The sequence below is a fragment of the Python bivittatus genome, unplaced genomic scaffold, assembly GCF_059951505.1.
Source record: "Python bivittatus isolate LINGU-HERP-01145 unplaced genomic scaffold, Pbiv_v1 ctg000210_np1212, whole genome shotgun sequence".
Taxonomy (NCBI): domain Eukaryota; kingdom Metazoa; phylum Chordata; class Lepidosauria; order Squamata; family Pythonidae; genus Python; species Python bivittatus.
This window is the reverse complement of record NW_028277053.1, coordinates 6,374,018-6,515,210: the sequence shown is the minus strand read 5'-3', so window position 1 is coordinate 6,515,210 and position 141,193 is coordinate 6,374,018. Positions and strand designations below refer to the sequence as shown.

At 47.5% G+C, this 141,193-nt stretch overlaps 5 protein-coding genes across 11 annotated transcripts in view; 4 read left to right on the top strand and 1 right to left on the bottom strand.

The window, feature by feature from the left end:
* LOC148216154 (electromotor neuron-associated protein 1-like) overlaps positions 1–6,194 on the top strand; it is a 17,511-nt gene extending 11,317 nt beyond the window's left edge. Inside the window, exon 3 of the mRNA XM_088139334.1 lies at positions 5,484–6,194. Coding sequence (XP_087995460.1) covers positions 5,484–5,539 — 56 coding nt within the window. The 3' untranslated portion in view covers positions 5,540–6,194. The remainder of the gene's footprint in view (positions 1–5,483) is intronic.
* A 10,925-nt stretch (positions 6,195–17,119) lies between these two features.
* Positions 17,120–48,423, top strand: MAP1A (microtubule associated protein 1A). Of its 3 annotated transcripts, none has more exons than XM_088139332.1 (6): positions 17,120–17,303; positions 23,205–23,287; positions 23,704–23,844; positions 24,397–32,431; positions 45,542–45,771; positions 46,273–48,423. In XM_088139332.1, exons 4-6 carry the CDS (start codon positions 24,547–24,549, stop codon positions 46,426–46,428), a joined length of 8,271 nt encoding a protein of 2,756 aa, XP_087995458.1. In that variant the 5' UTR covers positions 17,120–17,303; positions 23,205–23,287; positions 23,704–23,844; positions 24,397–24,546; the 3' UTR covers positions 46,429–48,423. The 3 variants fall into 3 exon arrangements, with proteins under 3 accessions (XP_087995458.1, XP_087995459.1, XP_025030174.2); XM_088139333.1 differs by having other exon boundaries at positions 17,236–17,283; XM_025174406.2 differs by lacking the exons at positions 17,120–17,303; positions 23,205–23,287; positions 23,704–23,844; positions 46,273–48,423 and having other exon boundaries at positions 24,403–32,431; positions 45,478–45,684.
* A 3,484-nt stretch (positions 48,424–51,907) lies between these two features.
* PPIP5K1 (diphosphoinositol pentakisphosphate kinase 1) lies at positions 51,908–91,745 on the bottom strand. 5 transcript variants are annotated; one of them, XM_088139328.1, is made up of 30 exons: positions 91,572–91,744; positions 91,213–91,292; positions 90,883–91,090; positions 90,312–90,507; positions 90,134–90,224; positions 89,608–89,693; positions 88,640–88,794; positions 87,676–87,777; positions 87,407–87,568; positions 86,902–87,020; positions 86,607–86,708; positions 85,330–85,416; positions 84,916–84,991; positions 84,558–84,667; positions 84,160–84,245; positions 83,471–83,596; positions 81,620–81,741; positions 81,225–81,407; positions 78,466–78,607; positions 77,820–78,043; positions 77,604–77,731; positions 77,243–77,357; positions 76,660–76,767; positions 76,462–76,578; positions 70,239–70,403; positions 69,992–70,076; positions 67,757–67,879; positions 65,625–65,687; positions 56,972–57,109; positions 51,908–52,837 (listed from the first exon to the last, which is right to left on the bottom strand). In XM_088139328.1, exons 3-30 carry the CDS (start codon positions 91,060–91,062, stop codon positions 52,500–52,502), a joined length of 3,729 nt encoding a protein of 1,242 aa, XP_087995454.1. In that variant the 5' UTR covers positions 91,063–91,090; positions 91,213–91,292; positions 91,572–91,744; the 3' UTR covers positions 51,908–52,499. The 5 variants fall into 5 exon arrangements, with proteins under 5 accessions (XP_087995454.1, XP_087995456.1, XP_087995455.1 ...); XM_088139327.1 differs by having other exon boundaries at positions 51,909–52,837; positions 86,902–87,023; positions 91,572–91,743; XM_088139331.1 differs by lacking the exon at positions 51,908–52,837 and adding an exon at positions 60,631–60,711 and having other exon boundaries at positions 56,984–57,109; positions 86,902–87,023; positions 91,572–91,745.
* A 2,753-nt stretch (positions 91,746–94,498) lies between these two features.
* Positions 94,499–104,661, top strand: CKMT1A (creatine kinase, mitochondrial 1A). Its single transcript, XM_007439567.3, has 9 exons — positions 94,499–94,733; positions 97,540–97,738; positions 97,829–97,924; positions 102,310–102,531; positions 102,844–102,929; positions 103,268–103,391; positions 103,601–103,735; positions 103,997–104,122; positions 104,439–104,661. Exons 1-9 carry the CDS (start codon positions 94,579–94,581, stop codon positions 104,553–104,555), a joined length of 1,260 nt encoding a protein of 419 aa, XP_007439629.2. The 5' UTR covers positions 94,499–94,578; the 3' UTR covers positions 104,556–104,661.
* A 13,614-nt stretch (positions 104,662–118,275) lies between these two features.
* LOC103062892 (zinc transporter ZIP1-like) lies at positions 118,276–120,776 on the top strand. Its single transcript, XM_007439569.3, has 3 exons — positions 118,276–118,653; positions 118,744–118,874; positions 119,341–120,776. The coding sequence occupies exons 1-3, from the start codon at positions 118,539–118,541 to the stop codon at positions 119,968–119,970; spliced, it is 876 nt and encodes a 291-aa protein (XP_007439631.2). The 5' UTR covers positions 118,276–118,538; the 3' UTR covers positions 119,971–120,776.
* Positions 120,777–141,193: the final 20,417 nt, after the last annotated feature.

Below are 141,193 nucleotides of genomic sequence, written 5' to 3'. Positions count from 1 at the left end.
CCAGGGACCTACAGGACTGTCTTCCCCTGCCTCAGACAACCATTGCATAGGAGGTGAGGAGGGTACTCGGGGGCCATGCCTGCTCAGCACCTCGTCTCCCAAGAGGAGGAATGTCCCCAGCTTCCTAACCATTAAGAAGGTATTTGGGCTGCCCAGTTAATTAGATCAGGTTAGATGGTGAATTGTTGACTTGGTATTCATATGGCCAGCTGCCTTTTTCAAAATCTTCCTACCCCTAGAGTTTTCTTCTTCAAGGGTATGACCAGAATTGTATATAATATTCCTGGGGTGGTCGCACCATCGTTTTGTATAAGACACTTGCAAATCCCAAGTTTATGGGTGTTCTCCCAGGAGTAAATAAAGCAAATCAGTTGAAAATTCTACTGTATTTGTTATTAATAAGTAAGTGGTTGCAATCTGATTCCAAATCACATGAGAAGTAGATGTTGTGGTATAACTCAAATATGAAAATAGAAGGGAATATATTTTATTGGAATACTTGGGCTAAACAAAGGATTCCTACTTTAAAACAGTGGATTTTTAATGCTTAAATGTTTTAAAGATTTTAAGAGAGTCTCTTTTGAGTCCGACTTGTCTTTAATATTTGGAGTTGGCAGCTAAACAATATAGCCCGGATGCTTTAGGAATTTCCAAGGTATCTGCAATTTTAGCTTCTTTAAGAGAAGCTGTGCTTGAATGGAAAGTAACAATTCCTTTTTATAAGGTATTAAAATGGAAGTGAAAGCTAGTATTAGTATTATATTTGATCTGTGAAAGGAAGAATTGAAATATCTGATTTTGGAAAATCAGCGGGTCCAGGTATTAAAACATGTGAAATATGCTTCTTATGATTTAAAAATGAAACTAATTCATAAGAAAATATTATTTCAGGTCTATAGGACCCCTCAATAAAATTTTTAAAAAGGGAGGATATTAGAGTTCCTAGGCTGATGATGTAAGAAATTTACGTTCCTAAAATATGGAGTTTGTCATCTTATGAAGAGCTTTGGCTTTATCTAGCTTGGGTGTTCAGCAAAGAAGATAATGCCACAGAACTGGGGAAAAAGTCACTCTCCTGATTTTAAAGAATAAATCCAGGATATGAATATGTTATATATTTTTGAAAAGTCTTTGTGATATAAACATGAGAAGTGTCCCATTATGTTGATATATGGTCCAGATTTAAAGCTCAATGATTGAATTAATTCTATATGGGTGTTTATACTTATTGTATGGATTGGGGGGGGGGTTGTTTAGTTCATTTAATCACTAGTTAGTACATTTATTTGCAATCATAGGTTTTAGCAAAAATCCATATAAAATTACAGCAATCCATATCAGCTCAATTCATCCCCTTACAGTTAACAGCCCTGCCTGTCAACATCTGCATTCATATCCTCCTTGTGGGCATTGCAAATAAAGCAACTTGTTTTGTTATGTCGGTCAGCATGAAATAGATTTTTTCTTCTGTGCTGGGCTGATTCAGCTGGGTTAACAAAGGTATAATGCATCTAGCTCTGGGTTCCTGATATAACTGGCAATGTAATAAATAATGGGCCAGATCTTCCACCTGCAAATTATCATGAATGCATAAATGGTGTGTAATTGGCCGTCCTGTATGTCTTCCATCCAAATAGGCTGTTGGCATTGTCTGAAAGCTCATCTCAGGGGATGGGATGAGGGACTGTAAATAAGATGACATTCCTTTTTCAACTTTAAGAGATCGGTACCACTTGACTAACTTAAGCTTGTGTACATGGTCTTTGTCTAAAATCTTTAAAAAAATAAATAGTCCAGACCATATGGTAATTAATTGGAGTAGCAAGCTATGTAAGGAACCATACCTTCCGCCCACCCACCCCCCACTTCAGCTAGGAAAAAATAGAGCTTGAAGCTTATTTATTAAACCAGCAAAACTCAATCATTTTTCAAAGGACTTGGTTTCAGCACCTGTTATCATCCTGATAGCAGGTCCATGTTCCTTTTAAATGAGGTGCCCAAATAGGACTCCAGGTTATCATCATCATCATCATCATCATCATCATCATCATCATCATCATCATCTATTAAACTTGTATGCTGCTGACTCTCAGCAACTCTGGGTGGCTCACAACAATCAAAGAAATTAGAATAAAATCAGTAGAAAATAAAAATAAAAGATGGCAAACAATGAAGTGAGGGACCTAAATCTCCCTTGCCAAAGGCCTGGGTGAAGAGCCAGGTCTTCACAGCTCTTCTAAACAACAGTAGAGTGGGGGCCATCCTGATCTCAGGGAGAACCTTGTTCCAAAGTGCAGGTACTGCTACAGAAAAGGTGCACTTCTGGGGTCCTGAGAGATGACATTGTTTAATCAAAGGAACCTGAGATATGCCAATCCTGCAGAACTGAATCGGCCAAACAGGTGGTCCCTCAAGTAACCAGGTCCTGGGCCATGTAGGGGTTTATAGGTAACAACCAGCACCTTGAATTTTACCTGGAAGCAAACCAGCAACCACTGCAGCTTGTGAAGCAGAGGTGTTACATGGGCATACCAAGGTATGGCCATTACTGTTCACCACGCTGCATTCTGGACCAGTTGAAGCTTCCAAGTGGTCTTCAAGGGCAGCCCCACATAGAGAACATTGCAGTAGTCAAGTTGCAAGATGACTAGGGCATGAGTGACTATCTGAACACCCACCCACCCCCGATCTAAGAAAGGACACAACTGGAACATCAGATGGAGTTGTGCAAAGGCCTTCCTAGCCACAGTTAACATGCTCTTTAAGCAGGAGCTACTAGTCCAGGAAGACTTCCAGATTCTTGACCAAACTTGAATGGGTAAGTGCCATCCCATCCCATCCAAGGACAAAGTTTATCACCAGATCTGGGCAGTCTAAACACCCACAGCCACTTGGTCTCAGTAGGATTGAGAGAGTCAGTTCCTCCCCATCCAAACCTGCACAGCTTCCAGGCACTGGGACAGAACCCTGACAGCCTCACATGGCTGGCCCAGAGTCAAAAGATATATTGAGTATGATGGCTGGTGTGGGTCTTCCGGGCTGTGTGGCCGTATTCTGGAAGTTTTGTTTCCTAACGTTTCGCCAGCACCTGTGACTGGCATCTTCAGAGTGCAGGAGCACAGACAGGAGCAGTTCTCTGGGTGAGAGGAGCAGTTCCCAGAGTGCTGGGCACAGAGAGAACTACTCCTGTCTGTGCTCCTGCACTCTGAAGATGCCAGTCACAGGTGCTGGCGAAACGTTAGGAAACAAAACTTCCAGAACACGGCCACACAGCCCGGAAGACCTACACCAGCCATCGTATGCCGGCCATGAAAGCCTTTGACAATACATATATTGAGTATCATCAGTGCACTGATGATACCAAACCCCAAACCAGGGGATGACCTCATGCAGCAGTTTCATGTAGATGTTGAAAAGGAGGAGAGAGAGAATAGAACCCTGTGGAACCCCACGTGAGGGGGCTAAGAGATGGTCTCTCCCAGCCAGCCAACATTGACTGGAATCATCCCTGGAGAAAGGAAGAGAACTACCATTAAACAGTGCCCCCAATCCCCAACCCATGGAGCTGGCTCAGAAGGATACCACGGTTGATGGTATCAAAAGCCACTGAGAGATCAGGGAGCACAAGGATGGATGCACCACCATTATCCCAGCTCTGCCACAGGTCATCAACAAGCGTGACCAAAGCTGTCTCCATACTGAATCCCACCCTGAAATCTGACTGAAATGGGTCTAGATAATCCGTTTCCTCCAGGGTTCTCATCAGGTCCAGACCTTCCGCACAAAGGGAAGTTTGGAGACTAGTCAGTAGTTGCCAAAAACTGTGGGGTCCAAGGACAGCTTCTTGAGTTAGGGGCCATATCCTAACCCTAACTCTTTCACGGCAGGAGGTACCAGCCCTTCCTGCAGAAAGTCCAACACCTCCTTGGCTATTTTTATGATCCAGAAAGGGCACAGATCCAGTAAACAGGTGGCTAACAGCTTGGGAGTCACAGGCTCAAACTTATCCTAACCCTAACTCTGAATAATCCTCAAAAATGCTCAGCAGATGTTCCAAGGGGTCCTCCCTACCCAATAGGGACTGGGTTATCCTAAACAGAGTCACTGGACAGCTATCAGAAGACCTAATAAGGGTGGAGAAATATTGACGTTTTTGTCACTCTTATGCCACAAGATAATCTCTAATGTGGGCTTTTACCTGTGTCCAGTCAGATTCACTTTGAGTCTTCCTCCAATGGTGCTCCAGATGTCTCTTCTGGTGCTTCATCTCCTGGAGCTGTTTGGTAAACAAGGTGCACCCCGGGATCAGCACACAGGGAGAGGCCACGTAGGAGCTTTTCAATCCAAGTGATTAGGGCTTCAGCCGAACCACCAACCAGATACTCAGGGAAGACCCCAAGCTTTCTCTGGAACCCCACTGGGTCCATCAATCGCTTGGGGCATGCCAAACGGGCCCTGTCTCCCTGCTGGGAGGGTACCTTTTCCCTCATGCTATAATCAAGCCAGGGATCTCACAGGAATCCTACCTGAATGCATCTGTGCATGGATATATCTTTCTTAAGTGAGAAAGTTTGCATTTGTCTCATTTAAATGTTCGCATTTGTCTCATTCAGCCCACTTTTGCAACCTATCAAGATCAGCTTGAATTTTATTTCTAAATTTTCTATTTCCTAGGGTATTAACTAGGTCATCCAATTTGATCAGTTAATTTGATCAGCATTCCTTCCTTCCACTTCAACTTTCAAATAATCAGTAAATATTCCAAAGAGGAATGGACCCAGGACCAAGCCTTACAGCTCCCTGCTTGATTCCTCATTCTGGAAACTCTTGATTTTCAAATCAGTCGCCATCCAGTTCATACTTGTCGAGTTTTCTAAATGCATGCAGAGTGTAAAGTCAATGTTGTTGCTTTTATTGTTTTTATAGCATCATTTATATATCGGTCTTCTTCTCCAGAGAGATTTGTTACTTTGGTTTATTGAGCTTTGTTCACCAAATAGACAACAAGACTTTCCGGCCAATAGCCTCAAACCAACAGCCAGAAAACTATATTCTGCTGCTAAGTTATTCCTAGGCTATGCTGAAGTAAGTTCACTGCTGCTGTTGGCTTCTGTAAGGTTCTGCAAAGCCTTTGCAAAACACATGCTCAAAAGTTGCTCCCACTGTTTGCTTTGGGAACCTAAAACATGTTTACATTGGCTTTAAAAAATAATTCCTTTGGCCAGTTTTGGCGTAGATAGCTCTTGAACATGGACTTCATCTATCACCTCATTATGCAGCTCGAGATCAAAAATTGAGGGAGCAAGAACTTGTTTCGAATTCCCATTTTTCTCTATCATGGAACGCTCAAAACATTTCAAGTTTTGTCCTTTAGACCAAAAAAAACCACATGGTTGAGGCATCCAACTTTTATCTTATTGGAACACAGCCAGCTTAGACTGTTCTGATGAAACATTCCGAGTGGGCTGTTTTTTTTTTTCCAGTTTCATGCATGCCTCTAGAAAAAGAATGCTTCCTGAGTTCAACAAGCTATGACTGAGGAACCAGCATGGAAACCTCCTTTTGGAGAACACCGTGAAGTCCAGATCTCTGAGAAGAAAATGACTTCTGATTTCTGAGCACATCAAGAACACTAAATCTTATCATATCATGCAGCTCTCGTAGCTGCTTTTCCTGTGAGTCCTCCGATGCCCAGATCATCTTCTTTTTCAGGCTAGGCTGGGATGACCCCAGAGAGGGACCCTTTCTTCTGAAGAACTCCTCAGACTGATACAAGTTATATTCCGGAACTTGATTGTTATTTATTGGTTCTATGGTCAACAGTCATGGGCTGGTCTGCAGGCTGGGAGCACATGGTATATAAATAAACAAAATAAATTAATAAATTGATGTTGTTTCCAAGCAGAAAGCTATTTGTTCAAGATGGCATGGTTCAGATCTTTTCTAGAGTACAGCTTTTAGGCCCAAATAGAAGAAAGGGCTCTGAGCATTCTAGTCATGGGACTTATTCCATCAGATGTCTGATATGCCTATTAAATATCTTCCTTTCCATGCTAAAAATTCAGGCTCACCTTCTATAGTTCCTATTCTCTGAGCACTCACATATAGATAATAAAAGCTATTACTGAAGTAATCTTCTCACTTCCTTATATATTGCAAAATTCTATCTGAGGTCAGTTTAACACCCCCCTCCCCTCCACTGATCCAACTCACAATGCTTTGGCCAAATCCATTTTTACCAGTTTATGTGAAGTGCAAAGCTCTCTGTCCTGTAAATCTGCCATCTTGATAATGTAAACCATGGCCCCAGAAATGTAATCTTCTCCTGTTTATGCCATTGGTGTAACTGGCCATTGACCTTCAGCCTTTTTCTTTCCCTTGCCAGTCTTCTTCCATGGACTGGAAGGATGGAGGAGAAGACCACCTGTGCCTGCAGGTCTTGAGCTTCCTTTACAGATAAGGTGATACAATTTTAGCTCTTCTCTCTGGTATAATTTGTCCTCACATTTATTAGCAAGGTTTGATGGAAATATTCTCAGGTTGAAAAAGAAGTTGGATATTGGAAAATAATATTGTACAAGGAAAGAAGAATTGTTAATTTTAAAAAAATCATCATGATCATATGTTGACCACTGCATTATTCTCCATATTGGTTAGGGAGTCCTCTTGCTCACACCCACCATGATTAAGGGAAGATGCCAGGGAATAGGCGGCGGCCACGAAGGCTGGGTGGGCCAGCTGTGTAAGACCCAGGGGATTTCTGGAGGAGGGGCACTGAGAACTCACTTCACGACTCATGGGCTCAGCCCAGGCCCTGCTAGAAAGTGTTATGAACTGGACCTTGAGCGCTATCGGTTATCAAATCAGCTCATGGATTTGGGAAGTCCCCAGAATTAAAATATAGTTAATACCAATCAATACCATTTCTTTGGGGTTAATGGTACACAAGACAATAACATAATCACTTGGTGCTCAATAGTTACAATTAGCACTTGTGCAAACATCTCAAGCACTTATTGGCCTATTGGGAATTTAATCATTCCTTTCAGTGAGAGAAAAAGTGCATTGAAAAGAATGTAGGGGAGACAGGATTTTGAGAAAAAATTCATTTTAATGAAGCACACACAGAGGCCAGCCATAGACTTAGAAAGCTGAAACATAAAAATAGAAGAGGTCATATTAAGGTTTCTTGCTGCAGAAAAGGAAAAAATGGTTTAAGGCTTCTTGTTACAATTAAAAAACCAAGAGCTTTACAGTTGTAGCATTAACATTTCTTGCTGCAGCAAAAATGTAGCATTTGCACATATACACACACATACACGGAAGGAAGGAAGGAAGGAAGGAAGGAAGGAAGGAAGGAAGGAAGGAAGGAAGGAAGGAAGGAAGGAAGGAAGGAAGGAAGGAAGAGCAAGCAAGGAAAGAAAAGATGAGAGAGATGTTCTTCTCTTCTTCTTGCTGGATTGTTGAGGGACATTTTTATACTTTCCTGACATTAGAAAATTTTAAAAATCAACATCAGTTTCTTACTTCAGCATTTAGAAAATTGTCAGACAGCATTTGGAAAAGTGTCAGACAGAAAGAAGACTTGTTCCTTCTCTCTTCCTGGGAAAAATGTAGGAAAGATTACTTATAGTCAGCAACATACTGTTAATGATCATTCTATGAGAAGGCTCCTGAAATTTTGATGCAATCTCATTCAAACAACTTTTGACGGCTAGCGAAAGTCTTATAATGAAAAGAGTGAATTAGAGTAATCCAGTTGTGAAGTGATGAGAACACAAGTGAACCTAATCAGTGCTTCCTGGCGCAGGAAAGCCACAACTATACACTAGCCAAAACTGGCTGTGGCTGGTACCTGCTCTTCCAGCAGGAGCTGAGAGCCCAGGAGGACCCCCAACTGTGCGCCAGCCCTGTCCGGGGGAGTGCAACTCCAGCAAGACTCAAAGATGGCATCTCAGCCAAAGCAGGTAGACAGCCCCTTGGTCTTGCTAGGATAGTTGAAGCCAATTCCTCCCCATCCAAACGCTCACAGCCTCCAGGCACTGGGCCAGCCCATCTGCATCACTCTGCTCTGGGAGCTGAAGTGCTGGTGGGCTGCATGAAACTGGAACAAGCCCTCTCCTTCCAACCTCAACTAACTTTATTCAACGTATGTGTGAGCTTTCTGATGATTCCATTTGTTGTTGAGACACAGACTTATGCCATAAGATGCCAGGTGTCAAAGTCAGGGGGGAAGGGGCCCTTCCTCCTGTAGCTGGAAGGCCAAATATTACTGCAACAGAGTAGAATGCAACAGAGACAGTCAGGCTGCAACTGTTTTCAACCAAAAAGGATCAGAAGCTATTTTACTTGTGCCAAAATACAAATGATTTCAATACTGCATCAACTCTTAGTTCTTTAAGTTTCAATAGCTCTTGCTGTAAGATGAGAAAAATTTAAAGGGCAGATGGGAATATAGACTGTTGAAAGGCGTCAGGAGAGGTATTGTGACCTAGTACATATAAACAATTATTACTAAAGAAAAGCACAAGGTAAAGAGCATATGACGGAAGATGGGTGAAAATGTCTAATTCTGTGTTCCGTGTCTGGTTGGCTTTTCCTCAGGCACAAACAAAGGATATTGCCAGAAAAGATAGGTATTTGCTTGTTTCCTTCACTGTCAAAGGACTTGCCCAATATATCAGATTAAAATCTCCTTCTGCCAAATCTGCCATTATCTTGCTAATATCCTACAATCAGCCATGGAAATGGGGAGGCAGAGAGGATGCAAGGTCACGTCTGCCTAGAAAAGTCATCCTTGGGGCCCTTTAATGTTATTTTATTCATGGCTTGGCCAGAGTCAATGTTTATTGACCTTATTGGAGGTACAACTAAGGGAAGGAGTAACACAAGGGTGCATATTGTTTCCATATCTCTTTAATTTATACAGCAATTATAAGAAAGGCAATATTGGAAGAGATGAAAGCCTGAATCAAAACTGGCAGTCAAAACACAGATTGAGATATGCAGATGACACCAGTCTATTAGCTGAATCATAGAATCAGTGTTAAAAGGGACCTAAGAGGTTATCAAGTCCAACCTCCTGCCCACTGCAGGATTCACTACATCATCCCTGATAGATGATGATACAGCCTCCGTCTGAAAATCTCCAGTGAAGGGGAAGAAACCACTCCATGCGGTAACCTTCCCACTGACTGACAGCTGTTACTGTCAAGAGGATCTTCCTTATGTCCAATCTGTATCTACATCCTTGAAGTTTCACCCCATGAGTTCCAGTCTTACCCTCTGGAGCAAGTGAGATGTCCAAACCTTCCACAATGTGACAACCTTTCAGGTATTTGAAGACAGCTATTGTGTCCCCTCTCAACCTTCTCTTCTGCAAGCTAAACAGCCCAAGGTCTTTTCACTGTTCCTCATAGGACTTGGTTTCCAGTCCTTTCACCATCTTGGTAGCCCTTCTCTGGACTTGCTCCAGTTCATCAATATCCTTTTTAAACTGGGGTGTGCAGAACTGAATGCAATACAGGTAATCCTTGACTTAGAACCATTCGTTCAGTGACCGTTTGAAGTTATGACGGTGCTAAAAAATGGATTTAAAACTGGTCCCTGAAGTTACGGCCATTGCAGCACCCCTGCAATCATGTGATCAAAATCTGGGTGCTTAGCAGCCTGCCTGCACTTATGACTGCAGGGGCACTTCACCCCCCCTACCCACCTAACTCCCCCCCCCATCTCTGCCCTTTTAGCCACCCTGCATCCTGCCTTGTGGGGCAGCAAGCAGCCCCAGAATTGCATGGCTCTGGGGCTGCTTGCTATGCTGCAGCTTAGGGGCTTCTTGGCACACCGCAGCTCTGGGGCTGCAAGAAGCCCCTGAGCCACAGCACAGTGTGAAGCTGCAGCTACCCCTGGAAGCCTCAGCCGCCCAGCCCGCCCTAGCAAACTGCAGTGCCCAGGAAGTGCCAGCAAGCATTCGTTCGCCCAGCTGTCTTCTCTCCCAGTTCCCTGCACTGACCTTTCACCTTTTGTGCCCAGCTGCCTTGGCCAAAGCAGAAGCACCTCACTGCCTTTGCTGTCTCTTTCTCGGAGAGACAGCCTCAGGGAGTTACGTATAGGCAGGTTCATCAACCCCCCAGCGCTTTCCCATCGGGCAAAGCCACTTCCTGCCTTCTCCATTGGCTGGCATTCTTATTTGTGCTGCCCTGCTGGGGCAGGCTGGGGAGCCACGTGTAGGAAGCCACATGGTGGCTGTGGGCCCAAAAAAGAGACAGCAAAGGCAGTGGGGCGCTTCTGCTTCGGCCAAGGTGGCTGGGCGCAAAAGGCGAATGGTTGGTGCAGGGAACTGGGAGAGAAGGCAGCTGGGTGAACGTATGCTTGCTGGCACTTGCTGGGGCAGGCTGGGGCGGCTGAGGCTTCCAGGGACAGCTGTGGCTTCACACTGTGCTGTGGCTTGGGCTTCTTGCAGCCCCAGAGCTGTGGTGCGCCAAGAAGCCCCTGAGCTACAGTGTAGCAAGCAGCCTCAGAGCCATGCAGTTCTGGGGCTGTTTGCCACCCTGCAAGGCAGGGTGCAGGGTGGCCAAAAGGGCAGAGATGGGGGGAGATAGCTGGGTGTGGGGAGTTGGAGTCTTACTGAGGCTTGGGGCTGGGTGGCTTGGATTGGGGTGGGTCCTCAGCTAACAACTGGTGGAATTTGCTTAATGACGGCAATGGGGAGTGCCAAGATTGCAAGTGATGCGGTCACATGATGTCTTGCTTTACAACCATATCGCTCAGCGACAGAAATTCCAGTTCCAATTGTGGTCGTAAGTAAGGCTACAGTAAGGCCTGACCAAGGCAGATTAGAGTTGAATAATTACTTCCCGTGAGCTGGACTCTATGCTACTCTTGATGCTCCTCAAGATGTTGTTGGCCTTTCTTGCAGCTGCATTACCCTGTTGGGACATGTTGGGTTTGTGATCCACTAGCACATGCAAGTCCTTCTCACATGTGCCGCTCTTGAGCCAGATTTCCCCCATTCTTTATATGTTTCTTTTGTGTTTCTTACCTAGGTGCATGACTTTACATTTCTCCCTGTTAAATTTCATTCTCTTTGTTTCCACACACCACCTTTTTGAATATTTTCCCTCTCCTCCCAAGTATTAGTAATTTGGTCAGCTTTCCCTTGACACTCTTATCCATATGATATGTGAAAATTGTGAACAACATCAGGTCCAGGGCAGAGCCCTGTGGCACCCCTCTCAAGATGTCTCTCCAAGCAGATTTGATGCCATTCATAACCACCCTTTGAGGATGGTCCTTGAGCCAACTGTGGATCCACCTAACGGTTGAGTTGTCAAAGCCATATTGGACCATTTCGTTAATAAGGATGCTATGAGAGATTTTGTCAAGAGCCTAGCTGAGTCAAGATATACTATATCCACGGCATTTCCCCAATCAACCAGGCTAGTAACTCTTATCATAAAAGGAGATCTAGTCAGTCTGGCATGACTTGTTCAGCATAAACTATGTTGGCTCCTGTTAATTAATGAATTCCTATCTAAGTGCTCACAGGCTTGCTCTTTGATAGTTTATTTTATTTATTATTAAATTTGTATGCCCCCCATCTCCCCCAATGGGTGATTCTGGGCAGCTCACAATTAAAATAAAAAACCCATGAACAATTAAAAATACCCCATAAATAATTAAAATTAATTAACCCATTAAAAATCAACTGTAAAAACAAACCCTATACATAAATACTAAAAACATTCAAGATGATGGGGGGGCAAAATCAATTACCTCACAAGCCACCTCCACTGGTGTGAGCCCCCATCCGGCCCCCAGGCCTTCTAGCATAGCCAGAATTTCACACCTTTCCTGAAGGCCATGAGAGTGGGGGCACACCGCACCTCGGGAGGTAGGTTGTTCCACAGAGCAGGGGTCACAGCAGAAAAGGCTGTCCTCCTAGATCCCACCAGTCGAAATTCCTTGACTGGTGGGGTACGCAACATGCCCCTTCTGCCGGACTGGATGGGGCGGGCTCATATAACGGGGGCAAGATGGCTCCTCAGATAACCTCGTCCTGTGCCATGAAGGTGATAACCCACACCTTGAATTGGACCTGGAAGCAAACTGGCAACCAATGCAGCTCACATAACAGCGGTGTTATATGTGCCCCCCAGGGGCATTCAGAACTGTCCACGCCGCTGCGTTCTGCACCAGCTGTAGCTTTCAGATACTGTTCAAGGGTAGCCCCATGTGGAGTGCATTGCAGTAATCCAACCAGGAAGTGACCAGGGCATGAGTGACCATGCGGAGGGCCTCCTGATTGAGGAAGGGGCGTGACTGCCACACAACACGAAGTTGCGCAAAGGCCCTCGACTGCCAAAGGCCACGACTGCCACCTGCTCTTCAAACAGGAGTCATGAGTCCAGGAGGACCCCCAGATTACGCACCGACTCTGTCTGGGGTAGTGCGACCCTGTCAAGAACCAAAGATGATAAACTCCTAGTTCTTGACGCTCCCTGTACCCACAACCGCTCCATCTTACAGTTCATTTGAAGCCTGTTGCCCCCATCCAGGCCCTACAGCCTCCAGGCACCACAAGAGGGTAGCCACAGCATCACTTAGGTCACCTAATGGGATGGAGATGTATAATTGGGTATCATCAGCGTACCGATGATACCTCATCCCATGGTGCCGGATGATCTCACCCAACAGTTTCATGTAGATGTTAAATAGGAGTGGCGAGAGCACCAAACCCTGAGAAACCCCACAAAGTAGGGGCCGTGGGTTGGACCTCTCATTCCCTATCAACACCGATTGGGTTCAGCCTTGGAGAAAGGAGCTGAACCAGCACAGCACTGTGCCACTCAGCACCAACTCCTGCAGCCAACCCAAAAGGGTACCATGGTCGATGGTATCGAAAGCTGCTGAGAGGTCAAGAAGAGCAAGGATGGATGCGCTACCCCCATCCCACTCTCACCAGAGATCATCCAAAAGTGCAAGCAATGCTGTTTCTATCCCATAACTGGGCCTGAAATCTGACTGATAGGGGTCCAAATAATCCATTTCCCCCAGGATCCTCTGAAGCTGCTGCACCTTTTCCACCACTTTTCCTAGAAAGGGAAGGTGGGAGACTGGACGAAAATTGTCCAGAAGGGTGAAATCTAGCGATAGTTTCTTGAGGAGGGGGCAGACCAAAGCCTCCTTGAAAGGCTTTGGGAACACCCCCTCCTGCAACGATGAATTGACCACCGCCAGTACCCACCCTAAGGTCACCTCCTTGGTGGCTTTAACTAACCAGGAGGAACAAGGATCTAGAATACAGGTAGCCACACCAACAGCACCAAGGACCCTGTCCATTTCCTCGGGGGCAACAGGATCAAACCGTTCCCAGATATCTGGGTAAGAGCATTCCCTGGGCAACTCCACTGGACCCGCCTCATGCTCGGCTTCCAACTGAGAATGGATCTGAGCGATTTTATCTGTCAGGTGTTCAGCAAATTCCTTTGCACAGCCCTGTAAATAGTCCTCTGAGCCCTACCTACCCAGGAAGGACTGAATGACCCTGAACAGGGCTGCCTGAGGATGCCATACTCTGAGGATGCAATAACAGCAGAGAAATACTGACATTTTGCCGCCCTTACTGCCACTAGGTAGGCCTTAATAGCGCCTCTAATCCATGTTCGGTTGGACTCATCTTTCATTTTCTGCCAGTGGCACTCTAGACATCTCTTAGCCCTTTTCAGCTCCCTTAACTCCTCCATAAACCACAGGGAGTGCTGGGGGCAATGGGCCAAGAGAGGCCACACAGGCACGATCCTGTCCAAGGCCCCAGCCACCTCCTTATTCCAGGCTGCGGCCAGGGCCTCCACTGAACCGTGCAGCAAGGCCTCAGGAACAACTCCCAGCTCCCTTTGGAACCCTTGCGGGTCCATCAGTCACCACCAGCGGACTGGTGTTCGAATAGGTCTCACCTCCCTGCGGAGGGGGGCAGCATAGGAGAATCTCATGGCCACCAGGGAGTGGTCTGACCATGACAGAGGGGATAATATGAAATCCCCCACCAGATCACACTGCCACCGCTCCGACAAGAAAACCATGTCTGGAATGTGACCACTGTCCTGAGTCAGGCCATAGATGACCTGGGATAGGCCCATGGCCGCCACGGTAGCCATAAACTCCCGAGCCACCTCCGAGGCCAGCCCCAGGGATGGCAGATTAAAGTCCCCCAAGACCATAAGCCTGGGCAACTCCACTGCCAACCCTGAGATGGCCTCCAGCAGCTCGGGCAGGGAGGATGCTACGCAGCAGGGAGGCTGGAACAGAAGCAACACCCCCCGCAACTGATCCCGTGTGCCCAACCTCAGGAACAGGGTCTCACATCCAGCCACTTGTGGAGCAGAGCCCCTGAAGGGCCGCAGAGATTCCCAGATGACCACTGCCATGCCCCCTCCCCTGCCCTGGGGTCTCAGCTGGTGCCAAACCCTAAACCCGGCTGGACACAGTTCTGAAAGGGCAACACCCCCTTCTGGTGCCAGCCACGTCTCAGTAATGCATGCCAGGTCAGCCTGCTCCTCCCCAATAAGGTCATGAATAAGGGGGGCCTTATTATTGACCGACCTGGCATTCATCAGCAGCAGCCGAAAGCCCAGGCCTCTGTAGGTCTGCTGACCAGGGTCTGGGCTTGAGATTAATCTGCTCATGGACCTTGCCCAGTACCAATGTCAGGTTCACATGCTTGCAGTTTCCCAGCTCCTGCTTCTTCCCCTTTTCAAAAATACAATTTAAGCCCTCCTCCAGTCTTCTGGGATGTCACCTGTTCTCCAGGACTTCTCAAAGATTACAGAGAATGGTTATGCAATTATCCTGGCTAGTTCCTTCAACGCTCTATGGTGTAATTCATCTGGCCATGGAGACTTTAATAATTTAGATTAGTTAATCTAATGTGAAGTTCTAAAAGAGCTCTCATTATGAAAGTGAAAGTAAAATCTGGGTTAAATATTTAATGTTAAGTGCATGCTCAGTGAATTTACAGTTGATCGCAAAGTAAAGGTGGCAGATATTTTCACAGGCTCAAGAGTACATTGATAATTTGCTCCAGAAGTAAAGAGGAGATTAATGGAAGGAAAGTAATAACAAACTAAGATTATGGAAGATTAAAGCAATACAGTGAAAACACAGATTGGAAGATTTAAAGTAACATGGTAATGTATGGCATTGAAAAGTGGGCATTGAGAAAGTGTGAGAGAGACGGCTTCAAATTATGGACCTGGAGACAGTTACTGCATGGGCTAACGAATCAATCAGTTCTGCACCAGCAATGGTCAAGGAGCAGAAACTCACATACTGTAGGGAATGTGAAGGGCCTATAAAGAGGTGGTAAAATGGGAAAAATTATCATTATGTTATAAAAATGATAATATAAAATATTATAAAATAAATATTTATAAAATAAAATTATAATATAAAAAGTATCGTGATATATTAAATTATCATTATAGTTAAAATGGATGAATGGGATTTAAGAAATTACTGGACTACCTTTGGAAGAGCTACAAGTTATTAATAAAGACAGGTCAAGATGACAAGCCTTTCTTGACTCAATGGCACCTAACTAACATCAGTCACTGAGCCAACATTGCTGGATTCGCTAGTAAATAGAAGTTCACATTTGATCCTACTTGGCCTGCTGCTATTATACTGTATAGGATAAGGTTGGATGAGCTGAATACAAATTTTTGTTTGGCGCACCTGGATTCTTCTAAAGAAGTTGATAAGATCATAGATCTACATATTTAGTAGAGTATTGGTAGCTGTTCAGTCAAAAGGAACTTGCTGGTCTCTAACAGTCAGGATATTGAAATTGTGTTATTTATGACTTCAAGAGCTTATGTGGTTTGAAGACCAGTCAGTGTTAGTTTTCATTGGGTTCATCAAATCCTGCATTCAGATGGTCCCTTCAGTCAATCGTGCCCTGATCACCTCACCGCTTGACTACTGCAATGTACAGCTTCAACTGTACATGGCCTCAGTATGCCCATGACCTTTGCTTCACAAGCCGCAATGGTTGTTGGTTTGCTTCCAGGTGCAATTCAAGATGCTGGTTGCTACCTATATAGCCCTACTTGACCTAGAGCTCCTTACTTGAAGGCCAGTTCAATCCTGCAGAATTCACCAATCCTGGTGTTCCTTCAATTAAACAGTGTCATCTATTGGGACCCCAGAAGCACGCCTTCTCTGTAGCAGCACTTGTCCTTTGGAATGGGGTCACCCCTCAGATCTAGAGGGCCCCCACCTTGCTGTTGTTTAGAGGAGCTGTGAAGTCCTGGCTTTTCACCCAGGCCTTTGGTGAGAGTGAGACCCTTTGCTTTATCACACTTGCCACCTTTTATCTTTATTTTTTATTGATTTTACTGTGAGCTGCCCAGAGTTACTGAGAGTCATGCAGCATGCAAGTTGAATACGTTGTTGCTGTTGTTGTTACTCAAAGTGACTCGGAGTTGGCAAGAGTCCATGAGGCCTCAGCTGAGGCAGGAATCCGAGTTCAGGCCTCCCCAAGTGAAGGTGTCTCCTTCAGCACGAACGGAGCCCACCTCTCTCAGCCAGATGAATAATTCAGCAGGAACAAGCCGTACCATGCAGCATAATGAACTAGACTTCCAGCTCCTGGAAATTATGTATTTTGGGAGGCAGGCTCGGGACCGGTTCCGGAGCAGCTGCCGTTGTTGCGGCGGAGCCAGTCTCCTGCAGGCTTCCCTCAGCGAGATGCGGGGGCCCGAAGCCCAACCGGCTGCGGCATCTCCGGGGAAGCTCCTTCATATGCGGACGAGCCGGCGGGCGGACTTGTTTTTTGGGGGCGCTGCCTTAAAGGCCCTCGAACCACCCGACCCCATCCCATCCCGTCGACCCCAGAGCGCGCAGCCTGCCGACGGCCCTAACGCACAGCAGGCAAGATGGTCCGCGGGCCTCCCGCGCTTCTGCTCCCGACTAGCCTTCGAGGGCCGGCGCGCTCCGCTGCCTTTGGCCTGTCCGCTCAGGGGCGGAGGACGGCGGCGGCCTCGGCCTTTCCTGCCCGCGGGCCTTGGTGCCCAGGCGTCGCCCGGCGGGCGTGCGGGGGCAGCAGCAGGCGCGGTCGCGGCTCACAAGGGGTTACGCCTGCCTGGGCGGGAGGCGAGCGGCTCCTCCTCCGCGCGCTGACAGCAGCAGCAGCTGCCTGGCGCAGCCCGGGCCCGGCGGCCGGCTAGTCGCCGTGGGCATCCGAGGGCGGTGGGCGGTGCCGGGCCGGGCCTGGGACCCCGCAAGGTACGTCCGCCGCCGGGCAGGTGAGGCGGGGGCGCGCGGCGGCGGCAGCTGCAGAAGGGGCTGCGGGAGAAGACGGGGCCCGCGAACTAGCTCTGCGCATTCAGCGTGCGGAGAAGGCCCGCCGGCTCGGCCCGCATCTGCCGGCAGGAGGGGGTCCAGCTCACATTAGCGGCCCTCCAGCCTGGTCGCGGCTCCAGGATGCCTCCGCGGGGTGGCGTCTTTGGCGAGGGGCGCGCCGCGCGCAGCTCCCCCCGTCTCAGCCAAGAGGCGGGGAGCAGGGAGAGACGGCACCTGCCCGCTGCCCTGCGAAGCCGCTCGCCCCGAGACGTTTTTCGACCTGCTGGGGAGGGCTCCTCGGACAACGCCCGTCCGTCTCCCGTGGGGAGGGGAAGCTCGGGAACTTGCTGCGCGCACTCGCTTGGCGCGCACACTGCGGCAAATTCTGCAGCTGGCGCCCTCTGCTCTGAATGCCGGGCGCCCCGCCCATCTTCCTGAGCCCGGCCAGCCGGCCTTCCGCCAAGTGGGTCCTCTCCGGGGCTCCAGGGACAGCCGGCGTGAGCGGTTCGCGGTGGTTGAGGCGCTGGCAGGGGGGCGGGGGGGGGGTGTCTCCCGGCCGTGCGGCTGCTTCCCCCTCGAGTGCAGCAGTTGCGTTATTGCCCTGGGGCCCCGCCTCCTCCCGGGTACCGCAGCCGGGGGCGCCCCGTTTGCACATGGGGCATTTGGGCCCGTGCCTCTGGGTGATCGGAAAAAAGCGCATGCCAGTGAGGCGCCTGGCTGGTCTGAAAGGTCCCCAGGTGGGTCTGGGAGGAGGAAAGGGTGAGTCTCCAGAAGCAGAGGAAAAGCTCCTGGTCCTGCAGGAGAAAGAGAGAAGGCTTAGTCTTGTCAGCAGCAAGAGTTGGAAGGCCTGCATTCTCCAGAAAGGGCACCCGAACTGGAGAAGAACCCCTAGGCACTGAAGGCTGCTGAGTGGTCTGAAAATGCCAGGAGGGCATACCTTCTCTGGGTCCTGAGGAAGGTCACCCCCCAGGCATAATGTAGTGCAGCTTCAACCACGTGCCCGACTGAAAGAGAGCCAGGTCATCAGCTTCATCTAGGGCAGCCCCACCATGCTCTCAAGGGAAGGTTGGAGAAAGGGTGACAGTTACCTACTTTGATCAGATCAGGGATGGACCTCAGTTCACCGCTGCCTCCTGCAGGCATAAGCTGTTCCGTTAGAAAGGCATTGACCACTTCACAAGTCACTTTCCCCACATCCCTTCTGTGACCCTTTTGGTGTGGAGCTCAGGCCAGAGCAAATTGGAGAGAGTTTCTCACAAAAATATTCTCCCAAGATCTCAGTGCTGCTCATAGGAAAAACTTCCTGCCTATCATCCCCCAAAGGATGGGGGTCATCCTGAAGAAAGACACAGGGCACATTCCACCAGTACAGAAAGGGCAATGATTTTTATCCTCATCTCCACAATGGAGGCTTGATCATGAGTGTGCAGTCCCACGTGCTTCTGGTTTCACTCCACCAGCACTCCAGATATCTTTGCTGGTGCTTCATTTTTCAGAGCTCCACAGTAAACCAAAGAGCCCCTGGGATTAGCAAACAGGAAGAGGCTGCTCAGGGTGATCTCATCAAGCACCTTTGTATTCCAGAGGTTGACCAACTTGCTGGATCTGGCAAGTGCTTGCAGAAATGAATCTGGATCCACCACATGCCTGGATAGGCCATCTTCACCATTCTTCCCACCCTAGGAAGGTTACTGGTAACATAACTCATGCTGACCCTGACATTGTCCAATTTCAGATTGCACATCAACTGCTTGGAGGTGAAGACTAGGTCTAACATATGGCCACCTATGTGGATTGGGTGTGAAATTTCCTGTGACAAGTCCATGGTTGCCATGATGGCAGTGAATTTCCAGTCTTTCCCAGAAATTCCCACCAATGGCTTGGAGGTTGACGTCCCACAGCACAAAGAGCTGAAAGAACTCCATGTGTCTTTCAATGAGGATCTCAGGAACCGATTTGCTTGGCAGGACATGATCAGGATTCCCAAGTTTCTCTAAGCTTAGTGTGGCAGGCCATCATTCATAACTCATCTCCACAACAGGTCACCATTAGATTGTCCCAGATGATCATTGCCACCCCATCTCCCCTACTCAGGGAGGTCACCTGGGGCAGGATTCGAAACTAAGATCTCAGAGGGCAGTAGCCCCACTCCCACAAGCCCAGGGCTTGGTACTACATACCAGGCCTGCTTGCTCATCCATGACCAAGTCATGGGCAAAGATTGTACAGATATTGCATTTATCACAGCAGTATGAGGCCCAAACCTCCTGAAATCTGGGCACCTGGACCCTGTGATGAGGCAGTGTGGTCAGAAAGGAAAGTGGGCATCAAAGAGCCCATTTCCCTTCCCTTCCCTTCCCACTCAACTCTTCCTGCCATACCTCACCTCTGAAATGTTTACCCTCCTGCCTTCCACCAGATCCAAGCCAGCCCCAGTTGGGGATCACAGAGTCTGTGACCATCCCTTCAGCTCATGACTGCCCCGCCCCCAGTTGCACTGTATGTCTACCTCGGGAACAGTAACTGGCTGCCCTGTTCTTCCTGACTTCTGGCTCTTTTCGGTCTCTTCCCACTTTATTGATTTACAGTTTCCCTTAGCTAGATTTCGGTAACCCAACATGGGCTGTCAGGATCACCTCCACTGAGGTCAAGCTCTTTAGCAGCAGGAAAATTATCAGACTGCCCAGCATAATCCTGGTGGCAGGAAGAGTTGGAAGAAAAATGGCTGATACCTCTTCCCCAACAACCTGTTAGTCTGTTTGTTTAGTGCACTTGCACATCTAGAAAGACAGTTCTGAGTTCTTCGACCTCCATATAAAGTCATCCCCAATTCACATCATTAACTCCAGGATATCAGAGAGTCATCCAGCAACTATTGTGAAAAATGCTGGATGGTGTCTATCCCATCACTGATCCTGTAACATTTGTAGATTTTAATTGCTTTTACAATTTGGGGAGGTGTAGCTCTGTTCTGAGTAGCATTTTGATTTGATTATGTGCCATCAAATTGTGTCAACTCTTAGCAAACACATAGATAGATTTTCTCCAAGTATTTTGAACATCCACATTATTCTTTGTAAGGGAGGAGAGAGAAGATGGCATGCAACTTTCTTCACAGAATTATTCTTTCTGGTAGTGAAGGATGCTGTCAATGGCAAAGATGCCTCTTGGGTTACTGTCAGCACCTTGTCCCATCTGTGGGCATCATCAAGGTATGAGCGGCCATTGAAGTTCTCGAGTTGGACCTTGAGACTGTGCTTAACCCCACAGCAGTGAAATTGTAGGCTTATCAACCAAGTATAATTTCTAAATAACGGGAAGGTTTTATTCCACTTTATTCTGTGCTGGTCAGACCCCAGCTCAGGGATTGTGTTTGGTACTGAGAACCGTATTTCAAGAGAAGCTAAAAGAAGTTCAGGGAAGGGCAAAGAAGATGCTCAGGAGTCCTTTCAAGATGGAAGGAGCTGGGTGTGGTTGGCCTGTAAGGGGTACAATAGCCCTCTTCACATGTCTAAAAGAATGTCATACAGAAAAAGGCCATTTGTAATATCAGAGGGCGGGATACGGAATAATGGATTTGAATTTTTGGAAAGTGGACACTGGACTGGAATATCCTGTGATGGAACACCAAAGATTGCAAGTCTTAATGCTAAATTGGTCTCATTAGATTTAACATCAGATTGATTCATCAAAAGATTCTATTTCCAATCTATTGGATGCTCCAAAGAATGTATTTGAAAGAGTGAAGATCAGATTTTCTCTTTTGGCAATGTAAAAAAGGTATCATATGATTTGGTCTGGTGAACTGTTGGCATTCATATGTTGAATTATGTTTTTGTGGAATTTGACTGTTTTTGAAGAATGTTGGTTATATCGGGCATGGGGAACTGCTAAGAGAATGAATGAATGAATGAATATATATATATATATATATATATATATATATGTGTGTGTGTGTGTATGCGTGTGTGTATATGTGTGTATATATATGTGTGTGTGTATGTATGTGTGTGTGTGTATATGTGTATGTGTGTGTGTATGTGTGTGTATATGTGTGTATGTATATATATGTGTGTGTGTGTATGTGTGTGTATGTATATATGTGTGTGTGTGTGTGTATGTGTGTGTGTGTGTGTGTGTATATATATGTATGTATATATATTATGCATATATATATGCATTTTTTGAAATTGGTTTCTTTTTGTATTTTTGTGTGTTTTTTTTTTCCAAAAATAAATTAAGGTACTGATAGAACGTTAAGGAAAAAATCCCAACAGGAAATGCACTTTGACAGTAGAAGGCAAGAGAGGTAGTGAAGATTTTCTGAGGAACCAAATTGACACCAAGACTCATATTTTTTAGAGTGGGGATTCTTGGGAAAAATCTAGATGAACAGCCAAAGATTCAGATAAGCAAGAGATACCTCATCTCTTTTTTTCCAGTGTTTGACTATGAGGATAAAATACACCCTTGGATTTGCGCTCCTGCTCTCAAAATATCCTGTCTCTGACTGTTCACTGAAAGCCTAGCAGGAGATAGCAGCAGTGGACAGCAGTGGAACTACTTTCAGCTTCCTTCACTTTCGAGAGTTCTGAGCAGCTCCATAGGTTGGAAGAAAGAGACAGTTGGTCTTCCACAAAATCCTGATTTTCATCTTGATGAATTTTAAGCCATTGTAGCAAACTCAACTCTGGGTGCAGGGCAGAGGCTGGAACACCCAGGATCTCTATTACGACTGTGGCTTTTACTTAACTAGGGAGCAGCCAAGTGTACCTTCATGCCAGTAGTGTCAAAAATGCACATTCTCCTCTGAGGCAAAAGTGTATTGTTTGGGATACCAATCAGATTTGTAGAGGTTTGGATTGAATCTTGTTGCAAAAGCAAAGAAACTTACAATCAGCCAAGGAAGACAAGCATACATTGTACAAATCTATGTAGTCTGCATGAAAATGCATTTGCATACTATAGTTTGCACTTCCTATTTCACAGAATCATTGAATGTAAGGGTTAGGTGCCTCGAGATCATCTAATCCACCCCTTTGCCCAGTGGAGGAATCTACTACTACAGCATCTCCACACACAGCCATCCAGCCTCTCCTTAAACACCTGAAGTGCCAGAAAGTCTACCCTCTCAAGGCAGTCTCTTCTACTGTTGAACAGCTCTTATTGTTAGGAAATATGTGGTGTCCATCCAAAATAATCTTTGTGGTATAAACCCATTATTTCTTCTCCAGTCTTCTGCAACAAATCTAAACAATTCCGCCCTGTCTTCTACAGGCAACCCTTCAAATACCTGAAGACAGCTATCTTGTCTCCCTTTGATCCTTTCTTCTCCAGGCTAAACGTTCCCATTGCCCCTAACAGTTCCTCATAAGATTATCGTTCCAGGCTCCTTATTTTCTTGATGGCTCTCCAGATAGCTCCAGATTGTCAATGTCATTCCTAAATGCAGTGTCTGGAATTGAATGCCATATTCCAAGTCTACAAGAGAGGAACAATTAGGTCCCTTGCATGTCTGTAATGCAGACTGTAATTGCTTTTTTTTTCTTTTTGCAGCTGGATCACACTGTTGGCTCAGGTTCACGTTATGATCCACTGTTGGTTCATGTTCATCCTGTGATTTAAGATCATCTAGAATGAAAACCAAATGGAGTTTCCTTGCAGCAGGTTCATAGTTAAGGAGAAAGAACAGGAGAAAAATGTCAACAAGAACAACCATAGTCAGCTATAGGTCTGAAGACTTTCCTCCAGGAAGAATTCAGCAAAGCCCTGGTCATAATAGCCTTGAGCTTTGAAACATAAAGGGAAGCTATGTGCAACTGGCAGACCTATTTGAAAAAAAAACTTCTCTACTGTCTCTCCAGGTCAGAGGACCCTACACCACGAGAGTGAGGACCTAGACACAGTCATCTTAGTCAATCCTGATGAGTGGAGCACTGTGTCAGAGGTAAAGATATAGAAGGCCAGCTTGTCTGGGTTTTGTGAGAGTTACCGCAATGGAATTGTATAATGAACTATCAGATATGAACAAAAATATATAAATATATAAATATCTTAAGCCATTCCTCAAAACTGTGTATTTAGCTATGGCATTCAGGCCCTGTCTTCTAAAAAGTAAACTGACTTCCTGTTCTTCTTCATTTAACTGCAATATACAGTATTGATTCTCTTGAACAACATAGTATGAATATGAGTCCAGTCCTTTCTCTGACCTAGCTTTGGTGGGATAATCTCCAAAAGCATCACAGAGCTTGGCAGTTTTTTAAAATGTTGGGACGGGGGGGGGGGGCAGCTTGTGCTATAACATTCTGAAAACCTGGAATTCATAAATAGGAAGCTGAAATCCATCTCTGATGTGAACAGGTCCGTTCTTTGATATGTGACCCTTCTGCCCACAAGCTGCTAGTCCTGTGTGGGCAGAGCTCTGACCAGGGAGGTGATTTGCTCCTGCAGACTGGGACCTTCACCTACCAGAAATTTACTGAGATATTTGCAGATCCAGAGGTAAGCTTCATGGGTGGGTAATCTGGGATTCCAATTGAATCGGATGGCTTTGAAGGCCATCTGCAGATTGTTCCATTGCCTCTAGTCCCTCCTACCTTGAATTTAATTTTGGTAGCCTAGAAGATTCTTTGTCTTAAGCCATAAGCTTTCTCTGGCACCAGCAATTATCTCTAACTCTGGTGCTGAGTTAGAGATAATTTCATATGGAGACTGTGCCCATGGCATTAATTCATAGAAATTTAGTATGTTTTCCATAATCTCGACTTTACAAATTAAATATTCCAGAGATCTTGAATACCTTCTTGGGTTCTTTAGAAATTCCTTTCAGGTGGCTGCTCTTCTGGTCAATATGGTGATTAAGTAAATATTATCTTTATGTGTATATTTTTTATTAAAAAATAGGTTGTAGGTTATCCAGGAGTAACAAATGATCTATAGATTGATTGTTTAGTTTCTTGTTTTAAATAAAGCTGAATTTGCATGGCATTCACCAAAAAGACTTTTGAACTTTATGAAGATTTCATTATTATAACCTGTTTTGAACTTTTGTAGGTTGCCCAGGTTCTCAGTAATATTAATCCAGCTTCCAAAACCTCCCTCACAATATCGTGCTTGGGAGAAGGAGATTGGAGAAATCTTGGGCATTCCAATTTCCAAGACCTTTTCTGTCTGAGAGTTAATCCTGATCCAGTCCTGCCCGAGATGGATGGAATTTCTGAATTTGCTGAATATGTCTCTGAGACAGTGGATGTCCCATCACCCTTTGATCTGCTGGAACCCCCAACTTCTGGGGGATTTCTAAAGCTCTCCAAGCCCTGCTGCTACATATTCCCAGGAGGAAGAGGCGATTCTGCTCTCTTTGCTGTCAATGGATTCAACATTCTGGTCGATGGTGGCTCAGACAGGAAATCCTGTTTCTGGAAACTGGTCCGACATCTGGATAGGATTGACTCAATTCTCCTGACCCACATCGGAGCTGACAATCTCCCGGGTATTAATGGACTCCTGCAGAGGAAGATTGCTGAGCAGGAAGAAGAGCAGTCACAGGGATCCACTAACTATAGTGACTGGATAAAGAACCTTCTGTCCCCAGAACTTGGGGTTGTTTTCTTCAATGTTCCTGAAAAGCTCAGAATGCCAGAGTCATCCATGAAAGTCAAAAGAAGTATTGAGGAAGCAAGCCTGACCCTGCAGTACCTTAACAGGCTGAGCATCAAGCCGGAGCCTCTCTATAGGGTTGTCAGCAATACTGTTGAGCCAATCACTTTGTTCCACAAAATGGGCGTTGGAAAATTGGACATGTATATCTTGAACCCAGTCAAAGAGAGCAAGGAGATGCAATTTCTCATGCAAAAATGGACTGGAAACAGCAAAGCCAAGACAGGCATTATCCTCACCAATGGGAAAGAAGGAGAGATTTCTGTCCCCTACCTAACATCCATCACAGCCCTTGTAGTGTGGCTTCCCGCAGGGCCAATGGAAAAAATAGTGCGAGTTTTGTTTCCAGGAAATGCACCACAAAATAAGATTTTGGAAGGTCTTGAGAAACTCAAACATCTTGATTTTCTGAAGTATCCTGTAGCTACACAGAAGGATATGGCTTCTGGCATACCCTCTTCTGCACTTAAACAGTCCAAAATTAAACAACGGACAGACAGTAAAGAGAGCCTCAAGTCATCCCTTAAGCCTCCTACAACAAAAGTAGTTGCTGAAGAGGGATCTAAAGAGATGAAGACGGAGACAGTAAAAGAGGCTAAAACTGAGAAAAAAGGGAAAGAGCATTCTGAAATGCCTCCAGAGAAGCTGATTAAAACAGAGAAAATAAAAATGGATTCCGGTGATACCCTTAAAGCTGAGAAAAGAAAACTTGCCAAAGACAAAGTTGGCAAAAAACACCTCAAGGAGAAAGTTTCTAAATTGGAAGAAAAGAGAGACAAAGAAAAGAAAGAGATTAAAAAGGAGAGGAGGGAGATTAAGAAAGATGATGGGAAGAAAGAAGAAAGGAAAGATTCAAGGAAAGAAGAAAAAAAGAAAGAAGGTAAACCAGAGTTGAAAAAAATATCTAAGCCAGACTTGAAGGCCTTTACCCCTGAAGTAAGGAAGACTTTATACAAGGCAAAAGTTCCTGGTAGAATAAAAACTGAAAAAGTCCGTACCAAAACTGAAAAAGGCACCACTGGAGAACAGAAGTCTCCATCTGTGCCAAAGAAACACGACCAGCCTCAAGAGCCACCATTCACAGCTGAGGAGAGGCTTGTGGTGTCTTCACCAGAGGACCTTACCAAGGACTTTGAGGAGCTGAGCTCTGAAGAGCAAAAAGAGTCTCATCTTGCACCTGCTCCTCTAGAGGTAGAGGCTGTCTCCAAGCATGCAGAAAAACAGGATCCCTGTGACCTGGGTGCTCAGAAGGATGGCCTGATATCCAAGGAGACCAGTAGGTCACTGTTCCCGTCTCTGGCTATGCCAGAGAAGGAGATGGCTTCCCCCAAAAGTGGGGTGGTGGAAGAAGGAAAATCATCTGAAAAACCTGATGAGAAAGCAACCTTAGCAGAGCATCTTGGGCAAGAATTGGATGAGAATATAGGAAGGAGAGTCAGAGAATTTCCAGGAAAAGAAAAAGATCAGGTACTGGCACCTAGGGAAGAAAAAACTGCTACTTCAGGAAGGAACTGGATGTCCACAAGAGAAGATGCAAACTTTAAAAGGAGAGAAGATGTGTTAGAAAAAGCAGAGCTGGAAGGGACAGTAGAACAAGATGTAAAGACAAAAGATGAAGAGTTAGTAAAGAGAGAGCTCTCTCGATTCCAGCTGCCACAAGGCCCATCTTTGTTTTTTGATGGGAAAGGAAAAGAACACAAAGCAGAAAGAATGAACTCCACCAAAGTACCTGGAAAGTCACCATTGATAAAGGAAGGGGAGGACTCTCATCTGGGAAGCATGCCTTTTCCATCAGGAGAACATATTTCCTACATCCAAGACGAAACCATCCCTGGCTACTCAGAGACAGAACAGACCATCTCAGATGAGGAGATCCATGATGAGCAGGAGGAGAAGATGGCACACTTCAAGCCAGACATTGCCAGCTATGACATTGCAGGACCAGACCAGACAGACTCCTTTGAAGCTACCAATGGTATCCAGACTCTGACAACACCTGAAGCCACCAAAAGGTATGCTGGCCAGGAACCTGAAATACTTGCCTATCCTACAAATCTTGTGGCAGCCCCCTTGGCAGAAGAAGAGCATGTGTCTTCAGCAACATCCATTACAGAATGTGACAAACTTTCTTCCTTTGCTACTTCTGTTGCTGAAGACCAATCAGTTGCATCAATAACAGCACCGCAGACAGAGGAAACAGGCAAAAATTCCTTCCTGTTGGATACAGTGAACAGTATACCTTCCTCTCGAACAGAGGTCACCCAAGGCCTGGACTATGTACCTTCTGCTGGCACTATTTCTCCCACATCTTCCCTAGAAGAGGACAAAGGCTTTAAGTCTCCTCCTCCAGAAGACTTCCATAGCCAGATAGAAAGTGAGAAGAAACTTGAGGCCTGCAGGAAGGTTTTGCAGCAGCAGCAGCAGGAAGTTCCACACCTTGAGAGGCCTTGGCAAACACAAGAACATTATGACACCCTCGTGTTTTCACAGCAAGGGCCCCTGGGAGATAGTTCAAGTGAAGTATCCATGGAAGGACCTCAAAAACCTATACTGCTTCTGAATGAAGAAAATGCACACTTGCTTCAGGTAGAACCAGGCTCTGGTGACACAGAAGATCGATGCATAAGCCCTGATGATAGCACAATCAAGATGGCATCTCCCACCCAATCAGGCCCCACTAGTGCAGGGCACACACCTTTTCATCAATCCCCTGTAGAGGAAAAATTGGACACGGCAGAATCAGAGACGTTTGAAAAGGCAGCAAAGTCTCCTGCAATGGGGACTGAAGTAGAAAGACCCAACAGAGCAATGAATGTACCCAGAATGTTTGAAGGTGAAGGAGAGTCTTATGAAGCCAAGGAGGCTTTTACTCCCCTTCAGGATATGCCTGGCCTTGGAGCTACAGCTATCCCACATGCAGAATATTTGTCTGCCCAGAACGAAGACAGGAGTCAGCATTTGGAGAAAGAGGAGCTAGCAATAAGCTTCTACCACAAACAAGAAACTATTGATATTTCTGACCTAGATCTTCCCACTAAAGATACACTTCCAGAGACCTTAAAAGACGCTTCATCTAAGAATGCTGACACTATTGAGGAAGCCTCCTATGAATGTGTTGTTAGATCTGGGTCTGAGCTGTTCTCTGCTTCAGAAATACCTCCTCCAAAAGGTTGGGAAGAAGTTTCAGACATATCTAGAGATGAAAAACCTTCACAAATCATTAATTTACCAGGAGAAGAAAAGGCATTTCCTTTTACCCATGAAATTCCTGGGAAGACAAAATGTTCTGATGATTTCATCACTGAAATATCTCAAGACAGTTTGCATTTGACAGAAACTGGCTTAGAGCAAAAAGAATCTGTTTCAGTGACTATGAAACATGTTTCTCCAGAAGATACTGTTCTGAGCCTTCATGAAGAAACCTCTTCATATTTATTCACAGAAGGAATTTCTCCAAGAGATGCTGCACTTCTGCTTACAAAAGAGAGCCCTAGTAATAAAACATCATTGGGCATGCATGTGGAACAATTTTCTCCTAAAACTAAACACCAAGCTTCCCTAGAAGAAAGTCCAAGTACAGATGAAAGATCAGAAGCTGATATCAAAGAGGATCCATGCAATTCTTCTTTAAATTCTCAGCAAGGTCCATTTCTAAATGCCACTATAACAAAGCCTTCAGCAGACCCTTTTCTGGAAAATGACAGATCAGCTTCCTTAACTGAAAAACAACCTCTTAAGGAACTATCTCCCAGACAAACAAGTCCAGACCCGAAGTCCTCAAACTTGACATCACTGAGCCCAGTTCTAGATAGCAATGCCTTGGAAGTTTCCTCTGAAGAGAAAGGGCCTTGTCAATTTCTGGGAAAGAGAGACAAAACAAATGAACCATCTCCAAAAGAAACAAGCTATGAGAAGAAAGTGTGGTTTCCAGAGGAAATGAAAGAAGCACCATGCAAAGAACAGCAATTAAAATATGATAAAGAAAAGGGAGAGTCTACATTTTTGGATGATGAGGTAGACATACCTGAAAAGAAGGAAGAATATGTTCACTGTGTGGAGATTGAAGATATTCCAAAACAGGGTATTTTGGATACTGAACATGGCTTCTTTCAGGAAGATGAAAAGCAAGAGATTTTCCCTAAGGATGGCTTTCTATTTGTAGATGACAAGCCTGTGGTACAGCTGTTGAAAGAAAAGCCAGCTGCCCGAGCACATCCTAATCAATGTGTTCTGAATTCAGAGAAATTTGAAATTGATAGCTTTGAAAATTGTCACTCTCTTGAACTTGAAAGTGAGCTAAAATCAAGCCTGGAGTGGGCTACTATGTCCTTTCCACATCAGACCAAGATGCTCACTTCAGTGGAAGGAAAAGAAGAGCTTCTCTCTATAGCTAATCAACTTAAGGAGAAAGTGACCCCACAGCTGTCTTCTGACTCCATGAATGAAGCTGTGGCTCCATGTCCACAAGGCAAGTCTTCTGCAGTAGATGAAAGTGAACTCCCACCAGCAACCCCAGAAAAGAGATCAGAGGCTGACACTCTGGACACCAAAGAGACACAGGAGAGAAAGCAAAATGCTGGTGAGAAATCACCTAAGCATCTTTGTGATCACACAGATGAAAGTGAAAAGCAGACAATAACATCTGCAGCTCTTCTGAACACAGGTGCAGGGTCAGAGGAGAACAGCGAATTTTATCCTGACCAAGATTGTAGAGGAAACAGGGACCTTGAAATCCCTTCACAAGACACAGTCTCTTTTGGCCAAATAAAGTGCTATGCATGGTCAGACACTCTGGACCCAATTCCTTTTGAGTCACATGACTCCAAAGTGAATGCAGATGGGAAAGGGCAAGAGAAGGAAGACAGGGAACCAACTCCTTACCCTCATGAAAAGACTTTCCAGTATGCTGATGTCTATGGGAGTGTGGGAGTGTCTGCTGTGGGCCACTCTGGAAAGGGTGCAGCGCTTAAGACTACCCAAGCATCAAGATCTCAGAAGGAGGAATTCCTTTATCCCATTTCCTCCAAAGAAGAAGATTCTTATCTTTGCACTCCTACTGAGAAAGAACTCTCATCTCCAAGTTCACCAAAGGTTACGATGGGACATTCCTTTAGATATGCAGAGGTTAATGATCAGCATTTGGAGGGTCTGTGTGCCATGACATCCACAGACACACAACCTAGAGAAATCTTAATCAGCCCACTGCCACTCCTACCGGAAAACCCAATGAGCCTCCAGCCTACCTCCTCTTTGGGAGACACAGCCTTCTCCCACTCCATCAATGTCAGGGACAGGATTAACCAGGAAGACTTAATCATCTCCTCTGAAAAGATGAGCCCTTCAGACAGAAAACTCAGTCAGGAGCAGGAGTCTCCTTCTTCAAAAGGTTTTCATTCCAGGGACATTTATTATGAGAAGGCTGAAAGAGAAGAAAGTCTTAGTGACTCAGAGTTGGAGAAAGGTGCCAAGGAGAAGTCAGAAAAAGAAGCAGAGTATCCAATTGTGGAGCCAGCCAGAGAGAAGGAAAAGGAACTCTGTACAGAGAGTTCAGTAATGGAGAAGGACAATGTCTCAGTGCCACGGCAAGAAGCCTATGCTGTGTCATTGGGAGAGGGAAATCACTCAAAGAAAATGGCCAGTAACAGCCTTGCAGATGCAGACAGACAGGAATGGGGCTCAAATATGGCTGAAGCTGCCATCAAGCAATACTCCAAGGAGGAAGAGAAAAAGGACCCCATGGAAAAAGCCTGTGATAATGTTGACCCCAAAAGCTTTTTACTTGCAGCCACTGTTAAAGACAAGGACTCTCCAAGGGGACCAGTCTTCCTTCCTAAGGGGCTTGATTGTTCTTCCTCAGGATTTGAACTTTCCTGCCTGGAAAAGCATGAGCCATCCATTTTGTTCAGACATGAAGCCCATTTCTCCTCACATCTTGAGGATAAATCTCTCACTTTTAACATACCTGATCCTGCTTCTTCAGAAAAGGGCCAAGAAGACAAATACTTAGAGGTATCAAAAAAAATGGATTCCCCCTTTGTAGATGTTTCACAGCCAGATCTATATGAAGAAGAAGGAAAGCCCCCTTTGTGGACATCCCAAGAGTATCAGCTACACAAGGTGTCACCTAGCCCCCCTGAGGAACCTTCCCCAGGGACCTCCATCTCAGCAGTGCCGGTGGCAAGTGGCAGCCCCCTCCCTAGCCTCCAGGACATCTCAGGAGCAAGAGCTGCAGAGACTGAGACGCAGAGCCCACAGATCCTGTCTCCATTGCTTTCAGAAAAGGCCACTTTAGTTGCCTCTGCCAGCACAAAGGCCATACAGCCATCAGAATCCACTTGCACAGTTGGCTGTTTGCCACAGCCACCAAGCCCTGAAGAATGGCCAGCAGCCACTTCCCTTCCTAATGTCCTGGCAGGTTCTCTTTGTCAGCAGGAGGCAGTAGCAACAGCCAATGGCCCTACAGAAGTAAGCATCAGTCCACTAACTTTTTATGATTCATCACACATTACGGAAAAATGTAGGAGGATGGGGGAGGAGCAGGAGCGGGAGAAGGTTTGTGAAAGGCAGACCCGTCCCACTTCCCTCCTGACCTCCGACCCTAACTTCCCAAGTACTCAGTTGAACAGCCAAACAGAGGATCATGGTGACACCTCCCAAGCAATAGAGCCATGTTTCAAAACCATGTCTAACTGTGGGAAGAAATTATATGAGTATAAGCAAAGAAAGGGCGAATTATCTCCATCATTCATCAATCCAAGTCCTCATGATTCATCAGAAGACAGTGAGTTTTCACAGGCTAAAGGCCATATTTCAGTGAAAGGAAAGCCACATTCAGTTCCTGCTGGCCACAGACAAGCTACTTCTATTGTGGAAGAAACTCCTCCCACCTCTGCAAGTGATTCAGGGACTTCTCAGTCAGACTCAGATGTTCCTCCAGAAACAGAGGAATGCCCCTCAATCACAGCTGAGGCAGCCCTGGACTCAGATGAAGATACTGATTATCTCCCAGTAGACAAGGCTGTAGGCAGTTCCCAACATGGCACAAAGTCTGGCCATGACCCACAACCTGCTTCCTTGGTGGACCCTCATCCTCATCCTCCACGCCCAGATGTCTGCATGATGGATCCTGAAATGCTGCTAATTGAACAGAACATGAATAGACTTGATAAGATATCCAGGAAGGACCTGAAAGATAAAAATAAAGCATCTAAGAAGCTGCTGAGCAAGTCCAAGTCCTCTTCCCCATACCAGAAATCTGACAAACAATTGCTTAGTCCTGTGAAGCAACCATCTGATAGGTCTTCAAAACCAGTGTTGGCTAAGAAAGAGAAACTGCTCAAGTCACACATGGAAGACAAAGACGAGGTTTCTCGAAGCACTCACATCAACCCTGGCAAGAACCTCATCAATGGTATCAAAATCAGCCCAGGTAAGACTGAACAGATGTACAGCAAAGGTTATGGAGGTTATGATTCTCCAGAGTAATGATTGTCTGGGCAGAGGAACTGCGTTTCATAAACCTTCTAGTACTTCCAAAAGGTCAACCTTTGTGTCATGGGGGCTTTGTGGGTTCACAAGAATTAATCCAACAGATAGCACATAGTTCCATCTTGTCAATTTTTTCCTTAATTTTATTAGCAAAATAGGACAAGTTGCTACTTGCATTTTCATCTATAAAAAGCAATTTGGGCAGAATTAATGAATTAATTACAGGGGCTAAACAAGCCAAAAGCCCCCCCCCCCGCCACTTACCTTATCTGCCTGGATAAGCAGTAGTGAAGCATCAATAAAACAATCAAAGGCTTCATTTATGTTCAAGTGTCCAACAGTTTAAAGTTAACTGTCCCTCCCCACTGGATGTATGTGCCGCTTTCAGTGTTGACAAAAAGTATGTGTTACTATTTCTAGGTTCCTACTTAAGAGTTAAGTAAGGGGGATAATTACAGAGAGGGACAGTCTCAGCCTGGCAAGATGTCGATTTCCTCTCTTCATTCTCTTCAGCTTCCCATGAAAGCAATTTGTTAGGAAGAAAAGTCCCTCAGTGTCCATCTTCAGTGGTCTTGGGATGCCTCTAGATTACTTCAGCAGCCTTCTATGGATCCTGCTCTGGAACAGACAGTTCTTCAGTGCAACATTATCTAGTCCACCTCAGGATCTCCCCTTCCCCAGAACCCCAACTAACTATGTCAAGTCTTACCAGCTCTCTCTCCGTCCTTCCCCCCACCTCGCCAGCTTGCCAGGGCAACAGCAGTCCCTTTTCTCCTGTAAGAAAGCTGCTGCCTTTGAAAAAATGTGCTGTCTCTGCTTGTGCCAGTTGCTACTGTCAGTTCAAAGTTTGGCTCAGGGCGTGACCAGATGTCGGACAGCCTTGGGGTGTGCCATACTGTCATGTGCCCCCTCCCTTTTATGAAGGGTTGGAATCATTTTCCCAAGCTTTCAATTGGCTTCATCGATATCTGCATGGCACGGAGCATTCTTTGGGTCACTTCCATCTATATAGAAAAATCAGCTACTGGGTACTGTTCTCCTGACTGATTTTAACAACAAACATGTGGTTGCAGAGCAGGATACTATTTTGTAAGCCTTCTATTATTGTATTTCATCTTTTCTAACCAAACTGCAGGTGGGTGATCTGTGATTATAGTGAATTCAGGACCCCACAGGTAAACCCTGAGAGTGAATCCTCTAAACCCACTCTGATGAGTTATGGGCTCATTAAAGTTCTTCCACTGCCAGTGTCCAAGAACCCTTCTTATTCCTGGCCATTGACTTCTATGGATACCATTTCCATTTTATGGTAGGAACCATACTGAAAATCTAAAGAAGTAGATGACTTTGACATTTTCTTGGGGCAGGTTGACCTGTTTTGCCACAAATAGACACTTTTTATCTTTCCTTCTTCTAGAGTTTCTTTTCCCTCTGCCTGTACCTCTTTAAACTTGGCCATCTTAACCTTGGCTTTTTCCTTTGGAGCTACATCCTCACCTCTGAGACTTTTGCCAAGCTCCCCAATGTGCATCTTCAGTTCTCTGGGCTGCTAGATAATCCCCAGCCAATCCTTCCATCCACCTTCTCATCTCAGGATGGTGCTCTTGAACCCAGAATGGACCTGGTAGAACTTGAAAGAACTGTTTAAGGATTATGTCTTCTACAACCTGTACATTGGTCTGGAGTTAGGTTGAAATGTTTTAAATCTAGATCCAGAAACTGGCTCACAATTCTCTAACCCCTTTCTGAATCTCTGCTGATATGTTTCCGATGTGACATCATACTGGTACAAAATCCCGTCTTAGTGCTTCACATCTCTGCTGAAAGTTTAATGTAAATTGTTATGGCTCTTCCAGTGAATCTGGGAGCCAAACATGCCACCCATTCCTTCTGAAGCCATTTAAAGGTGGTTGTACTCAGGAAGCCACAGGGTCACCTTCCTCACCCATTTTAAGTCAGAAGGGACTGTTCAGGTTTTGGCTTGGTAAGATAACTACCTCATAAAAGCAGGGATATGTGGTTTTTCTTCCTCTTCCTCTTCCTCCTCCTCCTCCTGAGTTTGCAAAGTCCTTTGACTGTTAGCAGGTCAGTTAGGGCCAAATTCTCTCATTTTCCTTTTCTCTGAATGTGTTGTTTAATTCACAAGCTAATGCCTAATAGTTGCTCAAACCCCACTTTTACCACCAACTTTGTCACAAGGGCTTCATGGATTCGCAGGAATTGATCCAACTGAAAGCACGTTTTATTATTTTCACTCTCTTCTTTTTTGCTAAGTTTCTTGTTACATTTTCAGGCATAAAAAGTGATTTAGGTAGTACTTAATGACTATGGCTGAACAAACCAGATGCCTTTCTCCCCCCTCTCACTTCCTTCATCTGCCTTTCTAGTGAAGCAGCAATAAAACAAAGCAATAAACTAAAGGCTTCATTTATGCACATGTGTCCAACAATAACCATCTCTCCCTACGGGATATATGTGCAGCCTACACATATTGTTGACAAAATATGCATTGCTATTTCTAGATTCCTACATAGAGTTACATAAGGGGCTAACTACGCTGGCGGGTAGTCTCTCTCAGGCTGGCAGAACATGGCCTTTCACTTCCCATGAAAGCCATAGGAGACCTGATGGCAGACAGCTCTGACCTGTGAGATGTTATTACACTTTGTCTTTTCCTGATTGGTAGGAGGTTAATGAGGCCATCTTCAGGAATTTAGGGAATTAGCTGGTGTTGCACCATATGAACTTGCATAAGGAAAATGAGTTGAAGTTTCTGCTGAAAGCTCTGCTACAGAACATTCCAGAATAAGGTAATGAATTGATATGCTACTGCATCTCATGACTCTTGGAAGTTCACAATAATTATAAAATACAATAAAATATCTATAGTAAATTAAAGTTAAAATTAAGTTAAATTAAAATGAAGATCACATAATGCAATCCTGACCTGTCATAATTCACTCCAAAGACCTCAAGAATACTTCAGATTTAACTAGTTTTAGGAGGGCTATTTTTAATAGAGCTAATCTCACCTCCAGATGGAGACCATTCCAAAGGGCTGAGGCATTCGTGAAGAAAAAATGCCTCTGGCCACCAGCTCCCCTCACTTCCTGGAAATGGGACCCTAGTAACAGGAGAAATGTCTCAGATGGGTGAAATCCATATGAGGGGGTTGGACTAGAAGACCTCCAAGGTCCCTTCAAACCCTATGATTCTACGATTCTATGAAATCCAGTCTTGAAAGTACCCTGTTGACAATCCTTATAGGGTTAATAGGGTTGAATTGCATGTACAACCTCTTGGCAACAAGTGCAAAGCATGCAGAACTGGTGTCATACAGTCATAGTGTTGAGCACTTGACAACAAGTATTGCAGTTTCCAAGTGGTTTTCAAAGTCAGCCCTATGTAGAGTGCATTGCAATAATCCAGATGCATGGTGATAGGGGCACACATCACTGTAACAGGGTCCTCTTTCTCCAAGTAGGGCGGCAGCTAGAGTTGGGTAAAGAACCTCCTGCCACAATCTTCATCTGCCTTGCTGCAGTAGCTGTGAGTCCAGTAGGACCCCCAAGTCAGAGACAGTGTTATACCTTGAGAAACACCATCAGAGATGATGGAAAGTTGAGAAGGACAAGCAACAGTTCCATTTTGTGAGGGTTCAGCTTTAGCTTATTTCCATCCAGACTCTAACAGCCTCCAGGCATCAAGTTAAGACTCCTACAGCATCTCCAGATGAGTCCAGGGTGGCACTGTATCATTTTCATCATTCTACTGATGATATCTCACTCTGAATCTCCAGATGACCTCTCCTAGTGGTTTCATGTAAATGTTAAACAGCAGGAGAAACAGGGGCACTTATATGGGAGTAGCCCAGGTTGTCATCTCTTTCCCCATCATCATCAATTGGAACTGCCCACTGAGGAAGATAAAAAACCACTGTAAAGCAGTGCCTCTGACTCCCACCCCCTGCAAGTAGTCCAGAAGGATGCCATGGTTGGTATCAACAGCCACTGAGAGGTCCTAAAGGACCTGGAGGGGTACACTATGCCCATCCAGGCTCCAACAAAATTCATGAACTAGAGAAGCCTTTCTCAACTGGAGTTCTGCGGAACCCTAGAGCTCCATGAGAGTTTGCTAGGAGTTGTCTGAGTTATCGTAGTTAATAAACATAAACCTCTTTTGAACTTTGCACATTGCCCAATGCTAGCGCTTACAGCGGTGGAAATTTTATGCACCATGACTCAGCTGCTAGCCTGCTGCTTTGCTGTAGTTGTAAATGTTGTAAAACATGGATTGTGTAGGTTAGAAGTTAATTGGATTGTGAAGTTTTCATATTTTTTTGCAATTTTCATGCTGGGGTTCCATGAGACCTGAGAATTACTTCAAGGGTTTCTCTAGGGTAAAAAGGCTGAGAAAGGCTTTAGGGTGACCAGTGTTCCATGCCTGGGTCAGAAACTGGACTGAAAGCCAGTTTAAATAATCCACTTCCTTTTCACCATTTTATTGCTGTATCCTCACCATGCAAATGCCAACATTCCCTAAAAAGGGAAGATTGGAGACTGGGTGATGGTTATCAAAAAGAGCTGGATCCAGAGTGGGCATCTTAAGGAGAGGCACATCACACCCTACCTTAAGGCTGCAGGCATAATCCAAGAGAGGTATTCCAGTTTATCATGTCCCCACCTGTATCCCAAAGAAGCCAGGAGGGGCATGAGTCAGCCCTGCAATGGCAGTGGTCATGCTAGAAAGTATCCTGTTCACTTCCTTGGAGTTCACAGCCCAAAAGGATAACCCAAATAACATGGCAATATTTTACCCCAGTCAACATTCTGGACTCCACTTGGTGAATCTCAGGAGGTTTATTGGCAAAGTGCTTTGCAGAAGAGGCACAGTAGCCAGACAGGAGAACAAGGTTGCCAACTAAAAGCCTGCCAGTGCAGTAAAGGATGCTTTGCCCTCTTACCTTCACAATGTAGGTTCAAATCTGAGCTCACACCCATGTTCATTCAAATTCACTTCTAGACTTCATCTACCAATGCTCCAAATGTTAGTTTTGTCAATTAATCTCCCATAGCTCATCAGAAAACCAAGGAGCACCTTAGGATTGGTGCCCTGAGGGTTGGAGGCAATTCTGTTGAAAGCCCAGGTTGCCTCCTAATGCCAGAGGCTAACCAGGAAATTGGCAGAACTGCCTGGCAGATCACTGAGAAACTGCTGAAGCACCCTCTGGAAACCCTCCAGATCCCTCATGCTCCTGCAGCCTGACATAGTTCCTGGGTGCCAGTCAGTCTCAACTGGACCAGGAAGTTCAAAAGGCTAGATGTAATGGCCTCCATATCCAGATCACAGCACAGCTGCTCCAAAGCAAAGACAAGATCCAAAGTGTATCCACCCTCATGGATTAGGCCAGAGATTACCTGGGGCAAACCCAGTTCCCAAACCTGGCCCTAGGGCATGGAAACTGAAGTCACCTAACACTGAAAGACAAGGGAACTCCAAACCAACCCAGACAAGGTCAAGGGTGGCCAGTATGCCAGGAAGCTATCCAACTCATCCCTATGGTCCAAGGTTAAATATAGGCATTTGCATCCTGACATCTTAGGAAAAGGACCCCTGGTCACAAGGAAGGTCACATACAATCAATGCCACTCCTCACCAGTCTGGGCTTTGAGGCTGCTGTGTAGAATCTGAAACCCAGAAGATCTCTGAAATACCATCTCAATCTTGGCCAGTGAGGTTTTGGTAATACCCTCCTGTTCCACTGCTCATCCACAACCAGGTCATGAATGAGCATGGGATGGTGGTGGTGGTGGTGGTGGTGATGATGATGATGATGATATAAATATCAGGCAAGCAGCACACCTTTGTCCCTCAACTTTGTAGGCATCACTTCTCTCATGGAACATTAAAAACACATATTGCCACCTAAAAACCAATTAGAGTGATAGCCCTCTTGTGCCATTGCCTGCCCTTTATAAACATGACAGCAACCTATTCCCAAATCTTTATGAACCCAGAACACTTGATTTCATATGTAACATCCAAGTACTATTTACTGCCTTTCTGTGTCAGTATTTTCCTGACCTTACTCTTTGCAACTCTTGCTGCTTAAATTATACCCTCGGTTCAGAACCAGATTTTTATTATGAATGTAAAAAGAGTCTCATAATACTTGTCCGTCATCCAAAGGGGTCTCTGGACAAAGTGGCGGCTTTCATACAACATGCTTAACCCAAATAAATCAGTATAGCTGCATTCACACAAGGTGCTAAAATGGATTAAATGTATTTGCAAAGATAGAATATGGGTTAATCCAGTAAATAGGTTAAGCCCATGTTGTAGGAGTGCAGCTAGAGTGATCTAGAAGCTGCATCCTGCTTCCTACCAGTGCTTGGACTGCAAGGCTGAGACAAGATTAAGAAAAGGGTCCTACAGTGAAAATTAGGATCTAGAGCTGCTGAAGGAAAATGGCTGTTGGCACTTGTTCACAAGGCTTGAGCTTTAATTGGGCTACAGACTTTGATTTTCTGCTCTTTGTATGAGCAGAGATCTTGGATGTGGTTGACTGTCTTGCCAGGCTCTAATTATGCAAGCCCCAAGAGAGGACAGGAACCGGCCAGCCAAGATGTCAGTCTAAGATCTGCATCCAGAACTAGGGTCTAAGTTCTTACTGTGGAAGCTGCTACTTTCATTAGAAACAATTTGTCCCTCTGCTAAGAATTGTGGGAGAACTTTTAATGAGTTATACAAGATCCTTTTGAAAAGATGATGGACTGAAGTCAGTTCCTAATGGCTCTAGAAGACAACACATTTCTTGTGATGTTGCAGCAGACAACATTCTGGGGCTGAGGATGTTTGGTTTATTTCCTAGGGCCTTCACTGGCCAGGGGGTTGGGGGAGAGTATGAAGCTCATCTGAAGGCTTGTAGTCCTTTCTTGTTTGCTTTTGTTCTGAACATTGTAAAAAAATGTTTGTCTCAATGGTTTTGGTGATTTTTTCACTGAAAGCCAATTGTGTAATTTTCACTGCCCACAGTTGCAGGCCAGAAACTGCCACTTCTAAGCTACAGAGACAGAGCACGGCATTCCTTTGCTCATCTCATAGGCCTGCAAGTAGGGACTGGCAAAAAAGGGCAAACTACAGTTGCCCAACAAATCCTGGGCTGCCCATTTGAAGATTCCATGAAATCTTCTACTGTAGCCTGCTATTAAAAATGATTAGTTGAAGCCAAGTCTTTCTTCTCAAAGAAAAGGTACAATTGGTGAATCAACTAAAATGGATGAAAGATACCTCAGGATCCTGTTTCCACTTAAGCACTGAGGAAAAATAATGGATCTCAATCCTGCCCTAAATTACACACCTCCTTCTAAGGAAGTGCAATCTCATTCAGAATAGAGTGACCAGAACATCTCTCCTTTGTCTGGGTTACCTTTCAACTTCTTAGCCCCCACCATTCCAGGTACCAGTTGATCACTTCTGCCACCTCCATTAAATATCACCAATTTCATGCCAAAATTTATGAGAACAAAAATTAGGTATCTCAAGGAATCTCAACCAGAGCTACTATCTGAGTCTTTTCAGGATTAGAGTACGTAACTGAGAAATAGTACCCATGCCCTGATATTTACTAGACAGTCTACAAGGTGCCATGTTGTTTCCTCCATGGTCCAATAAGACTGCTGTTGGGAGTATTGCCAGGCAAGTATCAAGTCTTTGGTGGAACACATGCTATTTAATGGGCATCTTATTAATTACCTTGGTTTGACCAGAACATCCCCATGTTGGTGGTAGTCCTCCCGTGTACTTAATAAAAACCAAGTAAGGCACAACAAGGCTTCTTTAGGGTCTTTTTTAGACAGAACTAGAACTGAAGAGGTGGCCAGCCACCTTCCAAGTTCATGGGTACAGAAGGCCTTGCTAAGGGGAATGACTTTCATAAAATAATACTGGACTTCCCCCTCTGAGTAGTTAATTTCCTTCTCCTGCAAAAGAATAAGGGGGAGTTTCAGAGAGGATCTCTCTTTCTGAAGCCTCAGCCTATGGGAATCAATACAGGGATGATTCCCCTGGACATCTGTGAATCTGGCCACGACTTAAGTTTTTTGGCTGAGGAAAAGGGGTGAGACATAATAAAGCAATGCCATTTTTCTCTCCTGATACTGGAACTCAGTGAGAGCATTTTCTGCATCTGAATGGTAGAAGATTAAGGTCAAACAAAAGGAAGGAATTTCTTCACACACATACCACATTTTTAACTCTGGAATTCACTACCGCAAGGTATAATAATGGCTTTAAAGGTGGATCAAACAAATCCATGATTAAGGCCACTAATGGACATATTATTTCCAGCTGTTGGGAAACATACATATGAAAGTATCTTTGTGCTAGTTGAGGACCCCACATGGTATCCAGTTAGACACTTGAATTGTTTATATAGTTACTGCCTCTGAGTTGCAACTACTGAGTTATAACTACTGAGTTGAGGATTTCACACAGAGTCCCACTGAGTACAGAGGTGAGGGAAAGCAGCAGGTGGAGAACAAACTCCTTATTGTCTCCTTCTTTCCCTCACAGCAACAATGACTTGTGTCACCCCAGTGTCTGGCCAGGAAACAGAATAAAAAGAAAGACAATATGTTCTTTAAATTCTTATAAAACAATTCAGCCAAGAGCTCTGGAGAACACCAGAGAACCCCTGAAGTCCATTGAAAAGGTACAGGAGATCTGGGAGGCCAGGAACATGTTTCTCCCTGGCCCCAGTGACTGTTAGAGCTGCTATTTGGAAGAGAAAGATGGAAGAAGAAGGGGAACAAGCTGTTGCCTGTAAAGGCCCTCAACCTTTTTGAGGCGGTGGCCACACGTAGGATATTGAGAGGCATGGAGACTTCCACAAAGCCTGGCACCCAATCATACAATGTTTTGTCCCAACAATAATTCCTTATAAGGCAAACTAAAAGGCTTGGGGAAGAGCTTTCAAGAAGCTGCATCCTTTGGGTGATGGCCAGAGTAAAAGCATCTCCCCAGACTGTTTTATTAGGAGCCACAATGGAAGTGAGCTATTTGTGGTGCAAAAACTGAACAAGATGGACAGTATGGGATGTTTTGAGATGTTTTTTGTGGGGCATCTCAAAGTGTGATGTTCAGTGTGAATGGGCACAAAGTATGCTACCCCTAAATGTTAGAGCAAAAAAAACCAGGAGCCCTGCATAGGCCAACAGTCCACTTACCCAATGTTCTGTGTCACACCATGGCGAAACAGAACTTCCTGCACTTGCTATCTCACCAGCATGGACAGGAGGGCACAGCCGTCTTCCATTGTTGTTTCACAGCGCTAGTATTTAATGTATGCCCTTTGTGATCAAGGAAGTACTAAACAGCTATTGAGACTAATAGCCATTGAGAGTCCAGTCTGTGCATTTGACTAGTTTCCTTTTGAAACCATCTAAAGAGAGGGCTGTCACCACATTTGATGGCAGTGAATGTCACAATTCAAATATGAGGTTGTGTAAATAAGTTTGATCAGTCCCGAATCTCACCACATTTTGTTTCAATGGGTGACTCAAATTCTGAGATAAAAGTGTACCTCTGACCACAACTTCCAAGTTTGGTCTTCTAGAAGGGCATTACTATATTGGTGGTTTTATTTTCAGTTCGCTTCCTAATTGTTTCAAGCATGGCATTTGCTTTGTTTTTAATAAACTCACAATAGATTGATATTTCACTGAGCTACCCCCATGACTCCATTTAAGGTATGAAGTCCTACCTCCTGCTCGGTGTGGGAATCTAGACCCACAACAGATGCTTTAACAGTTCAGGGAAGGGGAGCCTCTTACTGTTAGGATGTTTCTAGAATCTTCCCTCCTGTCATGTAAATCATGTGAATCATATAAATTCAGTGTCCTGCACTCTGAAATAAGAGAGAAACTGGTCTTGATCTTCAGTGTAAATACCCTTTCAGGTATTTGAAGGGTCTTACCATACCATATTTTTCAATCTCAGTTCATAAAGTTTAATTTCTAATCCTCTGATCATCCTCATTGCCTTTCTCTGAACTTATTCTAGTGTGCCTGAATGTCTCTTCGGGTGCAGGCTTCTGAATTGGACGTTGTTGGATAGGGTCTACCCAACACAGAATAAACTACTTCCGAAAAACAATTGCCTTGAAAACTGCAAGGACTCGTCCAAGCAGTCACTGCAGGGTCAGCAATGACTGAGCGCAGACAAAAAAAAAAAAAAGTATTCCCTATGTTTTAAAAATGACTGTTCTGCTGGTACAGCATAAAATGGGATCTTGGTAGCTACATCTCCCTGCTGTGTTGGTAATCACTATTACTCCAATAGAGGTAATCCTAGACTTACAACCACAATTGGGACTGGAATTTCCATCGCTAAGCAATGCGGTTGCTAAGTGAGTCATACCCAATTTTATGATCTTTTTGCTGCAGTCATTAAGCAAATCACATAGTCGTTAAGCAAATCCAGCTTCCCCCATTGACTTTGCTTGTTGGAAGCCCCCTGGGAAGGTTGCAAATGGCGATCACGTGACCACGGGGATGCTGTGACAGTCGTAAGTGTGAGGACCGATTGTAAGTCATTTTTTTCAGCGGTGTCATATAACTTTGAATGGTTGTTAAATGAATGGTTGTAAGTCAAGGACTTCCTGTATTACTAAGAAGCCTAGTTTTTCCAGTTCCACGCTTGTGCATTTTGATTTTGTTTCCAAATTGAACAAGTTTGCATTTGTCTCTGTTAAATTTCATTTTGTTTATTTCAAAATACTTTTTCTAGCTTATCAAAATAATCTTGAATTTTATTTTATTTCTGTCTTCTAAGGGATTAGCTACTAGCCATAATGTTGTATCATCTACACATCTGATAAACATTCCCTCTACCTCTTTAACCAATAAAAATATTGAAGAGTAAAGGTCCAGGACTGAGCCTTCAGGCACCCCGCTGGATAGCTCTCTTCAGTTTGATGAGCCATCATGGATGAGCAGTCTCAGAGTATGATTTCTAACTCAGCTATATAGGCAATTGATGGTCATCTGACTGTTCAGCTTACATTAAGCTAGCTGGCTAATCAAGCTGGATGAAACAAAGAAGTTTACAGCAGTCCCAAATGAGGAAACAAAAAATGAATTAAGAAAGTCTGGAAAGACTTGTTCTTGATAAATCCATGCTGATTTCTAATAACAGTTGCATTGTATTCAAGGTACTTAAGAAAATTGATTGATTTAGGAATGGCTCTACAATCTTTCCAGACAGTAATATCAAACTGTATTTCCCAGAATCTTCTCCCCCATTTTAAGGATAGAGAAGTCATTGTTATTCCACCTGTTTGCCAAGATTTCTCATAAATGGCTAGTTCCTTCAGTACCCTAGGATGCAGTTAATCTGGGCTTCTGTAAAATCCTGAATTAGGATGTTTGGTTCTCCCAGTTTATTTCCCATCCTCTGTGCATTGGTATAGAAACCTCTGAGGTTTTAAGTGGCACCACCTGCTGTCATCTCAGCTGCAGTGTCCAGCAAAACTCTGAGTCTCCATCCTGGCCTCCTGATTCACCTTTGGGCTTGGTCCTTGGCAGCACATTTGATTCTGGGCTTTTGCTGCTGTCTCCCTTTGGTTCTGTTTCAATGGTTTCCTTATGGAACTGGCCAGTGCCTACCAAACACTTCGTTCCCAGTTTTTGTCACATATATTCATTTCTTCCAGAAATTCTTTGTGTGGGTCACATGGGCCATTGTTGTTTAATCCAAGCACATCTTGGCAATCCCATATGAGTGGTCACTTGTTGACTTCCAGGATCCTGTTTTTGAGTTTTATGCCATGAAGGATTGATTAAAGAAACTACCTGTGCTCCCAGTTCCTTCCCAAGACTGTGTAGTCTCCAGAGATTGTTTCGAGGTCTCTTCTGGTCTTGTCATTTGTCCCCAACGTAGGTCAAGAGGAAAAGATAGTTGTTACTGAATGGCCTTGTTAACCTCTTTATCATGGACTTCCCCTTAACATGGTATCACCCACCACCATGGCAACCCTCCTCTGACTCAGGGTGTTCTTGGGTTTCTTTGATCTTTGGGAGCCTGCACATCTTCTGCAATGTTCTGTGGTATCATTTGCTCAGGCAGCAAATCATCCTCCTGAGAGAGACCCTGGTACAATTCCTGAGCTCCGATGGCACCAAGTGTCTCCTGATTCTCTTGCTTCTTTTGGCCACGTGCTTCCCCAGGTTTGCCTCTGCCAAAGGATTTTTTCCTGTTCTGGAAAGCTTCAGCTGGCCTGTCCAGAGCCTCTTGTCTTCCCCGAGGCCTTTCCGTGGAGAAACTCTCTCAGCTCCCTTCCAGTGAGAAGCAAGCTTGCGCTTGCCACGAGTGCGGTTTGGGTCCTCTCCAGGCAGGAGGACAGATCGCAGCGCTGCTCCCCTCACTGCCTGGGATGCTTGGAGCCTTCCCTGCCAACTCCCCTCGCCAAAGGCCCCTCTTTGCTTGCTCACTTGTGAGCTCCCAGAAGCTGCTCTCTGGGGGAGGACTAGGCTGAACTGGGTCAAGAGAGGGAAGGAGGGCAGATGCATCACCCATATGTGGGAATGTGCACAGATGACCACTAGCAGAACTAGCCAGTTACTCCTAAGCACATTGTTCCACTATTATAGTGGTGCATTCTGCATAGGACTGCCCTTGCTTCACGCAGGTACAAAAGACAACGAGTGGTATTGCTAACAGGGACTGGTCAATACAATCATGTTATGGTAATATTTAGGGAGCCAAGCTGGTTTTGGGGCTATTTCTGGGCCCAGTTCTAAGTTCTTATATTGACTCTCTAAATGGTTTGGGTCCAGGTTATCTAAGGGATCAATTGAAGTTCTATTTTGTGAACTGCCTAGCATACATTTGCTACTGCAAAGGATCAGTATCAAATTTAGTAGTGTCAAATAAAGTAGATGTTACCACGAGCTGACATAAGACTACCTGTTTCTTCCTCCCAAATAGTAAGGAAGAGAAAGTTTCCAGTTGTTGCATACTTCGTCAACAGCCTCCATTTTCTCTCCACAAGTTTCCAGTAGCCCCAAAGGCTCCTCCCCGTCAGCTGGACCACCTGTCTACATGGACATGGCTTACATCCCCAACCACTGCAGTGGGAAAAATACAGACCAGGAGTTCTTCAGGAGAGTCCGAGCTTCCTACTACGTTGTCAGTGGGAATGACCCCAGCAGTGGGGAGCCCAGTCGTGCTGTCCTGGATGCCTTGTTGGAGGGAAAAGCCCAGTGGGGGGAGAATCTGCAGGTAGGTGCCTGGCTGGCCTCCCTTTCTTCAGGAGTGGTGGCTTGTAGAACTTTCCAAAGACTTGTAGTCAGGCCTGTTTCTGTAGAAAGTAGAAATGAAGCATTGTGGCACGTTCTCTCAGCCTTTCAAAGAACAGCTGCATGCCCAAGGATCCTCTTCTAGGACAGAAACACATGAGACACATGAGTTTGCTCCATTAGAAAGTTGTCTTGCTTCCAATGCCAACTTCTTCCTGACAGCCCAGTCAGGACAAAGGAGCAGGCTCAGTCATGACTTTTCCCATTCCCGCATTCTTCCCCCCCCCCACACACACACACAACTGCAGCTCAACATGCTGGCCTGCAACTACCGTTGCAATAAACAGCCTCTACCATGCAGAAGAGTGCTCTAGCTAGGAGCAGAATCTACACCACCTCTAGCCCTGTTGTAACAGCACCGGCTAGAATTTCAGTGTAGTCCGCAGCCTTTTCACATGTGGTTCCACATCTCTTGTTTCCCCAGGTGACTCTGATCCCAACACACGACACAGAAGTGACACGTGAATGGTACCAGCAGACACATGAGAAACAGCAGGAGCTGAGAATCATGGTCTTGGCCAGCAGCAGCACCGTAGTGATGCAGGATGAGTCTTTCCCTGCCTGCAAGATTGAGTTCTGAGGCCTGAACCAGTTCCCCTTCTCTCCTTCACTCCCCACACAGCCCTTGGAAGATCCATCCGCTCGCCGCTTGATTTCTTTGCCTGTCCTGAGTGTAAGTTGAGCTTGCCAGGAGCAGTATTGCATCTGTGTATGGTTCTTGCTTGCCAGAACACCCAAGACCTGTCCCACCTGCCTGGATATGTGTGCAGAGTGGCACCACCTCACAGGGCTTGTTTTGCTCTCTCCAGAATTGCTGCCAAGGAATTCAGCTCCTTTGAATTGGTTTGTTTGCATTCTCCTTGCCCTTTCCTCTCTCATCCCATGGTTGGGTTCTCTCCTGACGGATTAGTCCCACAGAACGTTGGTACAGCTCTTGGGCAACCTTGGCGTAATGTTAGAGACAACATTAGAAGAGGACCAAGACATGATGGAGAAGGCAAGCCTCAGTCTCTCTCAAGTGAGCCAACCAAGGAGATGGCCATGGCCACTGGTTACTACTTTCTGGAGAAGCTCTACAGAAGAGAAAATCTCAAGAGACCAGTCCTCAGCTCTTCAGCCATAAAGTGGCAAATGCTGCTGCTTTGGCATTGCAAGGGAATGGAGCTAGACGTTTCAGAGACATGGTACAACCCCACCTTCCCCTTGGCTGCACAATAATTTTAGTGGGGGAGGGAGCCGTTCCTGTGGCAATCGTGTGCCCAGGCTGCAGCTTTGCCCTTCTCCAAGGGCCTGATGTGGGGTTGTCCCATGCAACTCTCCCCACAGCTCTCATAGGCCCAATTGATTGCAAAACCTTTCAGCTTTCTGTGACAAGGGTGGTCTGGATCAGCACTCCAGTGCAAAGCTGTGTGTGCTGTAGCTCAGGTTGTGCCCTGAGCAGGAAGGGGGTTGAGGCAGCACACCTTGGAAGTCTGAACAGATTGTACAAAAGCATTCCTTGTCCTGCAGGAATATATCGCTGGGAAGATCAAGATGATGCCTGGCTTCGTTGAGAAGAGAGGGTGGGTAGGGAGAGATAGAGCAATGTTTTTTTTTTCTGGCTATTGTCTAATTTATTGAGTTTTTTTTAATGAAGTGTACTTTTTCTTGTACAGGTATAATTGTTTTGCATTTGTGTTTTAAAACATTCTGACTTTGCGTTTCACTGTAGGCTCCTAACTTCCAGGTCACAGGGTACTCAAATTTCTAATGCTGCAAATTGAAAGAGGATGAATAATCCCTCGCCTCCACTTTGTAAACACACATTTGGATCCTTCACTCTGCAGGGGTACAGATCAGCTTTATGGCATCTAGTCATGGGATGAGGGGAAATGCATGCCAACCTTTGTGGTTCTCTTGGCTTGAATTGCTGCCCTTCTGACTTGTGTTTGGCTGGCAGACCAAGTGTATGTCTGTAGACAGACAAGTGAATGTACTAACCCACTTACGAATGTGTATTAGAAGCTAAAGCAAACCGGGAGAGACCAAGAACTGTTCCTTCCTCTTAGAGAATACAAGGACTTCTTACCCATCTGTTCCTCCTCCTCCTCCTCCTCCTCCTCCTCCTCCTCCTCCTCCTCCTCCTCCTCCTCCAGCCCTGCCTGAGAGTCTTTCCAAATATTTTGTAGTTTTGAAGCAAGCTTCAGCAGCCTCCTCCTTCCCATTTTATGGCAAGATTTGTAAAAATTGTTGTTAATAATATCATTAGCCCATGAGAACACAATTTGGCCTTTGGCAATCCAAGGAGAAAAATACTGCTTCTGCTGTTCCTGCATGTGGCAACTAGTTCATGAGTACTCCTGTTCATATTATTTATTTGGCACTGTTGCAAAGAAACAGAAGTGACATCTCTGCTGAGTGTAGTAGAAGTGTAGTCTAAACAGCACAGTTTTCCTCTGCCCCTTTTGTTCCTTATTAGATATATTTCCCCTCCAACGTCTTCCCCACCTTCATTTCTGTGTGCAATATGCTGTAATGCTAATAATCGCAAAGGAATGGGTCTGCACTAACCAATAAAGCTACATTAACCACATGACCTGCGTGTGGCTCTCCCTCCGACGCTGGTGACTGGAAGGTCAAGAGAGATGCTTGCCTCTGGCCATCCCTTGCCCCCAGCAACGCCTCTGTGTGATGGTGGCTCCCTCGTACTCTTGGCCACAAGAATGGCTGAAAAGCAGCCGTGATCTTATCTCAAGCCAGTCATTGGCTGGCCTTGCTCAGCACGCTAACTCTAAAACAGAGGGAAGATGATGGGTCACAAGTGTGCTGTGCCCCTAACCAACCACAGTACAGTTCACCATCTTGATCTTGTCCATGCGATATGCTGAGGCAATGCCTGGGTTCCCATGACACGCTGGCCTGCACGCCAGACTCGGGTTGTACAAATTCAGCCAATGGCTGCGGGGCGGTGGAGGGGGAAGAGCAACACAGAAGGAGTGGTGCTGCTGCGTGCTGCTGCTTTGGTGGTGATGCGTGCTGGGAAGGAGAGGGGAAATGTGTGGCTACCAAGCGCACTTCCAGCTTTCTGGGTGGGGGGCATTTCCAGCATTTCTTTGTGCTGCAGTAGCTGCTGTTCTCTTTCGCTTTAGCTGCTGCTGGTGGAATAGCTGGATGACATTCTCTCACAGAGATTACACAGAATCTCTCTCCAACTACACAGTTATTCTGAGGAACTCACGGCCACCAGAGTTGCCAATTCTGCCGAGTTAGAGATTGGAAAAGGAGATTATAAAACACCCAAGATAAAGTGGGCTTCACAGAGAGGACCTTTGGGTGCAGCCTGGCAGGCGGCAACCCAGGTCTTGTGGAATAGTAAGAGGAAGGGGGGATCAATCCGCAGTCCATGTATCTGCCATCATTTTGAATGCACGTAGCTGTCCACGGTGCAAGGCAAGAGGCTGGTGTGGCCCTTAGGGTCCTTTCCCGTTCTGTTCAAGGCAAACTGTGAGGCGCGGGAAACCTCCTTGCTTTCCAACCCACCTGGCCCAGGTCTCTCCATGCAGATGCCCTCTGTCTGGGAGGAGTTGCCTTGGCTGCAGGGCCCGCCTCCAACCTCGCCTGCAGATTCCTTGAAGAAAACCACTGGATTCATCTGGAAGGCTAAGGCCTCGCCATGGGCCCTTGCCTGGCCTGTGGGGATGAGCATAAGCCCTTCCCCAAGCCAACCTGCTTCTTCTATCTTCCAGCCTCAACTATCATTCAGAACTTCAAGCCCCCAGCCCACAAAGATGAATTCAGAGATCTGGGGACCAGCACAACGCAAGCATTGCCACACATACTTCAGAATTTAGAGTGCATGTTGCATGCATGCTGGACTGCTTCAGTTCAAGCAGGATATAAGCCTGGTAAAGTAAAATAAATGAAGGATTTTCCAGGCAACATTCTGGGCAGTTCAGCATCCTGCAGCCCACATGATCAGACAGGTGGCCTGGCTCTATTTTTGATCCCAAGTCCAACAACTGGGACTGTACTACCCTGCCTTTGATCCTGGAGGGCTTCATAGACATTCACTGTGTAAGCATTTTTCTCTTTACCCAGAATCAGTTCCCCTCCACACGCAGTCCTGGCACTCCTCTGAGGTTGGTTCTCACAGCCTGAGCATCAGGGCTGTGACACAGGAAGCAAAACTGTAGGATTAACCTTGCCATTGCCTCATCCCACCTCCTGCTGCTGCTGAAATCCAGGTAGTGTGAAGCCTCGGCACCATTTCATGCTTCTTTTTAAAGCAGAATGATTGCTTTCCCTCCCCTTTGCTGTGCACACAAACGCAGCAGGGCAGCAACGAGGCCAGCTAGAAGTGCTGGTTGACTCCCGGGGAGAACTGAGATGGGGGCAGCAAAGGACATCCCCAGGGCAAAGCAGAAATCTTTTGTGGATCTGCTGGAGTGAAAGTGGAGCTGTGTAGAAGAGCTCTGAGTAATCCCAGCTTTTAGAATGAGGGTATCCTTTCTTCATTATTGTGCATGATCTGCCCACCCCATATCCCCCCTTCAGTTGCATGAACCCAACTGGAAAGATCTCAACACGGTGCTTTTGTATTTTGGTTGTTTCTACACTTTCTCCAGCTCCATCAGAGATTTCAACACTTCATGCTACTCTTCCTAGCAAGCCCTAGTGTGGACTGCCTTTTATTTCTTATCCCTGAGGGTGTTCCCACCCTAACTTTCTAAACTGTCATCCAAACACACAGTGGTATTCTTGTCCATAAAGTCTCCTTGCTTTGTCAGCTAGAACTCCCTCCAGCCAGGCACTGGGGAGCAATCAAAACAGGGGGTGCCCTCTGCCCTTCACTCTTCACCCAGCTGTATTTGTTTTTTCAGCAAGAAAAGGTTAAAAAGCTCACCCACTGTCTGCTTGATGGGGGGAATTGGAAGAAGCCTCAACAGGGAATCTCAGATGCAGACACAGAAGATGGGACAAGGCCAGAAGTTCTGCCAATGGGGAGCTCCCTTGCCTTGCAGCTGTGGAAAGAATGCTGCGACGTAGCTCTCGAACTGAGACATTCCAACACCCACAAATGTCCCACAAATCTCAGATCAGCAGTCCCTAAGGCTCCCTCCAGAGAGGTGCCACTGCTGTTGCCACAGCTTAACCATGGAAGGTTATGGCAATCCACTTTTAACTCTCTTGTATTTCCCACTGTTTTCTCTCTTTTTTCTGCTTCTAAAAAAGCACCACCAAAATTACCACACCGGGCCATGGAGAAGCCATCCATCTGGAACCATTTTGAGCCACTGCAGAGAACATTGTCGTCGGTCATTCATTCAGACAGAAGCTGTTTTGCCTTCTGTTGCTCATTCCTCCAAGTTGGAGCTCCCTGGAGCGAGTTGGCTCTCCCTCATCTACCTGCCTCCTCATTCGGAATACGCCTGCCTCTTCCTTTCCCTTTGAGGACTGATTTATACTCCTTCTCTGCGGAGCAATTATGAAGGATGTGGAAAAGCTGCTTGATAGCCAAGTCCTTAGATCATCTCTACTGGACCAGTCCTAGACCCGTCCTTGTGAGCATCCTCAGAACAACTCCTAAATGTCAGCAAGGACTTGCTCTCCTGTAATGGAGTAGGCAAACTTCTGGGGCACATCCAGAACTGTCAAAGTCTGTAGTGGGCATTCTCACAAGGGTGTCTTACCAGTTTCCAGGCTGAGCGACAGACCCTCCATTTTCAGGGAATGCAAGCTACGGAGTTCAGCTTTCTAGTGCCTGTTTCCTGGGGTTCTTGTGAACAAGTCTGAGCAAAGTGGGAAGCGGCAGGCGTCAACCGTGTCCTCCTTCTAAGGACACTTTGGCAGGAAATTTTTAGAATTCAGAAAGCCTCTTGGCAAGCTCCAGGCAAAGCTTTGCTCCATTCACACACACACCAGCTTTCCTGGGCTCCTCCAGCTTCTTTAAGACAAACTGCTCCAGCCCAGGAAACCCCCTTGCAAAGGGCACCCTTTTCCATGTCGCCATCCCAGCTCTCTGGAGGAACAAGACCTTGACTTTCCTCCCTCTCTAACCACACTTCAGTTGTCAGTCCAGGCAGGGAATAAGGGTGAAACCAGGTGCCTAGTGTGTTTTACTACAGCTTGAAGATACAGAATGACTTTAGGGACAGTGTCACGATTCATAATGAGGGAAACACAAAAAAACAAATCTTAACCAGACATTTTGGACATGACATCTGGACCCCCTTCCTCCCCCCCGCCCTTAATGCAAAGAATATATTACAATTTGCACTTGCTAAACACCATTGGCAACTCACTCATGTATTTCTAAGAAAACTTGATTCTCTTGGTGGTTCCAGCAAAGTTGGAATTTGGGATACAGGGAGGCCAGTCCACTTTCTACACCATCCCAGACCCATCAGAAGCCATCTTGATGACTGTTTCAAGCAGCCTCACTGACACCACATGGAAAACCCAGAGCATGTGATCCACCTGGCTCATCCTGAAGCTTCCTCAGCTCCAGCTGGGGCGGCGTGGACCGTGGTCAGCAGGCAATCCAAGGGGCTCCTGGACTGAGGCTTTTGCTGGCTGAATTGCTGCCTCCCAAGACCTCTGCGGAGGAGCAGAAGGCGCTCCCCCACCCTTCTTCCCAACTAAGGTCCCCAGAACCTCTGGCTTAGAGGGCCTTCACACCTCCTCTCTGCTCAGCTCGTCTGGGTCCGGGTCCAGGTCCCACAGTCCCCATGGCCTCCCCTCTCTCGCCTCTGACTGGGGCATCGCCCGCTGCTCTTCTCTCTCGGCCAGGGCCTCCTCCAACCGTCCCTGCTCCGGCCCCACTTCTTCCTCGCTCACTGCCAGGAGCTCCCCCCAAGAGGTGAAGCCCTGCAGGCTCCCTTCTTCAGTGTTGAGCAGTTCCTTCCCAGAGGGCTGGTCGGTGACCTGGTCCTCGTAGAAGCAGCTTGCTGAAGAGGTCAAGGATTCTGTGGGGCCTTTACCGGCGGCCGTACTGGACGGGCTGCTGCCGTCTGCAAGATAAACGTAAGGAAGACTGTCACAAGCAGCTTGGGCAAATCCCTGGCAACCACGCCAACGCCCAGAATCCCAGTACAGCAGCTGTCTGCGCAGCACCTTCAGCCAGAAAGGATCAAAGTACTGAGTTGCCGTGGCAGGGAAGGTCCACTGCACTCTGGCACAAGCAGCCTGGCTTCCTGCCACTGTACTGGCTGCCCCCCAAGTGCCCACAGGTGCAAAACATGCCCCCTGCTGGAATCCTGGCAATGTTGCAAACCCGTCAGTTCCCTGAGCCAGCCACTGCCCACTGGGTTAGGGTTAGGGTTAGCACCACCCAAGCAGGCCCATCTCTCAGTCTGGATTTCCTGTCACCACAAAGCCTTCCCCTTCCATCCTCCAGCATCCTTTTGGCAGCTACGGCTACAACCACCCACTTCCTGGGTGGTCCAATTGCCTGGGCATCAAGGCATCCCTCGGCCTAGGGAATCCAAGGGGACAAGGGCTTTAAGGGCTTGCAGTAGCTGGCACCATCTCCCTCCTGACTAAAATGCGGGAGTGGTTTGGCTTGATGATGCCCCAGGGAGTCTGGGTTGCTTGTCTGCCCCTCCTGCCAAAGGCCTTGCCAGAACCTGAGCTGGCCTTGCTCTCGCTTTCCGATAGGCTGCCCATGCAGCAGTCCGAGAACCCCTCTAGGGGGAGATGGCGGAAAGGGGCTATTCTACCACTGCTGCAACCAACATTATTCAGTGTCATAATTTAGGATGCATGGAATTTATTTTGACTCTCCACAAGTTTATTTATTTTTATTTATCAAATTTATATGGCCGCCCATCTCACAACAAGTGACTCTGGGTGGCGTACAATTAAAATTAAAATTAAAATTAAAATTAAAATTAAAATTAAAATTAAAATTAAAATTAAAATTAAAATTAATAACTATCCTTCAGCAGACTGCTGTGACTTTCTTAAAATATATCTGTGATTTTTGCCATTTTCAGTGCAGGTACTCTTGCATTATCAAAATCTGGGCAGGTAAACAAAGATTCTTGGAGCATTTGCCTCCTTGGTCCAGCTGGCTCAAAGTATCTTGCTGCCAGCCAGAACAAAGGTGATACCTCAGTGGCCCTAGATCAATAACAAAAGTATTGTGGGAATACTAGAAATGGTTTAATTGATCCAATCAATTAACCTGCAGGAGATTAAATTTAATCCAAAGCAATCCCAAAGCTAACTCCACCCAGCCAGTCGTATCGTAAAACATGCATCCCAAACCTTTCTCAGTGAAACACAGCCACAGCCACAGCCACTCCAGCAAAGACCATGGGTGGGTTGCTAATAGCTAAGCCATGTCTATCACTGCCTGCCTGAGTAGCATGAAGGTGTTAGGGGTGTCCTATCACCTTGCCAGGAGTCTCTTGCCAGAAGGGCTCATGGGATCAGAGATTTTCCAGGAAAAATGGATAGGGCTGTGTGAGCTGCCAGAACTTGGGTGAGGAGATCCAACTGCATCGGTAGCCAGCTGGCAGAGGGTCAGTGAGGTGCTGCAGCCACAACCTTTCTGCAAGGAACTCAAAGAAGCCCTGGCGAGATCCAGACCATGGTTCAACAGATTGGCCCAGAGAAACCTCCCCAGGGGAGGACATTCATTTCCCTGAGGGCAGAGTAGTGCTTGGCTGAGCAAGAGATTCGATCTCTGCCTCAGTCTCAACCACCAGCCTTGGCCGTGATGAATCAATATTCAGGGAGATTCTCTGGGGGTTTCAACCACCCACTTTATTCTCTGGCTTTTGTAGTGAGTCTGGGCACCACTCATTTGGGGGGCAGATTTCTTCCAGTTGTGCTCTGGGTCTGAGAACACTTCAGCATTCTCTTGATCTTTCAACCATGTTGAAAGGGGAACACTATTTTCCCCTTCATCAATTAATTCATGCCAGTGAATGACTGTTTTATTATGAATGGCAGGATTTCATAGTTTATATAAGAGATAAGCATCCTGGCAACAGCTTATATAAAAAACTATGGATACATTAAAATGTGCCAATGTGTAAATTCAAGAATGTGTAAATTCTTGAAATTTAAATCAATTTAATTTTTAATTTAAATTTAAATTTAAATTTAAATTAATTTAATTATTCATGCCAGTTTTGTTGTTGCTTTTTTCTTGAACAGTAATTTGCCCGTGTCTCAAGGTAATCTTCTGAAGCCCAACTAGCACCACGTTTATTTTGTTTAAACAGTTCCAGCTTTCCTGTTTAAAAAAACAGTGGAGTACCTACTTAGTGCAACTCAAACACATTTCTAAGACCTTCTAGAAACAACCAAAAGAGAAAAGGAAAGAAAGAGCAACTTATATATTGATGCATTATTTTTACATTAGTATGGTTAGTATTAGTGGTAGTATTAGTAGTATTACTATTCTTGAACAACAGCAGCATCATTCTTGGCAGTGAAGCCTTCCTGCTGCAAGCAACCCAGGTGTTGGTACTTTCAAAACTATTCAGCCGGGCCACTTTCATGCAGCAAAAAACCCTCCAAAATGCAACCTGTGGGGTGGGGGTGGAGGGACCCCCGCTGCAGCATCAGCCAGCTCTTCTCTGGGACCCCAAACAGGACTGAGAAGGAAAACCCCTCCCTAAAAAAGGACCGTTTCTGCTCCCTCGCAGAAAGCAGCAGACAAGCCGGGGAGCCACCTCCCAGGGGCCTCATCCTGCTCAGTTGTTTACTCGCCTTATGTGGCTGCCCGACTCACAAATCGCAACTCTGCGTGGCTAAAATCGCATTGAGGCCAGTACAGAAACAAACACACAACATGGCCACGGCCACGGCCATGGCCAGCCAACCATCATCCCATTTCCAATTATTTCAGACAGGCTCGGCCACTGCCCCAGACCAATGGCCAGGAGGTCTGGGCTGGGCAAAGAAGCCGATTGCTCCCCTAGGCACTGGAGGCCTTTGTCCTCCTCAGGTGGTGGAGGTACAAAGCACCCTGTACCCAGCCATGGCAGGGGTGTGAGGTGCGCAGCAGCTATTTGTGAAGGGGTTCTGCTACTGTGAATTCCTTGCTGGAAGCTCAGGGCTGGTGGGAAGCCCCCTGCCATGCAGGGGGCTCCCTGGCAGCCCCTTCAGGGAAAGGCTTAAGGTCTTCAAATAGGCCTATTGAGTTGCACTCAGAATAATGCTAGCTGTTTCACCAAATGTTAATTGCACAGATTGTCACACCTTGGGTGCCCCACAGATGGGAAGGTGGGGGGAGTATACAGATATGAATCAGGGGTTGCTCCCTCCACAGTGGTTTGTGAGTCTGGTCTGGAGGTTCACATAACGGGGTGCACACCATTACACTCCCCGATGCTCCACCTGCCGTTCCAGGGGTGTATTTTTATGCTGGTCTTAGCACTGTAGTTTTAGCTGACTCCCCAGCCCACAATATTGCTCAGCCACAGAAACCAACAAGATCTTTTGGTAGTTGGCTCAGAAATTAGATTATGTACAGTGTCCTGGGATTGACCTGCATTTTCCAATTAACACCTGGAAGAGAGGCTGCTTAGACAAGCTAGCCCTACCAATTTACTCTTGCCAGCTGTGAGATAACAAACTTCCAGCTCTAGCCCCAATGAGATCATTATTCCCCTCTATTTCCCAGGGCCTGCCAGATACTTAATCCTCATTAATATCTAACCTCTCTTTGCTGATGCCTAAACTGAGCAACTCCAGGGGTGGAGAGGAAAAGAGATTGCAGGACTGTAAAACTTGCCCAACAAAAGCAACCCCTTGGTGGGTTGAATTCTGGAGACCGCCTTTGCTGTTTGGGCTCACAGGCCCCTGGGGCTGTAAGTAATTAATGGGGGCAATTTAAATAAGCATGACACTGTTTGTTTCAGTCCTGGCACCTCTTTTAATGTCCTCCTCCTTCGGTATCCATCAGCCAGCAATACAAGAATTTCAGAAAACATACCGTATTTCTGATTTTTTTACTTGTTTTATACAACGCCTATAAGCTGTCTTAAAAGTAGTACAATGGCATGATACTAACAGAAACCAAGCCAAATAAATCTGCCACCCCTTTACTGCTTCAGTTTCAGAAAACCTAAACCTGAAATCAAAAGCGCCCAGCCAAGAGGCCCCCTCCCCTCTGTCCCTGCGGGTACCTGCGAGGGGCTTCAGCTGGGAGTCGTGGCAGCTCCTGGACAGAGCCGTCAGGAAATCGCTGACCTGGCGAAGCGAGAGGCAATTGTGCAGCGTCTCCAAGGGGTAGATGCTGGGCACCATGGAGCAGCCTTCGAACCCTGCAGATCAGAAAGCCCCACCCAGCAGCGTCAGTGCCAGGGAGCCTTGCCCACACTGCCTGCTGCCGCTCTGGTCACCCCAAACCCTTTCTGAGCCTCTCAGGCGGAACACAGGGACCCCCGTGTCCCCACCACAAAGACCAAAGCAAAACAGAAGCAGGACTGATGACTTATCTTCCTCTGTTTGCAGCACAAGGAGCGAGAACAGCAGCTTCTTCAAGTGAATGCTGTCCAGGCTCGTCCACTTAGGAGGCTGACCAGGCCCCACAGTAGCTGGCACTTGAGATGCCGCTGCTGCAGCCTAAAGCTCTTGGTGAACCCACAAAGCAGATGCACAGCAGCTCAGAAAAGCTCCTCTTCTGCAGATGACCCAAGGACTTCTCCTGTGCTGTGCAAGAGCCAGTGTCTCCTTCACAGAATTCCAGGAGGGTCCAAATGACATTGTTTAACATCTGTGGTATTTCTATTGCTTCATGACATTTTTTCCAGTATTTTTCTGCAGAAAATCTGCTCAGGAGGTTAACACTGGAAGTGTAGCACAATTTGGGGAGAATCAAGAAAGAAACACTGAGCTAATAATATGAGCAACTACCTTGGGGAAGGCTGGTGTGGGTCTTCCGGGCTGTGTGGCCGTGGTCTTGAAGTCTTGTTTCCTAATGTTTCGCCAGCACCTGTGACCGGCATCTTCAGAGTGCAGGAGCACAGACAGGAGCAGTTATCTCTGTGCCCAGGGTGAAGTGACCCTTCTGTGGGTATTTATAGAGATCTTGGGGGGGGGGGGGTGTGGGGGGGGTTGGGTTACTGAGTGGCTGCTTGTTTTGGAGTCAGCATCTGTGTGTATTTTCCTGGGGATTAGGCAGGGTTTTTTCTTCTACTGAATTGTTAACGAGGGGCTGCTGGGGGTGATTAGCAAGTTCATTGTGTGAACTGTTCACGTCCTGGTGGTTGAGCTGAGTTCGTTGACCTTTTGCAGGCTGTATTTTTCAGGATTGGTAGCCAGGTTTTGTTGATTTTTAGACTCTCCTCTTTTTTATTGAAGCTATGCTGGTGTTTGTGAATCTCAATGGCTTCCCGGTATAGCCTGGTATAGTGGCTGTTGGTGTTGTCCAGTATCTCTGTGTTTTCAAATAGGATTTTGTGTCCAGTGTGCTTGAGAGCATGTTCAGCTAATGCAGATTTTTCTGGTTGCTGTAGTCTGCAGTGTCTTTCATGTTCTTTTATCCTGGTATGGATGCTGCGTTTTGTGGTCCCGATGTATACTTGTCCGCAACTGCATGGTATGCGGTATACTCCTGCAGCGGTGAGGGGATCCCTTTTGTCTTTTGCTGATTTTAGCACTTCTTGTACTTTTCTGGTGGGTCTGAAGATTGTTTGGAAATTGTGTTTTTCCATCAGTTTTCCCATGCGGTCTGTGACCCCTTTGATATAGGGCAGAAATACTTTATTGGTGGGTGGCTGTTTTTCTTCTTCAGTCGCATGTTGCTTTCTTGGTTTGATGGCTCTTTTTATTTCATTCTTGGAGTAGCCATTCGCTTGTAGGACCCAATTAAGGTGGTTAAGTTCAGAGTTTAGGAATTGGGTTTCGCAGATCCGATTGGCACGATCCCTGAGGGTTTTGATAATGCCTCTTTTCTGACGTGGGTGGTGGTTGGAGTTTTTGTGTAGGTACCGGTCTGTGTGGGTGGGTTTTCTGTAGACTTTGTGTCCTAATTTGAGGTCTGGTTTGCGTATGACCAACGTGTCTAGAAATGGAATTTGGCTGTCCACTTCTTTTTCCATGGTGAATTGTATATTGGGGTGGACGCTGTTTAGGTGGTTCAGGAACTTCTCTAGGTCTTCTTCATCCTGACTCCAAATTGCGAAGGTGTCATCCACAAATCGGAACCAGACTGTTGGGGTAACGGGTGCGGTTTCTAAAGCCCGTTTTTCAAAATGTTCCATGTAGAAATTTGCTACGACTGGGCTCAGGGGGCTTCCCATGGCGACACCGTCCATCTGTTCATAGTACTCATTATCCCATAGGCAGTAACTGGTTGTTAGGCAGTGCTGAAATAAGGCTGTGATGTCTTCTGGGAAGATCTGTTTGATGAGTGCCAGGGTGTCCCTCACTGGTACCTTGGTGAACAGGGAGACCACGTCAAAGCTGACCAGTTTGTCTGTGGGGTTGAGTTTCAGGGTGCTGATTTTCTCGATGAAATGTCCTGAGTCTCTGATATGGGCTGGAGTCTGTCCCACGTGGGTCTGTAGAAGGGTGGCCAGATGTTTGGATAATTCATATGTCGGGGAGCCAATGGCGCTTACGATGGGTCTGAGTGGGATCGAGTCTTTATGGATTTTGGGGAGTCCGTATAGTCTGGGTGTAAGGGCTTCTGTCTTGCATATGTGTTGAAGTGCGTTGGGGTGAAGGGAGGAGTTCCTCGTCAGGGTGTTGGTTTGTTTCATGATTTTGCTGGTCGGATCCCGTTTTAGTTTTCTGTATGTGGTGGGGTCTAGTAGTTCTCTAACTTTGTATTCATCTGTTTTCATAATTACCGTGGCGTTGCCCTTGTCAGCCGGCAGGATGATGATATCGGGGTCCGAATTGAGGGTTTCTATGGCATTTCTCTCTTTCCTCGTTATGTTGCTGGTGGGGGGCTTTGCTCTCCATAGGATCCTTGCTATCTCACCCCTTATTTCCTCTGCTTCCTCTTCAGGGCAGTGGCGGATGGCTGATTCCACATTGGCGATGATATCTTCCACAGGAATTCTGGGGGGTGTGATTGCGAAGTTTCCTCCCTTGGTTAGGATGGCGGTTTCTTCTGGCGCGAGTTGGCGTTCCGCCAACAATGCGGGCGGGATCCAGCGCCGGTTTTGGTTGACTGTTTTGGCATTTGTTAAACTTTTGCTTTTGCCTGGTTGTGTGGTCAATGATATCCTTTTCCATTTTCCTGTAGGTTAGGGTGTCAATCTTGTCCCAATCTTCTCATTTTCTGACTGATGCTGATGTGTGTGTCAAATAATTCTTTGTCTGTGATGACAAGCTTTCTGCGGGTTGTGTGTATTCTCTCACGTAGGAGGGCTTGTTCAAGTCGGTCATAAATGCGGTTAGCTTGTGGAGATTTGTGGAGATACCCCCCCCACACCCCCCCCCAAGATCTCTATAAATACCCACAGAAGGGTCACTTCACCCTGGGCACAGAGAGAACTGCTCCTGTCTGTGCTCCTGCACTCTGAAGATGCCGGTCACAGGTGCTGGCGAGACGTTAGGAAACAAGACTTCAAGACCACGGCCACACAGCCCGGAAGACCCACACCAGCCATCGTATGCCGGCCGTGAAAGCCTTCGACAATACCTTGGGGAAGATGGATTACATGTTAGGGTTGCCTCTCTTTATCACCATTTCTTGTAAATCATTTTTCATGAAAAGTGATTGGAAGTATTTTTTAAGGCTGATTTGTGCTCTAGTGGAGCACTAAAAATGAGTTTTTAAACATGATTTTCAAACATGAGTAAACTCACAGCCAGCAGGAGAGTCACCCACCTACTTGCGAATTAGGGGAAAAAGAAACTTGCACTGGCATCAGTTAGGGCCTGTCCTTCCTTTTAATTTGGGTGGGAATTCCTGAAACAAAATGGTTGAGCAGGAAGGCTTTAATGCTCTTCAACTGGTACACAGGAGCATTCTTCAGATCAAGAGCACAAATAAACACACAAAAAGCTGTGAGGGACACTGTTGGCTACTTACACAAACAGGAAACAAGACCACAGGTGAGGGAGGGGGTTGTGAGGGGGTTTATGTGAGGAGAGGTTAAGAAGTTGAATGGGAAATGTGCATTGGGGGGTCGCTCAGAGTCTGTGTTCCCTAAAAAATAAAAACTCTGTTAAGGGGAGGAAATTTCTACTTGTCTTACATCTACCAAAATACAGTACTAAAAACAGCACCAGTTATCGTTGTTTTATGTGGATCCCTTCATTAAGATTGAACTATTAAAATCTGCATTTCGCAAGGGAGAGCCTCTTAACAAAATGTTTTCCCCCTCAACAAGAAAGAGACAAGAGCAGTCTTACATGGACTTGTGCATGGGTTACTGTTGTGGCCCTTCAGGTGCTTTTGCACTATGGCTTCCAGCAGCAAGCCCCACAACGGTGAGAATGCTGAAAGCTGTAGCTCAACCTCTGGAAGGCCCACATCTCACCCTCCCTGCTTTACAAATGGCACATCAGGGTTCCAAGGGAGCTGGAGAGAAGGAGATCTGGGACAGACTGAGGGCTGGACCTGTGGAATCTAACCTTGCCATTCCATTCCATTCCATTCCATTCCATTCCATTCCATTCCATTCCATTCCATGAGAATGGGAAGACCTCTGCTCCCAGTAGTGCAGAGAGAAGCATCACTTGGCCACCCTCACCAAGGCTGCCGCTTGCCCTTCTGGCCACAGAGCTCTTGCCTTAGGCACCACCCCTCCTCAAACGTCCTCAGTACCTGTGACCGGCAGTGGAGAAAAGCCACGTACATGCCGCCAGGCTCAAGTGTAGCTCTGCACCAAATGACTTGGGTAGATACTTCCCCCTCTTGCTTTGGGCAAAGTGGGCCAGCACTGCCCCCTTCCTCCCTGGACTATTGAAAAGCCAGGGTTCTGGGGAAGAAATGGTGAACTGAAGAGCAGAACCGACAACTGCAGCGGAATGAAGCGCCAGCGAAGGGACCAGCTCTTCAGGATTCCTCTCCAGACAAGCAAAGGACTTGGGATTGCCCACAAGTGCTCCAGACAGTTGCTCCTCATAAGACCACAAAACAGCTGTCTCTGGCGGGTTTACAGCTCTGAGAGATGAGGGAACGCCATCTTAGCCCAAACCACAGTCAGCACCTTTATGGACACAGGGTTCGCATACTTCCTTTTCTAATCACCTTTGGTAATTGCTTTTCAGCTATTAGGAACCTTTTGTGATGGACTAGAATGGAGGAAGGGGGGTGAAAACGGTGCTCTCGTCTCCAGAGCAATGCTCTGGAGATAAGCAGAGAAAGCTGGCGCATCCCTAAACATTCCAGAAGATAGTAGAGAGTTGTGCCTGGGAACCGCTGGTCAGTCTGAGAAGATTTCTGTAAACAGGTGCTGGCAAACAGGTGCTTGCTGATTGAACCTGCATGGTCTCCAGGAGTTCTGTGGGCTAGGCCTGACACCTTTGGAACAAGTTTTTTTATAGCACCAGGTGAGTCTCCTTCAATCCTTCACAAAAGAAATTTTAATTACAGATTTAAGGACTTAAACAATTCTTTTTTTTTTTTGAATAAACAGCAAAAGTGTGATTAGAGCATTGATTTTGGAAAGTTACAAACCAACTAAAGGTCCAGATGGATTTGAAATAAGATTTTGAAATTAATTATAAGAATCCTTCCTGTGGGAAAATGCTTTTGTTTTGAATTCTCTTTAAAAAAAAAACATGATAGGATGAGACTTTGAAGGTTGGACACTAGAGGAAACCAGAAGGAACTAAAGATTACAAGGATTAAAGGAAAATAACACTTAAATTCAATTTACTAATAGAATGGAGCAAAATACTTTAACATTGGACATATTGAGGGATATTTGTGAACAATGGGCCCAGAAGATAATTTTAAGAATGTCTGTCATTATGGACAGTTTAGAAGATCTTATGGAAGAGGAGCAAATTTTACCAGACAAGATGGAGACTGATCTGAATGTGGATTTAAAAATGTCAGGCTGACAAGAATGACATGGAAAAAGATGTTAGGCTGGACATATGAAAGAAACCGCCTGATGTCTTAATAATTAAAAGAGGGATATACAAATAACAAACCAAGAGAGTGATCTAGATAATTTTCCTATATTGGATTTACAAAAAAGGCTTGTTAAAGTTCTGTGAAGGATTTTGTGAGAAGGGATAAATAAAAAATGAAAAGAAATCAAGTTCTACAACACTATTTGAAAGGATTAAATATCAAGATTGTTAGAACTAAGCGGAAGGAATATAAAGTTGGCTTATTTGATCAAGGTTAAAATAGATATGTTGCTATCTCTGGTAAACCTTAATGGACTGTCTGTCATTATGGACAGTTTAGAAGATCTTATGGACTGACATCAGGACTGAAATGATGATACTTTATGGATTTATTTATAGATAAGAGATGGGATATGGGAAGAAGAGATCTTTGTTGATTTTAAGAGAAGGCAATAAGTTACTAAAATTGTTTATACTTGTTCTGATGAAGGGGGAGGTCACTTCTTTATATATTTCTTTTCTTTTTCTTTACTATATTCTTACTTTTTTCTTTCTTTTATATTTTTTCTGCATTTTCTATTCTTTTATTCTTTAATTTTTCTTTGTATTAGTTTTTATCTTTTTAACTGTAATCTGTAATAAAATTACTATTAAAAAAAGAGAGAGAGAGAATAGGAAAGCCAACAGCGCAGCTTTGAGAGGTCTTCTGGATGCCAGGGGCAGAAAGCAGGCAAGGCTCAAAGAAGAGATCCTGTCCTGGGGACACCCTCTGCCTGCCAGCCTGTCCTTGATACTCAGCAAGTACACCAACTCCTGCCATGGCTCTTTTATTCCAGAAGAACTGCAGGTGGGGGGAGGCAAAGGAGGCCCTGCCGCCGCCACCCTGTTGCCGCCACCCTGTCGCCTAAGCAAAGTACACAGAGGGACTACCACAGAAAGCAGAAACAGGCTGGGCTGAGGCACAAGGGTGCAGTCAGATGGGGAAAGGCCTCTCCCATCCACATCCTCATCACGGAACAGGCAAAGCAGAGAGAAGAGGAACTTCAAGCGCTTCTGGAGAGATGCCAAGCTGAGGACACACCCTTTTCTTGGCCATCCCAGCAATTTTTGGCCCCCTCCAAGCTTTGCTTGGGCACCACAAAGCAATCTTCCCATGTTAAAAAATCTACTCAGGGTTCCTTGGAGTTCCTTCAACCTGAAACTTCACAGAAGGGTCTCCCCACCCCACAAGGAGTGCAGACTCAGCTGAGCAAAATTGGAGTTGATCCATGTCAGAGCCAGTCGCTGTCAAAGGAAGTCTGTTGATCTTGCAACCAAAGAGCAACCCAGGTGATGACCAGCTAACAACTTCCCTCTTTTTGGCCTAAACTAGAGAAAATCTACAGAAAACTCTCAGAAGCTCTACTTATTACCTTTTACAACATAAAATGCAAGTTTCTGGGTTGTTTATGGCCATTGTGGTGAGATTCAGATACCAACAGTGCAACACTGCTCTAGATTTCATTCCTTTTGCAATCTTTCATCCTCAGTACTTGCAGCAAGCTAAGGTCACCCAATCAGTTATCTCAGGATATCTCCCATCCTTTGAGAGAAGAATTGGCCATATAAGAATTGAGATCTTGGCAAGCTTTGAAACAAGGCCACCTGGAGCTTCCTCCAACTTGAGGATACCATGCGCTGCCTCACAGGGATGTTGGCTGGGCCTCAAACCACATCTGCTGAAGCAATTCTACCAGGTACTTAGAAAGCACTCTCAGAGGGAGCAAACCCTTCTAATACCTCATGAGGAAAGAGGCCGGCTTTCTCAGGCATCTGCAAGCACATTCCTTGGCCTTCTGAGAGTATGACCCAATTTTTACACATAAAAACCAAAAAGTTCGATTGTTATGTCCTTCAGCCATGTTTGAGAGGTTCAGGTAAAAACAATTAATTTTGAAGTATCCAGATCAATATGACAGCTCCAAGACAGAGTGGCATACTTGTGTTGTCTCCCCATTTTGTCATATGCTCCCCTTTCTGTCACAAAATAAAATATGACATGATGAGGAATACAAAAGCTTACAAACAGGACTGAGATTCAGGTATGTGTTTCAAGGGTGATCTCAGACCCCCTTTTTATGGCTCGGAAGCCCACTCTAAACATGACTCCTGAAAAGGCTACTTTCAGAGTATCAGCCCTAAAGTAGGTCCCTCTCCTGCTCCACCACGACTCTGCTGTTTTTGGAAAACTCAGCCCTCCCTCCATGTTGAAAGGGACCCTTGACCAGGAAAAGGCTCCCGTTCCTGTTCTTGGGGAAAAGTTTGGGAATGACCATTTCCAGAATCTTTCCCCCATGTTCCAGAAAAACCTTCGTATGCTAAGGCAAAGGAGCTTCTTATTGCCTGGCAATGTGAACTGGCAGAGGGATGGGGGGGCTGCCTCCTGGGGATGGGCATGTTGCCCCTTCCCACTGCATTTTGTGGGACCTCCACAGGGCAGGAGACACTTCCCCCTCCTCAAAGTCAGGTCTCTTTACAACTAACCTCAACCCCTGGTGACTTCATGCAGGGTCAGTGGACGTAATTTCTTGCAGAAGTGCAGAAGTGACCTGTCTCTGCCCCTTACACCTGTGGCAGCAGAGTGATCCTTGTCTCCTCCTTCCGAGAAGAGCAGGCAGTGTAGTTATTTGCAGAGACAACACAACATCACACAGTAACCAGTCACAAACACACAGCAAGAGGTGAGGGATACAGCAAGTGCACGGGGAGGGGGTGGAACAGGGAAGAGAGTCTCAAATTAAGAAGCAAACGTACCATTAGTTGGATGCTTTGCAAATGACACAGAAAATCGCTTTATGGCTGGCATAGACAAGAGCTCTGGGGAAACAAGAAAAAACGTGCCTTGAGTTAGGGGCCCAGCTGGCCAACTGCCCAAGCTGCAGCACAAGGGGCACCCAGAAGGAGAGGCAGATGGGGGACCAGGCTAAGCTCACCGAGTCCCCAAATTTGTATTGTTTAAGAAAAGGGTATTGAAAGGCCAAGGCTATCCAGTACAGTCTAGCATCTTTAGAACAGCAGAGAAGCCTAAGCCAAACCTTGAGGAAGACAAGGAGATGGCGGATTTCTTTGCATCTCTTCCCAAGCTTCAGGCACTAAGAAATGTGCTTAGCTGCCAGCCCTGGGAGATGCCAACCATCACTGCAGCCTTAACCTTTCCCGTCAGCCAGGCTCAAGCCAGGGGCCCTGCACTCCAAAGGCTGGCCAACCAAGGGCCAAGGACAGGCAGGTGGGCTTCTTCAATATACTTGATCAGATTGGTTGCTGGCTGCATCCACACATGCTTAAGCTTGATTAGTTTTAAGCTTTAGTTATGGGGGGATTCGTTTGTGGTCTCAGTCTGGTCAATTATGATTCAATGTATTATATGAACCCAGAAAGTAGGTTAACTCAGTATCCACATAACACCAGCAAGGCATACTGCCTAGGGGTCTAACTTCTCCCTTCAGTCCTGTTAAACACTGCAATTCCATGACAAGATCTGGAGGACTCCGGTATTCCCCCTTGCATATCCCACACATACAACATAAAAAACACTTTCGGCATCACAGGGCAGGGTATCTGAAAAGGGCCAGCCATCCCCATGCTGGCCAGCCATTCCCAACCTCTCCTGGACCTTCAACATGAGTTGCCTCATCAACCAAACAAGGCCTGGAAAAGGAGAGAGACTGACCTCATCGCAGAGCTCTTGAAGGATTTCAGCATTGTACTATTTCCTACTAGACTGACTACAGGCCCTAAATTCAGACTGAATAATGCTTTGCTGAAGAGGTTCAAGAGAGAGGATTGCCTTTCTTACAGGTCCTGAAAGGAATCAAAGAACCCTGGGGGGGAGGGCACATTTAGGCCCAGAGATTCAATATCCTGCCTGTTTGCTGCAGAAATCGACAGATGGTTATCTAGCCTCCAGCTGGACCCCTCCAGGGAAGGGGAACCCATCTCCTCCCTTAGTACTTGGTTCCAATCCTGAATTCTTTTCCTACCAATCAGAATCAGCCTTTCTTGTAAATTCAGTCCATTATTCTGTGCTGTGGAACAATTAAAAAACAGCTGTTGGGATTCTTCCACATGACACCCTTTCAAATGTCTGAAGAACACTGACGTAGTGGCCCTGGTTTTTCTTTTCCCAGGGCCAGACATGTCCAGTTCTTCAATCAGGACTCAGTAAGATCAGGGAGAGAGGCCTTTTTCTGCGTCTCTACTTTGTGACTCCAGAATCAGGTCTTCTCGGTTGCCACTCCCACTCAGCATTTGCCCTGCAATCAGCAAGACCTGGTTGTTCCAAGAAGCCTTCAAGGACTGAATTGGAGATGCCCCCGGACTTTGGGACTGTTTATACCAGAAGGACGTTTTCTCGGAACACCAGCACCAGCATTTTTTATTATTGGTGCTTTGCTTATATTAAGCCTGGTAATGAAACGGAGAGTATGCCATTTAGAATCAAATCCAGCTGAACTGGCCTTAAACCAGAATAATGAACAATATCTCTGCAGAATTTAATTCCTCATCCTCCAATCATCCTTGCCACCCTTCTCTGAACCTGTTCCATTCTCTGACTCCTTCATACATGGTTTCCATAACTGGATGCTTCAGAAAGTTTTTATAAGTGAAAGAATAAAAATATGCACCGAGAAATTCCCAAAGACGCTGTACAAGCATTATGTAAGACCAGAGTCCCTGTGGGCCACTTAGCTCTCAGCCCTGCAACGCTCACCTCAACTTACATTCTACAGTTGCCTGTCACAAGCAGTGGCCTTGGGATGGAAGTGAGATGTCAGACATTTCACCCCATATCCCTTTTGATTAGATAGGGGCTGCCAGAACCTGTCCCAAGCCTGCAATGCCCAGGACCCGGGGCCCCTACCCCCAGAATCAGAAGATGCACCCACCATCTTTGTATAGAAAGCTGGAGGCAAACTTTTTCCCATGGCTGCGAGCATAATCCTGAAGATTTGGGGCACTGGAGGAGCCTCCCAGGACGGTGGTGCTGAAGAGCCTCGAGCACTGTGACCCTGGAAAGGCAGAGCAGGAGATTAGTTTCTTCACTACTCAAAGAAACCCATTCCAACAGATCTGGGGTCATGAAAAAGAAATCTGACTGCACTGGCGAGCAGAGTCCCTTTTCCCCAAACCCTGGCACAGGACGGCTCCAAAGATCCGAGACACAACCGCGAGCGCTTCTCACCCAGCTAAAGGACAAGGAGAAGGTGTCTCCAAACTTTGGACCAGCAGAAAACCAATGGAGGGTGTGCCTGGCTCCTGACCTTGGCTTGTGGACAAACAGCATCAGCAGAAAACAGTCATGGACCATTACTAGTGCTGAGTAGGTTGCAATAATGAAAACTGGGGAGAATTTTTCACTTTGGAACACTTGGCCAGAAAAAAAAAAGGGAGGACACAGCAGTGATTGATTCAGGTACTCAAGATGTTGGCAATAAGCAGAGGAATAGTCCAAGAAAAATCCTTAAGTGAAGTTCAGAATTAGCTTGTAGGATTCTAATGCCTTTCAAAAGCAGCTTATCAGCTTTACAGAAATAAGTCCTTCATGCAGGATCCCTTCCCCTTCCTCTTCTCTAAGGATCAGTGGACTAGAGCCAGGTCCTCTTCACTGGTGTTCTAGTCCAGCAGTGTGGTGACAAAGCCCCAAACAAATAAGGAAGGTGTGCCTCTTCTGTAGTGACACTTTGGAATGACCTCCCCACCACCGCCATTGATGCTTGGTTGGCCTTGACTCCGCTGGCTTGTGTGTGCGCGCGTTTTCCAGTCTTGACTCCTGGCAACTGCCTGGACCAGTCCCTGCAGTTTTCTTGGCAAGAAAGGGGTTGTCTTTTATCTCCTCCTTCCTGAGAAGAGGGACTGGCCCAAAGTCCCCCAGCCAGGACTAGAACTAACTCATTCCAGAACTCATTCCAGTCTGCCTCCTGGAAATGTTCCCACCCTCTCTCTGTGCTACTCATTGGGAGGAGCATCTCCCTGGCCCCATGAAAACGTCCTCTTAGGCTTCCTTGCAGGATGGAAGGGAATCGTGGCTTTTCCCACTTGCTGCAAGACACGGTCACCATCTCCTCCTGAGAGTTAGTGCTGCTTTACAGTCTGGCTCTTGGCTGCCCAGAAATCTTCCTTGCAGGAACGATTTCCTCTCACTGAAGCACCCAGCGTGCCTAAGGCCCAGCCATCTTTAAGGCTCCCTTCACCCCCTCCCCAAATGGAAGCACAGCTCTGCCTCTCTGCTCAGACCCAAGGGAGGTAAAAGAGCAGAGGAGCATGTTAGAAAAACAGGCATGGCTGCCCTGACATCAGTGTATCCTGGGAAGACACAAAGACTAGTCTGTGTCCCTTTCTGGCCACAGGTGAATCATCTGAATGCCACAGCAGCACAGGCAGGGGTGCTGATGCCCAACAAAGGGGTCAGGCACAACAGCAGCCTTACCAAGGCAACCCAACCAACATAGGTGCCTTCCCAGGCTATTGTCAGATGGAGGACCAAAAGAGAGGCTCTCTTGTTGCTGTTCCCAAGCCCCGAGAGAGCATTCAGGCTGATGGAAAGTCCTCTCTGGCCACATCAAGGGCCAGAGAAGCAGCAGAGCAAAGGAATATTCCCCATGTACCTTCTTCAATCATGAGGGGATGCTGCTTTATCTTCAAGAAGGCATCAATGGAAAATGTGCAACTTCCTGAGTGGGGAGGATCACTGATGTATTCTAAGCCCACCCAGACTGTTCCAACTCTGCCAACCTAACTCTAACCTTTAGAGTGAAAGGTCCCTTTGTTTGGGGGTGGACAAGAACTCCAAAGAAGAAAGCAAGACAGCGCTCCCTCACAGCAGGAGCCCTCCACCTTCTCAGCTGGATCAAGCTATTTTTCAAAACTATCAGGAGCCACCTTAGAGGTCGGTTTTGTGACAAATGTTGAGGGTTGCTGCTTCTGCCTCTTGCTTCTCGTGCCCCATTAGCCTTTCTGCAATGGCTGAACCGAGCTCCCCTCCCTTCCTGCTTGCTCAAGTGCTCAGCGTTGGACTCAGAGCAGGGTCCAGCCTCGAGGCTTCCAGAAAGTGCTGCCGCATGTCAGACCAATCCAAGAGGGAGCAGAAAGGGATTGTCCAGGCATGGAGGAATGCTTTATACCTAAGCCGCTCTGTTTCCCTTCGGACGAATGCCTGGAGTAGGAAAAGAGGCGGTACCCGCCAGATTTGGAGGACTCGGACAGCACCTGCAGAAAGCAGAGACACAAGATGCAGCAGCTCAACTCTTGAAGGGAAGAGAAGACCCATCCTCCTGCACCGCCCCTGGCTGGACTACAGGGAAAGGGGAAGGGGGAGCGGCCGAGATGCCTCAGCACTCCCCGTCTCCACTTCCAACTCCCCTGATTCACCTCCATGGAGCCAGCCTTGCGGTTCCGGATCAGAGGCGACCGTCGCTGAATGCAGACTGGCTCGGAAGGCTGTGGGGACAGTGCCTCTGGCCTGTCCGTCTCATCGCTGCCCCTAGACTCAGCCAGGTCCTCCAGACTCCCCTGCTCCGGCTTTCTGGCCTCCTTCTGTAAGAAAGCACAAGGGCTGTAAGGCCCTGGGGGAGAAGCTCCAAGTGATGGGAACCTCTCTCGGGTGACGAAGGCAGCATTCCCAGACATCAGGGAATGGGAAGCAAGCCAGCCTGGCTTTTGGCAGCCCAGAGCAGAAGTTAGAAAGCAAGCGAGCAAGCGCCCTCCTTCCTTACTTTTACAACATTTACAGTTGAATCGCTTCGTAGACTTATGCCAATATTTTTATCCCTAACGAGCTGCCACCTGTTGATCCCAAATCCAGCAACTTTCCTTGCAACCAATATTGATTCAAAAGAAAGTTCATTTATTGAGAATAAGTGTACAGATCCAAAGCATTGCTAAGACTGATCAAAAGCGCGCCAAAAGCTGTTTTTCTTACTTTCCCCCCCTTACATCGCCCTTAGTTCTTGGTCCTCTGATTCTCTTGCTGGTATGACCTTGAGCATGCCAGAGCTTGTGATAAGGAGCCATCTGCTTTTTAACGGTTTCTCATCCCTACTTCCCCTGCCCTTTTACAATGGCAGAACTGCAGCATGTAAAAAACCATTTTTTTTCTTTTTAAACTAGCCATCTAATAATCTATTCTAAAATCTTGCGAGGATTCTGACATACTGCCCCTCCACAAAAGAGGATGTCAGTCGGATGATTCCTCTTCTTCACTCTAAAAAAGAAAAAGCAAAGAAAAACATAATACAATAACCCTTCTAAATGTTAAGGCTTTGTAGGATAAACATCATAAAATGTTTTAACTAAATGTGGAGCCTTTACATGTTTCTTATCAACCCATTCAGCCACTGATTTGGGAAAATGTTTCCACTGAATTAAAAATTGAACCCCCCCCCCCATGCTTTCTACTGTCCAGTATCTCTTTAACTTCAAAATGTTGTTCTCCTTCAACCATCATCGGTTTAGGCGGTGCTGGGGAGGGATGCCATTGAGATGACTCTTTATAGGGTTTAAGCAGGTCGCAGTGGAACACTGGATGGATTCTTTTAAAGGTAGCAGGCATCTGTAATCGTAGGGCAACTGGATTAATTACTTTATCTATAATAAAAGGCCCCACAAACTTTGGAGCGAGCTTTCTGGAAGGTTGTAATGATTTAAGATGCTTGGTAGATAAAAGAACCTTATCTCCTACTTTCCATTCCTTTTCTGGGGTTCTCTTAGCATCTGCAAATTTCTTGTACGTTGCTTTGGCCTCCTTTAACGACGCAGCAATCTGAGGCCACACTTGTGTCATTTGTTGGACCCATTCATCAACTGAAGTGACTTGAGTGGATTGGTTAGGTAATTCTGGGATTGGTACAAAGTCCTGTCCTGTAGCTATTTTAAAAGGGGTGAGGCCAGTGCTTTGGTGCACTGCATTATTATAAGCTACTTCAGCAAACGGTAACAGCTCATCCCAATTGTCTTGTTGGTAGTTAATGAAACATCTCAAATATTGTTCTAACACTGAGTTCAGACGTTCACATGATCCCGCCGTCTGGGGGTGGTACCCTGAACTCAAGCCTTGCGATGCCCCCAGTAGTTTTAGGAACGCCCTCCAGAACTTGGCAGTAAACTGGACCCCTCGATCCGAAATTATTCGTTCTGGGACACCATGAGCTCGGTAGACGATAACTTAGCCAGTTTGGGTGCTGATGGAAGGGATTGGCATGCCACAAAATGTGCTTGTTTGGAAAAAAGGTCTGTAACTACCCAAATAACTGTCTTTTTGTTGCTTTCAGGCAGGTCTATAATAAAGTCCATGGAAACTTGCTTCCAAGGGGCCCCTGGATTTGCTACTGTCTGTAGAAGCCCCATTGGTTTGCCCCCTCTTTTTTTTGCCATTGCACACGTGAGGCATGTAGCTACATATTCCCCTACATCTTTTCTCATTGTCAGCCACCAAAATTGTCGCCTGAGTAGATGTAATGTCTTCACAAAACCAAAGTGCCCAGCTGTTCTGCTGTCGTGACTTCTTTGCAAGACTCACTTTCTAGCGTCTGCAGGGACATACAGCTTATCTTGCCACCACCATGCCCCTTGTTTGTTCACTAGTAATTGGCTGTTGCTTTTAAACCAATCATCCTGAGCAATCTGGGCGTTTAATTTTTTCAACAATTCTCCTTCTGGTTGTTCTTCACCCCTCTTTTTCTGAGCTCTAGTGACCACCCTTAGGGCTGTTTGGGTACATGGAATTACAGGAGCGACTACTTCCTCTCGCTTGCTGTTGTGTTGAGGCAATCGAGACAGGGCGTCTGCCAGAAAATTTTTTCCCCCAGGAATGTACTTCAGGGAGAAGTTAAATCGATGGAAATATTGTGCCCATCTCATTTGCTTGGGTGACAGCTTCCTCGGTGCAGTCAAAGCTTCTAAATTCTTGTGATCAGTCCAAATTTCAAAGGGATGGGGTGATCCCTCTACAAGTGCCTCCAGCAAACTAACGCCCAGCGCACTGCGAACGCTTCCTTTTCCCACACCAACCAGCGTCTCTCAGTTTCTGAAAATTTCCGGGATATGTATGCACATGGAAACAGCTCCCCCCCGCCCCCTTCTGTAACAACACAGCTCCCACTGCTACATCCGAAGCGTCTGCCTGTATGACAAATGGCTGTTCTGGATCAGGGTGCTTTAAGATCGGTTCAGCTGTGAACAGACAGTTTAAACTTTGAAAAGCTTCCTGGCACTCCTTAGTCCATGCCAGGGGGGCTCCAGGTTTTGATGCCTTCGCTTTGTCCTTGCCCTTGGTTTTCAACAAATCGGTGAGTGGGAGTGCTACTTGGGCAAAGTTGGGTATGAATTGCCGATAGAAGTTAGCAAAGCCCAGGAAACTTTGAAGCTGACGCCTGGTTTTGGGAGCCTCCCAACCTGTGACGTCCCTCACCTTGACCGGGTCCATTTCAATTCCCTGATGCGAAATTCTATACCCCAAATAGTCAATTTGCTGTTTATGAAATTCACATTTGGAGAGCTTGGCATACAATTGAGCCTCCAGTAGCTTTTTAGTACCTTCCTGACCAATTGTACATGTTGCTCCATGGTCTCAGTGTAAATCAGGATATCGTCCAGATAAACCAACACCCCCTGGTATAAATGCTCTTGTAACACCTCATTTATAAGTTGCATAAACACCCCCGCCGCTCCTTTTCATCCGAACGGCATTATTTCATAACGGAAACACCCCAGGGGCGTGTTAAAGGCAGATTTCCATTGATCTCCTTCCCAAATTCGCACCCTGAAGTACGCCTCCCTTAAATCCAGTTTTGTGAAAATTTTCCCTTTGGATAAATGGGCCAACAGATCTTTCATCAAAGGGAGTGGGTACCGGTTGTCAGCAGAAATGGCATTTAGCCCTCTATAATCTGTGCACAAACGTAGGGAGCCATCCTTCTTTTCCCTAAATAACACCGGTGCAGCAATTTGAGAATGCATAGGTACAATAAAGCCCCTCTTTAGATTCTTATCAATGAACTCCCGCAAGGCTTCCAACTCTTTGGGTGTCATTGGATACATTTTCTTCCTTGGAAATTTAGCCCCCGGTTCAATCTCTATGGCACAGTCACAGGCACGATGTGGGGGTAGCTGATCTGACTCCCTTTCGCTAAACACCTCCTGCAGGTCGAGGTATTGCTTGGGAATCTGAGTTGCAGCCTCCCCTGCCTTTTCCCTACTCACAGCACCCATCTCTTCATCTGACAACGTTTCGGTAACTCCTTCAACTTGCACTCCCCCCTCCTTTGGGAAACGCAAGATCTTTTCCTCCCAGTTCACTTCAGGGTTCTTCCATTTTAACCAGTTCATGCCCAGAAGCACTGGGTTGCCTGCCATGGGAGTCACTAGGAATTTAATAGTCTCTTTATGGTCCCCCATGGTTAGCTCGAGCTCTTCAGTATGATACTCCACCGGCCCTCCCCCCGCTGGGGATCCATCCAGCTGGGTAAAAATCACAGGGGTTTTGAGTCTCTTTAAGTGGAGTCCCAAACCCCGGGCGAGGGCGGAATTAATCAGATTTCGGGAGCAGCCAGAATCTATCAGCGCCCACATCTTTGTCCTCACCACCACTTTGTCCTCACCACCCTTAGTTCCACCCACATTTTAATGGGACTCACCCCCATCTCTTCGCTTTCCGAGTCCTCTTGTGAGCTGCTTTCTTTCTCCGGGAGAGCAGCCGCTTGTCGGAGAGAGAGCGGAGCTAACAATTTCCGGGTATTGCCACCGCCGCGTGTTGCCGCTCTAGCTCCCGTCTCGCTGCCTACCGCCGCTGACTCCTTCTTGCCGGGCTTCGAAGACTTCGGCCCCTTCCGCTCCATCTTCTTGCCTCCTTGCTCCGTCTTTGCTTTAGGGCACGCAGCGGCAAAGTGCCCCGGCTCTCCGCAGTTGAAACAGACGCGCTGGCTCCTGCTACTTCCTGGCGCACTAGTCTTCGCCTTGGGCGCCGCCTTCTTTGTGCCGGGTAAGGGCGGAAGTCGGGTTCTTGCTTCTATGGTGCGCCATTGCTCCTCCACCTCGCCGGCCATAGCGACCCATCCATTAAAGGTTTTGGGGAAACCCCGGCACACCACGCGCTGCAACAACTCGGGTTGCAAGCCTCTCTGGAAAAACTCGATCAGGAGCTCTTCAGGCACGTGAGGCAGCCTTTGAGCCAACCCCCGAAATTCGTAGGCGTACTCTGATACTGACTTGGACCCCTGCTTCAGCCTTTCCAGGTCACGTCGTGCTTTAAGCGCCACGCATGGGTCTTCAGAGCGTGCGCAGAGAGCCGCCATGAAATCCTCTAATCTCCTTAAAGCCCGGTCCTTCGCCCTGTGCAGGCCAACCACCCATTCTGCAGCCGTACCTTCAAAAAAACTGGACACATAGGAGACCTTCTCTTCCTCGCTGCGGAACAGACCTCCATAGCCTTCCATGTAGATCCGCACCTGGGTGATAAAGCAAGCCAGCTGCTCAGCATCTCCCCCGAATTTCATGGAGATGCCCCACTGCTGCATCGGGCTCTTCTTGGTTCTGCTAGGTGTGAGATCCTCCTCCTCCTCCTCGCTGGAGGTCTCACCTTCAGCCGACTGCTCTGCCGCCTCCATACCTCCCAGTGTGGCTGCTGATTCTCGCGTGGGGGGTGTAAATCCCCCTCCAAGCAGTTGATCCACCGCTGCTTTAAGCGCTCGCACATCATCGGATAGGGACCCCATCTGCCCTTCCAATTTCCCCATGCGATCTTTCATCGAAGGGCCTCGTCCCCTTGTCACCGTTGCCTTCGCCCCCGCTTGGGCTTGGCGCGATGATTGCACCGGCTCCTCCTGGGTTATCACCTTCACTTCCAATGGAGGGGGGACCGGTCTCTCTTCTTCTTCCTCAATTACATCGTCAGCCATCCCGCTGCTTGGTTGGTCCCGATCAACGTGAGGCTTTGGACTCCCCGTAGGGCAATCTCCCTGGTGGAAGTCTACACTTGGAGTCTTAGCAAAATGTAACGAGCTGCCACCTGTTGATCCCAAATCCAGCAACTTTCCTTGCAACCAATATTGATTCAAAAGAAAGTTCATTTATTGAGAATAACTGTACAGATCCAAAGCATTGCTAAGACTGATCAAAAGCGCGCCAAAAGCTGTTTTTCTTACTTTCCCCCCCCTACATCGCCCTTAGTTCTTGGTCCTCTGATTCTCTTGCTGGTATGACCTTGAGCATGCCAGAGCTTGTGATAAGGAGCCATCTGCTTTTTAACTCTCATCCCTACTCCCCCCCCGCCCCTTTTACAATGGCAGAACCGCAGCATGTAAAAAACCATTTTTTTTCCTTTTTAAACTAGCCATCTAATAATCTATTATAAAATCTTCCGAGGATTCTGACACTTCTCCTCGTGATATTTTTAGTGTATCAGTAATTTTGCTACTAGAGTTAACAAGAGAAGGCTGCAGCGGCTTCTCACTCTGACACTCCTCCTGCAGCACGAGCAGGCCTACGACCTCCAGGGCTGGGCATGTTGCAGGTGATACCCAGCCTTGGCATCTAATTGCCACCCTTGCCCTCTGAAGAAAGGGCGGCACTCAGCTCTCCTGTGGAGGTGCAAGCTCACCTCTGCTGACGCTGGGCGAAAGCCGCATCCCGCAGGGGCACTGCCTTCCCCTTCACAGCCTTTCACTCCAGGACTGAAATGCAGCTCCACGTGGAACCTCTCCTCGGACGATGGATCCTGTGGAGGCAGCAACCCTTGGATGGAGACAAGACCAAAGGGCTTGGTTGGCCCCCGATGCCCAGCTGGCCCCTCCCTCACCTTGTTGTTATCTTCATACAGCATGATGACGATCTGGGTCATGTAGTTCAGCTCTGAAATGGCACCCAGGTAATCCATGGCTCTCTTCCACTGGGGATCTTTCGATGCCTGGCATGCAGAGGGGTCAGAGGGAGGCAGAACTGAAACACCGGCAAAGCTGGGCACGGGCCCTCAGCAGCAGTGCCTTGGGAGAATCCCCCTCCCTTCCCTCCCAGTCCTGACTTGGGCCTTTAGACAAAGGCAGCTACCATTTTTTCCACAACCCCATGGAAGGATATGGCTCCAAAGCCCATCACGCCGTCAGCCTGTTCCCTTCATGAGATCAGGACCAAAGGGGGTTGGCAAGGGAGCTAGCTGCTAATGAAGACTCAGCAGCAACCAAAGAGAGACCATCTCCAGCCCAAGTGACTCAACCCCTGCATCTCTCAGGGACGTAAGAAACTCCTGGCTCAGAAGCCCCCATCAGTGGGGTTTGTGCTGAGAAATGGACAAAAACCTCTGTGTGACATCCTGGACTTCCTCCAAGAGTTGGCACGCCCAAAGTGCCCTGGCTGCCACCCCACTGCAGCTGCCTCTCGCTTACATCCAGCAGGCCTCCATAGCGGAAGATGCTAAGCAGGGAGTGGACGTGGCTCTCGCTGGTGAAGTACAAACGTGTCCGAACATGGCGCCCTGGAGACAGGACTCCCCTTGAATACCTGAAAGCAGAGCAGCCGAGGCAGCGTGAGTCACCCTGCTCTGCCTGGGCAGGCAGGGCTTGGTCACGAAGGCACCTTCTCCAGGCCTCTGAGAACCTCAAGGCCCACTCTGCTACACACTGCACATGCAGAACACCAACGCTGAAGCCAGGGGAAGGACAAGAAGGCAGGCCTCTGCCATGGCTGGTCAACAGCTGGCTTGCTGTCTTCAGACAACCCAACCTGTGGAATCTGCCCACTTCTTACAAGGGGTGCAGTTTGTTGACAGACTCGTCCTCGTGGGTTCGCTGCAGGTCCAGCTGGATCTTCCTGATGAGAGGCAGGCAAAAGCCCACAGCAATCTCCAGCTTCTCCTGCTGGCTGATGCCATATTCCTAAGAAAGATCAAAGTGTTTGCAGAGCAGCCTCAGCACAATTCGACCTGATGCTGCTCAGCGGCTGAGGCCAGGGACCACCCAGTACCTGGGGAATGACAATGTCTGCTAGAGCCTTGGAGAGCCGTAGCAACTCAGAGGTGCCTTCCAGCTGCAGGGCGGCGTTGTGCTGTATGTCATACTTGACACAGTCATAGATATCAGGGATCTTGCTGATATCGTAACGCCGGTTCTTCAGTCGGAAGTCCTGCTCAAGCTTCCTCCAGCGCTGCAGCATCAGCTCCAGGGTCTCACTGTGGTACAGCTGAAGGTCTGCAAAACCCAGAGCGACTGCGTCAGCTCCAGAGCTAAGGGGACACACAGGCAGGTCTTGGGGGGCGCTGGGAGACCACAAGGTCATTTGCAAAAGCAACAGCAGACCAGCCATTTTTTAAAAATTCCTGAGTGTCTGCCAGCTGCAGCAACAAAGATACTCCCGCTCAAGCACTACATTAGGCTTTGGGAATAAAGAAAAGTTGGGGAAAGCAGAAGAGCAAATTCTCTTTGGAGAGAAGAGACAAATTCTAGGGACTCCTGAGCAATGTGCATGTTTAGCCCTCCCCCACCCCCAGCACTTTGCACCTGGCACAAGCTACTGGACCTCAAGAGCTATAATTAAAAAAGCAAAGAAGATCCAGCCAGGCTGCCCGTTGTCTCTCTGCTTTTCTCTACTCCAAAGGAAATGGCTCTTATACCAGCAGACTTTGGGTCTTCCAGACGTTTCTGGATCTGGGAAGTGAGGCTCTCAATCAGCTCGAAGACCTGATCGCAGGTCTCCACTGGATTCCTGATGATTCCCATGGACCTGATGAGCGAGGCACTGCCTGTTGGTGCCAGCTGAAGAGAAATCAGAGCAAAGGATCAATGGCGCACTTGACAGTCCAACAACGCTACTGCCAATTGGCTCCACAATGGTCAGCATGCATTGACTGTCACATCAGTCACCTCTGGACATTGAAACTGAAAGCAGCTGCCACTCTGGAAATCGAACTTTATTTTGACTCTGTTTTAGGTAATGGCTGCGTACCTGGTTTCTTTGATCAAGCAAACAGCAACAATGCAAGAATCCTTACTGGATGTGACACTTAACCTGAGCTCGTTGGGAAGCCAAAACCCCTTGCTGGATATGCCGAGCCAGTAACAAGTTTTGAAAATAATGGCTATAATCCAACTGGTTTTGAATTAAAGTGGTAGATGTGCAACTATTCCAATTCACAAGGGTTAGGAAGACATTTCACTTCAATGTCCTGAAAAACACCTTACTTCTATGCCAACCTTAGTAGCTGCACGTATCTATATACTTCTATCTTCTTCAGAATGTTTATGAACTCTTGTTACATTATTCTAACTGGATGCCAGTGAAGACATGCCCAACTTGTTTTTGGTAAAGTTTCATTTCTGACAGTTTTTAAGGTAAGAAAAAAAAGATGATACGTTCCTAAATCCTGCATAAACTCTGCAAGCTTCAATTCAGGTTTGTTGAAAACTGAATTATGTTACAATCCTTAACAGGAATTACATGCAGCACTGAAAATTGCTACTCTGCCTCCAGCATTGTTAATAGTTTCATAAAGCTATTCTTATTGCTGAATGCCTTTAACTGAATTGCTGCTATTCACTGGTGACAGCATTGTATTGGGGTAAAATAAGACATTGGCAATCAGAATTCTTTCCTATTTATTAAGAGTGCAATATGCCAAGCGACGTTCAAACCTTAAAGAGGAACAGCTGGTTCCTCAAGAGGCTTATGTTCAGATCTTCTGTCCATCTTGTCCAGCCCAGGACTAGATACCAGATAGTAACAAAGCATAACCTTCTTTGTGTGGGAACCTCTTTATTCCTGGATGCCACTTCCTTAGAAACCTGTTGCAAAACATCCTTCCCAACACTCAGAATTTGATGGATTTTTCTTAAAAGGCTTTTAAACCCCTTCCTTTCGTAGTGTCAAGTAGACCGTGACAAAGAGCCTTCAGCTGAGCCCACAGCATTCCCTCCTCAATGTAGGTCTTCTTGGAAAAAGTGCAGCTCTAGCAAGAGAACTCCCCCGGCCTAGAAGGAGGTTTAGGATCTGTTCCCTGGCTGGCTGTCCTCCTCTTTCTCTAAAAGGTGTTTCCTCCGGAGAAGCTGTGTATAAAACCGCAATCTTCAATAAAACCACCACCAATAGAACCAATACTTTTTTAAAAACACATTAAAAATTAAAGTAAAAATACCCTTGTGTTAAGTTTGACTTCATGCACACCTCCATGCAGTTTCCTTGGCAACAGCATGGGAGTGGCTTGCCTTTGCCTTTTTCTAAGATCAATGTTCGATTTCCAAGTTCAGCCTACACCCTGGCATGGACTGGCAATCTCCCATCAAACCCGATCCAAGCCTGACCTTGTTTATCTGGCAAGACTAGTGCTCCCACCAGCCAAGAGAGTCCTACAAATGCCTGAGTGAAGAAGTAGGTCTTCATTTGCTGACTAGCAGAAAGCAACATAGAAGTACCATTCAAAAGAGCGTCACATAAGACCAAACAGCATAGGAGGGACACAAAAGTCCACCTTGAGCCATGGGACCAAAGGGGAATCTCCCATTGACCACAGACAGTCCAGCAGGCAAGAAAGGGCCTACTATCTAATTCCCAAAACATTATGCTGCCCAAGCATTATCCCATGCTCAGAGGTCCAGGAAAATCAACACCGGTAGCACCACTGGTAGCACTCTACATCTCTCTCTCTCCCAGCAAAGGTAACAGATCAGAGAAATTGAGTCTGCTTCTGTGGAATATCCCAAAGAAAAGCCAAACTAAAATGGATCTAAAGAACATGGCTTCTTCCATGTGGCTGGATGGGCATCTTGCCCAGGAAAAGGGTATCTGGAATTGGGTGACAGCTGTCCAACCTCAGAATCCAGACTCTCTCAGTCCCTGACTTAGCCAGTTAGGCTGTTCCTGCTAGATCTTTACAGCTGCGACCAGCCAGAGTTTAGAGAAAAGGCCCTAAGCGTCTTGGCCATGCCTTCAGGAACCTTCCCATCCATACTGAGACTGGGTGACCTGGATCAGGGAGAGGCCAAAGAGCTTTTTCTTCTGTGGCCAGAAAATATTTTGAACGGCAGCCTTGGCAGGGGGCACTTCCTACCACTCCCCTTGGACAGCAGCTCTTTAGGAACAGTGTGCTCTCACAGACGGACGAAAACGTCTGCCACAGAACAGAGCTGCCAGTTCCCTGGAGAAAGTGTATGATTTGCCACAGTGCAATTCTGGGTCATAAACACCTTGGAACCACCCCTTTCAGAGGTCTTCCGTTCAGCCACAGCGCAGCAGAAAGCCAGCCTTTCGATCAGCCACCACAGCCTGATGGAATTACCTTTGGCTACCTTTCTGACTGCTCTTAAAGTTTTGCACGTTTCAACCATTTTGTTGGAATTGGGACGCCTCTCTCAAAGCCATAGAAATGTGCCTTGCCACCTTCTCGTAGTCCTCTGCGCAGAATGAGATGTCCTTCTGCATGATCTCCCGGAGGCGAGCCTTCACCCGGTGCTGGCAGCTGCTGAGAGAGTCACTATCGCTGTCTAGGAGGCCATTCATGTTGGCGCTCTTCACCATCTGCACCAGGATCGGAGTCAGTTCCCCTTCCAGAGCAAGGAGGCCCTGTGGGAAGACCCGGGGATCAGCCTCTCACCTCTGCTCTCTGCTTTGGAAAGGAAGCCCCCGCAGAGTCCCCATCAAATCCCGGCTCTAGCCAGAGCGCTGGGGATGTACTAAGGGTCAGCGGCTCTGGCAGTGCACGGTAGGAGCTGAGCCCTCCTGTAGCCTCTGCTGGCCTAACTACAGCACCCCCAAGAAGACTGCTGCCCAGGAACCTTTGCAAATGCTGCCGCTGTCATCTGGACTCTGCCCTCATCAGAGGCGTAGATCTTGAGATCATGGCGGTATGTGCTGTGTAGTCGAAGAAGGCCGCAGCCTGGAAAGCCAGCATAGTCCCCTGGGCAGGAAAGAGAAGCCCTGTGACTGCTTCAGAAGCGCTGTCATTTCGTTTCCGCAGCACCCTTCCAAAGGGCAGAAAACCCACTGGGTGGGTGGGCCTGCCTGGGCATTTGGCACCACCAAATAGTGCTGCAAGTCAGTGTGCTGGAAGATGTCTCCAGGCAGGCAAAAAGGAGACTGGGATGGACAGGAAGAACCACAGACACCCCTTTTTAAAGCCAACACTCCCTAAATTCCATTCCTGTCATGATCAGCTCATGATTTCACAGCACACACCCAGAAGTCCTCCTCACAAGCACCCACGTGTCCAGTTACCAACCCCCAGTCATCTTCCCTCTACCTTCTGATGTTTTGCTGGCTAGCTGTTCCAGGCAGAGTTCTAGATTCTTGGCCACTTTGGGAGTTGCCCTCGAGGAGCTGCCCTGCTGTCACTTGAGCCCAAGGCACGGAAGACCAGCTAGGCTCAACAGCTGGCAACCCCCCTCAAATGACCTACTGAAGTCAGTGCCATCCTACTCAACAAAATGGAGACCTGGTAGCTGCTGTCAAGAAGGTCTCCTTCTCAATGTCCAGATGGGATCAGCCTCGGATGGCTCTGACCTCAGGGTGTTAACTCAGGGTCACTGGTTCATCTGCAATGGACTCTCTCTTTTGGCTTGAGAGGGAGAGGGAGATGAGATCTCCCCCAACCCACAACGAGGATGGGGGCGTAAAGCAGTCAGAGCAGGAGGGAGAGGAATCTGGCCAAAAGGTCATGTACTCAGCAGGGAAGTGGGGCAACTGCTGAAGGTTGGGGGAGAGGATGTGGGGCTGAAGGCAGGACGCGCACCTCACAGGCAGCTTCCTCCCTTCCTCTGGCCATGTAAGCCTTCCTTGCTGAGGCTGCCAGGGGCTCTTCTCTTTTCAGAGGTCATGTTTTCACTAGCTCCCAACCCTTGCACTAACTTTCTGCCCTTTTGCTGCTTCAGCATAGATCTTGGCTTCCCCAGCTGCTCTTGAACCTATAGTCATGCACTCTGGCCTGGCAGGAAGCTTTTGAGACTCCCACCTGGGGCAGGTGCCAGGGAACATCCATCTGTGGCTGCTATGAGAGTTTCTTAGCTTCAGATGGAAGATCCCAGGATGCCATGGAAGTCCCTGCCAGCAGTTCAGAGCTCTGTGTTTGCTTTCTGCTTTCCATGTGGCATCATCACTGCCTTCAAATGACAGGAGGAGCAGGAAGTGGGATGCCCAAATCTCAGCTAACAGGAGGTTCAGTAGGGAAATCTTGAGGACAAACGGGACTGACACTAAAATGTGCAGCTCAGCCATGTTGCCTAGAGGGAGCAAACCATGTAGAACATCAAGATCTACTATTCACAAAAGGATTTACAAAACTTCTGAATCCTTAAGACCACTTTATCAGGCAAGGCAATTCCACCTGCATCACCATCTTGCCCGAAGAGAAGTTCTGAGGATTCAAAAGTTGGCCTGCTGCCCTAGGACCTCTAGAGACCAGACAGAACTTGTCTTCCAAGGCAACAGCAAGCAGAAATAAAGGGCTATTCCTAATGAGACTTCTTAAGAGCCAATCCTGTCCAAACCGCCGTAATCAGATTCCACCAACCAGTCCAGAAGATAATCTTTGTGCAGATGCAGAGGCACAACCTTCCTTTCTAAGGGGCATCCACTTCAGAGGTGGCAACAAAGACGCTGTCAGCTGCCACCTCTGCAATCCCCAGGCTCACCTTGGCCCCCCGGATACATGCAGCGGAAGGCTCGCCCCAGCTCCTCTGCTTGGACTCTCCCCGCAGGAGTCAGCTCACCCCCCCACTTCAGCACCAGGAGCAGAGAAGGGGAGGCTTCCTTGAGACCTGGACACAGCAGAGAACTAGAGTCATCTCCATCCAGTGCTGGGGCCGGAATGAATATCTACCACCCAGCAAGACTCCCCAACGTCCAGGACCAGAGCAAGGGAGCAAGAACCCCAATGGTGAAACAGGATGGGGGAAAGGGGGAAAGGGGGAAAGTTGTCAGGTGCCTATGAGGGCCGGAAAGCTGCAACCTCAGCTCCAATTTCTGCCCCCAGTCCTGTTGTCAGTTTGGCACTTTCCCCCAAAAGTGGGGATCATTTGGCAAGGGGTGGGGAAGGAAAGCAGTAGTTCCCCTTCCCCACAAGGGTTGGCATTTCAACTGAAGCCCTCGCAGCTTACATTTTCAACTGCTACATAGCATCAATGAGCGAAGAAAACCCTCCGCCTCCCCCATTCACCCACCATGCAGAACGCCAACTCCCTGTGTCTATAGATGTGTGCGTGTGATCAGGGTCAGCATCTTCATCCTACAAAGTTGGCAGTGCTCTTCTGCAACTCACATCCTCCCCCCCACAGCTGCCTGCATGGCCTCCCCTGCCCAGCTGTTGGAACCCAATACCTGCCTTCCTCCTCACTGGATGCCTTCGGCTGCCCATGAGGCAAGTAAGTCAGTTGTACTTTGCGGTTGATGCCAGAAAAGTGCCCATACCTGCCAGAATAACAAAGAACTGCTGTTCTTGGCATGAAACAACTGGTGTTACAATCCGCACCTAAAGTGGAGAGGCTGAAAGGGCACCCAACTCAGTCCCACCCGCCTGGTGTGCTATCCCCCAGCATGCGCTGCTGTGGTGCAAGAGGAAGGTGTTCCTGAACGGGTCCAAGGGAATGCCCCCAGCAGTCAGAGAAAGTCCACTCCTCCTCAGGACGTGCAAGAAGGCGCAAGAGTTGCTTGCAACACTGATCTTATCATCCCACAGTTTTTTGGGGGGGAGGGGGGCTAGGGAGGCAAGTCCCTGCTCACATCTCCAAAACAGTCTTGAGCTGCTCCAATTTGGATTTCTGCTCCTCAGCCACCGAGTCCCCGAGGGCACCCTGCTCCTGCACCAGCAAGCGAGCAATGTCCAGCACCTCCTGTCGGGGCAAAGGCTTGCTCAGGTCTGCAGGCTCAAGTTCTCTAGGAATCAAAGGCACAGGCTCCTTAGCCGGGTCTCTCTGCCATTCAAAAGGGACTCCCCACCCCATCTAGGGAGACAGGCCGCAAGCGTTCCTCAGTCCTACAGTCTAACGGGGGTGGAGATCTTTCCACCGGTCACTTGCGCAGCTCCTCTAAGAGGCCTGTCTGGCTGAGCCCAGGACAAGAGGGGAGCCCTGAAACTCACCTGAAGCTGCTCCGGCTTTTTCAGCTTCAGCTTCCCAGTCTTATAGCCCTCGTATTTTTCAAACAAAATAAAGAACCTGGTAACACCAGAAGCAAAGCAGGTTATTGATACTACTGGTTACTTCATTACATTTATGGGTCTCCCTTTCTGGAGGAGCTCATTTTATCCTGGAACCTTTTGTCCTGCAGAAGAGGAATTGGTTCCAAGTCACCCAGTGAGTCCACTTTTGGAAGAAGACTTGAATCTGGATCTCCAAGTCCCACACTTTACCTTGCCAAGAGTGGTACAGCACCAAGCCTCAGATACACCCCAACTACAGCGAAGAGCATTTCCAAATATGGAGCTACGGATGTGGAAAAAGGCTGAACCCTCATCTCATCTCTTCCATGGATCTAGAGGCTGGGAGCCCCTTACCTGGGATGCTTCACTTCCATCTTCATCTTCTGCTTGGGGGTACGATCACCGTGCCTTATAACTGCAATCACACAGCGTAGTTCCATCCTGCAAGAGAGGTCCTTGAACACCTAGGATGACATCCCACCCTTGGGACAGCACACTGGCACGCCCCCACTCCCCTCCTAAAGGGGTCAGCCCTGGAAGACCCCAAGGCCTCCTCAGGCCGGGAGGACACCTCAGCCACGGGGGCCAAGTATCCTCGTGAGTCTGCCTTCTCAGCAAGAGCCAAAAGAACTCTCCTTTCAGAAGAAAAAGCATTGCATGGACACCATCTCTCTAGCTGGAGCTCTGAAAACCATGTAACTGTGGCACAGAATGCGTGACCTGTATAGGTGTCCTAAATGGAAGCAACTTAATCAGTGTGCAAGAAGGATTCTTTGCTCTGTTGGCTTGGTCCTTGGAGGAAAGATTGTCTCTAAAGGAGAAGCAGCCTTCAGCATAGACCCAACTGCTAATGTGGGCAAGAGAAACTGCAAAGGAGAGTCCCTTAATTAATAAAGCCAGGCAAAGTTTTTTTTTAATCCAGAGGTGCCATTTCATCTTTCTAAATTTAGAACACTGGCATTATAAAACCTCTATCTTTAGTTTTTACAGAATATTTAAAGCTTTTACAAAAGTCCTTGTCATTTTAAGGTTATTGATGACCGAAGGCACCTACATTAGCAGCCGCTGTTCCTACAGCCCCAGAAAATCTTGATCCGTTTTCTTATCATCATCACTGACAAGCAAGAAAAAGAATAGCCAAACACCCTGCCCTGGGATCCCCAACAACGCTGGCCTTGGCATCTGCTTTGGAGTCTGCTATAGCCAAGGCCTTATGACTTAGGCATGAGTTTTATTTGAACTCCAGTAACTTTCACCCAGAAGCGACTGCTCCAAAATCTTAGACAGAGGCATTTCACCTGGTCTGCTTTTGTTACTAGCACTTCCAGGGATTGACCTGGGACATTTTTTGTTCCCAGAAGCTCCTGGAGCTACAGGTCCCTGGGTATCAGTACCAACTCCATATCTTGTAGTTAACAGAAAGTCCAACACAGCAAATAGGACCCCAAACCAATACGAGACCATTCTAAAAACCTTCCCATTAGCCAGTGAGCCAATTTTCACAAATGGTCAGAAATGGATCCCTATGACAAGAACGTGCCTCCTGCTAACGTTGGGATGCTGTCATCCTGCCCTGCTTTCCTAGCAAGAGGCAGTCAGAAGGGAGCGCAGCCAGTGAGGCCAACACTCACATTGTCCCTGAAGTTGTGGGCACAATGGGGATGTCTTCTGCTTCCGTGGGGATGGACCAGGGGATCTGGAACTGAGGAGCCATTTCCCGCATGATGATGTTCCTGGCAGAGAGGAGAGGCTGGTCAGAAACCCTCCTCTTCCCCTTCCCTGGCCTTGCAATGGGTCTCTCCAAAAACAAAGCAACCGGTCTGAGGCAGACTGGATTCAGACCGATCATGCCCTGGCTGGGAAGGACAGTCTGACCCCTCTCTCCTCCCCTTCCAGGAGGTTAGGATTAACTGAAGCACCACACACCCAAGGAGCTTGGCACAGTCGTCATAATACTTCATAGAGTTCTTCACAAAACTGAAGCCATTGACATCACAGACAAAGGATTGGCCGTTGGCCCGCAGTAAGTCAAAGCCGCACACTGTCTGCTGCAAGGGGTGAGACAGGGCCCAAGGGAAGTGAAACATGGGCAACGGGCTTCAAGGGACTCTACAAACATTAGTAGTACCTTAGCCCACACTCTCCCAACCCTACATAGGAACAGCCATGGGATCACAGGAGGCAAACGCTACTGAAAGTGCCTCCATTTCCCCATTGCAGAGTTTTACCAAGAAGATGCAAGGACTGGGGGAACCAGCACCTACAACCTGATACTTCAGCGCCAAGGGAGAACACTGACCAGCACCTTACTATATTTGGGGGGGGGTTCCAAGCCCTGTCCAGGCAGCCTAGGTATTCCAGGCTACAGCAACAGGAACCAATACATTCAGGGAGGGCTCCCAGAGGCCACATGTCAGAGGGAAAGACCAACCTTGAAGGCCACACAGACTTTTCGGGCCACCAGCTTCTCTATGGCTGTTAGCATAACTGGGTAGCGGATCTCCTTTCCTTCGCTATCCCGCTCCACTTTTCCATCAAGAGCCGGGGACTTCCGTGCCTCTGCATGTGCATAGTCAGGACCAACGGTGTAGACCTGAATCGCAGAAGCCGAAGAGCAGCGTGCTCATCCCACTCAGAGCTCCCAAGAGGGCTTCAGAATATTCCTATCTCAGCAGAGCCCTGCAAAGACCCCCTTCCTACCTTGACGTCCGTGCCATCTGTAGGCATAAACTCCTCATAAATATACGATCCAGTCTTCCGCACGCTGCTCTCTGGAGAGTAGACGCTGCTCCGGCTCCCAATCTGAAACAGTCCAGGAACTCCACTAGAGAGGCTACGCTGCACCTCGGAACAGGCAAGTCCCCGTGGTGCTCTGGAGCATCATGATGCCTCACCCAAAGGAGCAAGAGCCACTCTTACACCTGGACAGCAAGGCCAGAAAATGGAGAGAATATGCTCCTCCCGATGCCGCAGGGCAGGAGGGAACAACAAAAGCCAGGGAAGAGTCTCCTGGTTTTCAATCACAAAATGGAATGGCATCCTTTAGTAGTCCATTACACCACTACTTATTTCCCACCAGTGCAGTTTAAGATGGGGAGGATGAAGATGTTATTGTTCAATAAAAATTAATTATATTCCTTTGTACGTAACATAATTACATACATTCACCTTACCCAAACCAAAATTGCTTTAGACAAGATCTTAACCAACTTCTGGAACTCGGGTTTGAACTGTATTGAATATCCAGAGGAAGGAAAGGTACCCCAGAAATGCATCTCACCATGACTTCTCAAATCTAGCACCTGAAGGGGGGCCTAACCACTGTGAACCTGAAGATTCTGGTGCTATTGCAGTGAATCACCACTTGACTATTTGAAATTGATTGTATTATTCTGAGAACTATCTATTGTTTTGCTTGTGATTACTGCTTTTATATTATTCACACGATCTCCTGAACAGAAGTCACAAAAGGCTGTATAGCTCTATACAGATGATACCCAGAACTCTATAAAGATGATACCCAGGACTCTATACAGATGATACCCAGGTACACTGCTATTTGGGAATGCCACCCCACTAACTGGAGGCCTTTGACAAAGCCTCTCACTCATCCAAAAAAGCTGCTTCAGGAGGCCCAACTCAGCCAAAGCTGCAACCTTCTCACCTTGCGGAAAAGCCGTTGGCTACCCCCACCAGCTGAAGTGGGATAGTAGATGTAGACGTTGTGGTCCTCAGCACTGACCGGCTTCTCCACAAAGGGCTTAGGAAAAACGGCACCATTGACCTCCACATGATCCTCCCCCTCCACCAGGTTGCACTCTGCACAAACATACAGGTTCTTCAGGGAGGGGAGACTCTGACCCTCCACCACCTTTTCTTCCTTGGGGAGCTACAGAAGCTCCAGGCTCCCCCAGACACCCCAGGACTGTCCTTGGAGGGGGCTTGGATTGGCTCCCTTGGACTGAGAGGGGAAATGAGCCTGGATCAAGACTGGAAAGCCACTGTGCAAAAAACTGTGAAGGCTGGGGCCTAAGCACACTCCCTCTCAGGCTAAGGGGAGCGGGGCGGGGGGGACATGTCCTGCTGCAAGGAGATAACTGAGGAAAAACAAATTAGAAGGCATTGGGTCCATGTTAATAACGAAACATCTGAAGATGATGTAAGAGGGCTAATTGGTGGTGAGCACATGCTGGAGGTGAATCTGTAGCCTCAAGGAGGATCCAAGGAGAAATAAAAAACAATTCTTGAGCAGACATCACCCTGGAAAGCAGAGTTCTTGGCCCAACTCTTCAGACCTCCCTTCCTCAAGAGAGGAGCCCTCTCCTGAGGATGCTCAGGGCAACAAAGGAGACGGCCCTGCACAACATACTCAGTTTGGTACCAGATTCATCCATTTGCTAGGTTTCCGCAATGTCTCTTAGCCCCCTGCCCCCACTCAACTAGGTTGCACAAATGCAGCCACACGTGTGTTCTCAGACCCTGGTCTGCCTCCGGGGGCTTAGGGCAGTAAAGAGGGCAACCTTCTGTTCATCTGGCAACATACCCACTTGTCTTGCCTCCCAAGTGCCCTCACTGGGCCTGGGAAGTGTTTCTGGCAGAGAGGAGGCTTGGCCCTGCCCGCCCCACACTCACCCTCGGGGTGATCAGGGTCCCGGTTGAGCACCGCATAGCGAGGCAGGTCTATTCCCTCTTCCTGCAGGATCCGGTACACCTCCCGCCTACAGAGGATGGGAACACAGACAGGACTCTCCTCATGAGGGGAGATGGCAAATTCGGGCCTTGCTGCTTCCTGGGTCCACTGGGTGTCCCGGGCTGCTAGTGACATCGCAACAGGAGGCCAGAACATGTCTCAGATTTACTGCATTCTGACTAAAGGTATAAGCTGAGGATTTACTCAGCTCTGTCTGCCTGGCTCTTCCCAGTGGCAGATTGCCTAGTTAACTGAATTCTGGCTTCTGAACTGCTAGCCACCCTAACCTTACACCGCTAGCCAAAATGACCCAAAGACCCGGCGGAAAGAAACAGCCATTTCAGGGGCAGACTCTGTCTCCGGTGCCCGCTGCTGCTGGAAGACAGGCCCTGCTATGGCACTCTAGGGGCACAACATATAAAGCAGCCCATGTTAACTCAGCAAGTTCATCAACCTCCACACCCCTACCTGTCCTGGATGTAATATTGCATATCAAGGTCGTTAATCAAAAAAGGGTTGCGGAGCTTGGCATAAGCAACGGCTTTGTCCAGAGGGAAACCTGAAAGATTCAAGGAGGAAAGCCATGCTCAGCGTGAGCTGGAGGAACCGGGCCAGGGAGAGGACCCAGAACTGAGAGGGAACATACCTTTGGAGTGGAAGGAGATGAGGCAGTCACAGGCTGGCCAGTTCTCCACTGGTTCATTCAGGATGACCTCTTCCCCCATGATCACCACTGTGATGTACTCAAACTTGCACAGCCGCTCCAAGATTTGGGTCATGGGCTTGGACTTGGACTTTTTGGTCATGGCGCAAATGCCAACGACAATCTGCCGTTCTGGGGGCTGGAAGAGAGCCAGCAGCAGCTTCACCCTTGGGCAGTGGGTGTTCTGGCAAAGCTGGGCTCCCCCCCAGTGTCATGTACAAAAGCCAAAAAAGGGCTATTCCCATGAAAGCACATGCAGGCCAGAAGCCAAACAAGGACAGTTTCAAGAGAAGAGAAAGGGGACCTGTGAGGCATAACCCTCCCTTCTAAATGCCCCCAGAAACAAAAGAGGGAGGGCCTGGAATAGTACACCCTCCTTGATGCCCTCAGTGGGATTTCCACCCCACCTGAGTGCACGAAGGCCAGACAGTCCTAGCCCCAGCTTCTCACTGTGTCAAAACACTGCTCCTTCAGAGGCAGGCAAGAGCAGGAAGGTCCCCCTCAACCCCTTTACCGACTCTTCCTCCTCCTCCTCCTCCTCCTCCTCCTCCTCCTGCTCCTCTTCATCCTCAAAGAAGTCCATTTCGTCCATCTTCATGTCTGGTCCCAGGAAGTCCACCTCCTCATCTCGGGAGCCAACAAAGAACTTAGGAGCTGAAGCACCGTCCCTGAGGTTGGTCGTCCAGGACGACATTCCAGACCGGACAGCCAACCATCCCGCTCTGCAAGCAAGCCAGAGTCACAAGCAGGACCAGGGGCAACCGGGACACGGGGGAGGGGGCGGCGGGAGGGCAGAGGAAGGGGCCTCCGGCCTCCCGCCCGGAGCGGCCCGCTAGAGCCTTACACTGCTGCATCATTCGGGTGCTGACGGACTCAAGAGGCGGAAGACGGCAGGGCCCGGGCGGCCGCGCTGAGCCACGGAGCCTGCAAGGAAAGCAAGGGTTCAGCCGGCGGCGGGGCTGCAGAAGCCACCCGGAAGCGCGCACGCCCCGGCCAGGCACCAGCTGGCAGCCGGGCCGTCTCCTCAGCTCGCCAGTCCCGCCTGCCAGAGCGAGCGCCTGGCGGGCCGTCCGGAGAGGGCGCGCCTGGGCAAGGAGGCGCTTGGCTCGCAACGAGGCTCCGCCCGAGTCCGAACGGGCCGGCCAGGCCCGGCGAGACACCGCCTTTCCCGCGCAGGAAAGGCCGCCCCTTCCCGGGACTAACGGGACGAAAGCGCGCCAACGCCTCTCCGGCTCTCGTCCGCAGGTGCCCCCGGGCGCCTCCGCCTCGGGCAGGCCAACTCAGGGGCTCCGGCGCCGCGCCGGGCGGGGAGAAGCGGCTCCCGCGGAAATTCTCCCCGCGGCTCGCCCCGCCCCTGGGGAGGCGGAGCGGGCGCCCCTTCCCCTGCCCTGCCCGCGGCGCGCGCGTTCCCCCGCCCCCCTCTGCGCGCCCGACAGGGCCGCGCGCCGCGGGATAGCGCACCAATCGCCGAGCTCTTGCGACAGAAGGACGCCCGCTGGCCCGCCGCAGCCCGGCTGGCTCCGTTCTCCCCCGCAGCGCCGGCGGTGACAGGGCAGCCCCTCGGCCTGGCGGGCTCCGCTCCTCGGGCGGGAGGGCAGCCAGGTGTTCGCCGCCGCCGCTGCTCGCGCGGCGCGGGCCCCCCATCCCAACCCGGCTGTTCGGGCGCGCGGCTGCGCTCATGGTCAGGGACCTCGCGCCCACCCCCGAGGATGTGGGGTACGGAGGGGCGGCGGGCGGGACTCAGGGGGCAGGAAGGAGAGGCGGGCAGGCATGCCGTGCAATGGCGCCTCCGGGTGGGAGCGCGGACCGCTCGGTTGCCCGCAGCCGGTAGAGAGCGGGGCGGTTCAGCTCTGGGCAGAAGCGGGGCCGAGGGCTGGGCTGCCCTGAGCCGAGTTGCACTTTCGCGTCCTGAAGACGTTCTGGCGCCTCTTGTCTGCTCCTGCCGAAGAGATTATCGGCTGGTGGTTCCTGGTGTTCTCTTGCGAAGGAAACCAAAGGCCGTTCGGGTACATGGCGGCAGCCACCCAGACACACCTGTCCCGGGTAAACAAAGTCCAGCCACACCTTAGAGAGCAACAGGAGCAGCCTGGAAATGTTTCCTGGTATTCTAGAGCTGGAAGGGGCCCCAGAGTCCAGCCCTGCCGCTCCTGTTCCCAGAGGTTTTTCACATGCACGTCGCTGGGACAGGAATTTTGCCCCGGTTCTGTTAATTCTCATTCCTTTCAGCCCATTTATCTATCTAGCATGATTTATGACAGTGATTGGATTTTATGTCTGTCTTTCATGACATCAGCTATTCCACCCAATTTTTCATTATCTCCATATTTTATAAGGATTCCCCCCACCTCTGAATCCCTAAGAAAAAGGTTGAATAGTTTGGGAAAACTGAGGTTGGAAGGGGACATTGTGCATCCGAGGTTCCTCACCATCACAGTGTTGGAAGGGGAGCAAGAGAGAGGGGATAGCCTTCAGCCAGCTACAAATATGGTGACTCATGTCAGGAGGAAATGCAAGAGCAGGTGGGGCTTCCTAAGATTTAGGAGAGTCCCTGATAGGGGAAGCGGCAAAATGAAGGCCTCTTCTCTTCAGAACACCTCCTAAAGGACTCCTCTGTCATCAATGTCCTTGGGGGCTGTCACATTGCTCTCCATTTTATTCCCCCCCTCCAAATAAGAGGAGCTCTGTTTACTCCCCAGTCTTTTAACATCTCCCAAAGGGACAGACTCTAGACCATCATCTAGCCTCTGGGAGCTCCCAGAGAAGCACTCTGCTGTCTGAACTACCATCCAGCTGCTGCAGCTGGACACCTTTCCTAGAGCTCTTGATTGCTCGATCTTGCTAGCAAACTGGTGGAGGACTGAGAAATCTGAAATGCCAAATATGGAGGAGTGGGGCAAGAAATAGGCTACACTACCCTGCTTGAGTCTTCTTTTCCCATGGGGTAGTGGAACAGTCAAGCATTCTATCACAGTAGACAAGACCCCAGAAGCAGCTGTGCCCAGCCAGAGGCCCATCAACCTGGAAACATATCTGCCTGCACCTCAAGGCAGCCACCACGAGGTCTCCTCCCCCCGACCCTTCAGCCACAAAAGAGCTCAGCAGGGCACTCTCTGGGCATCTGTGCCCTTTGGGTAAGCCTCCTTATACACAAGGAGAAGGAGAGACCACCCTGCAAGGAGGTGTGCAGAGAATGATTCTGGGTGGGGCATGGCACCTGGCCAGAGCAGCAGCAATCGGCTCAACATTTCTCAGCACAACCTCTTGCTTGTCCTCTTTCCTGAGGACGTCAGTTTGGGGCCCGAAGGTTTGAGTGAGAATCATGTTGTAGAAAGAAACTGGTTCATTCATGACCAAGTTAAGGATGTGAACACAACTAGATCATCCAGGCATCAAGGTAACCTGGAAATGCACAGGGTGTTTTGTTTGTCCCTTCGTTTGTTTCATTCTCCTGTGCATGTCCTGGTGCTGGTGAAATGGTATCGAGCAGGGAGAGAGGGCTGAAGCCAGCAGGCACCCTCCAGCCTGCCCCACGAAGAAGTGGGGAGCCCTAGCCCAGGATAACCATGGTCAGCCAGTTCAGCCGCGCTTGCGAGCCGCGAAGGCGTGGGAGGAGGAGGAGCACTAAGCCCAGGCCAGAGCAGACGGGGGCTGGGGCTGGGGCTGGCTTTGGGGCGGCCGGGAGTCTTCACGTCGGTCACCCTAAGCCCTGGAGGAGGAGTCCCGCTGCGGCGGCAAACTAGCAGCTCTGGGCACAGACTCGCAGGAGTGCCGGCTGTGGCATATTGGATGCCGGCCGTGGGCCGCAGCCATTGGACGTGGCCTGCAGCCCGCTCTCCCGGGGCCCCGTGGGGGCGGCCCTCCTGACTAGGGGCTCCCCTGCCCTGCCCGGCGCTGTCCACCGTGGGGTCGGTGCTGAAGCGCGCTCTGGGCACCACAGCCGCGCGCGGGGTTTCAGGCGAGGCAACCGGGCTGGGCTGGGCTGGGCTGGGCTGGGCTGGGCTGGGCTGGGCTGGGCTGGGCTGGGCTGGGCCGGGCCGGGCCGGGCCGGCGCTAGGGCGGCGTAATCTCCGCGCTCCCCTCCCCGCGAGCTCTTGCATTGGCGGCGCGTCCTCTCCCGCCTGGCTGTGCGAAGTCCTCGCCCGCCCGCCCGCCCGCTCGCTCGCCTTCCTGCTTCGCGCGTTCGCTCCTTCAGTCTCCCCGTGGCAGCACCATGTCCAGCACATTCGCCCGCGCCCTCTCCGCCCGACGATCCGCCGCCCTCCTGGCCGTGGTGGGCGCCGCCGGCTCGCTGGGCGCGGGATTCCTCTTCTCCCGCGATTCCGTCGGCGCCTCGGCAGTGGCCAAGCGGCGCCTCTACCCGCCAAGGTACGGCTCCCGAGGCGATATGGGGATGCCCTTGACGCTGCAACGGGCGCAATTCCTGGGGCGGGCTTCCTCGGAGCTGCACTGCAGGGCTGGGGGCGCCGTTGCGGGAGGACACCGGTCCTCCCGCTCCCTCGAGGTATAAGCTCCCCGCTTCGGATCCCCTGCAATCCACCCGTGAACTTAGGGGTGGTGCCGCTCCCTTTTCTCCGGCGCCGCAAAAATGAGGTAATTCAGTCTGGCTTTCAGCCCGAGAGAGAAGGGGACTCTGCTTTTGCCTCTGAGAGACCGCCAGAAAAGGGGGCGTCCTCAGTGCTGTGAGCCCGGCTCACCCCTTCCGAGACGCCCAGCGGTTGCTGGCCCCCTGCCCAGCGCAGCTTAAAGATAGCTTTAAGACAAAGGCAAGCGCAGTCGGCTTATGCTCTGGAGCACTCTCTGCTTCAGGTCCTTCCGGCTGTTCCGGTGACCTCCTGAAGGGCTCTTCAGGGTTTAGCTGAGTTTCTGCTTGTCTCCCAAGCAGAAACTCAGCTAAGCCCTTTCCTCAGACCAGCGCGAATCTAGGGTTGATTAGCCGGCTAAGAAGGGCCCAACCCTGAACCAAGCCGGGCAGGGCATCCCCCAGTCCTGAACCAACCTCAGTGCCTTTGACCAAGAACTCCTGGCCCAAGCCCCAACCCAGCGCTTTCAGAACAGGGAGGGGCCAGGCTCCACCTGGGCCTTTGGCCCCAACAGCAGGTCTCAGGTGGGAAGGGAAACCTGGGCTGCTGGTGCCAGCGCCACTTCCTTGTCTGCAGGCCTGTGCTACTGGAGGAGGATGGGAGGGGTGGAGGGACAGAGCCCAAGCCCCTCCCACATTTTGGGCTGCTGCTGAGCCAAGAGCTGCCAGCTGCAGGCTGTTCTTTCCTGAGAAGGAGCCCTGGGCGGGCGCACTGGCCAGCTTGAGAGGGAGGGCAGAGACGGAGCCCTTCCAGCCCCCTCCAGCCCCAGTTGTCTAGGCACCTCAGAAGAGCTGAAAGGCCCTCTGAAGTGGCAATGAGGTCAAGAGAGCTGCTTCCTAGGCGGATTAAGGAAGGCATCTTAACGCAAGGATTACTCTGCTGCCGGATTGTGAACTGGGGTCAGCTGCTTAACCACTCCAGGCTGAAGCGAAATGTCCACCTATCCAAGCCTCCCAAAGAAAGGGGCAAGGTCAGCAGAGCAGAGAGGATTCTCCAGCTTCTGAGCGGCAAGGGCTGAGAAGCCCTGTGCCTGGAAGCAGGGAGAGTGGAAAACAGGTCTCGTCCCGTCTCCTTCAAGGTGTCCCTTCCCCAGTACTGTGAACTAGGCTCAACTAAGGCAGAGTCTCAACCGAATCCTGTGATGGACCCGCATTTTTAATTAACACTAGGAAGAGAGGCTGCTTAGACAAGCCCAGCTCTTCCTGTTTACCACTCTGGGCAGTGGCCTTGCTAAGCATAAGCTGCGAAATAATAAACTCTCCGCTCTGACCCCAGTTAGATAATGTTGTCAGCTTGCTATCTTTATTCCTTATTTTTGTTTCTGATTGCATCTTTTTAATGTTTTTACTTGTGAGACTCCCAGAGTCATTGGGAATCGGGTGGCATACAAATCTAATCATAAAATCATTTCTTAAAAAATAGAATTTTTCCCAATTTCCCATTTAACTAGGTACCCAATACCTAGGTACTGCTAGGCCCTTAACAAAGTAGTTATCCTCACTAACATACAACCTTCCCTGAACTAAGCGACTCTGGGGGAGAAAAGGTTGAAGGGCTATAAAACCTGCCCACTGAAAGCAACCCTTTGCAGTCAGATGCCATGGCACTCCTTCCTTATTACTACTTGGGCTCATAGCCCCAAATTGGGGGGCATCTCTCTGATGCAGTAAGTATCTGGACTTCAGTAATAAATTTCTATTAATTGTAATGGTCCTGGTGTCTTCCCGTGTGTCTTCCTCCTTTGGTATCCAACCTGCAAATGCTATAGCCAACAATACCATGCCACTAAGCTGGCATGAAGTGAGTTTGGTGTCGTGGTTAAAGCCCCAGGCTAGAAACCAAGCGACTGTGAGTTCTAGTCCCACCTTAGACACAAGCCAACAGTGTGACTTTGGGCCAGTCACTCCCTCTCAGCCCTAGGAAGCAGACAATGGCAAACCACTTCTGAAATCTTGCCAAGAAAGCTGTAGGGACTTGTCCAGGAAGTTGCCAGGAGTCATTGCTGACTCAAAGGCACCAAAAAAAAAAAAAGCTGGTGACAGAAGGTGGAGAAGCAGAAATTTTAAGTGTTCTCCACCCATCCTTAAGTGGGTGGAAAACAAGACTGGCAACACATTTGCTGTTTCCATTCTTGCTGATCCCTCTCCTGCCTCTGCTGCCTGCATACCCAAGTTCTGCCAATAATCTGACTTGTTTTCAAGGAAATGGGTGACAAAAGCTGACCAGTTCTATATACCCTGAAGGTACCCTCAGTGAGGAATAAGGTGGGAAGCACTAACTGAGCACTGATGCAGCTGAGGATGACTTAAGCCTTTCTCCCATCTGGGCTGGGAATGAGATGAAGGCAATGTTGTCATGGTTCCATAGCAGAAATAGGAGGTTGCCAATTTCTGTAGGGACATGAGAGGGAAGACCCAGTGCCTGCTCCCAAGGCATCAAAGAACAATAAGAGAGTCCTCAGAGCAGAGAAGCATAAAAATCTTTGAAGTGTTCTTCCTGAAGGATGGGAGAAGAAAGGATGGGACTGGTTAAAGCCAAAAGGCACACCTCTCTTCTCATATTCACCCGGGCCTTTCCACCATCTCCTGCAGCGCTGAGTACCCTGATCTGCGTAAACATAACAACTGCATGGCCAGCAACCTGACACCTGCCATCTATGCTCAGCTCTGTGACAAAGCCACACCCACTGGCTGGACCCTGGACCAGTGCATCCAGACTGGGGTGGACAATCCTGGGCACCCCTTCATCAAGACAGTAGGCATGGTGGCAGGAGATGAGGAATCCTATGAGGTGAGTGCCCATCTTCCTTGCCCACCAGCCCTCTAGCTCCTTCAGATGCCTTCAGATGATTGCTAACCAATGGTCCTGTTATGACTCCAGGTTTTTGCAGAGCTGTTTGACCCTGTAATTGAGGACAGGCATAATGGCTACAACCCACGCACCATGAAGCATCCCACAGATCTTGAAGCCAGCAAGGTATGCAAACTAGGGGCCTGCCATGACTACAAGGAACTTCAGTAGAGCTTTATGGGCCAGACAAGAAATTCAGCTTGTCTCAGAAATGATCACAATCCACAATTTTCTCTCTGCAATGATTTTTAATGCACAACTAGCCAGAAAAGGAATGTGGGGGTGCACTTCAAATTAGGTTTTGAGTCTCCTAAATTATACCAAAATGGGGAGCATGTACTCCTGGAAAACTGATTCCTAAGATGCAACACCAGTACAGCAAAATATAGAGTATAACCTGACAATGAATGTATGGAAAGAGGAAGAGGAAGAAGGAAAGAGGGAGGGAGGGAGGGAGCTCCTTAAAAAGATAGCAGAAAAACAACAATAAGAAACAACTGGGTCAGTTCCCAAACACTCTACCCAACAGTTCAATTTTAAGCTGTTTATGGAAGCCCATTAGGGAAGGACCCTATTTAATTTCAACCAAAGGACCAGCGCTGCCCCCAAGAAGCGGCACCTCCTGGCCTTAACCCCCCACCTCCCCCAAGTGAGGAACTGTGAGCTGCTTCTCCCAGAAGTTCATGTAGGTTGATCTAATAAAACCCGGTGGCAAGCCAGGGATCTTGATCGGTCAAAACCAGCCCTTTAAATTGGACCTGGCAGCTGACAGGGTGCAGGGCCCACAGTGCAGCACAATGTGCCCCAAGCCAGGTGTCAGGGAGCACCTGGGCTGCTGCAGTCCAGGCCGTTTGCAGCTTCTGAGTGCTTTTAAAGGCGGCTCTGAGTACGGCAGGCTACACTAGCTCAGCGGGCCGTGATAAGGGATGAGCCACCATAGCAAGGTCTTCCTGCCTAAGGTAGGGCTGCAACTGGTGCACCAAGGCCTCTACCTGCTATTCAGGCAGGAGTACAAGTCCAGGAGGACCCCCAAGTTGTAGCACCTCCCTATCAAGAGATAAGACTACAGCAGACAGAGAATCCTAATGGACAACCCATAGCTTTGTCTTGCTTGGGGTCAACTTTAGCCTGTTCTGTCCCGTCCAGAGTCTCGCAGCCTCCAGGCACCAAGACAGGATTTCAGTGGCTTCTCCAGCATGGCTCAAACTCATGGTATAAATCTCACTTTCATCAACGTACTGATTATATTGAACCCTGAACTGTCAAATTAACTCCCCCAGCAGCTTCAAGTAGGCATTCAAAAGTAGAGAGAGAAGGCAGATCCCTGTGGCACTCTACAAGGGAGTGCCAACCTCTCCTCCCCCACTCTGGAACTGTCTGCTAAGGAAGGATACATAGTGGTTGTTACAGTCCTTACACTGTATGATGTGTAAGGACAACATACAGTGTAAGAACAACATACAGTGTAAGGACTGTAACAACCACTATGTAGGGCAGACAGGCAGAAGGCTAACAGAGCGCATCCATGAACACCAACTAGCAGTCAGAAGACACGATGAAAACTCCTTAATCGCACAACACATGGACAGATTCAACCATAGTTTCACCTGGGAAACTGGCAGCATCTTAGACCAAGCTAAATCCAAAAATGTGAGGGAATTCCTGGAAGCTTGGTATTTAGACAAGGCAGCCATCAACAGGCACAGAGATAAACAACATCTACACACTATTCAAAAGAGACAATAGAAAGGAAAACAAAAGACCAGAACATCTTCTCACCAGCAATCATCACCCAGATAAGCAGAGATTAACACCAAGATTATCACCAGACATACAATCAAGCAGTAAACAATACCCTAATCAAGGGTAACCTAATCAAGGAACTACCAAAGGGGAAAAAGATAAAACAAAACAAAACCCACACTCCCACCCACACTGGCAGGGCATGCCACTGTATAGAGAGCAAACCCCATTCCATTCTAGCACTGAAGATGTTACCTAGCTGGGTAACGAAACGTTTGCAAGAAAATAACCAAGCTCAGAGAACCCCAAGGACTCCACCGTTCAACCCTGAGCCCCTGAGCTACACACATTCTCTTCTATTGACAGAACCTCTGTTCTGCATGCAAAAAGATCCAAGTTCAATCCTTAGTGTCTTTGTGTAAGGCTGGAGAAGCTCATCTGCCTCCTTAGAAAATGACTGCCGGTCAGTGCTGATAACCCTGGGCTACAGGACACTATGGTAGACCCATAGGTTGAAGGTCATTCCCCAGATTAAAACCCCGAGCAAGAAGTTAGGAAAGCAATCATTTTAATAACATTCAACTTCAGTCTCCTCACTTTGATTACACAGTTACCCATTTAAATTGCAGCCATGGACTATATCAAGCCATCTGCCCTGTCTGGTGAGTTAGGAGCACTGTTGCTTCACAAGGGAATCGCGGCCTGGGCACACACTGGTTTCAGTACCACTCACAGCGGGCCCTAAAGGCACGGTTGCTGCAGCTGGTGTGGGATTGGATGACTGCTTCTTCTTGTTTAAGCCTCCAGCACCTCCAGGCCCAGGAACCCCAGGATTTCAAAATCAACCCTGACTTTGTGACAAGTAGTTAAAAAGCGATAGAGGATTTCAGTCCATAAACTTGTGAGACAGGGGTGTGCAACTACTGTAAGCTCAAGGACCACACAATATTTGGTGACTCTCCAAGTGTGGCTGGGACTATAGCACATTTGGGAGGGTGCATAGGAGTTTAAGGGGTGAAATAGTTACCATAAGCATCTGCAACCCATTTTGCCTCTTCAAACTCCCGTAATAGCCCCCAGTGCAAAGAAACCTGTTCTGGATTCCAGCAATTCGGGATTTGCCTGGTAATTTTTATTTAGTGTGTGCTTATACCTAGTCAGCTTTGCAGGAAAAGAGGATGCTGGAAATTGTCCTCTCAGGTAGGGGAGGTGGTCCTGAAGGGGCAGGAAATGCAGAGCTACGTATTGTGGACAAGTTGAACATGTAAAACCCAAGTGATCTGGAAGTCACAAAGGTTTTTCTAAAAAGACAAAAACTGGGGAGGGGGGGAGGAACAATCCTGAGATACTGTGGGATGGGTTGATGGCTCTTCTGCACACTTTTCCCCACAGCAGCTCACCTGACCAGACCAATTGCTTCAGAGACTGGCCTGCCAAATAATACTGATTGGTTGGTTGGCTAGATTTATGCGCCCTCCGTCTGTCAGGACCTCAAGGTAGCATCGGCATTCGTAGTATTCCCTTCTATTTTCCCCCCAATAACAACCTGGTGAGGTAGGCTGGTTTAAGGGGTGTGGCTGGCCCAAAGGCACCCAAGGAGCTTCTGTGGCTGACGTGGAACAGAGCCTGCCCTTTTCCTGCCTCTCTCCCAAGAGGTCTGCCTTCTCACAGGTCAGGATGGTGGAGGGCACCAAACAGGAGAGCCCTGGCTGCTTTGGGGGCCAGCTGAGGCCAGGCTTCCTCCTGTGCAGCACCTCCAGATGCCTCCCAGGGTACATCGACCTTTGCAAGGAGACAGAGTCTGCTGAAGTGGTGGAACAGCCTATTGCACAGGATGGGCTCCCCTTTGCACGATGCATTTAAATAGATGGCTATTCAATTAAACCAGATGAAATTAAATTCATGGCCATTGGCCAGGAATGGTGCAGTCTCACGGGTCCCGCACTTGATTGGGATCAGGCGGAAAGCTTCAAAGGTCTGTCCAAGCTCTGTGATTCTATGACTCCTACAAAGATCAGTTTGGAGCCCCTTGGTTGGGGTGGCGGGGGGGGGGCACTGCCTCCCAGAGCAGATCCAGTGTTTGTAGAAGCACAGTCTTAAGAGCAAGAGGAGACACAGAAGGAATAACAAGCTCCAAAAGGCATTTGTGAGGAAGGAAACCAGAGAACTGGCACACCATCCTGGCCTGCCAGGACTCATGGCTGAATTCCCGCAATTCAAACTCACATTTGGCAAAGGGAGCCTGACAATGAGACAGGCCAGAGTCACAGTGTTTGTACATTGTGGGTCTTCCATCATCTGCCTGCGAGGGGCACTCTGCCTTGGCTGCTGCTGGGCCACGGAGGCTGTGAGCAAAGAAGCATGAGCAATAGGCTCATGTTCTGAGGACAGGCAGCTTCACGGAAAATGCGTGTGTTTTGTGCCATGTGCTCCCCCACCCCCACCCCCACCCCCACCCCCTGGTTCCATTACCACGTTTCCTTCTTAGAAGCTCAGGGTCTGCAGGAAAGCAAACCTCCCTTGGGACAGCCAGGACAATGCGCCCAGTGTACCACCCTGTAGAGCACTTCCACCAGCAGAATATCCAACTGGTATCAACTGCACAAGTGCCAGGCATGTGCATTGGCATCCGCCCACGTCACAGGCCTTCTGAAACCAGTGAATGCTGGACAGCCACGAAGGATGGCAGGGCTGGGGACAGGGAGCCACCCTTCAGCCCAGGGTCACCCTTCGTCTCCCTGAGGTATGATGCGCCTCTTCCTCCCCAGATCAAGGGGGGGCACTTTGACGAGCGCTACGTCCTTTCCTCGCGGGTCCGGACCGGCCGCAGCATCCGCGGCCTGAGCTTGCCTCCAGCATGCACCCGGGCAGAACGGCGGGAGGTAGAGAAAGTCGCAACAGAAGCCCTGAGCGGCCTGGCTGGGGAGCTGGCGGGCAAGTACTATCGCCTCAGTGAGATGACCGAGAAGGAGCAGCGGCAGCTCATTGAGGTGAGTGTGCCTGGGTGGACAGTGCCCTGAGCAGGTCCTCCTTGTGGAGAAGAAGCCACTAGGAAGGAGGGCAGAGAGGATCAGGCCTATCTGACAGTGCTTGCAGCTCTGAGCCATCCCGTTGTCTGGGATGGTGTGTGGCATGGCACTCCAGCTTCCTGCAAGGCCCATCTGCTGCCAGCCATCACCACTGCTTCTTCAGCCCATCTGGCTGCAGGAAGCAGCTACTTCCTTCTGCCCTGGAATTAAATCCTTATTCCAGTGGAGTCCTAAAGTAAACCTAGCAGAGATCTTCTTTTTCTTCTTCTCCAGGACCACTTCCTCTTTGACAAGCCTGTCTCCCCTCTGTTGACAGCTGCAGGCATGGCTCGTGACTGGCCTGATGCCCGGGGGATATGGTAGGCCTTCCATGGCTCCTCCTGATGGGAATGGACTGGGCTGGATAGATGCTCCAGGCACAGCCCCCGGGGAGGTGTGTTAACTCCAGGCAGAGATCCTAACTCTGGGGTGGTTGCTGTTCCACTGGCAATGAAAAATGTGGATCAGTGGGGAATGGAGCCTGAAGCAGCTGGGCCTGCCCCACCATACAGGAACAGCTGCTTAAGGCTCCACTTGCAAGATCCAGGTTGGTGAAGATCAAAGGCCTGCACTGGAAGGGAAGAGAGGTCTTGCCACAGCCAGGCCAGTTTGTTGTAGCCTCCTTCCCTTCACTAGCATCTTTACTGCTTCTGATCAGGCACAACCATGAGAAAACCTTCTTGGTCTGGATCAATGAGGAGGACCACACTCGTGTCATCTCTATGGAGAAAGGGGGCAACATGAAGAGAGTCTTTGAGAGGTTCTGTCGGGGTCTGAAGGAAGTGAGTCTCCCCATCTCATTACTCAGACCTTCTCAAGGGGGCTGATCATGGAAATGGGGCTGAATCACAGGCTGCCAGAGAAGCTGAAGTAAAGGGTCTCCACACCAAGAAAACAGGGTTAGGCAGGTGGGCAAAACCAGGGAGAAGATGGTCATGGAGCACTGCTTAGAGGGATCCACTCACCACATTGTCTTTCCTCCCATGAACAGGTAGAGCGACTGATCCAGGAGAGGGGCTGGGAGTTCATGTGGAATGAAAGGCTGGGCTACATCTTGACATGCCCATCCAACCTTGGCACTGGCCTGCGTGCTGGAGTTCACATCAAGCTGCCACTGCTGAGCAAAGTAAGAGCTGAGTAAAAGAAAGCTGCTGGCTGTTCTTGAGCTTCAGGTGGTCACCTGAGTCCCTTTCCATAAAGGCCAAAGAGCCACCTTTCCATGTGGTTTAAGGCAATACCAGTATTTTTTTTCCTGCAAGAATCTATCTTTTGACCTCAGAACTACAAAAAAAAACACACCAAGCTCCTGGCCACCCCACCCCCTGCTACCATGCTCTAGCCTTTCAGTGTCACCTATTTTTTCCCCATCATACACACCCTTATGCAGGACAGCCGGTTTTCTAAGATCCTGGAAAATCTGAGGTTGCAGAAACGAGGAACGGGGGGAGTCGACACAGCTGCCACAGGGAACATCTTTGACATTTCCAACTTGGATCGCCTGGGCAAATCTGAGGTAACTCTAGGGTTTGGCTGGGTACAAGTGCACTCTCTCCTTCTCCCCTCTCTGTGATGGGTTGCCTGCTCAAGCCCCCTCACAATTGTGGGCATGGGGGAAAGGCCTTGGAAAAGGGTGTGCGCATGGCAAGCAGTGCAGGGGCAGGATGCTTCCTCTTTTATAGCTTGGGGAGGCCAGCATGACTTATTACCATATGGGATGCTCCAGAGGGCATCCAGGGTGCCAGGCAACTAGGGGCAAGGATCTATCCTCAACTCTCCCAGTCCAGCCCTCTGTCTCTAACCTCCCTTGCTTGTATTCCCATCCCTGGTAGGTTGAGCTGGTGCAGCTGGTGATCGATGGTGTGAACTACCTGATTGACTGTGAGCGGCGCCTGGAACGAGGCCAAGATATCCGCATCCCACCCCCTGTGGCCCAGTTCCATAGCTGAGTCCAGCTGGACCCCTTCAAGGCTTGACAGATGCCTGCATGCATAGTCTTGTGGCCCTAGCTGTATACCCTGCACCAACCCCATAAACTTCCAATTGCTTGACTTCCTTCTGATTCCAGCTATCTTTTTGTCCCTCTCTGGGGGCAAAAGGGAGGAGGGATCTTTTTGGAGGCAGTTCCAGCAGAAATCCCTTGCTTTCTGGGCTCTGAGTACCTGGCTCCCATTCAGAGGATGGCAAAGGTGGTTGGAAACACTTGGGAGAACAGATGGATGGGTGGGCAGTTTGGCAAAGCAGCTCCTTTGCCCTTAAGATCTGGGAGAAGCAGGGAGGACAAATAGCCAGAATACCGGTGAAGGGGTAGCTATCCTGCATGGTGCAAAGCTGTCGCAAGCCCACCAGAAGGCAAGAGGGGAGAAACATCTGAAACTGCAAAGTACTAGTGTAGGCCATCCAGTCCCTGCCGGTGGGTCATCCTGGCCAGGGCTTGCCTGCTCACCAGAATGAGGAGCTGGGCAAGGCAGAACACTGCTGAAGCTGGAGCTGGGAAGCAAAATGCATGGGATTTATAAATGGGCAGCTCCTACCATTGCTTATGCCCTGGCATGGCTGGCCCAATGTCACTGCATTAACTCCCCAGCCTGCAGCAATTTCCCCTGGCCCATGATTAAGGTTAAGCCGGAAGCCTTGAATCTGAAGCATTTGGGATCCTAGTCCTTCTCTGTCCCAGCATTTCCTCCAGCTTCTGGAGCACAATCTCATCCAGGATTGGCAGCATCATTATAGTACTGAGGCTCCACCAATAGGAGAAGCTGGTACAGAACCTTCCCAGGAAATAGAGAAATGGGCATCACGGGCCTCCTAGCCTCACATGGTCCTTTCTGAGTAGAATTTCATTGTGCCCAACCAAAAAAGAAAGGAAAGAGACAGAAGCCTCACCTGAGATGTTAAAGAGGGAGGAGGGCAATGTGCCTGTCTTCAAAAGGTTGTGTGGAGAACAGGGAACCACAGACCAATCGCCCTGGCACTGACACTTGGAAACATGCTAGAGCAGACCACAAAGAGACTCCTAAGTACCTTAAAACTGTGCAGTTCAGCACAGATTTGTCAGGAACAATTTGGGTCATATTAACCTTCTTTTGTTTTTGGCAATCTAACTTCTTTAGCAAATTGCAGGAATGCCGAAGGCATAAAATACCTTGATTTCAGCAAGCGTTTGACAAAATACCCCACGATGTTCTGATTAGCAAGTAAAGACAGGGTGGCATGGCAATTGAGTACTTTTTAAGAAAGATTTTCATTCTTTGGATGAATGATTTTGAATGATTAAGAATTATTTTGATTCTTCAAACTCTGTGGATCCCACTCATATCTCACTTGTTTGACAGTATACCATTAATGAGTACTTTTTAAGATTTTTAAGCCACTGTGAATGAATGTATTAATTGTATACCGTCAAACAAGTGAAATATGAATGGAATCCAGAGAGTTTGGCCCAGGGCCCTGTACTCCTCAACATTTTCATCCATTACTTGGATAAAAGGACAGAGAGAACACTTACTGAATTTGCAGCTGATGCAAACTTGGATGGGATAAGTTAATATTCCAGAAGACTGAAACAAAACTGAAAGCAATCTTGATCAGTTAGAGAAGTGGCCTTCTAGTTTTGAGACAAATGCAAGTTACCCACTAGGAAAAAGAAGTCAAATGCAGAGTTATGTGTGTGTGGTGAGTGTGTGTGTGAAAAAGTTCTTGGGACTGTAGTTGACTATGAGTCACAGTGTCACAAGGCTGCTAAAAGAATAAATGCCACTTTGGGCTATACCAACAGAAGCGTAGTTTCCAAATGATAGGAATTGTTCCACTTTACTCTGTATTGAACAAACCTTATTCTGAGTACTATACATTCTGGGTATTGAATTTTGAGAAATATTCAGAGGACCTGGTGCCAAGAAGTTAATCTAAGAATTGGAAGTGAAACCTTTTGAGTGAGGGACTAAGCTTATTGTGGGTCCTGAGAAGAGGGATTTGATAACATGTTTCAAGTATACAAAAGGATGTGACACTAAAGAGAGCCAAGACCGATTGCTCTATTGTCTCAGGGGACATTTCTTTGCACATTCTTGAATCAGCTGATATCAGAAAAACCATGATAGCTTGTCACCTATTTGTTGCTCCATCAGTTCTTTATTGCAAGGTTCCCTATTGCTACAAAAATATTTTATTCTGTAAATTTGTCTTCTAGTATACTAATTATCCTACCCAATATTGCGTTACCTGAAGATGTGATAAACATTCCAACTTCTATTATTACAAAAAAAGTTGAAATAGGAAGCCTAGAACTGAATCTTGTAGCACCTCACTCCAGGGTGATGAGGAACTGTTAATGAGCACTCTTTAAAATACAATTTTCAAACCAGTTATATGTTCACTTAATTGTCAGAGTATAATGTCAAGATCACAGGAAATGATAGTTCTGCTTTCTGCTGCAATGGTCAGAATGCACCTGGAATATTGTGTCCAGTTCTGGTTGCCACAATATAAAGACGACACTGAGGAACTAGAAACAATGGAGAGAAGAGCAGTAAAGATGGGTCTTGGAGGCTAAACCCTACAAAGAATGGTTAAAGGAACTGTGAATGTTTAGTTTAAACAACAAAAGGCTAGGAGAGACACAATAGTCTTCCAAAACATGAAGGGATGTCACAGGGAAGAGGGTGTGGATTTATCCTCCAGCACTCAAGGGTAGGACAAGAATGAAGGAAGTGGAAGCTTTACAGAGGGAGATCCAAACTTGAAATAAGGAGAAATTTCCTCACAGGGAGAACTCTTAAGCAGTGGCACAGCCTTCTGGAGCTGTGGGAACTCCATCGCTACTGGTTTTCAAGCAAAGTCTGGACAGCCATGTGTCTGGAAGGGTCTGAGGATTCCTGCCCTGGGCAGGGGGTAGGACTAGAGCAGGGCTTTTCAAACTCTGTTCTGCAGAACCCTGGGGTTCTGTGGGAACTCAGTGAGGTTCATATGAGAGTCTGAGGGCAAACAAAAAGTTGAGCACAGACCATTTTCTATCACTAGCACTTTGCTTCGTGATCGGGGCTTCCAGGAGATGAGCGAGAGCGAGAGAGCGAGAGAGAGATACTGTAGACAGATGGATGGATGGAGAAAGATTGTAAGTAACGGATTATACAGCTTGAAAAAGTTTGAATAATCCTGGATTCGAAAACCTCCAAGGTGCCTTCCAACCCTGCTTGATATGTCATTTGAACAGTGAGCTTCATTAAAAGGGGAAGGGCAATGAAAACCCTGAAGTAAGGACTTCAAAGATAGAAAGTGGAAGTGCAAAATGGGGCTCTTAAACCACTCAGAGAAGAAGAAGAATGAACGCACATAAAGTTCATGGCCATAAGAATATTTCCCTTAGGCAGAGCATGGAAAATAAACAAGAGTTGTTATTGCTGAAATTAAAATAAGACCCCCAAATATACATTTATATTGCACATAATTTCAGCTTAGATAATTTTTATTTTGGATGGAAACTAAAATATTGGAAGTGGGCACAAATGGAGACTAAGTGGCTGACAAATCAAAGAACAGCATCAATACTTTCCTGGGAGCAAAATATATAAAATGGATAAAGCTAACATGTATCAATAGGTTTCTTGACCGTTCTTCAAAGATTTGGGAGTATTGGGGAAAAATTAGTTCCATCTCCCTGGCTATTTATGCTAATGTCTCTTTTCCAAATAATTTAGCAAGGCTATCTAGTAATGTGTGCAGACAGCAAACTCTTTTCAGATTAAGGGATTATTTTATAAATAACCAAGTCATGCCAGAAGATATTTTAAAACAGAAATTGGCATGTGTGAACTTTAATTAGTTACAAATGAATGAAATGGGTATTTTTGTTAAACATATAATCTGTAAGAAAACAGCATCGCAACTGCTAATAGCCTTTGAAAATCTTATGTTAAAACCTTCAGAGTCTTCTAAAGATCTAATATCCAAAATATATCCCACACCAACAACTTCAAGCAGAATTTATATATTTTGGATATTTCTCTCAAAGAATCAGACTTGACATAGTATCTCTGACATATAATGGGCTTCCCTTTGGAAGAACACATGATCAATATCAGCAAAGATCAGGAAAAATTATTTAAAAGTGATTCATAGATGGTATTATACTCTGAACAAGCAACTAACTTTACTGGGAAAGGTTGGAAGGGTGGTGAAGCACCTATATGCATGTCTGGTGGTCCTGGGAAGTTGTACAAAGATTTTGGTCAGAAATGATCAGAGAAATGAATAGCATAGATATAGGAAAATGTAGTTGTGGTCCCAAGATATGTTTACTGTCAATATTTAGCTCAAAGTACTAAAAATAAGATAGCTGTTTAATTCATGAAGGCTGTGGCAAGGCTGGCCATAGCACAGTGCTGGAAAAATCCACAGCTCCATCACTAGATCTCTGGTATGAAAAACTATGGAAAATTTTCGTTATGGAAAAATTTACAAATAAAAGATGGGAGGTTTGGAATCAATCTACCCACCTACCTACCTACCTAATTTATATAGCCACCATCTCACAAATTGACTCTGGGTGGTACACAATAAAAACAAAACAATAAAAATGTATGTTAAATAACCATTAAAAACAATAAAACATGCATGTAATAAGGCCACGGGAGAATGTTTAAAAAGCTCGTACACAGTAAAGCCATCTTGCGGGCTCCATTTCCAAGGCCTGCTTAGTTTCCCCAGGTCTGCTGGAAAAATAAGAGAGATCTCCAGAAGGCCAGCAGGGCTGGGGCTCGTCTCACCTGTGGTGGGGGGATGATGTTCCAAAGGGTGGGTGCTGTGGCAGAAAAGGCTCGCCTCTGAGCCTTCTCAGATGGAGCTCCGATGGGCCACGTGACATGCCTCTCCTGATGGGATGCGTAGATGCAATCGGGGAGAGGAGGTCCCTCAAATACCCTGGCCCCATGCCATGTAGGGGTTTAAAGGTCAAAACCAGCACTTTGAATTGGACCTGGAAGCAAACTGGCAACCAATACATAACTGCCCATGCTGCCCCATTTTGCACTAGTTGAAGCTTCCAAATACTCTTCAAGGGCAACCCCATGTAGAGCATATTACAGTAGTCCATTCAGGAAGTGACCAGGGCATGAGTAATTGTGAGCAGGGCCTTCTGATCCAGGAACAGGCGCAACTGGTGCACAACTTGCACAAAGGCCCTCCTAGCCACAACTGTCACCTGCTCCTTGAGCAGGAGTCTTGGGTCCAGGACCCCCAGGTTGTGCACCAGGTCTGCTTGGGGCAGTGCCACCCTATTCAGTACCAAAGATGGTAAAGTCCCAGATCCAGAAGGCCCTAAAACCCAAAGCCACTCAATCTTGCCAGGGACCAGCTGAAGCCTCTTGTTCCCCATCCAGACCATCACAGTCTCCAAGCACCAAGATAAGACATCAACGGTATTGTTTAGTTCGCCAGGGGCAGAGATGTACAATTGAGTATCATCAGTGTATTGATGATACCTCACCCCATGGCAGTAGATGATCTTACCCAATGTGTAAGTGGAGAGTCAGCAGAGGAGAGAGTACTGAAACTTGCGGAACCCTGCACAGCAGGGGTTGAGGGTGGAATCCCTCATTCCCAATCAACAATGGGTACCAGCCCCATAGGAAGGAAGAGAACCAGCATGGTACAGTGCCGCCCATGCCCACTCTATAGGAGGATACCATGACTGATGATATCAAAGGTCACTAAGAGGTCAATAGAGCAAGGATGGATGTACTACCCCCATTCTGCTCCTGCCAGAGATCATCCAGAAGTGTGACTAATGCCATTTCCATCCCGTACCCAGATCTGAATCCTGACTGAAAGGGGTCCAGATAATCTGATTCATCCGTGGTCCACTGAAGCTGCTGCATGACCACCTTCTCCACAACCTTCCCTAAGAAAGGAAGGTTGGACACTGGATGAAAATTGTCCAGTGTGGTAGAATCCAGCAATGGCTTCTTAAGGTGGAAGAACAACCCCCTTTCTCAAAGAAGAACTCACCACCACTAGAACCCAGTCACACGTCTCCCCCCCAGGCAGCCTTAGCTAGGCAGGAGGGACATGGATCTAACAAGCAGGTGGATGAGCTCACAGACTTAAGGACCCTGTCCATTTTCTCAGGCTGAACAGGTTCAAACCATTCCCAGATAAAGAGCAAGGCTGTGCCCCAGGTTTCTGTACCAAAGCTAGCATCTAACTGGGAATGAATTCAAGCAATTTTGTCTGACACATGCTCTGCAAATTCCTCCGCACAACCTTGTAGATGAATCTCTGAATCCCCCTTACCCAAAAGGACTCAGGTTACCCAAAACAAGGCCGCCAGACAGCTATCTGCAAGTGCAATATGGGCAGAGAATTGCTACTTTGCTGCCCTTATCACCACAAGGTACCCCTTGATAGCAACTCGTACCCATGTTTGGTTGATTTCATCCTTTGTTGACCTCCAGCAATGCTCCAGATGCCCCTTCTTCATCTCCCTTAACTCTTCCATTAACTACGGAGAGAGTGACAGGATCCATGGGAAGGGAGAGATCACATGGGTGCAATTCAGTCCAAAGCCTCAGCCACTGCTCATTCCAAACGACAACCAAGGCCTCAGTCACACCATGCAACAGACCATCAGGAACAACCCCCAGTTTCTTCTGGAACCCATCAGGGCCCATCAGTCGCCAGGGGCAGACCGATCAAATAGGTCCCACCTCCCTGCAGTGAGGGGCAGTGCCAGAGAATCTCATGGCTACCAGGGAGTAATCTGACCATGATGGGGGAGCTACAGAGAGCTCCTCCAACTTCAGATCACGTTGCCACTGCTCCAACAGGAAAACCAGATCAGATGTGCGACCACTGTCCTGTGCTGGGCCCTGGATGGCCTGGGATAGGCCCATGGCTGTCATGGTGGCCATGAACTCCTGAGCCACCTCAGACCCCACTCCCAGGGAAGGCAGATTGAAATCCCCCAGGTCCATAGGCCTGGGGAATTCCATTGGCAACCCCGAGACAGAGTCAAGGAGCTCAGGCAGGGAGGCTGCTACACATATATCAAAAAAGTTACTTTTGATTCAATCTGGGAAAAAAATAGTTCTTTTTGGAAAGCATAAAAGGCTATATTCCTCTTTTTGTTTACCAGAGTACGTATAAAAGTTGCTATTGGAATCTTGTTCTTAGATCTTTTCAGTGTGTTTGTTGGTTTTTAAATTTATAAAGTATGTATTTTTAAAAAAAGGAAGCAAAAGCTCAAAACGAGCCCAGTTGAGCAAAGACTGTTAGGACAAACAAAAAGAACTTCTTTAGATACGTTCAAAGGAAATAAAAAGACTCAGTATAACATTTGCTCAGGGAAGAAGGCAAAATGCAAAGAGGTATAAAAAGACACAGCTGAGCTACTCCACCACTTATTCAGATCAGATTTTCCAACAGAAAATTATCTGTTCTGCCAGGAAATTGTAAAGAGGATGACAGGAGAGGGCTGAAGCTTCACCCCTCTAGGAGTCCAGTCAGGGAACTGCCAATCAGCTGGGTGAGCGCTGGGGCAAAGCAGGGGAGGGCTGCCCCGTGCCTCTTTCTCACCTGGCCTATTGTTAGTTAAATGAGTGCCTGGGATGAAGAGGCAATGGAACTCCTCCCCGCCCTGTCTTTCTCTCGTGCTTCCCTCTTCCATGAGGTAGAAGCGAGGCTTTTCTACCCTTATCTATTTCTTCCTAAATCAGTACTTTACTTCAAATATAGTCAACACCTGCTAGTGTTCAGTGACAGCTCGGTTAAGCCCCTACTCTGAATCTAAGACAACAACATTATGAGAGTTCCTTTTTACTATGAAAGTGGTGTCCAGCCACTTATTTTTCAGTATTCTTTCAGCATTCTCCTCTAGCAAATCTCCAACAGTTCATGATCCTTTTCTCATTAGTTCCTCCTGGCATGGACTGTTATTTAGTTCATTAAAATATGCTTCCCTGAAGTTGCAGTTATATGTTTCAGCCAGCTTTCATTTTCCTTAAACCAACAATCCCAGAATTTTCCCCAACATTCCTGCTTCTTCCACTTTATCAACTAAGTCTTCGCCTTGGGCCTTTCTCCACCCTGAGGAGGGGAACAACACAGCTAAGGCCAGGCATTTTCTGGGGAAATCATCCTTATCAAGAGACACTGGGGTACTGAAGCAGTTTATTCACTGCAGGACCTCAAGGAAGGTGGCACTGTTCTACCCCAGTTCTTGGAAGTGTCTGCAGGAACATTCATTCACGGCTTTGGGCTCTGGGCCCCATCACTCCTTTAAGTGCCATGGCAAAGGCAGGTGGTTCACTTCTCCAGATGTCAAAGAGCACCTGTGAGAGCTGCTGTTGGGATTGCTGGAGGGTATTTATTTTATATTTTATTTTTGTATTTCAAATTTGTCACCACCCATCTCACTACAGAGCAACTCTGGGCAGTTATTCATTCAGGGAGCCTGTTTCTCCATAAGTGACTGGCCTGTGCTTGGGGGATCCTATTGTGGAGGGCTTGGAATTTGACAAAGGAGCTCCTGGGGTGAGGGACCAGCTCTACCCAAATACTCCAGATACCCGAAGCAATGGCTTCAACAGATACTTGTATTTCAAGCAGTGGCATTAGGGTGTTCCAGTCACGCACGTGCCCACTGCAAGCCCAGTGCTCTCCAGACGCGTCATGTGGGTTGCAACTCCCAGGAGCCCAGGCAGAGCTGCCTCTCCCTGCAGGAAGGTGGCCTCCTCACCTGCCTTCAGGCCCCTTTCGGTGCTTTGTGCAGCAGCAGCAGCTGTGCAGGTAGTTGGGGACACAAAAAGAAGCAGCTGCTTTTGTCCTGCGAATCAACCTGATTTCCCTGAAGGGGAGTTTGTGTGATGCGTCCCTCTGACCCACTGCTTCCAAAACTGAAGCTACCGCGTGGCTTAGCCTTGCTCAGTGCTCTAGTAGAACTGCTGGAGGAGGTTTTTGCACGTCAAGGCATCAGTTTCATCCATTAGCTCACCCACCCAAATGAAAAGGGCTAAAATTTTAGCCCCAGTGATGTCGTAGACTCCCCAGTCATGCCTTCTACATCCCCAAGTGGTCCAGGACAGGAGGAGGTGCTGCCTCCAGGCTGAAAAAGATTGTCTGCCCTGGATTAAGCAAAGTCCTTATCACACTATTTTCTGCCTTCAAGTCAGCAGTGTTGACTCCTGGCAACTATCTGGACCAGCCCCTGCAGTTTTCTTGGCAAGGTTTTTTGGAAGTGGTTTGCCCTTGCCTGCTTCTTCCTAGGGCTGAGAGGGACTGGCCCAAGGTCACCCAGCTGGTTTTGCGCCTAAGGTGGGACTAGAACTCACAGCCTCCCAGTTTCTAGCCTGGTGCCTTTAACCATTACACCATAATCAATCAATCAATCAATCAATCAATATTTTATTACAGTCACAGACCAGAATTCATTACACGCTGTAATCAATGGAAAAATGCCCATGTCCCATCCTTAAGCGTCTCTGTGGCCCTTAGGAAGGTGGAGGGGCTAGACCAAGGCCTGGCCCTTGCAGCAGCCACAGTGAGCTTGCCAGAAAGACTCCCAGAATCAACAATCACTGCTCTTTTTATTTTACTTAATTTTATTATACTATGGCAAGCTTTCAACTGTCCTCAGAAGAGGAAGGAAGACTGTTAAAGCTTGCCTACAGAGTTCAAAGGGTTAATGCTGATTCAGAGTCAGCTGAGAGCAGGTCATCATCCCAGAGGGACAAAGGCAGCCCAGCCCTGCAGAATTTCTCAGACTGGATCCCTCTTCCAGCCAGACGCCAGAAGGGCTGAATACCCCCTGCCTGCACACTCACCTTCCAAAAGCCAGAAAACCAGCTGTGAAGTCAGTCAAGGGAATACAGCTTCCAGGGCAAAAGGGACAAACGGGAGCCAGTGTGGTGGAGGAGGTGACCACCACACCGATAGGAAAAGGCCTGTGTTTTGGAAGTGAGCATTCTCCACTGGAGTGCTCCCAAGTCACAGGCAAAACACGTTCAGATGCATTTATTTACGCAAAGGCTTTCCTATCAATACAGTAACCACAAATAACAAGGTATATCTGCCTCCACCTCAGGACTGCTCCCTCCTCCATCCCCAGGCACGCTTTTAAAAAGCCAGGTTTTTAAGGGAGAGAGTGGGGATCTGACTTCTGGTAGCAAAGTGTTTCCCTGTAAAAGCACTCCAGTGGAGAATGCTCACTTCCAAAACCCTCCCACGTATTTCATGCACGGGAGAGGGGGATTCTCAGCATGCACTCTCTGCTGGCATGCCTTGGAACCAGCAATCTCAGAAAGATCCAAGGCTTTGGAGATTATTGCAACCATCTTAATTGCACCTGGAAACCAACTAGAAGCTAATGCACAACTTCCACCTGCTGTTCCAGCATGCACTGAGAGGCACGAGAACCTCAGATTGTAAATCAATGCCTTCTGAGAGAGCACAACCTCATCACCAGCTAAAAATGGTGCCAGATTCAGCAGTGGCTATCTTGCTTGGGTTAAGCCTCAACCTCTTTCTCTTACAGCTTCCAGGCACCAGGTCAAGATTTCTACCATGTTCTGGGGTAGGGACCTATACCTGAGTATAGTCTATACTGCTGATAGCAAACCCCAAAGTGTCAGTGGTTTTCCTCAGCCACTTCATATAAATATGAAATAAAACAGGAGGGAAGAGGGTATCTCATGTTGGACCACCTGAAGGCTCAACCTCTCTTTCTGCACACACACTGGCTGGGACTACTACAAAATGGTGCCTGTGGTTTCCAACCCTCACAGTCACCTCAGAACTATACCACAGTTGATGGTACTGAAAGCCACCGAGAGGTGCAGCAGGACAAGTTTGGCTGCATTCCCAGGCAGGCCCTGTCACAGGTCATCAATGAGCGCAACTGATGCAGTTTTTGCCATCTGATCATCTATTTCTTCCAGAGCTCTTTGTAACTGTCCCCTCGTCCTCAGTTAGATGGATATTGGTTGGAGACCAGTCAATTGTGTCCACCATTAGCTTCTTGAGGAGAGGATGCACCAGTGGATTCTTCAAGGACAGCAGCATCTCAGCCTCCTGCCATGAGACGTTTGGAACAGTCTAGACCTGTTTCCCTTCCCAAACCTGGCAGCGCATACTTCTCATCTCACCAAGGATTGTGCCCATTTCCTCAGGATTAACAGGTTGAAATTCTTTCCTGATAACCTCGTAAGATGTTAACCCAGCATCTTTTTGGATTTGTCCAGCTGGTGTCCAAATTTGAATGAATGCAAGCATTCATACGTACAAAATGCTCTACTAACATGCCACAGCGGCCCATTAATAGTTGTTGCTAATGCAGGTAAGTCCAGAATCAAACCCAGAAAACAATTTCACACATTACCATTCCAAAAACGATAGGGAGGGACACTCAAACTCATCTGAATAAATCTGGTGGAATGCTGCAGCATCGTGATGTGAGGGCTTCATCAAAGTCTTCAACAATCCAAGATCAAAAGCAATAAAGACATTCACAGAGGCAAGACAGAGCCCCGGGTCAATCCAAAGTTTAGGATACTGTATGCAAGATTCCTTCAGAAGGGCTGGAATTCCCTTGCAGAAACAGAAAATGTCCTCAGGTCCAAGTGAAGAGATCCAGCTTGGAGTCAGGATGGAACCTGGAAGTCAGCCACATTGCTGAAGCCAGGCTATTCAGGAGTAAGAGTTACTCCTGTGTAGACTGTCCTACCGACGACGCCTCGTTGTGCAACCTGGCATTTCTCTGCCTCTCTGCCCGTCCACTTCCAGCACAGGGTGATGCTTTCGCAGGATGGCCAATTGAAGCGACAGTCCTGGCTTCTGGTGCTGGTTTCTCAGTCAGGCTGGCCAGGTATGGCTACTGCTACTCCTTCAAAAAGGATTTCGGGGGAAGAAGGGAAAGCAGCATCCGTTGCCCCTTGTGCATGCTGGGGAAGGGATGCAACTAAACACACACGTGCAAGGACTTTATCATGCCCTTGCAGGGATTTATGTACTGTATAAAGCAAGTACATAATTGTGCCATTTGCACGATGACAACATCACACACATGGCATGCTTCGAATATGACTCCGATGGTTACAGATGCTGCTCAGCTTGCCATTTTGGCCCAGCCAGCCTCCCGGCCATCCTCCCTTCTGGATGTTCAGCCTGAGAGGGAAGTCCCAAAGCCTGGGCCTCAGCAGTGAAGGAAGCACTTCCGGGCCGTAAGTATAATTCTTCCTTCATCACAGTTTCAAATGCAGCCTCCACACTTCTAAAACTACCCAACAACAGTGTGACTGGATCTCCACAATGTGCTTGACCTGGTTGTGAAATCAGCTCATGTTCTAATCACACCTGGAACAACCATCTAACCAAGCTGCTGGATCTGCACAGCAGGTAAAACCACCAAAAAAACAAATCTTAACCAAGGTTAAAACTACCCAAACTTTGCTTTTTATGCAAGCAAAGCCTTATCATCATACAAATTGCTCCCCAAACTATGGGGGGGAGTCTTATAACTCGCAGTATTTATGCAAAACTTTATACGAAACTCTCCTTGCATAAAACTTCCCACATCTATTCCTCTGTCTGAAGGGGCTACTATGCCTGTATGTTTCATGCAATTCAGCAAAAAGCAAAGACATCAGATTTATATATCCTTTGCCCAGAGCCTACAGCTTTCTCAGGATTATGGACCACAGCTGAAAGGCTGAAGCCAGACACTGACATCATGACCTTGCTGGAGTGAGTGGGGTTGTTGGGTCCCACTTTCAGGGGTGAAGGGTTAAGGCTCCCATTTCCCCATCTAACCCCAAGAGGAGCAATCAACCCAGCTTTCTGGAGGGTTTGGTGGGTTTAAGAGGTGAAAAGGGTCCCTTACAATCTCTACTAACTCCAGGGATACTCTGGCAGCCATGGATAGACAGGACACTAAGGGTTGTGCCCCAGAGGGAGGGAGAAACCTAACGGCCATATTTGCTCTGGGGGTACTGGAGGAACTTTAAAGAGCAAATGGGTGCTGTTAAGGCATCCATTCCACCCCTTAAAAACCCCGGACCCCTCTCCAAACGGCCCGTGGCCCTCCTACCTGCCTGCGGGTCCCGGGAGGCCCTCCAGCCACGGAAGGCGTTCCGGGCGCGGCTCCACCTCTGAGCTGAAGCAGGGCTGTCCAAGAGGGCAGGGAGCAAAGCCCAGACGGCGTTATCGCGATCAGGAAACTTTAAGACCGGGCGCGCATCCGAGTTGCCTCCCCTCCCCGCACCTTGTCGGCTGCGCCGAAAGAACTGACACCGAATTCCCCTCCACTCCGGTTTTCAACCCCACGGCAATGGGGGGCCCAGGACTGCGGCCGCCGCCGACTCCGCTCCTCCGGAGCTTGCTCTTCGCTCCAGGGAAACGTCCGAGGAAGAGGGCGAGCAAGGGATTCTCCCACGCCCCGAATAATTCCCACCGGAGCCAAATCTGAAGCGGTCCGAACGCCTCCTTGACGGGCCGGGAGAGAGAACCGTCCTCCGCAGGCGGGCAGGCCGCTGTGGGCAAACATTGCCGGGCAGGATCAGCCCCTGCTCCGCCCGACGGGGCTGGAAAGGCTCTTGCTCCAGCCGCGGCAAGCTACAACTCTGGGGGGGGGGGGGGGTGTCGGTTGAGACCCCTCCCCTCCCAGCCGGGCAGGCAGAAATGAGCGCCGCCCCCTTTAGGGCGCGAAGGCCAGGCAGAGGCCGGCCGCCCCGGGGCACCTGGCCAAGGCCGTCGACCCCGCCCCGCTTTCCCAGAGCAGCGGCACCTCGAACAGCCCGACCGGGGCGGGGCGGAGGCGGCCGGCTGGGCTGACGGCTGGGCCACGGGCGCGGCCAGCGAGCCTGCCGTAGGCGGGCTGGCGCGAGGGGCGAAGGCTTAAAGGTCCGGCCAGCCGGCGGCCGCGCTGGATCCGACGGGGCGCCATGTGGTCGTTGCAGGCGCTGAAGCTGGGCTGCCTCTTCGCCCTGGTCCTGCTGCCGCTGCTCTGCGGTCTCCTACCGGCGCTGCTTTTCCGCCTGCTTGGGGCCGCCGGCAATGGTGCGTGGAGGCTCCTGGGGACGGGGCGGGTCGCGCTGCGTTGCTAGGCGGGCCTCCCTCAGCGGCGTCCTTCTTCCCGACTCTCCGCAGGCGTCTCTGGGAGCGGACGAAGCATCCTGAGCTGTGCGGCGGGCGGAGTCTTTATGGCCGCTTGCTTGCTGGACGTGGTGCCCGATTCGCTGGCTGATCTTCGGGATGAGCTCCGTCGGCACAGCCTCTCGGTATCTGGGTGGGGGCGCAGGGGACGGAGGGAGGGAACGACGGCGGCCCCGCCTGGCCGCTCCGCTCGGGGCCGCGCCAGGTTCTCCTCGGGGGGCCCAAGCCTGCGTCGTGTCGGAGCGGAGAGGGGCTTGGAGGCGCCTCGGGGTTGACTCACGCGGGAACGGCCGTCGGGGCAGCAGCCGCGGGCTTGAAGGCCATGGAGGTGGCCGGCTGCTCTCCACAAGGATCCAGCATGGAATCCCCACGCTCCCCTTTAGCCAGGTCCCGGGCCCCGCGGAGACCTCCGGAGAGCCTGGGTTTCTTGGACTGCTCCCGTCGCCGAAAGTAACGCAGCCAGAAAGAATCCTTCGGCGGCGGTGGCGGTGGTGGTCCACCTAGCCTGGGTCCTTTCGCCCTACTTGGTCAGCCCCAGTGGGCTCTCAGCCTGCTGTGATGACCCTCCCTCCTGCTTCTCCCTGTCCCCAGCTGGACTTCCCCACGCCTGAACTCATCCTGGCTCTGGGCTGTTTGCTGGTGCTGGTCCTGGAGCACGTGATCTTGGACTGCAGCGAGCAGCGAGGGGCCGAGGCTTCGCTGCCCCTCCTGCGCCGCGAAGAGGCCACCGTCGGGGAGCGGCAGGCCGAGGCTGGGGCCGACCCTCGCTCACCCTCATCCTTCCGTTCTCTGATCCTGACCCTCTCTCTCTCTCTGCACTCGGTGTTCGAGGGCCTGGCGCTGGGGCTGCAAGTCACTGGGAGCAAAGTCTTGCAGCTGGCGGTGGCAATTCTCCTCCACAAATGCATAATCGCTGCCAGTTTGGGCCTGCTGCTGCTCCAGAGCCGCCTCCGCCTGCCCTGGCTTGCAGCCTCCATTGCCTGCTTTGTGCTCATGTCCCCCCTCGGCGTGGGCTTTGGCATGGTGGTGATCCACAGCTCTGGCACAGGCAGTTCCCTGGCGCGGAGTGTACTGGAAGGTGTGGCTGCCGGGACCTTCATGTACGTCACCTTCCTGGAGATCTTGCCCCAGGAGCTGCATGCTCCTTCCAGCCGCTTGCCCAAAATCCTCGCTGTACTCTTGGGCTTTTCCGGGATGGCCGGGCTGCGCTTCCTGGGCTGAGGCTGTGGCCGTGGCCGTGGCCCCAGAGCGCTGATCAAGGCCTCCCTCCCTGGATGTGGGCTCCAGCAGCCCATGCAGGCAGCGGCCGGGACAGTTCTCAGCCTCGTGCGTCTGAAATGGTTTTATTAAATAGGTGTACATTGGTCTGGAACAGAGGCCTGTCGGGTTCTTATTTGCTCTCTTCCTGCGCATCTCATGATGTTTGATGGGGAGGGGAGGCTCGCTGCTGCAATTTGGTGCATCTGCCCACATACACCCCAGCGCTTCTTTCCAGCTGAGCTGGCCACTGGGGGGGGGGGCTGCAGCGAAGGGTGGGAGGATGTTTGGGTCAGAGCCTGAGCAGCCCATGGGACTGCAGCGCCCTCTCCTGGTAGGAGACTTGGGAAAATCACATCCTGGTGGACTGACAGCACAGTCCTGGGACTTGTCCTCCAAAAGCCAGTGACTTAAATTGGGACTTCTTCACAGAGTTGGGAAAGGCTTTTTCGACAGAGTCTAACTCTGTGCTCAGAGCAGGAATTCAGACTGAAGTAGTCTCAACAGATGGTGTCCGGTCTTCCCTTGAATATATCCAATGAAGGAAAACCCACCGCGTCTCTGGGTCACTGGTTTCGCTTCTGACTGCTCTTGCTCTTAACATTCAACTGGAATCTGCTGCCTAATAATTTACATTTTATTATATCCCCTGCCCTCTTGCAGGAGGGAGGGTGATAAAGAACAGGTCTTGGCCTTATGTGTGAAGTCCTTTCTGATAGCTGAAGCGTGCAATCATCTCGATGAGCAAATTGTACTGATCCTGCTGCATAAAGAGCCATGTCTTAAGCTGGTGCTTGCTTGCTTATTTATTAGATGTGTTACCTGCTACAGTCAGACAACTCTTGGTGTCTTACAAGATCATCCAATACATTTAAAGTCCACAGTATAACATTAATAACATAAAAATAAAACTTGAAAAATACACCTATAGCAAAATTAAAAAGAATTCAAAAAATAATAAATAGATGGCCAGTGCAGGAGACAGAGTATGGGTACAATGTGTTTCTGTTGGCATGTGCAGAGAGGTAGTCTCCAAAAGCAGCTCCCTGCAGAGCACACTGTGGTAATGCAGGTAAGTGCAGATGAGGATGTGAGTCACTTGCCACAGCTTCACATTTCAGGTAAGGCTGAAGCTGGAGCACTAACCAAAGTTGGGTGAGGATCTCAGGTCAACAGATATGCTTCTTCAGGGACAGTGCTCCCCCAGCAAGAGAACATCCTGGAGATATCAGAAGCCTGCAATGGGCCAAAGGTAATTCTCTTCTAATGGACTATTCTGTCCCACCCAGGCCTTCAAATACAGGATCAAGATCTTGTCAGCATCACCTGTGTGGCCTGGGATAGTGACGTGCAACTGGGTATCCTCAGCTTATTAATGATACTGTACCCCAAACAGAAAGACTACCTGTCAGGTCTACGATGTTCAAATCCCAATGAAGAAAAATCTCTTGAAACTCAAATCAAGTTCAAAAAGAAATTCATTTATTGAGATGTACATGCAGCTTCAAAGCATTGCTGAAACTAAAAAGCCCACACATTCCCAGTCTATTTTTACCCTCACTTCTCACCCCCCTTTTCCTCAGCCAGTTCTCATGTTGGTACAACCTTGGACATTCCTGACCCCAGATAACAGTCCATCTGTGTTAATGGTTTCACCTTCCTTGTTTCCCCCTCCTCCTAACAAAAAATGGCAGAAACGAAGCAAGCAACTAATGAGCTGATAGATTGATTGCTGGAGGTTCTGACACTACCTCTCCCAACAGTTCCATGTAGATATGAAACCATAGGAGAGCAGGCTGACCCTGTAGCACCCCACAGAGCAGAGGCTGGCTGATCTCTTCCCCCACAACCAGCAACTGGAACTCTATTGAGCCACTGTCAAAACACCACTTCCATAGGATCCCATGGTTGATGGTATCAAGGGCTGCCTCAGGCCCTCCTGCCATGAGGCTTTGACCACCTCCCAGATCCAGTGATCGCAGCTCCTCCAAACCTTGCAAGAGGCTGGAGACAACCAGTTCCCTTTATCAGAGTTTACCAGCCAGAAGCAATCCTAGATAACCTGGCCAAATGTTGCCCAGCCTCCATGATGGATTCCATCCATGAAGAGTTAATTAAGACCAGCTAAGCTAAGAGATGTTATTGACAAAATGTTACACCATGCCCTTTCTCCCTAAATTATATAAAATCCTGCATTACATGGTTAACATTAATCTGATAAAATAAGAATATTTTACGCCACTCAGAGTCACCTTGTGTGAGATGGGCGGCTATATGAATATGATAAATAAATATTTACATTGTAACTTTTTCATGGTAGCTGATTTATTTGTTCTAAATATGTCAAGACTTTCCTTGGTTCTAGCTGACACTAGACAACCCGTGACCCACTGGATCATCATTTCAGAGATATTTCCTTACCTAAACAGAGAAACAGAATGACGACAGGCAAAAAAGCAGTGGGACCGGGAGCAACTTCTGATTTCCTGCTGGCTTCCCCATTGACTTTCCTTGTGGGGCAGCTGGCAAAGAGCATTGTAAATGACAACTGCGTAACTGGATCGCATAACTGGCAGCCTGCTGGGTCATCATTTCAGAGATATTTCCTTATCTAAACAGAAAATTAGGGGCCTTAATGCTTTTAATTACTCATTTATCATCATAAAGAGTATGCTTAAATTATTAGCATTTTTTTTGTACTTCGGGTTTTTCTTAATGGAAAAATGGATTTAACCTTTGTAAACTAAATGACGATTAGATTTTAAACTTGATGTAGTATTGCAGCTTTGATTATAACTATCCCCTCTCCTGCTTTCTTAGATTATAACCAGAATATTTCACATCCAGCTTTTGACTTTCTTTTCTGCACATGCGATTTTCTCTTCTACATACGTACATACAGATGATCTGAATTCATCAAGGCCTCACAATCCAGAATATTTGATCAGGCAAAACTTTTAAATATAATACTGAAGTGAGAGGAAGAGACTAAGAAAGCAAGTGTGGACCCACACACAGATTAAAAATTAAATGTGTACCTGTGATGGAAGGCATGAGGGGACAATTCTGGAATGGAGCTTCAAGGTTGTCAGGAGTGGGGAGAGACATTCCAGGGCAAGTCTCCTCAGCCCGCAACAAGATAGGGAAAATGAAGAGGATGAGGCTGGCTCCTTCCCAGAGCCTCACAGAGTATATTCTCTACTAGCTGTAGATAAGTTTAGTCTGGTGAGATTCTGTCTATTAGGTAATAGTCAGTAAAGGAACTGTACTGCACTGGAAGGCCTCAAGGTGGTTCTTGGGCTGAACCTGACAGTACCTTAGAAAACCCAAGAAAGCTAAAGATAGTAATTTGTCTAATGTTTCTGATTAAATTCTATTGTAGAATGAGAACTTAAAAAAAACAAAACCCTGCTTTATTCCTCCAAAAGAGAGTTGTTGAGTGATATATAAAATATTAGAAGTGTATATAATGACCAGTTCAATTAAGAGAAAATATATTAAATTTGCAGATTGGAATGTACAGTAGAATTTTGAGCACAGTACTAATGACATATTTGAAAGTGATGTTCATTTTAAATCCTGAATAGCAGAAATAAAGTGCTAGACAAACTGTTCCTACAAACGCTGTCTGTATGATCTAATAAACCTGTAACCGTTTTTCCATAAATTCCATCAAATTCAGTGAAATCCACTGCTGAATATTTCTTTATCTTGCTTATTTAAAATATTTTTATCATTCATGCTAATTTTTATAGAATTCCTGGAATGGCTTAATCCACACACACCTTTTTAAAGAAAAATGCTTTGATTTCTGCCTTTTTCAGCTCCTCTTGACTGAAAAAACAGTTGGTGTTTACAGTAGAGCAGTTGAAAAACATGAAGGCTAAAATATTAATTTTCCAGTTTTAATATTTCTATTTTCTTAATCATCATTATAAATATGTAGTATATACTATTAAATGCCATTCCCTTTGTCTCTGATGCACACGCTCACTTGTGTTTTAAATCATATTTGCCTCCTGCCCTTGAGTTTGGCTTGGTGTGATATGCAGATGCCTCTGCTGCTGGGGTCCTGCAGTGGGGGGAAGCAGAGGAAGCCCCAGATAAGGAGCGTGGGGGTGCCACAAGGGGGTGGGGGAGGCCCTGGCAGTCTGTGTGCAAGTTGGTAGAGGGGGGCTGCTGCAGTGCACATGGGGAAAGAGGGTGTGGGGTACATGCAAATGGGTGTGTGTCCATGTGCAAGCGCAGGAAGGCCCAGAAAGGAAGGTGCTGGTGGGTGTGTAGATGTGTGTGCACGCAGGAAGGCCAGGAAAAGAGATGTGACCTTCCCTGCCACCTTCCCCATTGACTTTCCTTGGCAAGGAGCATTGGAAATGAGAATCATGTGATTGTGGCTCAGCATGGTGGCGTGGCAGCGCAGCAGGGCTTAAACAGCCACAACTTTCCCAAATTTTAATCCAAGGGGAGTCCTGGGTCCCAGATTTTGGATGCATTCTATATGTTAGCTCATTTGAGATATCTTGCTTGAAAAATTGTTGCCCTATAATGCACCATTTTGCCCATTTGAAGGTTACAGACATGAGAGTTTTAATAGTACATAGATGTTTAGCTGCATTACTCTTGCCTATGGTATCAAAAGCAGGAGAGGGAGAAACTACAGATAGTCCCCTACCTACAAACAGGTTATGTTCCAAGAGGCTGTTCGTAAGTCCGTTTTGTTTGTAAGTCCAACATGTCAGAGTCTGCACACTCAATTCCCAAGTTCAGTAAACCCTCTGGAGTCTATTTGGTTCCATCAAGGATTTCTTTATTGAGAAGCAGCATACAGCATTCTATAGATTGTTGAGTCTGATTTTCCCTAGCCTAAAGCTTTCCTTTTAACTCCTTTCCCCCGCCTCTTCTCTACTGTTCCCGCTTGAATTTTTTCACGCCTCTTCCCGGGTCTCACGACCGCTTGACCTTGCTGGCACCTCCAACCAAGATAACAGTTGCACCTGGGTCTTGTTGTTTTATTTCTCCCCTCCTCCTGACTTTTATGGCAGGAACCACCAAGCGGTTATACAAATCATAGTCTTATCTTTAACTAACATTTAACACTACTAACTACACATCACTATTCTACATTCTTAACATGCTTTCTACTGGCTTTGAATAATAGCTTGCGCAGGTCCTGACACACCAAGTAAACAGTAAAAAAAAAAGCAGGAGGCAGGAGGCAAAAGGGGAGAGGAGCCCTACGTTCTGCTGCCAATGCATCACCAAGCAAGGCAGGAGAGGGAGTGGTAGCGGAGGAGAGGGGAGCGAAGGACAAGCCGATGGGGGGCGGCACACTCTGTTGCCAGGTGAGGCAGGAGACCTCTGCCCCCTCTCTCCTATCCTTTGCCACCGCCCCCTCTCCTGCCTTACCCGGCAAAGGAGTGCACCATGTAAACTAACCTTTTCTGGGAACTTCAACTCCAATGCAAACCTCCAATGCAAACAGAAGGCGGGAGAAAGTGGGAAAGGGTTAGTTTGTGGCATGCTGCAAACTAACCCTTTCCCACCTCCTCCTGACTTCTGGTTCCAACCTCCGGCTTGACTTCTGGTTCTGACTTCTGGGTTCATCTTGTTCGTATCAGTGAAACTTCGCAACACAAAAGTTCACAAGTAGGGGACTGTCTCTAGAGTCATTATTTGCCTATTAAAGGCTTTGAAGCCAATCCAAGAGTTGCTGCGAGTTGGATGACATATAAATTTAATAAATTATTATTGGTTGTACAGTCAGCCACATGTTTAGACTGGATTTGGCATTTTTATCCACCTATTGAGTCCTTCCCAAGGACCTGGGATAGGCAGATGTTGTTTGATGGTGTTCAAGGTATTGTCGCAGGATATAAACTGTTCCAAGTAAAGCTGCCTTTTGCAATTGACTGATGGTGATTTTGTCAGTGCTGATCGTGTTCAATTGGTGCTCCAGATGTTTTGGGATTGCATCCAAGGTGCCTATTACTATTGGTACTATCTTTGCTTTCTTTTGCCACAGTTGTTCTATTTCTATTTTCAGGTCTTTGTATTTTGTGATTTTCTCCTGTACTTTCTCTTCTCTTCTGCTGTCTCCTGGTATTGTAACATCCACTATCCAGACTTTTTTGTCTTTCTTATCATCAATTGTTAAGTCTGGGGTGTTGTGTGGCAGGTGCTTGTCTGTTTGAATTCTGAAGTGCTTTAGCTTCTTCACTTTTTATTACTTTGTCTGTTTTGTGGTCTCACCAGTTCTTCCTTGCAGGCAAATGGTATTTCTTGCAGATATTCCAAAGCACCATTGTTGCTACTTTGTCATGCCATTATTTGTAGTCAGTATGTACAATCTTTTTGCAGCAGCTAACTTGGTGGTCCACTGTTTCTTCAGCTTCTTTGCAGAGGCAGCATTTGCTGTCTATTGCTGTCTTTTTGATTCTGGCCTTGTATGCATTTGTTCTTAAGGCTTGGTCTTGTGCAGCCAGAATGAGCCCCTCTGTCTCTTTCTTCAACTTCCCTGCTCTTAGCCATTGCCAGTCTCCATCTGCTTTGCCTCCTAGTTTTTTTGTGTACTGGTAGTTGTAACGATCTGCCACCCGCTGCTCCCAAGTCCAGTAATGGGATTCTGACAGTAGTACTTTGCCTTGCCATGTCTCTTTTCTATTCTTTATTTGGTCTTTCCTGTAGACCAGTTTGGTCTCTTTATTCAGTATGCCATCATGGTGTACTAGCTTTAGTGCATCTTCTTCGCTGTCCTTCAGATATTCTTCTAATGCCCTTTTTTCTTCTTCAACTGCCTGGTGTACTTGCAACATCTAAGCTCCTTAGTAAGTAGAGTCTGTCAACATTGCTGCATGAATGAAGGGCATGATTCATTGTCATTATGTTTCTGCTCTTCCTATCCAGGGCTTCTAGTTCTGCTTGAGTCCAGTCCACTATTCCAGCTGTGTATCTAATGACTGGAATTGCCCTGATGTTAATTGCCTTGACAATATTTCCTCCACTGAGTTTGGACTTTAAGAGTTTCTTCACTGTCGTGATGTATTCACTACTAACCTTCTTGAGTTCAGTGTGCTTGATGTTGTCAGCTTGAAGGATGCCCAGGTATTTGTAGTGATCTTCTTCATCTAGAGTTATTATGTTATTTCCATAGGGCATCTTGAGTCCTTCAGTTTTCACTGTTTTCCCATTGATGGTAAGGGTGGCACATTTTGTCCAGTCCAAACTCCATTGCAATATCTTGGCAATGTTCAGATAGTACTGAGCAGCAATTCTATTTCAGATTATGTTTTTCCATATAGCTTCAGATCATCCATGTAAAGGAGGTGGGATAGCCTGGAAGATGTTTTTGATGTTTGATCGCCATGGCCTGATTTGTTCAATATTGTTGACAGAGGAAACAATGCAATGACAAACAGTAGTGGTGATAGTGAGTCTCCTTGAAAGATTCCTCTCTTGATATTAACCTCTCCCAGTCTATCATCATTGACCAGCAACTGTGTTTTCCAATGTGCCATTGATCTTTGCACAAAGCTTCTGATGTTTCTACTGGCTCCTGCTATTTCTAGGCACTTGATTATCCAATCATGAGGTAGAGAGTCGAATGCCGTCTTGTAATCAGTCTAAGCTACATTCAAGTTGGTCGTCTTTCTCTTGCAATTTTCCAAAATCATCTTGTCAATTAGGAGCTGATCTTTTGTTCCTCTACTGTTTGGGCGGTTTCTTTTCTGCTCAGATGGAAAGAGCTTGTTTTTAACTAGATGCTGTTGGACTGCATCAACTACCACACCAGTTAGCAATTTGAAAGTTGTTGGCAAGCAGGTAATTGGCCTGTAGTTGCTTGGTGCTGCCCCTTTTGTTGGATCTTTCATTATCAAGTAGGTTTTGCCAGATGTTAACCAATCTTCAATTTCACCTCCTTACAGTATGTTGTTAAACTGCTTGCCAATAGGTGGGTGCAGACTAGTCAGATGTTTCAACCAAAACCATGTAGTTCATCTTCACCTGATGCTGACCAATTCTTGATCTTCCTTGCCCTTTTTTCCACCATTCCATCACGAGTTCTTTCATTTCAGCTTCTTTTCTATTCTTATCTACCTCCCAAGCTACATTCTTGTTGTATTTCTTTGGGTTGTCCCATAGCTGTGCCCAGAACTGCACTGTTTCTTCTTTGTCAGGTGTTGACTGGTTCATTGCAGTCTCTCCACTGATGGATTGGTAGAAATGTTTCTGATTTGACTGAAATTGGAGATTCTGCCTATAGTGTGCAATTCGAGCTTCATATCTGCTGATTTTTTTGGCTATGGCTGTTATTTGCTGCTTTATTATTTCCAGTGCTTCTTCGATTTTTCTTGTTTCTAGGTGATATTTCCTGATCAGATATTCTTTGGTCTTCTTGTTCTTCAGCTTCTTTTCTTTCATCTATTCTAGCTAGCTTGCATCTGATCTTAGCATGCTGATCTTATTTTCCAACCTGATCTTCCATTTCGGTGGTGCATTGTATGGGTTTTTTTTCTTGTTTGCTGATTTTGCATCCAAGGCATTCAGTTATAACTGCAGCTGTGCTGTACATTAGTTGCTTTGTTTCTTGCAGTGAGCTGGTGCAATTTGATATTACGGTATTGGCATCTTTTAATACTTGTGCTAGCTGTTTCTTTGTAACAAGCTTCAATGCAGGCAACCTTATTCTGTTCTTTTTGTGCTGCTCTAGATATTCAGTTGTTCTTTGCTTCAATTCTTCTTGTTTTTTAGTTAGAGGGCTTTGTTCCTTCTGAGGAGAAGGCAGAGGAGAGGGTGCCTGGTTTGGGAATGAAAACGCTTAAAAGCTATGCTGTCTTCCTCTACTGCCAACTCCCCCTGGTTTGCCTCTACAGTCTGGGGTACTTCTGGCAAGGGTTCAACTTCTTTGCCCTGGTTAGACCTTTGCAGTTCTTCCAGTTCTACTTCTGTGAATTCTTTATTTCATATTATAAATCAATGTTGATCTGGTAGCCTTTGTTCTGTTATTTCTGATTCTGGATGTTGTTCTTTCCAGAATTGGTGCATTCTTTTCAGATATCCTCTTCTCGTTGGACTTGACTTGTAATAGCAGATCACTATTTCTTTGTTTTCAGTCTTCATACATTTGTGATGGGTAAACAACTTTTTTTCCAGTAGCTGCTGGCCCTGGTTGCTCAGCCAACAGTCCTGAGTCCTGTAGCCCGCTTGTCACCAGATGTCCAGGAACTAGAACACCTTGTTGACCCAGGCAATGACCAATCCAGTATAGGTTTCTGTAAATTACATCTCACCATATTGTTTATGGGAAAGACACTCTTCATCTGGCTCCTCTGATGAGACCTGTCTAGCATGGCTGAACCTCTGGCATAGCTCTCATAGTCCCTCACTAGGGGAAAATAAATAATAATAATTTATGTCCTCTCCCCAGGCTTTAACTGCAGAGACCAATAATATGCAGGGTAGGGATGGGCAGAAGGAGACCTAGCAGGAGTCCAAGAGCAGGCTACCTTCTGGTCACCAGATCCTTGATGGCCCTGGTCTCCAGCTGCTCCAGATCAGTCTGTAATAAGACTGCCCTCATTCATAACCTGATCACAGAGGAATCAGCTAACCTGACATGTATAACAAAGACCTGGCTGGGCCCAGAGAGGGGTTTCAGAGGTGTGCCCCCCTGGATTTTATGTTTGACATCAGCTGCTATCCCAGGGTGGGGTGGGTGGGATGGCAGTTGTCATCTGGAAAGCTTTGTTGGCTTTCAGAAGCCCTATGCTGCAGATAAGTAGATGTGAGACCCTGTGACATTAGGCTTTAGGAAGCAATTGGGCTTGTTGCTACTGTACTGGCCTTTGTGTTGTGGAGCAGGAACCCGGCCTGAGCTGCTGGACTCCATTGAATGGAGTTTGGGTGGAGGCATCAAGGCTGGTACTCTTTGGGGACTTCAGTATGTCCCTGGAAAGATAGAGTCTGGTGCAGCTCAGGAGTTCATGGACATCATAACAACCATGGACCTGATCTAAATCATTGAGGGCTATACACATACAGAGGTCATACATTAGATCTGTTTTTTTTGTCTTGGGGCAGGTGCAACATGGTCTGCAGGTAGTGGGTATTAGGTAGGAGGTAGGGCCTATTAGATTGGTCTGCTCAAGGTGACCAATGGACCCTGTTGGGTTCCAAAGGGAGCTCAGGGTTCTTCCTATGAAGAATGGTTAAAAGATCTAGGTGTCAGTAGAAGAGAATATATGTAGCTTAGGGTTGAACTGTGGAGTCCCTGATGCTCTCTAAAGACCATTGGTTGTTTGCTTGCAGATATTTCATTACCTGACTAGTGAGGTAATGGGGTTACATCACTAGCACATCATCAGTGCTAGTGAGTGTGGGGTTTGCTCCCTATTTATATACAGTAGCTTGCCCTGCCAGTGTGGTGGGTGTGGTTTTCTCCTTGGTAGTTCCTTATTAGGGTATTGTTTTCTGCTTGTTTGTCTGGTGTTAATCCCTGCTTATCTGGGTGTTGGCTGCTGGAGAGGATGCATTCTGGTCTTTTTGTCTCCTTCTTAGCTTTTTTGAATGGTATGTAAATACAGTATGGTTTATCTCTATGTGAGTATTGATGGCTGATTTGTCTGAATGCCAAACTTCTAGGAATTCCCTAATGTTTTTGGATTTAGCTTGGTCTAGGATGCTCACAGTTGCCCAGTTGAAAATGTGGTTGAGTCTCTCCATGTGTTGTGAGATTAAGAAGTTTTCATCGTGTTTTCTGACTGCTAGTTGGTGTGGACTTAGGATGTGTGGTGTGGACTTAGGATCAGACCTAAGTATGTTTAGCTTGCAGAAGACAAGGTAGAGAGGGGACATGATAGCTGTCTTCAAATACTGGAAGGGAAGTCATATTTTGGGAGGGTTCGGACTTACTCTCACTTGCCCCAGAGGGTAAGACTAGAACTCTTGGGGTGAAACTTCAAGGATGTAAGTAGAAATTAGACATTAGGAAGAACTTCTTGACAGTAAGAGCTGTCAATCAGTGGAACAGGTTACTGCATGGAGTGGTTTCTTCCCCTTCACTGGAGGTTTTCAAACAGAAGCTGAATAGTCAGCTATCAGAAATTGTCAGAACCTGCATCACCCAACTGTTGTTGTTTTCCATTGTATTGCATTCGTTGGGAGTTGGATTGATTTGTTTCTGCCACTTGTAAATAAGGAGGGAGGGGGTGGCTGTTAATGGTTGTAAGGGGAGTTGGGAAGCAGCTTAACCATATATGGGCAATTTAGACTGGCTTGATTGCGGCCAGGCAGCTGGGGCCCAAAGAACCAGGAAGAAGCTCGGGGAGGAAGGAGGGAGGTCAACAACAGGTGAAGAGGAGTCAGGACGCCAGGGAATAAGGGGAGGGGCGATAAATAGAGGGAGGTTTACCCAAGGCGTTAGTTTTAGCAATGTTCTGTTTACAAGCTACATGTACCTCTTAATAAAGAAGTATTTATCTGACCCAAGCCTGGTTGTGTGAGAATGCTTCAGAACTGAGAGTTGGGCATCGTGGACTTGACAGAAATGGTGTAGTGAATCCTGCAGTGGGCAGAAGGTTGGACTTGATGATCTGTTAGGTCCCTTCCAACTCTATGAAGGAGCCAGGAGGTGTGGGCTGCAATTGTCCTAGCCCTCCTTGATCTCTCAGTGGCTTTAAATACCACTGATCACAGTATCCTTCTGGACTGCCTGCAGAAATTGGGGGACATTGTTTTGAGGTGGTTCTCCTCCTTTCTTCAGTTGGTGTTAATAGGGAAGAGACTGAGTCTGAAGCCTCTGATTCTGGGGTACCTCTCCCCCTTTCTCTTTATCATCTATATGAGGCCATTGGGTGAGCTCATCTATTGGTCTGGGGATCAGGTATCATCAATATATGGTATCATTGACCCCAGGCCAACCAAGTGATGCTGTCAAAGTCTTGTCCCTGTGCCTGGAACCTGTCAGGGTTCTGGATGGGGAGGAACAGACTCAGGCTCAACCTTAGCAAGAGTGGCTATGGATGTTGAAACTTCTGGGGAAGAAATGGTGGAATAAAAATACTCTGCAAAAAGCAGAGCTGATGACTGCAGCAGAATGAAGAGCTGGCAAGTAGACTGGCTCTTCAATAATTCCTCTCTGGACAAGGAGAGATTGCCTACAAGTGCTTCAGATAGCTGCTTCTCACAAGGAGACTGCAAGACTCCTTTTGGAAATTGCTTAACTGCTTTTCAGCTGTTAGAAACCATTGGATCGACAAGTCTGATAGCACTGGGTGAGTTTCCTTCAATCCTTAGCAAAAGAAAGTTTAAGAACTTAAAAAACTTTTTTTTGAAATAAACAGCAAAAGGATGATTAAAACGTTGATTTTAGAAAGTTACAAATGGACTAAGGGTCCAGATAAATTTGAAACAAGATTTTGTCATTAATTATAAAGAAACCTTCCCATGGGAAAACGCTTTTTAAAATTCTTTAAAATTCTTTTTAAAAAACATAATAAGCATTTTTTAAAAATTTGGACACTAGAGGGAATTAGAGGGAACTAAGATTATAATTAATCTTTATATAATTATTTATAATTATAATTAAAAGAGAAGAATGCTCAAACTTAGCAATTACAAAATGAAGCAAAATATTTTAACATTGGACATATTGAAGGATATTTTTGAATAATGAACCCAGAAGTTAATTTTAACAGTTTCTGTCTCTATAGATAAACTGTGTTTAAAAGATGTTATGGAAAAGGAACAAGTTTTACTGGATAAGACTGAGACTGATCTGAATGTGGATTTAAAAATGACAGGCTACAGGAATGACATTGAAAAAGATGTTACATTGGACATACAAAAGAAACTGGCTGATATGTTAATAAGTAAAGGGGATATACAAATAACAAACTAACAGTGTGACCTGGATAATTTTCCTATATTGGATTTACAAAAGAGGCTTTTGTAAAAGCCTCCAAAAGTTTTGAAGATTTTGTGAGAAGGGACAAAGAAAAAATGAAAAGAAATCAAATTCTAGAACATTATTTGATGGGACAAAAGATCAAGATTGTTAGAACTAAAAGGATGGAATATAAAGTTGGCTGATTTGATCAAGGTTAAAATAGATATGTTGTTATCTCTGGTAACCCTTAATGGACTTTTGCTGACAACAGGACTGAAATGACGATGCTTTATGGATTTGTTTATAGATAAGAGATGGGATATGGGAAGAAGAGATAATTTGTTGTATTTTAAGAGAAGGTGATAAGTTACTAAAATTGTTTATACTTGTTCTGATGAAGGGGGAGGTCACTTCTTGATGAAGGGGAGGTAATTTCTCTTTCTACTTTTAGCTCTTTTTTTCTTTCTTTTCTGTACCTTCTCCTTTTTTCTTTTTATTATTTTATTGTTCTTTTAGTTTGTATTAGTTTTTATTGTTGTAACTGTTATATTTAATAAAATTACTACTTAGAGAAAAAAGAGTAGCTGTGGATGTTGGGACCACCAGGCCTGGGAAGCTTCCACTCTTAGTTCTAGATGGAATTATTCATCCCCATTTCGGACTGGGATGTCACTTGGGGGTCTTCCTGGACTCTCAGCTCCTGCTTGTAGAGAGTCAAGAAGATGGCTTGGATGGAAATATGCAGGACCTGTTCCCTAGGCAAAAGGAGTCAGATCATTTTTTAAAATCCAAAACAAGAAGATAACATTCAGAAGCAGCTTGGGCAGATGCCTCCCTAATTCACTGGAGTATAAGGAGGAAGATAGTTGGACTTGCAAGATTCTATTGTTATAGCCAATTTCAAAGCATCTTTATTATCATCACTGACCAGTGAATTAAACAAACAACTCATCAAAAGAACAAAGTGCAAGAAACCACAACATAGGAAAGAAAAAACAAATGTTATCTAGAAAAGAGGCTTGCTTCAGACCCTCTCGACTAAAACATTTCTAAGACATCAATAGGAGCGCATAGGACATTTGCTACAGTACAGACAGTATGGACAGCAGGATATTTAAAGTAGAACTTAAGTGATAAAAAATAAAATGACTAAATTAATTAAAATACTTTAAGAGTAAAATAATGATTTAATGATTTAATAATGATTGTTTTTAATAATTGTTTTTAATAATTGCTTTATTTTAATTGTATGCTACCCAGAGTCACTTCGTGTGAGATGGGCAGCCATATAAATTTGGTAAATAAATAAATATTCAAATTCCACCTATTGAATATTAGACTACTGAGAGAATACAAGAGACACAAATGTTTGTCTAAACGTGTAGCATAAGTAAAATCGTATGTTACAGTAGTCGGTGACAAATAAGTCATGATAGGAGATTGAAAACTAGATGCAATGTAAGAACCTTAGAAGCACAAAATAAAATGGCACATTAATAACATCAGAAACTTAAGAAAGTAGTTTCCTGCATTAGGCAATGGCAGCTGGGAGGTATCTGGTGACTCTCCTGGTGGTGTTGGGGTTCTGATCTGACAGCAATACTATAAAATACAGAAATCATCCAACATCCAGAAAAAAACAAGCAGTCATTTAAAAAACCAAAACACCATCCACAGGGGCCATAATCTGTACTAACCCAAGGCCAGGGGTTAGAGCCAGGTCCCCAGGACCTGTATAATTAGGGCTGGGGGGGGGGCATATGGATCTCAGGAAGGCATGGTGCTCCAGAGGGCAGGCCCCTAAAATGATGGAGGATGCCTGCTTCCTGTGCCCCCCAGGTGGCACTGATGATTGATGGGACCCCAAGCGAGTGTGCCAACTTGGTCAGACTATGTGAGATGGGAAGAACAGCAGGGGACAGGCAGCCCCACAAATGACCAGGCCCTAGAGATATAGTTGGCTACTGTTGTAGTTTGCTGCCTGCAAACAGTATTTGGGAATTGGGAGGCCTTATAAACAGAATTTATAGATCCATCAATCAGTTCTGCAAGTGGACATGTACCACATCCAAAGTTTGGGTTTCTTTTAATGTAAGTCTTTAAAATAGTAGATTGTGCCAATTTTTTTTATAATGACAGACTTTCCCAAATTAGATAAAACTCTTAAATAGTGTATTCTGATTGAAAATTCTTATAACACTGGTTGCCTTTACTAATTATATTTATTTGATTTTAATAGTGGTTTTAAAATGATATAAGATCATCTTTATATGCAGTCCTATAATGTAACTTTGAAAAATCTTATTCAATTTTATATAGTTTGTAAATCCATTTTATATTCATCTTTTGTTTCTTAATCTCTCTTTTTTTCTTGGTTGTGCTTTCCACATTCAGGTCAAATTAAATTCAGGATTAGACTTATTCAGTTTGAAATTGTAATAAGAGAAATCTCCCTACTTTATCTTTAATCTGTTTTTCCAAATTCCATAAGTTATACAGTAACTAATAGTTATGTAACTGCTGATTTTTTTCTTTGCCACAAATTTTTGATGTAAACATTTATACTCTAGCAGATTGTCTTTTAAAATACACATCTCTTGAAGAAATCTATCTGCATTTTCCTTAATTTCAAATATATATATTTTCCTTCTAAATAGGCTACCTCATCCGTTAATATTTGTTGAGGATATTTTTATTTGATCCATGATATCAGTTTTGAAGAACAGTTGCTGTTTGATCCAATTTTTGATCTGCCTGTTCTGGATCATCTGTTGCTATTAATGACTCAAGCATTTTATTAGCATTCTCTCTTGCATACACAAAGCCTTTACCGCCATCTATAAATATCTCTAAATGAAATGGAGTAGCTCACCTGTTTTTGCTCTTTCTTTCTTGGAGACAAGATGCCAAAAACCTCATATCCCTTTGCTTTCTAAGTACATCAGCGGGACACCTGACAAAAATCTCTGTTATTGTTTCTCTAAGCTTTTAGTGAATGACATGCCTTCATCTTTAAATATGTAAATTTAATGAGTATGTCACATGGTAAGTTTATTGTATGTGCTGTTTATTCTATAGGTTTACTGAATTTCCAATTATTCATCTTTGTCTAGCTCTACTGTATATTCTTTAAGTAAATGTTCTATTTCTCTTTCTAAATCTTCTCTTCCAAAATCTTTTGAATAGTCCTTTGAACTTTAAATTGTTTCTACACAATTCTGTTTCTGCTATTTGTGATTTATCCTCCATCTTCTTTATCTGACTTTTGTGGTTGCTGTTTAGAAAATAATTCTTGGCATTCTGTATCTATATATCTTCAGTGTGCTTATCCTGCTGTTCTAGCTTAGTTGCTATTGTTGCATGTTTATCATTGAAACCAGGCTTAAAAGAATCCAATTTGACTTCTAAGCCTTGTTTTTCTTGAATCAGCTTAATTATATTATCTTCTGAATATTTAAATTTTAAATCAAGTTTTTGTTGAAATGTACTCAATTCACATGTAAATACATATCTAATTTGTAAAGCAGAGGAACTAACCTGGGGTGATTATTACTGCTCTCTCCTTATTCTTGTCAAATTTTGTTTTTTATTCTGCCTTCTGTTACTCTTTTTTAAGAAATGAGCGCCAGTTTGGTGTAATGGTTCAGGTGCTGGCCCAGAAATCAGCAGACGGTGAATTCTAAGCTTCCCTCAGGCATGAAAGCCGGCTGGGGGACTTCGGGACTGTCACTCTCTCTCAGCCTAGCCCACCTCACAGGGTTGTTGTGGGGAAAATAGGAGGCAGGAGTATTAGGTATGTTCCCCACCTTGATATAAATGATTGTGTATGTGTGTGTGTATGTATGTATGTATGTATGTATATGTGTATATATATATATTCATATATGAGATATATGTATGATATATATATATGATAAAAACCTAATAATAATTAAATAAAAAATAAAAAAATCTAATAATAAAGTATCTTTTCATAAACGAGCCCAGAAAATAATATTGCATTATTAAGAGTAAGATATTAAATTTCATAACATTCCTTAAATATTATAATGTAAAGTATGGAGATGGCCTTCAAGAAAATATGTAGCAGCTGTTACATCAACTTAGCCCAGAAAGGCAGGAGGGGCGAGGGAGAAACTCAAGATTGGCCCTCCCTTGGCCAAGTATAAGGCGAACAGAAAGAGAAACCGTCTCAGGCTTTCAGAATTGTGCCATTATACTCCTACCTCAATAGAGTTCCAATATTTCTTGTGGCAGCTGTTTCCTTAATGGCCTGCCTTGAAGGACTGACATCAACTTGAAACCCTCAGATTGTTTATTCTTAGAGGCAGAGAACTTTGCCTTTGACTGTAGAGATGGGATCTGATCTTTGGGGCACCCCACTGTCCATCAAACAACTGGGTGGGCGCTGGGGAGTGCAGGCAGGTGGAGGGTGCTGCAGGCAGGCATGTGCTACAGAGTGCAGGCTGGTGGGAGGGTGCTATGGAGTACGAGATCCCTGGGATCTCATCTCGTACTCCATAATGGGGCTGCTTGTGTAATGGAATGTACCTACAAGGAGGAGAGTGATGTGGGAGATCGAGGCTGTTGGGAAGGAGGGGGTGCATTCCAGGAGGGGGGAGGAGGCAAGAGGCAGCATAGTCCGTAGGGGGAGTGTGGGAAGTGAAAGAGGTTCAGGATAGCCACTCCCTAGAATCTCCCAGGGTAGATCCACTAGTTGCTGTAGTATAGATTTAGTTTGGCAAGATTCTGTCTATAAGGTGTAAGCTAATAAACTGGACTGGACTGGACCATTTCATCGTTGTTCTTGGGCTGGGCCTGACAGCTTGGGAGAAAAAGCAGCGGGACCAACTTGCAACATTCCCTGCTGGTTTCCCCATTGACTTTACTTGTGGGAAGCTGGCAGGGAAGGGCGCAAATGGCAATCATGTAACTGCAGCTCGCTGCAAGTTCAGAAGCATGAGCTGGACACCTGAGTGCCTGGATCGTGATTATGTGACTACTGGGATGCTGCGACAGCCACAATTTCGCAGACTGGTTGACCCTTGTTCACTGCCATTACAATTTTGAACCGTCGCTGAACGAGTGGTTGTAACTCAAGGACTACCTGTATTACATCACCACCACCAAGTGGCTTTACAAATAATCTACACTAATGCAGCATTTGGGACATGGCTTGCCTCAGCCAGGAGCAGCACAACAGCCAGCAGGCCAACCAATATTTCTGTACTCTCACAGAAGCTAACCAGAGAAATTTGGAGGTTTGTGGCAGGTCAGCAGGAAGAATTTCCTACAGATCACACCAAGATGATTTTCCTTCTGTGAAAGGGGGCAGCCAAATGCTCATCACTGAGAGCAATGATCCATTACTGGGCAATTGCCAGAACTTCATGCAAAAATTTAGAGCTGCATTTAAAGACCTGGTCAGAGGAGCAAGAGCAAATTGTACATATAAATCATATTTTTTATTGTTTGCCAGAGATGTGGGGTGGAATGATTAGGCTCTGACTGACCAATTTCGGGACAGACTTGCTGATGAGCTGAGATATGAGTAAGACAAGGCACTCCATAAAATTTGGAAGAATTGTTCCAACCTTGTATTTTAATTGAGGCTTTTTTTTTTTGAAGAATTGACACATGGGGGAAATGGCAAGGGGAGGCAGTTTTACAGCTTCTCTTCATCCCTGGCCCCATTCCTGGTGGCCTCCTGTCCTCAGCAGACAGACCTATTTGTTTCTATGATGGAGCCTGAAAGTACAGAGCTCTGAATCAGCTGCAAAATGCTTTACCTGTAGAGCTGCAGGCTGTCAGAATCAGCCGCCACAGCACGGCGAACACTGCTGTTCAGTTTCACCACCCCTAGTCAATTTCACTGAAGTCGGGCAAACCACAAGTTAATTGCCGGCAGGTGGTGGCAATTGACTCAGGGCAGGTGCAGATACTTTGTAACAAAGCCAGCTTCCCTGAGCACCCCAGGCAATGCAAACCGCAGCAGCTCAGAAGTGCAGCAATTAAGGACCCCTGGCTTAGCCTGAGGAAGAAAGGCCCAATGAGCTCAACCACCCCACAAACAAAGGACAGCAATCAGGGAGACAAAGAAACACGCTGAATCTGCCATTTAGGCGAGGGGGAAAATACTGCAGGCAAACCAGTGACCCAGGCAATGGGGAGAAGGGCGGGGAAAAGGGGGTAACTCTGGGTCAAGGAGGGAACCCTATAAAACTGCTGTATGTAACCGCGCCAAGCCAACCCTGGCTTTGCTTGTAACATCCTGCATTACACCCGAGTAAACTTCTTTGACTGAGCCTATGTCTCGCAAGGGTTTAGTTGGGCGCTGAATGTGGTAACTCTTACATAAAGCCAGGTTCACCCACAAGCACTACCCAGTGCCCACCGAGGAGCACTTGCAATTTCGTTCGCAGAACAGCTGAGGGGCTTCGATCCATTCAACTTCACCAGGAATGGCCAGTAACAATGAGGGCGCGAGCTCACAGTGTGGCGAGGAACCCAGACCTGAAGACACGGCGGCAAGGCCAGCCAGAGCAAGGAGGACAGGGAAGCAACCGTGATTGCATTGCAGGACACTAGATGGCCGTTCAGCGTTGGGATGGGCCCCGAAGGATCGACGGGATGGGGAGTCACGATGAGCTGCAGCTCAGGGTCCAAGAGCAGAGAGCTGGAAGAAAGGGTGACCCAGATGGAGAGCAACTTCCAGCTGCAACTGACAGCCATCCAGACCATGCTGCAAACTGTACTTCGTGGCCCCGAGGCCCCAGCTGGGGGCCCCCAAGCGATGGATGGGGCGGCCAGAGCCAGCACTGACCCCGTGCCCTGGACGGCCCCAGGGCTGTGCCACGTAGGAGGGGCACCGGGTGTCAGAGTCTGCACACTCAATCCTAAAATTCAGTAAATCCTCTAGAGACTAAAAGTTCCATCAGAGATTTCTTTATTCAGGAGAAGCATACAGCATCATAGTTTGTTGAGTCTGATTCAACATAGCAAAGCCTTGTCTTTTTAAGCCCAACTTCCCCACCTTCTAGGTTTCTATTCCCGCTTGCAGCTCTTCGTGCCTTGCTCCGGTTCTCACACCTCCTGGCCTTGGATGTCTGGTTCAAGATAGAGATAACGGCACCTGGCCTCCTCTTCCCCCCCTTTTTATGGCAGGTCAAGCAAACGGTTAGAATAACATTCCCAGTATTTCACTATTGATCTATGGTTAGCAATAAAAGCAAAAGTATGGTTAGCAATAAAAGCAAAGTAAAATAATTGAAGGTTCTGGTTTGCGTAGATCCTGACACCGGGGGACTGAGTGGCAGATGCACTCCGGTTTCGGAGCCTGAACAGTAAGTTCTTGGGGGACCCCAAGCAGCTGCCCTGCTTCCTCACGCAGGTGAGGAATTTCATGAGGCAGAGTGGTCACCTCTTCCCCCACAACCGGGAGCGGGTCACCTACGTGGCCAACCTACTGGAAGGACGGGTGGCCAGGTGGGTCGTCCACCTGTATGACACCAATGCGGTAGAACTCGAGAATTTCCCAAATTATGCAGGCACTCTGGGACCAGTTTGAGGATACGCTGAGCGCCAGGTGGGCCTGGGACGAGCCGGGGAGAGGTTGGTGGCGAAGTACATGCTAGAGTTCTGATGCCTTACCGAGAAGCTCACCGACTGGCCAGAATCCCTGAAGGTTGATTACTTTCAGAACGGGCTCCACCTGGAGATCCTGGAATGGGCGCTCAGCCAGAACGACCCAGAGACGCTGAAAGACTGGATCTGGCTAGCCAGGATGACAGAGGCCGCATGGCAACAAGTCAAGAGGTGGACGTGACCCCAAAAACCAACCAAGACTGAGCCGGGCAAGGTGATCATGGAGGGGAGGAGAGGCAAGGCAGTCGGTAATGGAGCACAGGGGATCAGGATGCCCGGAGAGAGCGGGTCTCTGCTACTGGTGTGGGGGATGGGGGCACTGCGCGGTGCAGTGCTCGTCCGAACAGGACGCCCCTCTATCCCGTACGGAGAGCAGGGCCCTGAAGACCCCCGGACACCACGCCCCAGATCGACCATGCAAGGGGGTGATGGCAGGTGCAGTGGAACATAGCGGGACCGGCTGGTCTGCCTCTGAGTCAGGATCGTGGGAGGAAGAAGCCAGGCTGGCGGGAAACGAGGGGCGCCCGCACTGAACAATGTCCCAGTGCGGGCAGAGGGGCTGAGACATGAAGACCCGATGATAAGCGGGGACTGCCCTCCCACGCAGGTAAAAATCCATCTCCTTGGAGTGAGGTCAGGGGCCGAGGCGAACCTAGAGGC

Bases quoted from the DNA above. Each gene is read 5' to 3' on its own strand.
- CKMT1A (XM_007439567.3), top strand. From the start codon at position 94,579: ATGTCCAGCACATTCGCCCGCGCCCTCTCCGCCCGACGATCCGCCGCC. The intron at 102,532-102,843 runs GTGAGTGTGCCT...CTTCTTCTCCAG, and splicing joins AGCAGCGGCAGCTCATTGAG to GACCACTTCCTCTTTGACAA. The intron at 102,930-103,267 runs GTAGGCCTTCCA...GCTTCTGATCAG, and splicing joins CCTGATGCCCGGGGGATATG to GCACAACCATGAGAAAACCT.
- MAP1A (XM_088139332.1), top strand. From the start codon at position 24,547: ATGGATGGAATTTCTGAATTTGCTGAATATGTCTCTGAGACAGTGGAT. The intron at 32,432-45,541 runs GTAAGACTGAAC...TCTCTCCACAAG, and splicing joins TGGTATCAAAATCAGCCCAG to TTTCCAGTAGCCCCAAAGGC. The intron at 45,772-46,272 runs GTAGGTGCCTGG...TTGTTTCCCCAG, and splicing joins AGTGGGGGGAGAATCTGCAG to GTGACTCTGATCCCAACACA.
- PPIP5K1 (XM_088139327.1), bottom strand. From the start codon at position 91,062: ATGTCGTCCTGGACGACCAACCTCAGGGACGGTGCTTCAGCTCCTAAG. The intron at 70,404-76,461 runs GTGAGCTTGCAC...GCTTTCTTACAG, and splicing joins TTCGCCCAGCGTCAGCAGAG to AAGGAGGCCAGAAAGCCGGA. The intron at 52,838-56,971 runs GTACCCGCAGGG...TTTATCTTGCAG, and splicing joins CCAGCTGAAGCCCCTCGCAG to ACGGCAGCAGCCCGTCCAGT.
- LOC103062892 (XM_007439569.3), top strand. From the start codon at position 118,539: ATGTGGTCGTTGCAGGCGCTGAAGCTGGGCTGCCTCTTCGCCCTGGTC. The intron at 118,654-118,743 runs GTGCGTGGAGGC...GACTCTCCGCAG, and splicing joins GCTTGGGGCCGCCGGCAATG to GCGTCTCTGGGAGCGGACGA. The intron at 118,875-119,340 runs GTATCTGGGTGG...CCCTGTCCCCAG, and splicing joins TCCGTCGGCACAGCCTCTCG to CTGGACTTCCCCACGCCTGA.